The following is a 132457-nucleotide window of genomic DNA, read 5'->3' on the forward strand; positions in this document are numbered from 1 at the left end:
CGAGGAGGATCGAAAACTTATAAATCCAAGAGTATGGGCAGGAAAAGGCAATAGAGGAATCCTCGACATTCCTCCACTACAAGTCACTTTAAAGGATACTCAACAAATTGTTAGGCAGAAACAGTACCCGATTCCGATGGCTGGCCGAAAAGGTTTACAGCCCATAATTGACCAGTTGATTCAGGACGGCATACTCGAACCCTGTATGTCTCCCTTTAATACCCCGATTTTACCTGTTCAAAAACCAGACGGCACCTACCACCTAGTACAGGATTTGAGGGAGCTTAACAAACTCATTCTTGCCCATCACCCGGTTATACCTAACCCCTATACCATCATGAGCAAAATTGACCCCCATAATCAATGGTTTAGTGTCATTGATCTCAAGGATGCATTTTGGACTTGTCCATTAGCTACAGAGAGCAGAGACATGTTCGCCTTTGAATGGGAGAACCCCTTTACTGGCCGTAAAAACCAATACCGGTGGACTGTCCTTTCACAAGGCTTTACAGAATCGCCCAATTTATTCGGTCAGGCCCTAGAACAGATATTAGATGAAGCTCCTCGGAGAGAAAATTGCCAACTCATACAATACGTTGATGACTTGCTAATTACAGTGAGGACTTATGAATTAGCTAAAGATTTTACGGTAGCACTTTTAAATTTTTTAGAGAAGAAAGGTCTGAGAGTCAGCGAGTCCAAACTACAATTTGTGCAATCCGAAGTCAAATACTTAGGACATCTAGTGAGTCAAGGAACCAGGAAAATTAGCCCAGAGAGAATAACTGGTATTATGCAGATTCCCCCTCCCAAAAATGTCCAGGAACTCAGGAAATTCCTTGGGTTAGTGGGATTCTGTAGAATCTGGATGGAAAATTATTCTAACCTGGTCAAATTCCTTTATGATAAACTTCCAAGTATAGGAACCGAACCCCTTGACTGGACGGATGAAGAGATCAAAAATTTTAACTCTGTTAAACATTGCCTTACGCGTGCCCCAGTTTTAGCACTACCCGACCTAAACAAACCTTTTGACTTATACACTAATACCAAAGCTGGGGCAGCCACCGGAGTGCTCACCCAAAGCAGGGCAGGCTATTGACAACCAGTAGCTTTCCTGTCAAAGCTTTTAGACCCCGTTTGTCGCGGCTGGCCAGAGTGTATACAAGCCATCGCAGCCACTGCAATTTTGGTTGAAGAAGGGCAAAAGATTATTTTCGGTGCCCCTATGATAGTTCACACCCCTCATACAGTCCGCAATATTCTCTTACAGCGGGCTGGAAGGTGGCTCATGGATTCGAGAATTTTAAAATATGAAACGATCCTAATGGATAGCAATGATTTGACCTTACTTACAACCAAAATTCTCAACCCAGCAGCCTTCCTCATCTCTCCAACTACTGACCAATCCTCAAATTATTTAGAACATGTGTGCTCAGAGGTTATCAACTTACAAACCAAAATTAGGGAAGACCTAACCGATGTCCCTTTAACTGAAGGAGAAAGATTGTTTATTGACGGCTCTTCACGTTGTATTGCAGGAACCCGCTATAGTGGGTATAGTGTAGTGGACGGTCGCCTCCCTGGTCATTGGTCAGCACAATCCTGTGAGCTATATGCCCTCTGTAGAGCACTCCACGAACTAGAGAACAAGGTAGGAACTATTTACACTGACTCTAAATACGCTTTTGGTGTAGTCCATACCTTCGGTAAGATATGGAAAGAACGAGGGATGATAACTGGCAAAGGACAGAAGTTAGCCCATGAACAGTTAATTACCCAATTCCTAGAGGCTTTAACACTCCTGTCCAAAATTGCCATTGTACATGTGCGGGGACACCAGACTGGTAACAGTCCTGAAGCTAGAGGCAATAGGCAGGCTGATGCAGCTGCCAAACAGGCAGCACTCGCAGAAAAGATTCACATGCACCAGCTACTGCCCACACCGATAGAGATTAAAAAGACCCCCATCTTTTCACGGGAAGAGGAGGTCTCAATGAAAGATAAGGGATTTCGCCAGACTGCCGACGGGTTGTGGTGGACAGTAGACGGACGGCAAGTCCTTAACAAAGCCATAACTCGCCAAATCATAGATCAGTTACATCAACAAACACATTGGGGAACCCAGTCCCTTGTTGATACCTTTGGACGTTTCCTTCACTGCCCTGGCATATACAATATTACTAAACTTGCTACTAGATCTTGTCCCATTTGTCAAAGGGTTAATAAGAAATCGATGCGCCAAGTAATTCCTGGCGGTCGCGACATTGCCGTTCGCCCGTTCCAGCGCATACAAATAGGCTTCACTGAACTTCCTAAAATTGGTATTTACAAATTTCTCCTTGTCATGGTCAATCATTTTACACGATGGGTTGAAGCTTTTCCTACCCCGAATGATCGTGCCAGCACTGTTATCAGAATACTCATTGAATGTGTCATTCCACGATACGGTATGATGCAGACCATTGATTCAGATAGAGGTATGCATTTCACCTCTCAGATTCTCCAGGGTGTCTGCAAGAACCTAGGAATAGACTGGCAACTACATACCCCATGGCATCCCCAAAGTTCGGGTCGAGTCGAACATATGAATCAAACATTGAAACTCCAACTCACCCGACTTAATGAAGAGACTGGTCTTTCCTGGATTAAATCGTTACCATTAGCCCTGATTAGAATTCGGACAGCCCCTCGTAAAGATCTTGCAGTCTCACCGTACGAGATGATGTTTGGGCTCCCATTTATGGGGTTCCACACTGATTCTCCCATCCCCGAGGCTAATGACCAATACATTTCAAAATTTTTACGAGGGCTTTCTACTTCCATCCACGATTTGAAACAAAAGGGACTATTAGCCCATACACCACCCTTAGACTTTCCTATACATTCTATTAAACCTGGTGATTGGGTTTATGTAAAAGCATGGCAAGAGGATCAACTAAAACCTGCCTGGGATGGTCCCTTCTGTGTACTTTTAATTACAGACACCGCAGTAAGAACAAGAGAAAAAGGCTGGACCCACATTCAAAGAATCAAACCAGCTTCCGAACCACAACATCACGACACACAGACTTAACCCTCAACCTGGCGTGCAGTTCCTCATCCTTCAGACCTGAAACTTACACTGCGCCGTGACAAAGTGCCGTAATGTTACATTTATTGTTGTATTTTTTTAACTGTTTATACATTTATTGTTGTATTTTTAACTGTTTATTTTTTTAACTGTTTATTCATTTATTGGGGTATTGTTTGTTAACTGTTTATGTCACTTCATTACTCGCTATGTTTTAAGTTCTCCTGGAATAGGGGCAGCAGAGGTAACAATTGTGCTACTTTACAGTGTAGACAGGGCATAGATTTAAAGCATTTCAATACGGACCAGGGGGAACACAGTAGCAATAGTCAGTTAACAGCCTACATAGTGATTAATCAATGTACATTTCGCACACAGGGAGAGACTCACAGGCAAGCTGCAAAACACAATTAAATCACGAGAAACAATCCCCCCCCCCCAGCTTGGTCTCTTTTCATCACCCCGTGAAGGGGAGCACCAGTTACCAACAACGTGAGCTACTTGGCACCTCAATATCAGACTCCAGACAGCCTTCGGAGATCGGTGGCCCTAGGGTTCGGGGCTGAAGAGGACATCAGATACTAGCCACAATTCAACGGAACCACCTGACTCTCGCTACTCGTTCGCTGCTGAAGGCAGCGTTTCTCACAGACTTCGTCAGGACAAAGCTTACAACAGTCGGGCGGTTAAAGACATGCTTCAAGATTTCAATGAGAATCTGCCCATTCCCATGTTCAGACGTGGCAACCTTGGACTGATGTGGGATGGACTAGACTCTTTACTGAGAACTGGAGCCTGATACTCGCAACCCTAATAGCAGCTGGACTCGCTACTGTCGGACTCTGGCTTTACCTTACTCTTAATTTAGTCTATGTGTAGTCTGAGTCCAGCGTGTTCTTTGAATGAAGTGATAGGAGAAGGTATTCGGTTCAACAGTCAATTTATTACACAGCACAAGAATAAAACTTAACAGAGCTCTGGGTCAGTCATTAGTTCATAGGTCACCTGCACAGTGAGCTATTCCCCAAGACTGACCCCTATTGTCCAGTTGGCTCAGGTTATATAGATCAACCTTATCATACAAAACAAAAGTTGTCCTCCTTTGCTAGATCTTTTTGCATAAGGGTTATCACAAGTCATCTCCTGTTTTGCAGATATCTGGGTTGTAGCACTCCCATCTTAATCCTCCAAGCCAGACTATCCTGTTGATTGGATCAGAAATTAATTCATCCCCAGATATTTCTAATCACCATTCTGTCCCTGTCTGGCCAATTTCTGCTGTTCTCTTTAACACCTCCTCATGCCTTAATCTTCCTCCTAGACTGGTTTTCCATTCCCTTTGTTTCTTGCAGGCCATTCTTTGTTCTGGTCTGGCCTGTGTCTCCTGTGCTACTCACCACCTCCTTCAGTTTGAGCATTCCTCCTAAATCGTTTTATGCATTTCCTCTCCCTGTATTTGGGAGCAGACCATTTTGCTCAGCCAACTTTGCTCCATGCTGTGATTGCCACTTAATCACATTCCTCTTTTTCCCTGAACCATGTAGTAAATATAAACTTATTAATTAATCATTTCTTTCATAATGTTTTAACCCCTAGATTCCAACAGTCCCCCTTTTGGTCTCATGAAAATGAGACCAACCACCAGTTAACATGGGACCAAGACCTCAGGAGTTTTTGCAAGGACCGGCATCTCCGACCCCTTGTTAAACTTAACCTCACAAACTTGGCCATTATGAACACACTTCAGTCCAGTGGGCCTCCCAGGCTGACCACAAACCCTTTGTACAGTTGTTTCCTTCTCCAGATGCTTCAAGGGCTAGGAACAACATCACCCATAGTCCCCACATAGTATTCATCCCAGCTCCCTTCATTGTTTTGATGCCAATAAATGGATTATACCGTCAACCACTGATACACAGTCACTGTAGTCCAATAGTCTCTTTAAAAAGGGACATTAAGTGTTCTTAGTCCGTGGTTTCTTCACAGAGTCCCAGTCATCTCCGTTCGAATCTGTTCCAGTGTCCATGTCGGTGGGTCCGTTGCTGTTCAGACTCCAATGATACCACGTCTCGCTTTTTCCCTGTAGTCGAACCGCGTGGGACGTTCTCTCCACCGCTCTGTAGGGTCCTGTCCACCTGGGCTCCGACCACTTTCTTTTGATGACCTTTAGCAGAACCCACTCCGCGACTGAAGGTATCGGTGTTTCCTCTTTTCTGTTGGGACTTGTGACCTGTTGTGAAAAATCTGACACCAGAACCATTAGTTTATCATAATAAAGTTTGCATCTCATTGAACTTACCTCATTCTTCGTAGTCTGAATTCTGGCTCCCGGTCCTGGAAACTGGTGCCCTGTTTGTAGTTCATATGGAGTAAATCCTGTCACAGAACTTACCGAACTCCTTATTGACATTAACGCCAGGGGCAACGCATCCACCCAATTTAGTTTGGTCCGTGCCTGTACTTTCCCGACCTTACCTTTTATTGTTTGGTTCATCCTCTCCACTTTCCCTTGGGATTGCGGATGGTACACCGTTCCAAAGGCATGTTTCAATCCCAACATTGCTTCTACCTCCTGTAGATCATTATTCTTAAAATCACTTCCATTATCGGACCTAATTTTTCTAGGAAATCCGTGTCTCGGAATATACTGGTTGATCAGGAATTTACATACCGTCCTTGCATCTTCTCTTTTGGCAGGGATTGCCTCCGGCCACCCTGTGAACACATCTACTGCTACTAAGAGGTATCGATAGCCACTTACCCTCTCAATCATGTCCGTATAATCAAGTACGATTTCCTGCCCTGGTAACTTAGGTAGCGGGAACTGACCTTCATGTGGCTTTACAGTCACCTTTACATTGAAAGCTATACATACCTCACACTCTCTAATATGGTTCTCCACCATCGCCGGCAGGAAGGGGTGCCACCAATGTATCAAGTACCTTATCATCTGCTTCTTTTCACAATGTGTTAGCCCATGCGCCTCCTCGAGGAGGGGTTTCATGAGTCCAGATGGTAAGACTGGCCTCCCGTCTATCGATCTCCATAATTCTTTATCCTTGGTTGCCCCCCTTTCCTCCCATACCATCCTTTCCTGAGGTGATGCCTTTGCTTGTTCCTGTATTATTACTTCTACCTCACACAGAGTCAATAAGTCATGTGCCGTTCTGTCTGCCTGTGTCATAATAAACTGAGGGCCGTATCCTGCTGCCCTTTTAGCGCCCATGTCTGCTTCCTGGTTTCCCCAAGCCACCATCGTATCTGTTCTATCATGTCCTTTACATTTAAGAACTGCTAATGCCCTTGGTTTCAGGAGGGCCTCAGCCAGTTTCCTAACGTCCTTCTCGTGTTTAATTGGGGTCATTGCTGCTGTTAAAAACCCACTTCTAATCCATTGACTAAGTTCAACCTGTATTGTCCCTACCACATATGCCGAGTCTGTATATATATTGACCTCCTTCCCTTCTGCCCATTCTAATGCTGCTATCATTCCCTGCAGTTCTGCGAGTTGTGCTGACTCCTTTCCTCTCACTGTCCCTGTAATGATTTCTTCAAATCCTCCTGTAGTTTTTCGTACCACCGCATAGGCAGCTTTCAATCCATCTGTGGGGTGTCTGTAACAACACCCATCTGTAAACAAGGTTTCATCTGGTTCTCTTAAGGGTGTAGCCTGTAAGTCAGATCTTATTTTAATATCCTTCACTACCCTCTTCTCACAACAGTGTGGTTCTCCCTCTCCCATTTTGTCTGCCATGTTAATGCCTTCATGGGTAAATGTAACATTTGGAGCATTCAGGATCTTTTCTAGTCTCGTCTGCCTTAGTGAAGTCATTGTAAATGCTGTCGAGCTCACAAATGCTACAATGCTATGTGTTGTTAATACCGTCAGGCCATGTCCCATTACTATGTGTGCCACCTTTTGTAAAATCTTTGCTACTCCTGCTGCATGTCTCGTACATGGTGGGTGTCTGTCTTCCGTCGGGTCTAGTGTGATACTCACATACATGAGCACACATCTTCCACCCCCTTTTTTCTGAAAAAGAACACCATCAATTGTGTGTGCTTTTTCAGAAACATCCAAAAAGAAAGGTAGTTTATAATTTGGAATCGCCAAATCTATAGCTGTTGTAAGAGCTTGCTTCAATAGAATAAAACTCATCTCAGCCTGTGCAGTCCAATCAAGTGTAGCTCCCAGATTCCTCATCCCCTGCTCATTCACCAAAGTTCGCAGTGGATGTGTCAACTCACCATACGATGGGATAAACTGCCTACTATAACCTGACAAACCCAAAAACGAAAGCATCTCTTTTACTGTCTTTGGTTTTGTATGATGTAGTATCGCTGTTCGATGCACAGGGGAAATCCCTGTGCCTTTCGCTGAGACCATTCTCCCTAAAAAGGTGACCACCTGTCTGCAGCATTGCAGCTTTGAGCGAGAGACTTTAAAGCCTGCCTTGAACAGCTGCACTAGCAGGAGACAGGTGGCCTCCAAACAGGAAGTATGATCAGGTGCTGCTAATAGGATGTCATCTACATACTGGATCAGAACTACCCCACCTGGCAGTGCTAGCCCCCCCAGCTGTTCTTTCAACACCTGATTGAAAATCCCTGGAGATAAGATAAAGCCCTGCGGAAGCCTAGTATACCGCAACTTTCTACCTCTATACGTGAACGAAAACACATCTCTTAATGGTTCTGCCAGCGGCAAGCAAAAGAAAGCATTCGCTAAATCTATGCAAGAGAACCACTTGTGGTTAGGGGTTAAAGCAGTCATGGCAGTATATGGGTTTGGTACTGGAACTGTGGGTGTTCTCACAATACCATTGATGCGCTTTAAGTCATGGACCATCCGATATTTGCCCGTGTCTTGTTTAGGAACAGGTAAGATGGGTGTATTCCAACTAGAACACGAATGTTCCAACACCCCTGAATACATAAGGCCATCAATGGTATCTGCCAAACCTTCCTCAGCTTCAGGTTTGTAGGGATACTGCATCTGCCAAATAGGGGTGTAATCTGACAGTTCGAAGGTTATGGGATCAACCTGCTGACAAAAACCCACATCTGCTGATCCCACTGACCACAGGTTCTCAGGGAGAGAATCTAGCATAGGGGCCGAGTTGGGGTGATCCATCTTCTCTCTACCATGAAAGCATTCAATCTGTCTATGCTCAAGGAAGACTTGATCATATGTCGGAGACAAAATTTTGTATGCCTGACCAGATGAGGAGAACTGCACTGCCGGTATTTGGGTGTCAGACCAGTCACTTAGGGACATCAAGTTCCGACACATCGGTCCCAAATCTTTTGCCTGAAGAGTAGTGCCAATTGCAAGGGTGAGATGAGGAATGGCCTCACCTGCCATCTCATACCATTCCAGCTGTTCAGATATCAGTGCCACCGTAGCGGCCACTCCCTCCTTTCCTACCACTATGTAATCCGAATTAATTTCCCATAGCATGCCCTCTACCTCTTCATAAAAGGCATGCTGATACATTTCATCCCCATCCCTATCGTAAAAGAGGGTCATATGGGGAGGGTCCGAGGGAGGGGTATATGGTGTAACGTCTGGATCCACGGCTTCCATTGATTATAAAGTTTTAGCAGCCCTCCCTTTTGTGGGTCCTCTGGTTGCAACAGCCCCCAGTAAATGTCAGCCCATTGTCCCTCAGACGCGGATCCTCCAGCTGCCGCCAACAACATCTGAGAACTGGAATGCAGTGTAGTTAATGAACAGTTCATAGAATATCCATTTGGAAAGGTGACCTCTATTCCGCTGGGTCCACAAAGGATCGATGCTCCGCAATTGACCAACAGGTCTCTGCCCAAGAGATTGGTAGGGCACCTGGCTGACAAAATGTATTGATGTGTAAAAGTCTGTCCCGCCACAGAAGTGACTAGTGGTGTAGAAAACGGCAGATTTTCTGGTGTACCCGAGAACCCTATCAGCTGGACGCTAGAGGATGATGTTTTATCTTGAAATTCAGTGCCAGTGAGTGTTGAAAATCTGGCTCCCGTATCCACTAAAAAGGATACTTCCATGTCCATAACTTTAATCTGCAGGAAAGGGTCTGCCAACCTAGCCTGCTCGTGGGTGCTCGGGCTCCGTCACTGTGGGCAATATTGCTCCTCCTCTGTCAGCAAAGGGAATTGTCTCTTTGGAGCTAAAGCCGCATGGGGTGCCTGATGTACCGGGGGTGGCACTGACGATCTCTGGGGCTGGACCCAATGCTCATTTTGTGGTGGTCCATATCCCCTTCCCCCAGTGTCCCGAGGATCCCAAGCCAGGGGGCAGTCTCTCTTCCAGTGTCCTGGCTGACTGCATACAAAACATACGGCTGGTTGCATTCGTGGAGCACCCCGACCTCTCCCTCTTACTCGGAATCCCCCCATTGGACCTCCCATTCTGGCCACATAGGTGGGACCCGGTGCCCAATATGGGGCCGGGTGCCAACTCATATTATTCCCTTGTGGTGGCTGCGTTGGCTGCTGAATCATCTGGTTCGCACCCTTTGAGGAAATCTTTTTTGCCTCGTTTGCCTTTTTCCTAGCCTCTTCCAATTGAAGCTTAAGGAGTTGCACTTGTGCAGACTCCATAATATGTTTGTCCTCCTTTTGCTTAGCCCTGTAACGCTTCATGTGATGGGTCAAATGTTTTTCCCATTGCTCATTCGAGCAGCCAGGAATATCAGGGTTATTCTCTAACGCTTCCCAAACTACAGCTGGCAGTCCACTTGTTACTGCAGCCCTAAAGAGTGCAGTCTGCAAGGGATCTGTGGCTGGGTGTACTCCTGCTTTATCCGTCCAACTCTCCTTACACTGACTCAAAAAGGTCAAGATCTCCTCATCCTCTGACTCCTTTTGTCTATTGTGAGGAGTGGGGGTGGTGTGATCCTCTGACATTCCTACCAACAAGGCATTCTCAAGTGTCTGTTCTTGCTCTCTCTCATTTGTTTTTTCCAGTCGCATACTAGTTTCCCTTACTTTACATACATTCTGTATTTCCTTTGTTAACTCCTTCATTTCCTCCACCCTTTCCTGCATAACTCTCTTAAGTCTCTCCTTCGCCTCCTGGAGTTCGTGACCTGCTAATTCAGTGACATTCACTATTCCCTCATTTATCTGCATCGCTGGCATTTGGGGAATAGGATAAGGTGGTGGCAATGTCTCCGGTAACTCTGGATATAACGGGGCTGACGGCTTCACCTCCCCCGTATTCTCCTTAGTGTTATGGGATCCCTTTTTAATATCCTGTTGAAGGTTCGCTTCCACAGCCATGCAAGCCAATGTCATAATGTGTAAATCTGCCCTTCTCTGTTCCTTCACTTCTCTCTGTTGTTTAAACCTTCTTCTATTCCATATAGATCCTTGTCCTTTTGCCTCATGTTCCTGTACCTCCTTGGCTGCTTCCCTCTCTGCTTCTCCTAAGTACAGTACCAGCCGGATTTTTTCAACCCCTCGTGGTACCTTCCCCTGACTCTGCAGCTCTCTCCATATCTGTTCGTACCGTGCCATAGCCTGTACCTCCTCTCCCTTCGGTAATCCTCCCAGTAATTGATTCCTTGTTTTTTCCCACTGTTGGTTTACAGATGGGGGAACCCCTCTGTCTCCCCCGAGCTCTTGCCCTACATCCCTATTTACTCCTTCCATCTTCGTTCTGATCTTTAACCCTTTAGACTTCGTGATTCACTGGGTCTCTCCCCTGGTAGGATTTTGACACCCTGCAATCTACTTCGTCCCTTCCCACGTTATTATGAACACCAGCAGCACATTACACACGATCCTTAAACAAATACTTATTATAAACTATTATGATACACTAGACGATTCCTAAACAGATACTTATCCACTATAGAAACAAATAACTATAAAACAATGCACCTCATACAGATACTGATTATACACTACTATGGTACACGATCCTTAATCAAATACTTATTACACACTACAGAAACAAATAACTATCACAATGCACCTTATACAGATACTTATACACTACTATGGCACACGATCCTTAATCAAATACTTATTACACACTATAGAAGCAAATAACCATCACCATACACCTTATTCGAATTGGCCAAGTGTCTAAACCTATCTCTCGAGATCGCTACGAGGGGACTCCAACCCCGTTCTACTAGGAGGACTCCAACCCCCTTTTTACTACAGGGGACTCCAACCCCGTTCTACTCGGAGGACTCCAACCCCCTTCTACTACAGGGGACTCCAACCCTGTTCTACTAGGAGGACTCCAACCCCCTTCTACTACAGGGGACTCCAACCCCGTTCTACTAGGGGGACTCCAACCCCCTTTTGTTTTATTCTTTGGCTTTAACGAGGGCTTTTGCAGAGTAGTGACAACACACAATTTATCTTTGCCAATAGCAGAACTTCGTTAAAACAGGCGTCTGCTTACCTCCCTTTGTAGGATGGTCACTTGTTGTTATCACCACACCACAATCGACCGGTGTTTCGTATCTTTTTCTTCCGTCACTTCTCCATCTTCATCACGTCGGGGTCACCAAATTGTCGGACTCTGGCTTTACCTTACTCTTAATTTAGTCTATGTGTAGTCTGAGTCCAGCGTGTTAGGAATTAAAGTACCTTTAAAGAAATTGCTCGAGACAAAAATTGAGAACAAAGAACATTTATTACTACAACAATGCAAAGTTGGGTGCTTCCCCTTACCCTGGGAATACACACACACACTGGGGCTCACCCAACTTTTATACAGTTGATTTCAGTGTAGGAATACCCTCCCCCTTACATTCTTCTGCCTCCTGCTGGAGAGGTTTGGCATTAGGCAATCCTGCCTGCCTACGTGCAATTTCAGTATACTTGGAGAACCAGGGGGGGGTATCCTGTCGGTGTCCCTTCATGTCATTGTCCTTATTCACACCTTCCTGATTCTCGGGGCTACAGTCTCTTGATATGCAGAGTTGACTCATTCTATCTAGGGTTGGCTAATTTCATATGTATAAATCTGTGTATGGTTAGCTAATTAGAAATGTATGACTTGGTACTTCTGTCCAGGGCTAGGAGACCCTTATCTGATACAGACTACCTCAACTTCCTACATTCTATTGTACCTTACCATTCCTTATCTTAGTCCTATGGTCTTGTCACAAAGACTAGAAGATTCTTATGTTAATCGTGCTGACTCTGCTTTCCTGCATCCTAAGCCCCAAGCTTATCCTGTTTGAACTGGTTACAGCCATTTTACTGATGAACTTTAGTTTCTTCCATGTTCATAATTTTAGATCAATTTTCCCATCTCTCACAATCCTCACTTTTCTTTTAGATCAGTAATACTGATCTTTCACCATGATCAGTGTTACTGATCTTTGGTTACTAGTGTCAGTGTGACTGATTCCCCCCCCCCCCCCCCTTCCTCACTTTTATTTTAGATCAGTAATACTGATCTTTCAATTGTAAGGTGTAGTTTTACCCAGCTGGTCAATAACCGAATTGTAACACCTGTGTAAAGTCTTTAGGTAGGGGAGCACCATGAAGGTCAGAGTAGCGAGTCCAGCTGCTTATTAGGGTTGTGAGTATCAGGCTCCAGTTCTCAGTAAAGAGTCTAGTCCATCCCACATCAGTCCGAAGTTGCCACGTCTGAACATGGGCATGGGCAGATTCACGTTGAAACATTGAAGCAGTGTCTTTTAACCACCCGACTTTTGTAAGCATTGTCCTGACGAAGTCTGTGAGAGACGCTGCCTTCAGCAGCGAACAAGTAGCAGTCTCTGAGAAACGCTGCCTTCAGCAGCGAACGAGTAGTCAGGCGGTTCCGTTGAATTGTGGCTAGTATCTGATGTCCTCTTCAGCCCCGAACCCTAGGGCCACCGATCTCCGAAGGCTGTTTGGAGCCTGATATTAAAGTGTCAAGCAGCTCACGTTGTTGGAAACTGGTGCTCCCCTTCACGGGGTGATGAAAAGAGACCAAGCTGGGGGGGGATTGTTTCTTGTGATTTAACTGTGTGTTGCAGCTTGTCTGCTAACATTAGCATATGTATCATTGAACTTGTGAGTTGCAGCCTGTCTGTGTACATTAGCATATGTATTAACTCTCTCTCTCTCTGTTACATGTACAATCCTGACTACCATTCTGTCTGTCTTTGTCCCACCATGTCCTTTGTGCTATCGCTTCAAAACTCCTGTCTTTAATACCTGTGTAGGCTAAGATACAAATTAGATGTACTCCACTAAAGCTGTTTAATTCCCCTGGTCCGTATTGGGATCCCTTATATCCCATTATGACTATACATTAAATCTATGCCCTGTCTACATTCTAAAGGAGCTGAATTGTAACCTCTGCTGCCCCTATTCCAGGGGGGCTTAAAACATTAACGAACAACATTCCAAAGAAATTAGTAAACAACAATGAACAATACATGTAAAGCTCATTAAAAACAGCATTAAAATACAATAAGAACTGAATAAAGCACAATAAATGTAAAGCTCATTGAAAACTGCAATAAAATACAATAAGAACTGAATAAAACACAATAAATGTAAAGCTCATTGAAAACTGCAATAAAATACAATAAGAACTGAATAAAACACAATAAATGTAAAGCTCATTGAAAACTGCAATAAAATACAATAAGAACTGAATAAAACCACAATAAATGTCAAGCTCATTGAAAACTGCAATAAAATACAACAATAACTGAATAATCAAAAGACAAGTAAAATACAACAATAACTGAATAAACCATTAAAGAAACGAAAAAAAATGTTAAATTACGGCACTTTGTAACAATCTGACTTTCCTTTGTGTTAGTGTAAAAATTGTAAAATGAAACACAAACCATATTTGCATGGGTTTTGAATATGTTAGACCTTATTAAAATGCAGTTGGAGCTGCTTGTCTGTATGGGGCACAACCCTCCAATTTGTTAGAGTGAGTACATAACAGACATTGCAGCACAAGAGCCCCTGCAAGAGAACTTGAAACATATTCAACCTTTAGTTCTGCCTTAAGTAAAATGCCTTGTGCCACAGCTCACAGGAGCTGGCCTTATTTAAAACAGTCTGTAAAACAGGCACCAAAAAAAAGTTAAAAGATGTTCTTATGAAGATTGCACACACAATAATTTAAGTACAGGCTAGTTTCTATAATATTCCACTTAAAAGTTCTGCTGCATGAATCCTGGAGCTTGTGGAGTCATTATTGAATCAAGAAATATTGGTGCCATGCCAATCTCATTCTAACATGCCAATTTCTCCAGTCCTTAAGTCAAGATGTACTGAATAGCATCTGGTACAAGATCTGTGAGTTCTTAATGATATTATTATTCTTATGCACCCAATTGTTCTGAACTATGCCACCAATTTAAATCATATTCCACCTATTGCAGTACTCACACAGCACCATAGACCAGTTCGCAGGTTTATTTCTCCATTAAGCTGAATCCAGTTGCGCAGGGTTTACCTCCGTGATTATTTACAATGTAACTTCCGCACTACCGGATTTAAATATAAACCTGATGAATGGGGGAAAGTTATCATGAATTAAATAACAGCGGCAATACAGAGAAATTGTGCTGAGGCATTAATTTCACTCCAGAGGAAAATGCACCAGAGAAATGAATGATTAAACTTATAGGAATCCCCATAGGAATCCCCAGAGGTATCTTTATTCTCCAGAGGTGGGTGATCTTTAAACTCACGGACCTTGACTGCTGAATGTGTAGAAGAAATGTATTAAATGTGTTGATAGGGCTCCATACCTCTAACTGCAAGACAAGAGCCTGAAGCCTCAATTTCAAGTGCCACAGTGCACTTAAAGGGACATGCACACTCCCCCTTCAACTGGCTGATCCAGCCACTTTACACATCAGATCCTTTCTTTATCTCACATACACTTAAAGTTAAGATGTATAGAACTCACCCTATTTGCGCAAACATTTCTCCCTGCAAATGTTATAACATCACTCAACTCTCAGGTACTCCCTGTGCAAAATCACATTTAAATACAATTTATTTCATAAATTGGAATTAACTGGTAGTTAAATTCGCTAATTCTACAGTATTGAAAAACGATCATTTATGACATTTAATTTTTAGCATGAATTTTAATCAATATTGGTCAGTGACTGAAGTGGGAAGTTGTGATTTATGAAATTATCTCTGGTCTCTACTCTCCCACTCCCTGCACTTCTCCCAACATTCAGGAGCTGGCACACAGTCCCTGCCTTTTTTTTTCCATGTTACTCATCTACTATTCCTTTAACTGCTTGCATCAAAATGTTAGCCTTTGCTTTCTGCTTATCCTCAGATGTCTGGACAAATGCTTTTTGTGTGATCTGTAGAAGCTGGGTTATTCCCTGCTCATGCCAATTTTCTGTCTTTTGTAATTTTCTCTTAATGTCTGGGGCTGAGTTGGTAACAAAACCTGTTAGTACCAATTGTTCCCCTGCTGGGGATTCTATGTCGAGACCCCCATATTGTATATATATATGGTCCCAAAAATTGGTCTAACTGTTCAGCACATCCCTGGGGATCTTCTATCAGGGAGGTCAGTTCTTTCTTAAAGTTACACACTTCAGTACTGGTCAGGGGCACATTTACGAAACCGAGACCCTCTCTCATGGGAACTTCCCGCAGTGGTCTCATCCAATTGGTTTCTGGCTTATTAGGTCTGGGTTCCTGCTCCCTGGGAAATGAATCAAAGGGTTCTGCCCTTTCTTCCTGAAGAGTCTCACGCTGTTCTGAATTAAAGTTACCTCTCTCTCCTGCCAACAGAGGTGGTAATCGAGTGCTTTGTGAGCAAGTTATCATACCACTCCTGCTCTCTTCTCTCTTCTCTAGTGGTGGGGGAGGTGGGGAAGGTGCAGAAGGGTAGGTCATAGGAGGGGAAGGAAAGATAGGAGCTGGCATAGGAGGAACATAGGGTGGAGGGAGGGAATGTAACACATCCCAACCCTGTGATTCAGGGACAAGAGGTTCCTCCTCTCTCTTATCCCTGGATTCTTTCTCATTCAAAACCAGCTGTTCAATGGATCCCTTGAGCCAGCAGGCTGCATATTCCCTGCTCTCAACATTGTCTTTCTGGTTTTGATAGAGCCATAAGTTCAAAGCTTCACACATCCATTCATCCTCGGATCCGAATTTTGGCCAGTACACGGAGCTCCCTTTAACCGGGTATCTCACCCATTCATTACAATACCTGACCGTCGTCAGTTTGTCTTTACCGCGGGTCTTTCCTGTGCCCCACTCAGATAACATCATCCCAAGCGGGCTGTACGTAGCTATCTGGTGGTCACGTCCTGTGTCAGGACTCTCATCTCTACTGCCCGCTATTCCCATACTTAGGAACAAGTAAAATACTCTTACCGAGTTCTGGCAGTACTGCTCTAGCGCGCGTCCTTCCGCCGTTTGTTCTCAATGCCTCTTCTCAGATATCACTCGCTTCTTCCACTGACCAGCCACCCGTCGCCCGTGAGTCCAGCTGAATCAGCCGGGGTGCACCTACTCTCGTCGTCGGGGTACTCTGTCAGTGGAGGGAGTGTGATCCCGGACGAGCCCCCATTTGTTAGGAATTAAAGTACCTTTAAAGAAATTGCTCGAGACAAAAATTGAGAACAAAGAACATTTATTACTACAACAATGCAAAGTTGGGTGCTTCCCCTTACCCTGGGAATACACACACACACTGGGGCTCACCCAACTTTTATACAGTTGATTTCAGTGTAGGAATACCCTCCCCCTTACATTCTTCTGCCTCCTGCTGGAGAGGTTTGGCATTAGGCAATCCTGCCTGCCTACGTGCAATTTCAGTATACTTGGAGAACCAGGGGGGGGTATCCTGTCGGTGTCCCTTCATGTCATTGTCCTTATTCACACCTTCCTGATTCTCGGGGCTACAGTCTCTTGATATGCAGAGTTGACTCATTCTATCTAGGGTTGGCTAATTTCATATGTATAAATCTGTGTATGGTTAGCTAATTAGAAATGTATGACTTGGTACTTCTGTCCAGGGCTAGGAGACCCTTATCTGATACAGACTACCTCAACTTCCTACATTCTATTGTACCTTACCATTCCTTATCTTAGTCCTATGGTCTTGTCACAAAGACTAGAAGATTCTTATGTTAATCGTGCTGACTCTGCTTTCCTGCATCCTAAGCCCCAAGCTTATCCTGTTTGAACTGGTTACAGCCATTTTACTGATGAACTTTAGTTTCTTCCATGTTCATAATTTTAGATCAATTTTCCCATCTCTCACAAGCGTATTCTTTGAATGAAGTGATAGGAGAAGGTATTCGGTTCAACAGTCAATTTATTACACAGCACAAGAATAAAACTTAACAGAGCTCTGGGTCAGTCATTAGTTCATAGGTCACCTGCACAGTGAGCTATTCCCCAAGACTGACCCCTATTGTCCAGTTGGCTCAGGTTATATAGATCAACCTTATCATACAAAACAAAAGTTGTCCTCCTTTGCTAGATCTTTTTGCATAAGGGTTATCACAAGTCATCTCCTGTTTTGCAGATATCTGGGTTGTAGCACTCCCATCTTAATCCTCCAAGCCAGACTATCCTGTTGATTGGATCAGAAATTAATTCATCCCCAGATATTTCTAATCACCATTCTGTCCCTGTCTGGCCAATTTCTGCTGTTCTCTTTAACACCTCCTCATGCCTTAATCTTCCTCCTAGACTGGTTTTCCATTCCCTTTGTTTCTTGCAGGCCATTCTTTGTTCTGGTCTGGCCTGTGTCTCCTGTGCTACTCACCACCTCCTTCAGTTTGAGCATTCCTCCTAAATCGTTTTATGCATTTCCTCTCCCTGTATTTGGGAACAGACCATTTTGCTCAGCCAACTTTGCTCCATGCTGTGATTGCCACTTAATCACATTCCTCTTTTTCCCTGAACCATGTAGTAAATATAAACTTATTAATTAACCATTTCTTTCATAACGTTTTAACCCCTAGATTCCAACACTACTCTGACCTTCATGGTGCTCCCCTACCTAAAGACTTTACGCAGATATTACAATTTGGTTATTGACCAGCTGGGTAAAACAACACCTTACACTTTACAGCATCAGTATACTGATCTAAAAGAAAAGTGAGGATGGGGGGGGGGGGGGGGGATCATTCTCACTGACACCAGTAACCAAAGATCAGTAACACTGATCATGGTGAAAGATCAGTATTACTGATCTAAAAGAAAAGTGAGGATTGTGAGAGATGGGAAAAATTGATCTAAAATTATGAACATGGAAGAAACTAAAATTCATACATCAGTCAATGGCTGTAACCAGTACAAACAGGATGAGCTTGGGGATTAGGATGCAGGAAAGCAGAGTCAGCACGATTAACATAAGAATCTTCTTTGTGACAAGAGCCACCATAAGACTAAGATAAGGGGAATGGTAAGGTACAATAGAATGTAGGAAGTTGAGGTAGTCTGGATCAGATAAGGGTCTCCTAGCCCTAGATAGAAGTACCAAGTCCTACATATCTAATTAGCTAACCTTACACAGATTTATACATATTTAATTAGCCAACCCTAGATAGGATGAGTCAACTCTGCATACCAAGAGATTGTAGCCCTGAGAATCAGGAAGGTGTGAATAAGGACAATAACATGAAGGGACACCGACAGGATACCCCCCCCCCCCCCCCCCCCCCCCGTCCTTCAAGTGTACTGAAACTGCACGTAGGCAGGAAGGATTGCCTATGCCAAACCCATCCAGGGGGCAGAAGAATGTAAGGGGGAGGGTATTCTGATACTGAAATTGACTGTATAAAAGTTGGGTGAGCCCCAGTGTATGTGTGTATTCCCAAGGTAAGGGGAAGCACCCAACTTTGCATTGTTGTTGTAATAAATGTTCTTTGTTCTCAATTTTTGTCTCGAGCTATTTCTTTAAAGGTAAATTCTGTTTCTAATATCAGTGTTACTGATCTTTGGTTACTGGTCTCAGTGTGACTGATCCCCCCCCCCCCACCCCGCCCATCCTCACTTTTCTTTTAGATCAGTATTACTGATGCTGTAAAGTGTAAGGTGTTGTTTTTCCCAGCTGGTCAATAACCGAATTGTAATCTCTGTGTCATTGGAGAGTTAAGGCTTTGGGGTGCAGTGTTCTGAAGTCTTTAGGTAGGGGAGCACCATAAAGGTCAGAGTAGCAAGTCCAGCTGCTATTAGGGTTGTGAGTATCAGGCTCCAGTTCTCAGTAAAGAGTCTAGTCCATCCCACATCAGTCCGAGGTTGCCAAGTCTGAACATGGGCATGGGCAGATTCTCGTTGAAGTCTTGAAGCAGTGTCTTTAACCGCCTGACTGTTGTAAGCATTGTCCTGAAGAAGTCTGTGAGAAACGCTGCCTTCAGCAGCGAACGAGTAGCGAGAGTCAGGCGATTCCGTTGAATTGTGGCTAGTATCTGACATTCCTCTTCAGTCCCGAACCCTAGGGCCACCGATCTCCGAAGGCTGTCTGGAGTCTGATATTGAAATGCCAAGCAGCTTTAGAGTACTGTAGCAGCTCACGTTGTTTGTAACTGCTGCTCCCCTTCACGGGGTGGTGTTTGTGATGAAAAGAGACCAAGCTGGGGGGGATTGTTTCTTATCGTTTAACCTGTGTGTTGCAGCTTGTCTGCTAACATTAGCATGAGTATCATTGAACTTGTGAGTGCAAGCCTGTCTATGTACATTAGCATATGTATTAACTCTCTCTCTCTCTGTGACATGTACAATCCTGACTACCATTCTGTTTGTCTTTGTCCCACCATGTCCTTTGTGCTATCGCTTTAAAACTCCTGTCTTTAATACCTGTGTAGGCTAAGATACAAATTAGATGTACTCCACTAAAGCTGTTCAGTTCCCCTGGTGCGTATTGGAATCCCTTGTTAACCCATATCCCACTATGACTATACATTATATCTATGTCCTGTCTACATTCTAAAGGAAAATAATTGTCACCTCTGCTGCCCCTATCCCAGGAGGACTTAATACATTGTGAGTAATTAAGTGATGTCCCAGAAATGGAGAAGCAACACTAAAACAATACAATAAAGAATAAAAACAACATTACGGCACTTTTTCACGGCGTAGTGTAAGTTTCAGGTCAGAAGGATGAGGCACTGCACACCAGGGGGAGGGTTGAGTTTGACTGCCGTGATCCTGTGGTTCGGTAGCTGGTTTAATTCGTTGGATGTGGGTCCAGCCTTTTTCTCTCGTTCGCACGGCAGTTTCTGAAATCAAAAGTACACAGTAGGGACCACCCCAGACAGGTTTCTGTTGGTGATGTTGGCATGCTTTTACATATAACCAATCACCAGATTTAATAAAATGAATAACAATCTGATTTTTCTTTGTGTTAGTGTAAAAATTGTAAAATGAAACACAAACCATATTTCCATTGGTTTTGAATATATTAGACCTTATTAAAACGCAGTTGAAGCTGCTTGTCTGTATGGGGCAACCAACCTGCAATTTGTTAGAGTGAGTACATAACAAACATTGCAGCACAAGAGCTCCTGCGAGAGAACTTGAAACATATTCAACCTTTAGTTCTGCCTTAAGTACACAATTAGCCATAATGATTCGGCGAGTGATATTAACTGTATTCTAAATGAATTTATTTTAAAATAGCCGAGTGGGAATAAGACATGTCTTTGTCACTGCCGACGGCAATGAATTTGACGATTATTTAACATTGCTATTGTAATTGTAAACATTAAATACCTTGTGCCACAGCTCACAGGAGCTGGCCTTATTTAAAACAGTCTGTAAAACAGGCACCAAAAAAATTTAAAAGATGTTCTTATGAAGATTGCACACACAATCATTTAAGTACAGGCTAGTTTCTATTATATTCCACTTAAAGTTCAGCTGCATGAATCCTGGAGCTTGTGGAGTCATTACTGAATCAAGAAATATTGGTGCCATGCCAATCTCATTCTAACATGCCAATTTCTCCAGTCCTTAAGTCAAGATGTACTGAATAGCATCTGGTACAAGATCTGTGAGTTTTTAATGATATTATTATTCTTATGCACCCAATTGTTCTGAACTATGCCACCAATTTAAATCATATTCCACCTATTGCAGTACTCACACACCACCATACACCAGTTCGCAGGTTTATTTCTCCATTAAGCTAAATCCCGTCGTGCAGGATTTACCTCCATGATTATTTACAATGTAACTTCCACACTACCAGATTTAAATATAAACCTGATGAATGGGGAAAGTTATCATGAATTAAATAACAGCGGCAATACAGAGAAATTGTGCTGAGGCATTAATTTTACTCCGGAGGAAAATGCACCAGAGAAATGAATGATTAAACTTATGGGAATCCCCAGAGGTATCTTTATTCTCCAGAGGTGGGTGATCTTTAAACTCACGGACCTTGACTGCTGAATGAGTAGAAGAAATGTACTAAATCTATTGAGAGGGCTCCATACCTCTAACTGCAAGAGAGGAGCCTGGAGCCTCAGTTTCAAGTGAACAGCATACAATTCATTAGAGCCACAGTGCACTTAAAGGGACATACACACTCCCCCTTCAACTGGCTGATCCAGCCACTTTACACATCAGATCCTTTCTTTATCTCACATACACTTAAAGTTAAGATGTATAGAACTCACCCTATTTGCGCAAACATTTCTCCCTGCAAATGTTATAACATCACTCAACTCTCACGTACTCCCTGTGCAAAATCACATTTGAATACAATTTATTTCATAAATTGGAATTAACTGGTAGTTAAATTTGCTCATTCTACAGTATTGATAAACGATCATTTATGACATTTAAATTTTAGCATGAATTTTAATCAATATTGGTCAGTGACTGAAGTGGGAAATCGTGATTTATGAAATTATCTCTGGTCTCTACTCTCCCACTCCCGGCACTTCTCCCAACGTCCAGGAGCTGGCACACAGTCCCTGCCTTTTTCATGTTACTCATCTACTATTCCTTTAACTGCTTGCATTAAAATTTTCGCCTTTCCTTTCTGCTTATCCTCAGACCTCTGAACAAATGCTTTTTGTGCAATCTGTAGAAGCTGGGTAATTCCTTGCTCATGCCAATTTTCCGTCTTTTGTAATTTTCTTCTAATGTCTGGGGCTGAGTTGGTAACAAAACCTGTTAGTACCAATTGTTCCCCTGCTGGGGATTCAATGTCGAGACCCCCATATTGTATATATATTTGGTCCCAAAAATTGGTCTAACTGTTCGGCACATCCCTGGGGATCTTCTATCAGGGAGGTCAGTTCTTTCTTAAAGTTACACACTTCAGTACTGGTCAGGGGCACATTTACGAAACCGAGACCCTCTCTCATGGGAACTTCCCGCAGTGGTCTCATCCAATTGGTTTCTGGCTTATTAGGTCTGGGTTCCTGCTCCCTGGGAAATGAATCAAAGGGTTCTGCCCTTTCTTCCTGAAGAGTCTCACGCTGTTCTGAATTAAAGTTACCTCTCTCTCCTGCCAACAGAGGTGGTAATCGAGTGCTTTGTGAGCAAGTTATCATACTACTCCTGCTCTCTTCTCTCTTCTCTAGTGGTGGGGGAGGTGGGGAAGGTGCAGAAGGGTAGGTCATAGGAGGGGAAGGAAAGATAGGAGCTGGCATAGGAGGAACATAGGGTGGAGGGAGGGAATGTAACACATCCCAACCCTGTGATTCAGGGACAAGAGGTGCCTCCTCTCTCTTATCCCTGGATTCTTTCTCATTCAAAACCAGCTGTTCAATGGATCCCTTGAGCCAGCAGGCTGCATATTCCCTGCTCTCAACATTGTCTTTCTGGTTTTGATAGAGCCATAAGTTCAAAGCTTCACACATCCATTCATCCTCGGATCCGAATTTTGGCCAGTACACGGAGCTCCCTTTAACCGGGTATCTCACCCATTCATTACAACAATACCTGACCGTCGTCAGTTTGTCTTTACCGCGGGTCTTTCCTGTGCCCCACTCAGATAACATCATCCCAAGCGGGCTGTACGTAGCTATCTGGTGGTCACGTCCTGTGTCAGGACTCTCATCTCTACTGCCCGCTATTCCCATACTTAGGAACAAGTAAAATACTCTTACCGAGTTCTGGCAGTACTGCTCTAGCGCGCGTCCTTCCGCCGTTTGTTCTCAATGCCTCTTCTCAGATATCACTCGCTTCTTCCACTGACCAGCCACCCGTCGCCCGTGAGTCCAGCTGAATCAGCCGGGGTGCACCTACTCTCGTCGTCGGGGTACTCTGTCAGTGGAGGGAGTGTGATCCCGGACGAGCCCCCATTTGTTAGGAATTAAAGTACCTTTAAAGAAATTGCTCGAGACAAAAATTGAGAACAAAGAACATTTATTACTACAACAATGCAAAGTTGGGTGCTTCCCCTTACCCTGGGAATACACACACACACTGGGGCTCACCCAACTTTTATACAGTTTATCTCAGTATAGGAATAACCCCCCCCCCCTTACATTCTTCTGCCTCCTGCTGGAGAGGTTTGGCATTAGGCAATCCTGCCTACGTGCAATTTCAGTATACTTGGAGGACCAGGAGGTATCCTGTCGGTGTCCCTTCATGTTATTGTCCTTATTCACACCTTCCTGATTCTTGGGGCTACAGTCTCTTGGTATGCAGAGTTGGCTCATCCTGTCTAGGGTTGGCTAATTTAATATGTATAAATCTGTGTAAGGTTAGCTAATTAGATATGTAGGACTTGGTTCTTCTGTCCAGGGCTAGGAGACCCTTATCTGATCCAGGCTACCTCAACTTCCTACATTCTATTGTACCTTACCACTCCTTATCTTAGTCTTATGGTGGCTCTTTTCACAAAGACTAGAAGATTCTTATGTTAATCGTGCTGACTCTGCTTTCCTGCATCCTAATTCCCAAGCTCATCCTGCTTGTACTGGTTACAGCCATTAACTGATGTGTGAATTTTAGTTTCCTTCATGTTCATAATTTTAGATCAGTTTTCCCATCTCTCACAACTTCATGACCATTGTCAACCAATACCACAGAATCATTGGATGTTCCTTTAGCAGGGAGATGAGGAGAAATTCCTTTGCCAAAGGGTGGTGATAAAGACCTTCAGGTTTGTATGTAAAGTACCTTGTTATTAAAAAAATCATCAAACTGCAACATTAACTGTGCCCCTTTCCTCTCCACTGATGCTTTGTGCTCAATAGTGCATTTGCAACTTGCTTGTTTGTTCCAGGGTTTCAGTAACTGCTGCCCTTTATACTGTATATCACAGTTCTAGACGCTTTTTTCAAATTCTGACCATACTCAGCTCCTTCCCTTGATGCCCCCTCCAGAGAATAAACTTGCGAACCCACAAGCCCAAACTCTGAAGGCTCAATTAGCTTAAAACTTGCCCGCAAGGTCCTGCCCGTATCCCCCTTCTGGCTCCATGGGATTGGCAGGGAGGAGGTGGAGCCAGCCTCCCAGGTTCTGTCCCTGCAGGCACAATGGGTCGCCCCCTGCAGTAGGTAGGCAGGAGCGCAGACAGGCGCAGGCAGTCGCACACAGCCCGGTCAGTGGTTGTATGACCATGAAACGACATCAGCTGACAGCCCTATTCCATTCTCTCGTGCTCTCCATCAGCACTTCTGCTTTGTTGTAACTTTGCATCTCACATTTTTAACATGCCAATTCTGGTGAGAGAGCATTGCCTGATATTTTACCTTAGTTTTTCTCTCACCCCAGATGCTTTCTGACCTATTGAGTATTTCCCTGATTGGGTGGGTAGAACATTACAGCAAAAGCATTACCTCATAATCCTCTATTTTTCTTTCATCCATGTGCCTATCTAAGAGTTTCTTAATCCTTTAGACTCTGGCCACTTTTCACCTTTCATAATCTGTACTCTGGACTGGGTCCACAGGTACAGGCCCCAGTATGAACCAGCTGGGGGTTCACTAGGTTGATCCCAGAGGTGAGGGGGTTGATCTACGAGGAGAGACTAAAGCCACTTTCAGGTGGCCACATACCTGACTGTAAAGCCACCTATTGTACTCCAATGCGGCTGTCGGGTGGTCACCTGAAAGTGGAGAACCCAGCCTGGAGATTTACCTACCTAACCCTTCTCCTGTAGGTATAATATCCTGCTCCGAGAATCCCCCATTGCACCTGAAAGCAGCAGTGGGACTGCAGCCACAGCCTACTCGGACGCGGCTATCCATCAGCTGGCACGTTCAGGTGACAGAAAGGCATCCTCTCCGTGACCACCTGAATGAGGTAGCTGTTATACTGGTGGATAATATGCGTCCATGCAGCTGAAAGCGGCTTAAATCGCCTGGGATTATACTCACTTGAATTCAGAAGAATGAGAGGAGATCTTGTATAAAATTATGAAAGGGATTGATAAGATAGAGGCTGGAAAATTGCTTCCACTGGTAGGTGAGGTCAGAACTAGGGGACACAGCCTCAAGATTTAAGACAGAGATGAGGAAAAACTTTTTTTCCCAAACAGTATTGAACCTGTGGAATTCTCTGCCACAATTACAACAAAGTTACATCAAAGTGACCCGTGACCCGTTGAGGCGACTTCATTGAACATATTTAACATATTGAACATATTTAAGGTTCAGTTAGATAGATTCTAACATAAAAAAAAGGAATTAAGGGATATATGAAAAAGTCAGGTGGGCAGAGCCATGATCTCATCGAATGGCGGAGCAGGGTCAATGGGCCGAATGGCCGACTCCCGCTCCTATTTCTTACAGGTTGAGTTGGTGGTGAAGAAGGAAATGAGATGCTGGCATTAATTTCAAGAGGTCAAGGACAGTGGTTCTCAACCCTTCCCCCCCCCCCACCCCGTAGGTGGTCTGCGGTTGGTAAGGGATTACATAACGTGGTCTGTGAGTTGGGGGGAAGAAGGTCGAGAACCATTGGTCTGGAATATAAAGGCAAGGAGTGAACGCTGTGACTTTGAAGGCTTTGCTTGGACCACACTTGGAGTGTTGTTAGCAGTTTTGGGCCCCAAATCTAAGGAAGTGAGTGTTAGTGTTGGAGAGGGTCCAGAGGAGGCTTATGAGAATGACCCTTGGTAGGTGAGGGGAAACGTATGGAGGAGTGTTTCATGGTTGGACTTGCTGGAGTTCGGAAGAATGAGGGGGGAAATCTCATTGAACCCTATTGAATATTAAAGGGCTGGACGGAGTGGGCGTGAAGAAGGATGACAGGATATCACTTCAGAACAGAGATGAAAAGAAATGGCTTGTGCCCCAGGGTGGTGAATCTGTGGAATTTGTGGATACAGTCGACTATGGGAGTGAATTAATGGGAATGTTTAAAGGGAAGTAGTGAGGTTCTTGATTAGTAAGGGTGTTAAATGATATTGGGAGAAGGCGGGGTTGAGTGGGAAAATATATCAGCCATGATTCGAATGGCAGAGCAGATGCGATGGGCTGAAGAGCCTCATTCTGCTCCTATCTCTTGTGGTTTTACGGCCTTTTAAAACTTCATTTGCATTGGCAAGTTTGTACTTTAGACGCCTAACTCCACGGAATGAGGTGGAGAATTTAATTTGGCATATTTCTGGCAGTAAAAATATACCAATCCAAAATCTTAACTTTATCCACGCTGTGAATGCAGAATTCTTAAGCAATGTCTACAGAGCTGTTTAACTTCCCAAATCTTCTTTTGTTCTGATTTTATCACTGGCTTAATCACAAATTAGAGAAGTTTTTCTTGCATTATTAGTCCTGACTTTATTCTTGGTCATAAGAAAGAGGAAATTATAAAATAATCATAATTTTGTAATTGAAGATCAACAAAACTTTAATCAAGCAATGAGATGTTAGAGGAACTCTGTTGGACAGGCAACATCCACGGGGAGAAAGGGTCAGCCAACATTTTGGTCGCGGCCCTTTATCTCGCCTCATTAAGCACTAGAAATGTGCTCAGATCATTTCTACCCATGGATGCTACCTGACCTATTGAGTTTCACCAGCAATTCATTATTTGCTGAAGATTCCAGACCCCAACAGTCTTTGTGTTTCATCAAGACTTGATCTTGCTTCCCCTCGCTCCCCATGGACTGTTTCAACATGGTGAGATAGCAAGTGACTTCACTACCAGGAATCTGGTGTCCAGCAATCTGGGTTCGATCTCCAGAGGGCCTGTGTCATGACAGGCACCGGTCTTCACTCCATCGAGGACAAGAGGTGGTGTCTTAAGAAAGCAACCTGTATCCTCAAGGACCTCCTCCCCCCACAATTGAAGCACCTGATTAATATCTGGAGTAAAATAATTGATAAAATCGGTGCAAGAAGACTTACATCACCCAAAATGCTTTTGATTCAAAATTCTCTTAAATCCTTTTTCAAAAAACAATCAATTTTTAGCTACTTGGCTTTGTGAGGGGAAGCTAGAGGGTGCCGAGGATCCTGGTCATGTCGTGGGTCCAGATCTGGAGGTTGGGCTGGACTCTGTGTACCTGAGGGAGCTGCGGCAGCACTAGAGGCGAACCCACGGACATGCTTTGGCTTCTGCTTCTCCAACTTCAGGCAATTTCTGCTGGTGGCAAATCTGTTTGCCTTACAGGAGACAAAAGACAAATTTTGTGCAATATTGCACTGTCTTTATCACATGACAATAAAGAAATCTTCAACCTTTTTTCAGCAGGGATAACAGAAATACAAGCCAAACCTTGAAAGAAAGTTACTCAGTTATTTAATCAAAACTTGTAATTTGATGAATTGTCACCATTCCCTAATTCTTCCTAGGCTAAGTAGCTTGGACACCAGTGGAACAAACGTGCGCAATATTATGAAGGTAAAAAAGCAGATTTTAGAATATAATAAAAATGTGTTTAAAATGGTAACTGGAAGAGAAAACTGGGTGGGCTGCATTTTTAGGCTGCATTCTCTGTTATCAGCTTGAGAGCTGATAAGAAGCTCCTTATTTGGAAGACTGGTATGAAACTAATTGACAGTTTCTGAGAGAATTTTAAGGAGTATGTACTTGTATGGAGCAGTCTATTTGAATGTTTCAGAAATCTAGAGATTCTAAACTTTAAATTAAGTGAATTTTGTAGTGACCCGTGACTGTGCTTCTTGCTGTAATGGAATTCCCAAACTTTGCAAAGTGATTAAAAGTTTTTTTTTGGAGCTGTATTTGTGGTTGCTCTTTTTAAGTTCTTGGGGGTTACTATCTTGGAGGATCTTTCCTGAACCCAACACAGTAATGGCATTGTGAAGAAAGCTTGTCACCGCCTCTACTTCCTCAGGAGTTTGCGAAGGTTTGGTACGGCACCCGGAAACCCTGGTAGATTTCTACAGGTGTGTGGTGGTAACTGTGCTGACCGGCTGGATCACGGTCTGGGGACACTAAATGGGGACCTGAGTGTAAAGCCATGTATATGGTAGTGGACACAGCCCAGGGACATCACGGGCAAAACCATCGAGAACATTTATGCCATTGGAGAGCCAGCAGCAACTATCGAGGGCCCACACCACCCACCACACAGTCTGTTCTCACTGCTACCATTAGGAAAGAAGTCCAGGTGCCACAAAACGCGCACCATCAGGTTCAGGAACAGCTGCTCCCCTTCCACCATCAGACTCCTCAACGACAAACTCAATCAAGCACATAGATGGATTTTTAAAAAAATTCTCTTTCTACGGCACCAATCAGTTTGTTTACATTTTGTTATCGGTTTACATTTATTTATTTGTTTACATGTGTACATTGTATACAGTTTTTCCTTTTGCACTACCAATAAGTAGAAATCCTGCCTCGCCTCGGGGTTGTATGTGGTGTCATGTACGTATTCCGGCAATAAACCTGAAATCTGAAGAGATTGTGAGCAGTTTTCCTTTTGTAAAGAATTCATTGTAAATAAAGGCTATGCTTGGCCTTCTAAAATTTGAAACAAAGATTGATAGATTTCTGGGTGACAAGAGAATCAAAATATATGATGATAAATGCAAGTAGGGTGTGGTTGACTCATGTAGAGTATGAACAAAAAAGACTGCAGATTCCGGGGTCGACTGCAATATACAAAGGTGCTAGAGAAACTCAGCAGGCTATCCGAAGGAAGTAAAGAGCGACCAACGTTTTGAGCCTGGGCCCCTTGTCAGGAATATGGATTTCCCTGTGCTGAGTTTCTCTAGCATGTTACCTGGACAGGACATCCCTGCTCTCGTATACTACTCCTCCGGAAATGAGCGCCAGTGTTGAGCTCCCCTTCTTCACCGCTGACCCAATCTGGAGGCCAATCCTGCGCGACGACACCCAAGTCCCTTTGCGGCTCTGAAGTCTGAATTTTCTCCCCATCTAAATAATCACCTGCCCGCCTCTTTCCTCTACAAACTGCATGGCCGCATACTTTCCAGTGTTTCACCTGCCACCTCTTTACCCGTTCTCCTGATCTATCCAAGTCTCTCTGCGGCCTTTCGGTTCCCTCAGCACCACCCACTCGCACAACCACCTGCCGATTTAGCCACAAAGCCATCTACTCCACGATCCATGTCATTTTTATACAGCGGAAAAAAAGAAACGGCCCCAACCCCGACCCCTGCGGCAACCAGTACCCAACCAGAATAGGATCACGCGTGAAGTGGTGGGGGGAGAATTCAAAGTAATTACCTGGAAATTGCCAGCAATGCTTTATGTAAACGATTATACTTCACACCCAGAACCAAGATGACGAGCACACCAGCCAGAGTTAAAATTGCAATTAGAGAGATGAGTATGACTCTTCCTTTGGGACCCCAATCTTAATTAGCGCCTGTTGAGAAATAAAAGTAATTATCTTTCTTTTCCCGTTCCTTTCCGTTTTTGATGGGAGCTCTAGCCGAGTTCCTACGCTGACTGTTCCAACAAGCCGGGCCAGTAAACGCAAAGTTACGTTGCATCTAGTTCAGCCACTAGTTTAGCTGGATGGGAACACATGGCAGAGTCAAAATGATAACAACAGGAGGGAAAGAAAGCTCCAAGAGTAACATGAAATTACTTTTCTGGGGGTAGGACAATCTTTAGTAAAGTCTGCGATAGGCAGGGGTGCCGTGTGGCTGAAGTTCACCGGAGCGCCGCTCTGGCACCTCCTTTTTTTAAATTTTTAAAAAATTTTTCACACTATGAACCATACTGACCAAAATACATACAGACATTTTTCTCTTGAATATATACAGTGTCATTTTCTCCCCTTTTTTCCCCCTCTCTTCCCTTCCTTCCTCACCCCCCCCCTCATTTATTCAAAGTTCAATCTATATGATACATTAAACCCGTTAAACAATGTCGTCATTTAATAAAAATAAACAAGAAATTTGTGTCTTTTACTTTTACATACTGGGTCAGTTCATTTCGTTGTCCTCTCCTGTCATTTTAGGTGGTGGAGGTCCGTGGTAGGATTTCTCTATCGTGTTTCGTATATGGTTCCCATATCTGTTCAAATATTGTGATGTTACTTCTTAAATTATATGTTATTTTTTCCAATGGAATACATTTATTTATTTCTATGTACCATTGTTGTATTCGCAAGTTGTCTTCTAATTTCCAGGTTGACATAATACATTTTTTTGCTACAGCTAGGGCTATCATAATAAATCTTTTTTGTGCTCCATCCAAATCGAATCCAAATTCTTTATTTCTTATATTACTTAGAAGGAAGATCTCTGGATTTTTTGGTATGTTGCTTTTTGTGATTTTATTTAATATCTGGTTCAGATCTTCACAAAATTTTTTCACTTTCTCACATGCCCAAATTGCATGTACTGTTGTTCCCGTTTCCTTCTTACAGCAAAAACACCTGTCTGATACTGTTGGGTCCCATTTATTTAACTTTTGGGGCGTGGTGTATAGCCTGTGTAACCAATTATATTGTATCATGCGTAACCTCATGTTTATTGTATTTCTCATAGTTCCGGAGCATAGCTTTTCCCATGTTTCATTCTTTATGTTTAGATCTTGTTCCCATTTTTGTTTAGGTTTACAGTTTGTTTCTTCATTCTCCTTTTCTTGCAGTTTGATGTACATGTTTGTTATAAATTTTTTAATTATCATTGTGTCTGTAATCACATATTCAAAATTGCTTCCTTCTGGTAACCTCAGACTGTTTCCCAATTTGTCCTTCAAGTAGGTTTTCAGTTGGTGGTATGCAAACATTGTATCCTGAGTTATATTATATTTGTCTTTCATTTGTTCAAAAGATAATAATTTATTTCCTGAAAAACAATTTTCTATTCTTTTGATCCCTTTTCTCTCCCATTCTCTGAAGGAAAGGTTACCTATTGTGAAAGGGATTAGTTGATTTTGTGTCAATATTAATTTTGGTAGTTGATAATTTATTTTATTTCTTTCTATGTGAATCTTCTTCCAAATGTTGAACAGATGATGCAATACTGGCGAATTCCTTTGTTGCCCCAATTTTTCATCCCACTTATATAGTATATGTTCAGGTATCTTCTCCCCTATTTTATCTAGTTCTAATCTGGTCCAATCTGGTTTTTCCCTTGTTTGATAAAAATCTGATAGGTATCTTAATTGTGCTGCTCTATAATAATTCTTAAAGTTTGGTAGTTGTAAGCCTCCTTCTTTGTACCATTCTGCCTCAGTTTCCTCCCTTTCCATAAGAATTTCCTTATTATTTTCTTTAGTTCCTTGAAGAATTTCTCTGTTAGGTGAATTGGTAATGATTGAAATAGGTATTGTATCCTTGGGAAGATGTTCATTTTAATACAGTCTATCCTTCCTATCAGTGTTAGTGGTAAGTCTTTCCAGTGCTCTAAGTCGTCTTGTAATTTTTTCATTAATGGCTGATAATTTAGTTTATATAGATGGCCAAGGTTATTATTTAGTTGTATACCTAGGTATCGAATTGCTTGTGTTTGCAATCTAAATGGTGATTCTTTCTTAAACTTTGTGAAATCCGCATTATTCATTGGCATTGCTTCACTTTTATTTGCGTTGATTTTGTACCCCGATACTTCTCCATATTCCTTCAATTTCTTATGTAATCCTTTTATTGATATTTCTGGTTCTGTTAAGTATACTGTGATGTTATCTGCAAATAGATTGATTTTATATTCCTTCTCTTTTATTTTTATCCCTCTTATTTTATTTTCTGTTCTTATCAGTTCTGCTAGTAGTTCTATAGCTAACGCGAACAGTGATGAGATAGTGGTCATCCCTGCCTTGTTGATCTGCCTAATTTAAATTGGTTTGATATATATCCATTTACTGTCACCTTCGCCAATGGTCCCTTATATAATGCTTTAATCCAATTAATATATTTCTCTGGTAGGTTGAATTTTTGTAGTACTTTGAAAAAATAATTCCATTCTACTCTGTCAAAGACTTTCTCTGCGTCTAAAACAATCACCACTTTTGGAGTTTTGTTTCCTTGTACTGCGTGGATTAAGTTAATGAATTTACAGATATTGTGCATTGTACGTTTTTTTAAATAAATCCAGTTTGATCTTAGTTTTACTATTTTTGGTCCACAGTCGGCCAATCTGTTTGCTAATAGTTTAGCTGTTATCTTATAATCTGTGTTAAGTAGAGATATTGGTCTATACGATGCTGGTGTTAGTGGATCTTTCCCCGTCTTTCGTATTACTATAATTATTGCTGTTTTGCATGAATCTGGTATGTTTTGTGTTTTTTCAATCTGGTTCATTACTTCCAGGAGAGGAGGAATTAATAAGTCTTTAAATGTTTTATTTTGGCAGTTTCCGCAAAGCAGGACGTCAAGCGCTGAAGAGCTGGCTCTGAATGGGCAACTAAAGCGGCATCGTCTGCAAAGAGTAGTTCACGGACAAGTTTCTCTTGTGTCTTGATGTGAGTGTGCAGGCGCCTCAGATTGAAGAGACTGCCATCCGTGCGGTACCGGATGTAAACAGCGTCTTCATTGTTGGGGTCTTTCATGGCTTGGTTCAGCATCATGCTGAAGAAGATTGAAAAGAGGGTTGGTGCGAGAACACAGCCTTGCTTCACGCCATTGTTAATGGAGAAGGGTTCAGAGAGCTCATTGCTGTATCTGACCCGACCTTGTTGGTTTTCGTGCAGTTGGATAATCATGTTGAGGAACTTTGGGGGACATCCGATGCGCTCTAGTATTTGCCAAAGCCCTTTCCTGCTCACGGTGTCGAAGGCTTTGGTGAGGTCAACAAAGGTGATGTAGAGTCCTTTGTTTTGTTCTCTGCACTTTTCTTGGAGCTGTCTGAGGGCAAAGACCATGTCAGTAGTTCCTCTGTTTGCGCGAAAGCCGCACTGTGATTCTGGGAGAATATTCTCGGCGACACTAGGTATTATTCTATTTAGTAGAATCCTAGCGAAGATTTTGCCTGCAATCTGCCAAAATGTTTGGCCTGGAAGTCAGCCTGAAGAAAACTGAGGTCCTCCATCAGCCAGCTCCCCACCATGTCTACCAGCCCCCCCACATCTCCATCGGGCACACAAAACTCAAAACGGTCAACCAGTTTACCTATCTCGGCTGCACCATTTCATCAGATGCAAGGATCGACAATGAGATAGACAACAGACTCGCCAAGGCAAATAGCGCCTTTGGAAGACTACACAAAAGAGTCTGGAAAAACAACCAACTGAAAAACCTCACGAAGATAAGCGTATTCAGAGCCGTTGTCATACCCACACTCCTGTTCGGCTCCGAATCATGGGTCCTCTACCGGCATCACCTACGGCTCCTAGAACGCTTCCACCAGCGTTGTCTCCGCTCCATCCTCAACATTCATTGGAGCGCTTTCATCCCTAACGTCGAAGTACTCGAGATGGCAGAGGTCGACAGCATCGAGTCCACGCTGCTGAAGATCCAGCTGCGCTGGGTGGGTCATGTCTCCAGAATGGAGGACCATCGCCTTCCCAAGATCGTGTTATATGGCGAGCTCTCCACTGGCCACTGTGACAGAGGTGCACCAAAGAAGAGGTACAAGGACTGCCTAAAGAAATCTCTTGGTGCCTGCCACATTGACCACCGGCAGTGGGCTGATATCACCTCAAACCGTGCATCTTGGCGCCTCACAGTTTGGCGGGCAGCAACCTCCTTTGAAGAAGACCGCAGAGCCCACCTCACTGACAAAAGGCAAAGGAGGAAAAACCCAACACCCAACCCCAACCAACCAATTATCCCCTGCAGCCGCTGCAACCGTGTCTGCCTGTCCCGCATCGGACTTGTCAGCCACAAACGAGCCTGCAGCTGACGTGGACTTTTACCCCCTCCATAAATCTTCGTCCGCGAAGCCAAGCCAAAGAAGAAATGTTTTATAGAATTCTATTGGGAGTCCATCCTCTCCCAGTGTTTTATTGTTCGGTAGTTTTTTTAAAATATCGCTAGTATTTCTTCTATTTCAAATGGTTTTATTAATTTCTTTTGCTCCTCTGTTTGCAATTTTGGTAGTTCAATTTTAGTTAGAAATTCATCTATTTTGTCTTCTTTCCCTTTGTTTTCAGTTTGATATAGTTGCTCGTAGAATTCCCTGAAATTTTTGTTGATCTCCATTGGGTTATATGTAATTTGTTTGTCCTTTTTCCTTGATGCCAATACCTTTCTTTTAGTTTGTTCTGTGTTAAGCTGCCACGCTAGTATTTTGTGCATTTTTTTCCTTGCTCATAATACTTCTGTTTTGTCTTCATTATGTTCTTCTCCACCTTATATGTTTGTAGTGTTTCATTTTTTTGTCTGTCATTTCTCTTCTTTTAGTTGTATCCTCCTTTATTGCTAATTCTTTTTCTGTATTTGTTATTTCCCTTTCCAACTGTTCTATTTCCCGATTGTAGTCCTCCTTCATCTTAGTTACATAACTTATTATCGCCCTCCGATGAATGCTTTCATTGCGTCCCATAGTATAAACTTATCTTTCATTGATTCCGTATTTATTTCAAAGTACATTTTAATTTGTCGCTCAATGAATTCTCTAAAATCCTGTCTTTTAAGTAGCTTGGAGTTTAATCTCCATCTATATATTCTCGGTGGGATGTCCTCCAGCTCTAATGCCAATAACAGGGGTGAGTGATCCGATAACAATCTAGCTTTATATTCCATTTTCTTAACTCTTCCTTGAATGTGGGCTGATAACAGGAATAGGTCTATCCTTGAGTATGTTTTATGTCTACCCGAATAATATGAATATTCCTTTTCCTTTGGGTGTTGTTTCCTCCATATATCCAAAAGTTGCATTTCCTGCATCGATTTAATTATAAATTTGGTTGCTTTGTTCTTTCTGTTAGTCTTTTTTCCAGTTTTATCCATGTTTGAGTCCAAATTAAGGTTAAAATCCCCTCCTATTAGTCTATTCCCCTGCGTATCTACAATCTTCAAAAATATATCTTGCATAACTTTTTGATCTTCTTCATTAGGTGAGTATACATTGAGTAAATTCCAAAATTCTGAATATATCTGACATTTTATCATTACATATCTCCCTGCTGGATCTATTATTTCCTCTTCTATTTTGATTGCTACTTTATTGATTAATATAGCTACTCCTCGGGCTTTTGAAATATATGATGCTGCTGTTACATGTCCTATCCAATCTCTCTTTAATTTCTTGTGTTCCACTTCAGTTAGACGTGTTTCTTGCATGAATGCTATATCAATTTTTTCTTTCTTCAGTAAATTTAACAGCTTCTTCCTTTTGATTTGGTTATGTATTCCATTAATATTTAAAGTCATATAGTTCGCTTTCTTTTTTTGAACATTATAAGATAACATTTCTAAAACATAAAATATTTCCACTATTCCCATATCTAAAATTCCTTTAACCCCAATAGTCCCTCCCCTCTCTGAGTTGCCCTTTGTCCCTTGTCGGGCAACCACATCTCCCTTCTCCATTTGGATTGCGAACCTGCTCGCAAGCGTCAACTGATTTCGCAGTGACTGTTATTCTCTCCCTCCCAGCCCCCCCAGAAAAGATTTTAATCTTCACATATAACAAAGCTCACTCTCTTAATTCCCTCCTTACTTCCTTTCTTCCCTTTCTTTCCCTTCTTAGTTCTTACTTATACTTTATTCTTCTTCTTTATATATAGTTTGTTGTCATTTTTGTTCTTATTACATCTCTTCATCTCTCTGTCTGTTTTGTAGTTGTTCTGCAAATTTTCGTGCTTTTTCCGGATCCGAGAATAGTTTGCTTTGCTGCCCCGGGATAACTATTTTAAGCACCGCTGGATATTTTAACATAAATTTATAACCTTTTTTCCATAGGGTCGATTTTGCTGCGTTAAACTCCTTCCTCTTCTTCAGGAGTTCAAAACTTATGTCTGGGTAGAAAAATTTGTTTTGACCTTTGTATTTCAGTGGTTTTTTTGTCTTCTCTTATTTTTTTCATTGCCTTCTCCAATATTTTTTTGTTGTATGTCTTAGGAATTTTACTAGAATGGATCTTGGTTTTTGTTGTGGTTGTGGTTTAGGGGCTAATGTTCTGTGTGCCCTTTCTATTTCCATTTCTTCCTGTAATTCTGCCCTTCTTAGGACCCTGGGGATCCATTCTTTTATAAATTCTTTCATATTTTTGCCTTCTTCATCTTCCTTAAGGCCCACTATCTTTATATTGTTTCTTCTATTATAATTTTCCATTATATCTATCTTCTGAGCTAACAGCTCCTGTGTTTCTTTAACTTTTTTATCAGATTCTTCTAATTTCTTTTTTAAGTCATCTACCTCCATTTCTATGGCTGTTTCTCGTTCTTCCACCTTGTCTACTCTTTTTCCTATTTCTGTCATGATCATCTCTAATCTATTCACTTTTTCTTCTGTACTGTTTATTCTTCTTTTTATTTCACTGAATTCTTGTGACTGCCATTCTTTTACTGTTTCCATATATTCTTGAAAATTTTTTTTATCCATGTACTTGCCCTTCCCTTCATCTTCCATTTCTCTATGTTCTCCCTCCTCTTCTTCTGAGTCCACTCCAGGATCTGTGTCCTTTACCTCTGTCTTTTCTGGTTTTCTTGTTGGGTTGTTTGTTTTATTTTGTTGGGTATTTTTGTTCTTCTTATTTTTATTAAAAGTGTCTTGGTGTTGGTCTTCTTCCTCTGGGTTGGTCATCTGTTGTTTCTCTGATTTCCTTTTTTTATTCTCTTCCTTCTTGTTTCCGTTATTTTCTATGTTTTCCTGTTGAGAGTCTTGCTGTCGGGTTATTCTTGTCTGTTTAAGCTGTGGAGATCTACTCCTCAGCTGGTCCCCCCTCCCGTCGGTGTTGTTTTTGTCATGCGCGGTTGCGCACTTTTGTTTGGCTCCGTGAGTCATCTTTGTAGTCCTGCGTTCGGGGTTTCCACTGACTTCAGGGAGCGGGCTTCTCTCTCCGCAGTGGGCCTCCTCGTACAGGTAAGGCCTTCACCTTTCTCTTCCGACGTCTTTCCTTCTTCTTTTCTTCCCGTTGTTTTTGGTTTTTCTTTCTTTGCTGCCATTTTCTCCCCACTTTTATTTTTAATTTGTTATGGTTTCTGTGTTTGTGGCTTTGCTTTTTCTTTACTTTTTTTTAACTTTTCTGGAGAGGGCTGGTATTTTCTTACCGGTCACTACTCCATCACGTGACTTCCTCTTCTTGACGCTGTTTTTGGTGAGCTCCAGTTCCTAAAATATTAGCCCTGAACCCCTGTTGATTAGATGCTGATATAGACACACACACACACACACACACCCCTATCTCTCTCTCCCCCACCCCCTCTCTTCCTCGCCCCTTTTCTCTATTTTCTCCCCCTCATTATCTCACCCCCCCTCTCTCTACATCCCCTTTTTAAACTCACTTTTTATCTCTCTCTCTCAGGAAATCAAGATTCGTCAAGCAAGTAAATAAGAAACACAATGCTGGAGAAACTCAACAGGTCAACCCATGTACAGCAAAGATAACCAACGTTTCAGGCTTGATCCCTTCGTCAGATGTAGAATGTAGAATGTTTGACCCTGTTCATGTTTCTTTTTCAATCACGGTGTCTGCAGACTTTGGTGTTTCAAACAAATAAATTAGTTGCCCCCTTCCTGACAATCATTAAAATGTATTGCGGCTGCTACAAATGTGAGCTAAAAGCTTAAATCAGCAAAACTTTAATCAAGCAATGAGATGTTCGAGGAACTCTGTTGGACAGGCAACATCCATGGAGAGAAAGGGTCAGCCAATGTTTTGGTCGCGACCCTTTATCTCGCCTCATTAAGCACCAGAAATGTGATCCAATAATTTTCACCTGACCTATTGAGTTTCTCCAGCAATTCATTATTTGCTGGAGATTCCAGGCCCTACAGCCTTTGTGTTTCATCCTGACTTGATCTTGCTTCCCCTCGCTCCCCATGGACTGTTTCAACATGGTGATCTCTGCTACCAGAAATCTGGGCTTGACCTCCAGAGGGTTGTTAACTTGGCCTGCGACATCACGGACCGGTCTTCACTCCATCGAGGACATCTCCATGAAGCGGTGCCTTAAGAAAGCGGCCTCTATCCTCAAGGACTCCCCACCACTACCCAGGCCATGACCTCTTCACACAACTACCATTGGGGAGGTGGTACAGGAGCCTGAAGACGAGTACCCAGCGGCACAAGGACAGCTTCTTTCCTTCCGCCATCAGATTCCTGAATGGACAATGAATAACAAATAATGCCTCTTTTGACTTTTTCTTGCACTTTTTAAATTTATTTTGTAAGGTGGTTGAAATAAATGTCCACACTGTAATGTTGCTTCAAAACCACAATTTGTTTGACACACTCATGACAATAAATTCCAAATCCCATCCTGACCTCAGGTGCCCACCAGTGGTGTCACTGGGGGTTGCTGTCACACAGTGTGGTAACAGATGATGTCCATCCCTCCCCCCCCACCCCCCCCCCCCCCCGCACTGCACTCCATGGACTTCCTCCAGAGCCAGACCATATACAGGTGTCAGGCAACCTGCGGGCCAGGTGATGAGTCAGTGGTGGAAGGGCGGGTCGCACAGATTCAGCCCTGCATGGATTAGGGGGAGGGGGAGGTGGCAGCAGCGCTGGATGATGGGGGTGGGGGGTTGCTGCTTCTGTACAGGGGGAGGGGTGGGTTTGGCAGCGGTGCGTGGCAGGGGAAAAATTTGGATAGACTAGGCATGAGTAGACTCTTTCCCCTGAGGACAGGGGAGGTTGGAACAAGAGGGCATGTTAAGGGTAAGGGGGGCAAAACTTTATGAGAAATGTTAGAGTGGTGGCAGAAAGGAATGATCTTCCGGAGGAGATAGTTGCGGCAGGGTCCTTTCTGTCATTTAAGAGAAGGTTGGATGTGTACATGGATATGAGGGGGTTGGAGGGTTATGGGCGGAGAGTGGGAGGGGGGAAACAAGTTGAGTTGTTCAAGTGAACTGGTGCGGACTCGAAGGGCTGATATGGCCTGTTTCTGCAATGTAAACTGTTATATAGTTATATGGTGTCAGCTGGTGCAGTTCGCACCCCCTAGTGACGCCAGTGGTGCTGACTGTATGGGGATGTCACACTCTTTCATGACCATTTTGGCTCTTGGGTTCAGAGTTGCAAGAGAAGGATGTGATATTATAAGATTTTTTTTTTGTACATTTATTGCCTGGTATTTACCCACCTTCATCTCCAACGTAAACAGAAACAGATTAGGCCGAATTTGAATTTGGGTTTCAGGTCGAAAACCCTTCCTCAGAGCCAGGTTGGAGTGAGAGAAAGAGGGAGGATGGGAGAGGCAATAGCTTCATCTCGAAGGGTGATCGCATGGTTGCCGTGGGGGAAAATTGTGAACGGAACCATCTGCTGGACGGAGGAACCAAAAACAAAGTGAAGCTCCAAAGTCTGCAGGCGCCGCGATTGTGTTAAAAGCACATCAGAATGCTGGAGGTCCTCAGCCAGTTGTTCAGCATCCACAGGAGACCAAGATATTCTGCCGGCATCAGCAATATACCTTTGTCTCTTATGGACGCTGAACGACTGGCTGAGACCCTCCTGCCTTCTGGTGTGTTTTTATTTTAAATCAAACATGAAGGACCGTGTGAAAGGCATGAAGTGCAGGAAATGCCAAGCACTGGGGAATGAAAAATAGAGTCAATATAACCTTCCGCAGGACTGGCCAGTCGGCCACAAATGTGCATGGGTTTTAGACTGTAGGTGAGTGACGGCACTATCAAGGAATTTTGCTGCTACATGGGCAGTTTTAAAAAAGGAACATGCAGGAATTTGGAGTCCATTCCTGCATCACGATTTACCCTGCAGGACCCCTACAACCTTTTTGGAGAAAGCCTGCAGGGCGAATCGTACTGGAAAATCTCGTCAACGGTCGTCCACTTGACTGCACGTCCAACCCCTAGGACTGTCGCACCCAGGGATTTGCAGTCTAAAAAGGCGCCCAGTGCGAACAACCACGTAATCATGCTCTTTTACCCCCCGCAATTTTCCCAACATTCCAGTCAGCAAGTTACCGAATTGTTAAAGTTATTTTGAGTCCTGAAGACTGCCTGGTCCCAGACAAAGATGAGGTGCTCTTCCTCAAGTTTATTTCAGCCTTGATTACTGTTTCTATTAGAATTTTTTAGGATGCCCTCTTTTTTCCTTTTAATTTTCTTTTGTAACACTACAGCACAGAAACAGGGCCTTCGATGAACCATCTGCGGTCTGTTCTGCCTGATCCCACTGACCTGCACCTGGACCATATCCCTCCCATCTATGCAGCTGTTCAAATGTTTTTAAATGTCAAAATTGAGCTCGCATTCACCACTCTCTCCAAACTCCCACCTCTCTCTGCATGTTGATGTTCCCCTCATGTTCCCTTTAAACTTTTCCCCTTTCACCTTTAACCAACATCCTTGAGCTTTTATCTCACCTGCCCTCAGGGTAAATGCAAGCAGACTTTTTCCACAATCTATACCCAGTATAGCTTTGTGTATCTCTATCAAATCTCCCCGCGTTCCTCCATACTCCAGGGAATAAAGTCCTAACCTTTCCAACCTCTTCTCAGTTATTCAAGTCCTGGCAGTTGATTTATTTTGACAGACAGCTTGGTAACAGGCCATTTCAGCCCACGGACCCGCGGCCCCTAATTTACACCCAATTAACCTACAACCCCAGAACAAGGGGACAAAACTGGAGTCCCCGTGGAAAACCCACGCAGGCATGGGGAGAACTTACAGACAGCACGGATTCGAACCCCCGGTCCCAATCGCTGGAGCTGTAATGGCGTTGCACTAAACACTACGCCACCCCTGCTACCTTGTAAATATCCTCTGCCCTTTTTCAATCTTATTGATATCCCACCTGTAGTTGGGTGACTAAAAACTGCACACAATACTCCATATTTGTCCTCACCAATGTTTTGTACAGTTTAACCATAATGTTCCAACTCCTGTACTCAATGCTTTGATTTATGAAGGCCAATGTGCCAAAAGTTCTCTTTATGACCCTGTGCACCTGTGACGCCCCTTTCGGGGAATTATGTCACCATATTCTCAAATCGCTTTGTTCTACTGCATTCTTCAGTGCCCCACCATTCACTGTGTGCGTCTTCCCTTGGTTTGTCCTTGCAAAATGCAACACCTCACACTTGTCTGCATTAAATTCCATTTGCCATTTTGTAGCCCATTTTTTCCAGGTGGTCCAGATCCCTCTGCAAGCTTTGAAAGCCTTCTCACTGTCCACAACACCTATAAGTCTTGTGTCACCTGCAAACTTGCAGATCCAATTCATCACATTATCGTCCAAATCACTGATATAGACCTCAAACAACAATGGTCCCAGCACCAATCCCTAAGTCCCACTGCTAGTCACAGGCCTCCAGTCTGAGAAGCAATCATCCACCACTACTCTCTGGCTTGTTCCAGCCAATGTCTAATCCAATTCACTACCTCAGCTTGAACACCGAGCGACTGAATTTTGATGACTAAGCTCACATGCGGGGCCTCGTCAAAGGTCTATGTTGACAACATCCACAGCCTTTCCTTATGACCTTTCCTGGTAACTTCCTTGAAAATAACTGTATTAGTTAAACATGACCGACTATGTTCAAAGTCATGTTGACTATCACACTCATCAATCCCTGTCTCTCCAAATACTTAAATCTTACCTACTACTGATATCAAGCTGACCAGCTGATAATTTTCCAGTTTTTTGTGCATCTTTCTTGACAGGAGTCTGCAGAACCATGTGTTGAATGTGTTAGTTCCTGCCTTTTGCGAACACACCTCCCCCCCCCAACTCTTTTGTTCGGACGCCTGCTGACATTTTTCTTGTTGAAGCGCTGAAGCCCGAAATGTCGGTGATGTACTTTTATCATTGCTCTATAAAGGGCATTGCCTGACCTGCTTTCTTACTTCAACCACAGTGTCTACAGGGTTTTGGGTTTTACTGTTGAATGTGTTCATGGAGTCAATGCTGTTGATCTCTGGTAAATAATCAGTAGCCAGAATGCACTCGTGTGCATGAATACACAGACGCATATGTACACACACACGCACACACATGCACACACACATACACACACACATGCACACACACGCACGCACACACGCATACACACACGCACACAACGTGCATACACACATACACACGCACGCACACGCACACACACACGCATGCACACACACGCACACACACACACATGTGCGCGCGTACACACACACGCACGCACACACACACGCACACACACACACACACACACACACACACACACACACACACTGTTTGGAGCACTAAGGTAGCAGTGAGCAAGCACAAAATAAAAGACTGTCCAACAGGCTTTATTCCAGTAAAAGTCTGAACGGCAGTTCATGCCCTTGGCGGTTCCCCGTGTGGCTGGCTCCGGAGGTCTGGCTCAGGTTATATTCGGGTCGGCTGATTGACAGCCGGCCACGTGGAGTCAGCCCTTTAGGTGATCTTCCTGCAGGTAGGGATCGACCCCCCCCCCCCCCTGCAGTCGGGTAGTGGTCATATCACCACCCATAGACACACAGTTAGACATACGCTCATACATGAACAATCACACATACACACACAGACTTAGACACACACAGTTAAACACATACACACCCACAGGCACTTGTACACTCACACATGAACAAGCACACATACACAAATACAACACACACAAACACATGCACACTTAGGCATGCAGTTAGACACACACATGTACATTAACGAACACACACACACACACACACACACACACACACACACACACACTCACACAGAGTTAGACACACATATATTCACACACGAACACACGCACAATTACACACACCGAGAGAAAGGGAAAGAAAGAACGAGAGAGGTGCAGAGAGGAGAATAATCAGAATCAGAGGAGCAGTAGAGAGCTATTTGGCTTCTCCGGTTCATTCAGTCATTGTTAGATTATCGATATTTCAGGCCCATTCAGACAAACGCAGCTATTCTCCCTTCGTTGGTGAGTAACATGGATTCACTACCAAATTCAGGGTTGCTCTCTGCACCAGTGCACACTCTGTCCTCACCAACTGCTAAGTGAGACAACACATTTAAGTACAAGCCCTGCTTTCTTTTCACCTCAAGAAACAAATTTTCTTTCAAATATTTTATTTATTCAACATATATAATGTCAAAAAAATTAAGAATGTTATCACATAATTACATAATATAATATTAACAAATATATGCTGAAACTCTGTTTATAGAAACTAAAATGCTAAAATCGTAAAACTAAAAATCTACAAACTACAAAATAAACTCTTAATAACCCACCCTCCTCCCAAGCTAAACTGATGCCAAAACTAAAATATATTTCATTGTAAAACAGTTACATCATCGTCAGATCGCCTTAGTTGACACTCAAAGATATCATAAAGTTATATTTTTAGGGAAAATGTCACTGATCAATAATGTGAGAGATGGGAAAATTGACCTAAAATTATGAACATGGAAGAAACTAAAGTTCATCAGTAAAATGGCTGAAACCAGTTCAAACAGGATAAGTTTGGGGCTTAGGATGCAGGAAAGCAGAGTCAGCACGATTAACATAAGAATCTTCTATCCTTTGTGACAAGACCATAGGACTAAGATAAGGAATGGTAAGGTACAATAGAATGTAGGAAGTTGAGGTAGTCTGGATCAGATAAGGGTCTCCTAGCCCTGGACAGAAGTACCAAGTCATACATTTCTAATTAGCTAACCATACACAGATTTATACATATGAAATTAGCCAACCCTAGATAGAATGAGTCAACTCTGCATATCAAGAGACTGTAGCCCAGAGAATCAGGAAGGTGTGAATAAGGACAATGACATGATGGGACACCCACAGGATACCCCCTGGTCCTCCAAGTGTACTGAAACTGCACGTAGGCAGGAAGAATTACCTATGCCAAACCCATCCAGGGGGCAGAAGAATGTAAGGGGGAGGGCATTCTGATACTGAAATCAACTGTATAAAAGTTGGGTGAGCCCCAGTGTCTGTGTGTATTCCCAGGGTAAGGGGAAGCACCCAACTTTGCATTGTTGTAGTAATAAATGTTCTTTGTTCTCAATTTTTGTCTCGAGCAATTTCTTTAAAGGTACTTTAATTCCTAACAAATGGGGGTTCGTCCGGGATCACACTCCCTCCACTGACAGAGTACCCCGACGACGAGAGTAGGTGCACCCCGGCTGATTCAGCTGGACTCACGGGCGACGGGTGGCTGGTCAGTGGAAGAAGCGAGTGATATCCGAGAAGAGGCATTGAGAACAAACGGCGGAAGGACGCGCGCTAGAGCAGTACTGCCAGAACTCGGTAAGAGTATTTTACTTGTTCCTAAGTATGGGAATAGCGGGCAGTAGAGATGAGAGTCCTGACACAGGACGTGACCACCAGATAGCTACGTACAGCCCGCTTGGGATGATGTTATCTGAGTGGGGCACAGGAAAGACCCGCGGTAAAGACAGACTAGCGGGCAGTAGAGATGAGAGTCCTGACACAGGACGTGACCACCAGATAGCTACGTACAGCCCGCTTGGGATGATGTTATCTGAGTGGGGCACAGGAAAGACCCGCGGTAAAGACAAACTGACGACGGTCAGGTATTGTTGTAATGAATGGGTGGGATACCCGGTTAAAGGGAGCTCCGTGTACTGGCCAAAATTCGGATCCGAGGATGAATGGATGTGTGAAGTTTGAACTTATGGCTCTATCAAAACCAGCCAGACAATGTTGAGAGCAGGGAATATGCAGCCTGCTGGCTCAAGGGATCCATTGAACAGCTGGTTTTGAATGAGAAAGAATTCAGGAATAAGAGAGAGGAGGAACCTCTTGTCCCTGAACCACAGGGTTGGGATGTGTTACATTCCCTCCCTCCACCTTATGTTCCTCCTATGCCGGCTCCTATCTTTCCTTCCCCTCCTATTGCCTACCCTTCTGCACCTTCCCCACCTCCCCCACCACTAGAGAAGAGAGAAGAGAGCAGGAGTGGTATGATAACTTGCTCACAAAGCACTCGATTACCACCTCTGTTGGCAGGAGAGAGAGGTAACTTTAATTCAGAACAGCGTGAGACTCTTCAGGAAGAAAGGGCAGAACCCTTTGATTCATTTCCCAGGGAGCAGGAACCCAGACCTAATAAGCCAGAAACCAATTGGATGAGACCACTGCGGGAAGTTCCCATGAGAGAGGGTCTCGGTTTCGTAAATGTGCCCCTGACCAGTACTGAAGTGTGTAACTTTAAGAAAGAACTGACCTCCCTGATAGAAGATCCCCAGGGATGTGCCGAACAGTTAGACCAATTTTTGGGACCAAATATATATACAATATGGGGGTCTCGACATAGAATCCCCAGCAGGGGAACAATTGGTACTAACAGGTTTTGTTACCAACTCAGCCCCAGACATTAAGAGAAAATTACAAAAGACAGAAAATTGGCATGAGCAGGGAATAACCCAGCTTCTACAGATCACACAAAAAGCATTTGTCCAGACATCTGAGGATAAGCAGAAAGCAAAGGCTAACATTTTGATGCAAGCAGTTAAAGTAATAGTAGATGAGTAACATGGAAAAGGCAGGGACTGTGTGCCAGCTCCTGAATGTTGGGAGAAGTGCAGGGAGTGGGAGAGTAGAGACCAGAGATAATTTCATAAATCACGACTTCCCACTTCAGTCACTGACCAATATTGATTAAAATTCATGCTAAAAATTAAATGTCATAAATGATCGTTTTTCAATACTGTAGAATTAGCGAATTTAACTACCAATTAATTCCAATTTATGAAATAAATTGTATTTAAATGTGATTTTGCACAGGGAGTACCTGAGAGTTGAGTGATGTTATAACATTTGCAGGGAGAAATGTTTGCGCAAATAGGGTGAGTTCTATACATCTTAACTTTAAGTGTATGTGAGATAAAGAAAGGATCTGATGTGTAAAGTGGCTGGATCAGCCAGTTGAAGGGGGAGTGTGCATGTCCCTTTAAGTGCACTGTGGCACTTGAAATTGAGGCTTCAGGCTCTTGTCTTGCAGTTAGAGGTATGGAGCCCTATCAACACATTTAATACATTTCTTCTACACATTCAGCAGTCAAGGTCCGTGAGTTTAAAGATCACCCACCTCTGGAGAATAAAGATACCTCTGGGGATTCCTATGGGGATTCCTATAAGTTTAATCATTCATTTCTCTGGTGCATTTTCCTCCGGAGTGAAATTAATGCCTCAGCACAATTTCTCTGTATTGCCGCTGTTATTTAATTCATGATAACTTTCCCCCATTCATCAGGTTTATATTTAAATCCGGTAGTGCGGAAGTTACATTGTAAATAATCACGGAGGTAAATCCTGCGCAACTGGATTCAGCTTAATGGAGAAATAAACCTGCGAACTGGTCTATGGTGCTGTGTGAGTACTGCAATAGGTGGAATATGATTTAAATTGGTGGCATAGTTCAGAACAATTGGGTGCATAAGAATAATAATATCATTAAGAACTCACAGATCTTGTACCAGATGCTATTCAGTACATCTTGACTTAAGGACTGGAGAAATTGGCATGTTAGAATGAGATTGGCATGGTACCAATATTTCTTGATTCAATAATGACTCCACAAGCTCCAGGATTCATGCAGCAGAACTTTTAAGTGGAATATAATAGAAACTAGCCTGTACTTAAATTATTGTGTGTGCAATCTTCATAAGAACATCTTTTAACTTTTTTTGGTGCCTGTTTTACAGACTGTTTTAAATAAGGCCAGCTCCTGTGAGCTGTGGCACAAGGCATTTTACTTAAGGCAGAACTAAAGGTTGAATATGTTTCAAGTTCTCTTGCAGGGGCTCTTGTGCTGCAATGTCTGTTATGTACTCACTCTAACAAATTGGAGGGTTGTGCCCCATACAGACAAGCAGCTCCAACTGCATTTTAATAAGGTCTAACATATTCAAAACCCATGCAAATATGGTTTGTGTTTCATTTTACAATTTTTACACTAACACAAAGGAAAGTCAGATTGTTATTCATTTTATTAAAATCTAGTGATTGGTTATATGTAAAAGCATGGCAAGAGGATCAACTAAAACCTGCCTGGGATGGTCCCTTCTGTGTACTTTTAATTACAGACACCGCAGTAAGAACAAGAGAGAAAGGCTGGACCCACATTCAAAGAATTAATGACAAAGTGCCATAATGTTACAATTTTATTCGTTTTTTTAATGGTTTATTCAGTTTTGTGTATTTTATTGCTGTTTTCAATGAGCTTTACATTTATCGTGGTTTATTCAGTTTTGTGTATTTTATTGCTGTTTTCAATGAGCTTTACATTTATCGTGGTTTATTCAGTTTTGTGTATTTTATTGCTGTTTTCAATGAGCTTTACATTTATCGTGGTTTATTCAGTTTTGTGTATTTTATTGCTGTTTTCAATGAGCTTTACATTTATCGTGGTTTATTCAGTTTTGTGTATTTTATTGCTGTTTTCAATGAGCTTTACATTTATTGTGGTTTTATTCAGTTCTTCTTGCATTTTATTGCAGTTTTCAATGAGCTTTACATTTATTGTGGTTTTATTCAGTTCTTCTTGCATTTTATTGCAGTTTTCAATGAGCTTTACATTTTTTGTGTTTTATTAAGTTCTTATTGTATTTTAATGAGCTTACATGTATTCTTCATTGTTGTTTACTAATTTCTTTGGAATATTGTTCGTTAATGTTTTAAGCCCCCCTGGAATAGGGGCAGCAGAGGTTACAATTCAGCTCCTTTAGAATGTAGACAGGGCATAGATTTAATGTATAGTCATAATGGGATATAAGGGATCCCAATACGGACCAGGGGAATTAAACAGCTTTAGTGGAGTACTCTCGATGTTTTAAGTACTTCTGGAGAAGGGGTAGCAGAGGTTACAGATTGTACTGTTTTACAGGCTAGAGAGGGCATAGAGGCAAGGTATTTAGAATACGGATCAGGGAAACACAGTGGGGATAGGCAGTCACACAGTGAGGCACCTGTGTACACAGACTAACCGCAAAACAAACAATGTACATTTCACACAAAGGGGGAAACTAACAAGCTAACCGCAAAACAAACAGACACTTCACACAACCACGAGACACATAATCCCCCACCTGGCTCTCTCTCTCTGATCATCCCTGAAGGGGAACACCTGTTTTCAGGGAGCTGCTGCTCATCTGGTGCTTATATAACGTGGAAAGGAGCGAAGTAGAGTGCAGGGTGTCAAAATCCTCACAAAGGACATTGGATTGTACATGTAGCAGAGAGAGAGAGAGTTGACACATATGCTAATGTACACAGACAGGCTGCAACTCACAAGTTCAATGAATGTTAGCAGACAAGCTGCAACACACAGTTAAATCACAAGAAACAATCCCCCCCCAGCTTGGTCTCTTTTCATCACCCCATGAAAGGGAGCACCAGTTTCCAACAACGTGAGCTGCTTGACACTTTAATATCAGGCTCCAAACAGCCTTCGGAGATCGGTGGCCCTAGGGTTCGGGGCTGAAGGGGACATCAGATATTAGCCACAATCAAACGGAACCGCCTGACTACTGCTACTCGTTCGCTGCTGAAGGCAGCGCTTCTCATAGACTGCGACTCGTTCGCTGCTGAAGGCAGCGCTTCTCATAGACTGCGACTCGTTCGCTGCTGAAGGCAGCGCTTCTCATAGACTGCGACTCGTTCGCTGCTGAACGCAGCGCCTCTCACAGACTTCGTCGGGACAACACTTACAAAGGTCGTGTGCTTCAAAGACACTGCTTCCATATTTCAACGTATGGGATGGACTAGACTCTTTACTGAGAACTGGAGCCTGATACTCCAAACCCTAATAAGCAGCTGGACTCACTCCCCTGACCTTCATGGTGCTCCCCTACCTAAAGACTTTACACAGACATTACAATTCGGTTATTGACCAGCTGGGTAAAACTACACCTTACACTTGAAAGATCAGTGTTACTGATCTAAAAGAAAAGTGAGGAAAAGGGGGGGGGGGGGGGATCAGTCACACTGACACTAGTAACCAAAGATCAGTAACACTGATCATGGTGAAAGATCAGTATTACTGATCTAAAAGAAAAGTGAGGATTGTGAGAGATGGGAAAATTGACCTAAAATTATGAACATGGAAGAAACTAAAGTTCATCAGTAAAATGGCTGAAACCAGTTCAAACAGGATAAGTTTGGGGCTTAGGATGCAGGAAAGCAGAGTCAGCACGATTAACATAAGAATCTTCTATCCTTTGTGACAAGACCATAGGACTAAGATAAGGAATGGTAAGGTACAATAGAATGTAGGAAGTTGAGGTAGTCTGGATCAGATAAGGGTCTCCTAGCCCTGGACAGAAGTACCAAGTCATACATTTCTAATTAGCTAACCATACACAGATTTATACATATGAAATTAGCCAACCCTAGATAGAATGAGTCAACTCTGCATATCAAGAGACTGTAGCCCAGAGAATCAGGAAGGTGTGAATAAGGACAATGACATGATGGGACACCCACAGGATACCCCCTGGTCCTCCAAGTGTACTGAAACTGCACGTAGGCAGGAAGAATTACCTATGCCAAACCCATCCAGGGGGCAGAAGAATGTAAGGGGGAGGGCATTCTGATACTGAAATCAACTGTATAAAAGTTGGGTGAGCCCCAGTGTCTGTGTGTATTCCCAGGGTAAGGGGAAGCACCCAACTTTGCATTGTTGTAGTAATAAATGTTCTTTGTTCTCAATTTTTGTCTCGAGCAATTTCTTTAAAGGTACTTTAATTCCTAACAATAAAGAAATGAATAAATTCATAATTTTAATATCATTTTTTTGCAAATTTGCTAAAATAAAGAATATTTATCTCTTAAATTATATGCAATTTTCTTCTCTAAAATGCATATATTTTAATGCTAGGAGCATTGTAAGGAAGGTGGATGAGCTGAAGGTATGGATTGACACTTGGAAGTATGACGTGGTACTGATTAGTGAAACATGGTTACAGGAGGGATGTGACTGGCAGCTAAATATTCCTGGATTTAGTTGCTCTAGGTGTGATAGAACCGGGGGGGGGGGGTGGGGGGGGTGGTGAGAGGGGGTGGGGTTGCACTACTTGTTGGAGAAAATATTACAGCGGTGCTTAGATGCGATATATTAGAAGGCTCTTCCAGGGAGGCTATTTGGGTGGAATTGAGGAATGGGAAAGGGGAAGTTACAATTATAGGGGTGTATTATAGACCACCGAATGGGGAACGCGAATTAGAGGAACAAATTAGTAGGGAGATAGCAGATATTTGTAATAAGCACAGGATAGTGATTGTGGGGGATTTTAATCTTCTGAATATTGATCGGGAAACCCATTCCGTGAAAGGGCTGGATGGGTTAAAGAAATTAGAAAAGCGAAAAGAAGGTTTGAGGTGGCTAAAGCAAGCAGGGTGAAAATAAATCCAAAGGGTTTCTCCAAATATGTAAATAGCAAAAGGAAAGTGAGAGACAAAATTGGTCCAATAGAGAATCAGAAAGGACAAATGTGTGTGGAGCCAAAAGAGATGGGGGTGGTCTTGAACAATTTCTTTTCCTCAGTATTTATTGAGGAGAAGGATATTGAATTGTGCAGGGTAAAGGAAGCAAAGTGGGTATTTATGGAGACTATAATGTTTAAGAAAGAGGTAGTACTGGAGCTTTTGAAACATATAAAGGTGGATAAATCTCCAGGTCCTGACAGGATTTTCCCCAGGACCTTGAGAGAAGTTAGTGAGGAAATAGTGGAGGCTTTGGCAGTGATTTTTCAAATGTCATTAGAGATGGAGGATTGGCACGTGGCGCATGTGGTTCCTTTGTTTAAAAAGTGTTCGAGAAGCAAGCCTAGCAATTATCGGCCTGTAAGTTTGACACCTGTGGTAGGTAACTTGATGGAAAGCGTTCTTAGAGATAGTATATATATATATATATATATATATATATATATATGGAGGGACAGGGTCTGATCAGGGACACTCAACACAGATTTATGTGTGGAAGGTTGTGTTTGACCAATCTTGTTGAATTTTTTGAAGAGGTGACTAGGAATGTTGATGAGGGTAGAGCAGTGGATGTTGTCTATATGGACTTCGATAAGGTTCTGCATGGGAGGTTAGTTAGGAAGGCTAAGTCCCTGGGTATTAATTTGGAGATTGTCAAATGGATTCAACAGTGGCTGGAAGGAAGGTGCCAGAGAGTAGAAGTAGATAATTGTTTGTCAGGATGGAGGCTGGTGACAAGCGGTGTATCTCAGGGTTCAGTTATTGGGACTGTTGCTGTTTATCACATATATATTAATGATCCGGAGGATGGGGCGGTAAATTGGATTAGTAAATATGCAGATGATACTAAAATAGGGGGAATTGTGGATGATGAAGAGGGTTTTTAAAGAATGCAGAGGGATTTAAACTGCTTAGAGGAGTGGGCAGAAAGATAGCTGATAAAGTTTAATGCTGATAAATGTGAAGAGCCTCATTTTGGAAAGAATAATCAAAGCAAGACATATATGGTAAATGGGAGGGCATTGAAGAACGCAGTGGAGCAGAAAGATCTAGGAATAACGGTGCATTGTTCCCTGAAGGTAGGAGCACATGTGGATAGGGTGGTGAAGAAGGCCTTTAGTATGCTGGCCTATATAAATCAGTACATAGAATATAGGAGTTGGGGAGTAATGATGAAACTGTACAAAGCATGGGTGAGGCCAAATTTAGTGTACTGTGTGCAGTTCTGGTCACCGATTTATAGGAAGGATATTAACAAGATGGAGAGAGTGCAGAGATTTACAAAAATGTTGCCTGGGTTTCAGCATCTGAAATACAAGGAGAGATTGAGCAAATTAGGTCTTTATTCCTTGGAACGTAAAAGGCTGAGAAGGGATTTGATAGAGGTGTTTAAGATAATGAGAGGGATAGATAGAGTTGATGTGGAAAGGCTTTTCCCATTGAGAGTAGGAGAGATGGATACAGAAGTCATGGGTTGAGAGTTGACGGCAAAGGTTTAGGAGTTACATGAGGGGGAACTTCTTTACTCAGAGAGTGGTTACTGTGTGGAATGGGCTTCCAGGAAAGGTGGTGGAGGCAGGGTCAATTTTGAGTTGGATAAGTACTTGGATGGGAGGGGGTTGGAGGAATATGGGCAGAGTGCTGGTAAGTGGGATTAGAGGAGGCTACTTGGGTCAGTGCAGACTAGATGGGCTAAATTGGCTTCTTTCCTTGCTGTAATTGTTATATGGCTATATATGGTTAATGGAATACAACTTTGAATTTCAGCATACCATCTATCTAATGTTAATTAAACATCGGATTTCCATGCTACAGCGACACATTTCCTTGCTATTACTAAGGCCAACTTAACAAACTTTAATTGGGAATCTGACAGCAATAATTTAGGAGTAACACTTTCAAAATTTCCAAACAAAAGCAATGAAGGATTTAAAGGAAAATTCACTCCAGTTATCTGTTGTAGAAATTTACTGATAGAAACCCAAAAAGGGTTGACTTTTGAGCAGGACCACAAGTTCCACTTGTCTGTTCCACATCTAAAGCATTGATCTGATAAATCTGATCTCCATTTATTCAATTTCTGAGAAGTAAACATACAGTTGATGTAAAAAATTATAATGAAGTCATCTGAATCATACATTAAGAGTATGTCATAAACCCTTTACATAATTTTTTCCAAACTTGTTGATCTATTATCGTGCTCAAATCCTGGTTCCATCTTTCCTTTGATTTGAACAAACCTTCTCCTATTTTATTTAGTTCAATATCCAGCCACAATGGTTTAATTTTACCAAACATAAAGACTAAAAATCTTAATTGTGGTGCCATTATATCTGTCCATTAGTAATCACTTTAGCTTTGGGACTGCTATATAAGGCCTTAATCCAATTTATAAAATTAATACCAAAAACAAATTTACTTAAGCACCTTAAATAAAAAAAATCCCACTCTAACCTATAATAGTTTTTAAAATTGGGAAGTTGTAATCCTCCCTGTTCATATTTCCATGTTAATTTTTCTAATGACTTTCTTACCATCTTCCCATTCCAAAGAAATTTCCTAACATGCTTATTTAAATCTTAAAAGTTTTTTTTGAGGTATAGATATAGGTAAAGTTTGAAATAAATATTGAAGTCGTGGAAAAATATTCATTTTAATATAATTAACTCTCCCAATTTACGTAATCGGTGGACTAACCCATTTCTTTAAATCTTCCTCTACCTTTTTAAGTAATGGAATATATTTTAATTTATATAGGTTTTTCAAATTCGTATCAATATATATATACCTAAATATTTAATCTTATCTGTCCATTTAAAATGAACCTCTTGTCTACATTGTGAATAATCTCTTTTTACGAGTTCCATTACTTCTCTTTTAGCCCAATTTATCTTGTATCCCAAAATTTTTACCATCATCTAACAAATGTCTATAAAGTCTTGGTAATTATATTTGTGGTTGAGTTAGAAAAATGAATACATCATCAGCAAATAAACTAATTTTATGTTGTACCTGATTTAACACAAATCCCTTCAATTGTTGATCATCTTTAACCTTTTGTGCAAGTGGTTCTATAGCTAAAGCAAACAAAACTGGTGATAAAGGACACCCCTTCCTACTAGATCTATTTAATATAAAAGATTGAGATATCTGTCCATTAGTAATCACTTTAGCTTTAGGACTTCTATATAAGGCCTTAATCCAATTTATAAAATTAATACCAAAAACAATTTACTTAGCAGCTTAAATTTAAAAAAATCCCACTCTAACTTATCAAAAGCTTTTTCAGCATCTAAAGCAGGGGTCTCAAGCCAACTGCAGCCCTCGGGACAATAGTTTGTGGCCCCGCCTTAATATGAAAGTTTAATGTTAGTGCGGCCTGCGAGTTTGATATGATTGGCACTTTTCAGTGTTGTGTGCAGAGCTGAACGAACCTACCAATCACGGTGGGGTATATTGCTCTCGGGGGCGGGACATCGGCTGGGCTTATTGCGAATATAAGCATATTTGTGTGCATTTTCTATTTGTCATTATATGCACGCGACACATGCGCAATTTCCGCGGCTGCTTCCGCTTCACGCGCTTCGGCATCCAGTCTGATCCCGGAAGTTGTTGCTCAGCGGGACAGAAAAAGAAGCGGAAAAAGACGCATCGGCTAAACACTGAAACTTCAACGCAACAGTGACATCAAGTGGAATTATATATATTATACAGCCCCAAACATGTCTTTTTCAAAGCCTGCAGTGAAGAGAAAGGTTGGTGATGAGCACAGACAATTTCAGGAAAAGTGGGAAGTGCAATATTCCTTTGTTGAGCACAGGGGTATTCCGACGTGTCTTATTTGCACAGAGAAAGTTGCAGTGCACAAAGAATACAATTTGAAACGTCATTACACAGCTAGACATGCTGAGGAGTATGCAAAATACCAAGGAGATGAGAGAGCCAACCGGGTTGCTAATCTTAAAACATGTCGAGTGAGGCAACAAGATTTCTTTAAGAAAGCAACCAAAGAGAATGATGCAGCAGTCGAAGCTAGCTACGTGGTTAGTGAGATGATTGTTAAAGCAGGAAAGCCATTCACAGAAGGTGAATTTGTCAAAAAGTGCATATTACAGGCTGCAAGTATTGTCTGTCCAGAAAAGAAAGGTCAGTTTAGCAACATCAGCCTTTCTGCCAACACCGTGGCAGAGCGCATTTCTGACCTGTCAAGTGACGTTTATGATCAACTGTGTGTGAAAGCAAAATGTTTCAGTGTGTACTCAGTCGCTCTTGATGAGACCACAGACATCACCGACACTGCCCAGCTCGCAATCTATGTTCGTGGTGTTGATGACAATTTTGAAGTCACAGAGGAGTTGCTCACAGTAATTCCAATGCATGGCCAGACCACCGCTCTGGAGATATTTTACCAGCTGTGTGATGCCATTGAGAATGCCGGTTTGCCGTGGAAGAGGTTTGTTGGAATAACAACCGATGGAGTGCCATCAATGACAGGGATGAAAAATGGACTGGTGGCACTTGTTAAAAAAAAAACTGGAAGAGGAGAGTGTGGAGGAGGCCATTGCTCTGCACTGCATTATCCATCAGCAGGCTCTTTGCAGCAAATGCCTGAAGTTTGACGATGTGATGTCTGTCGTTGTGAAATGCATCAACCAAATCAGATCCAGGAGCTTAAAGCACAGAAGTTTCCGTGCTTCTTTAGAGGAAATGGAGTCAGATTATGGGGATGTGCTCTACTTCACCGAGGTACGTTGGCTCAGCAGGGGAAACATATTGAAGAGGTTTTTTTGAGTTGAGAGCGGAAGTGAAAGCCTTCATGGAGAAAGATGGGGTTGCTGTTCCCGTGCTAAGTGATCCCAAATGGCTCATGGACTTAGCTTTTCTTGTTGATATTACACATGAGCTTAATGTACTGAACAAGAAGTTACAAGGCCAGGGGCAACTATGACAACATGAGAGCATTCTCTGTGAAACTTATGTTACGGAAAGCCCAGCTTTCTCAAACAAACCTTTGCCATTTCCCAGCATGCAAGGCACTCATGGATTCAGGCACACCATTCAGTGGTGAGAAGAATGTGGATGTCATTTTGAAGCTACAGGAGGAATTTGATCACAGATTTGCAGACTTCAAGATGCACAGAGCCACATTTCAAATTTTTGCGGACCCCTTCTCCTTTGATGTGCAAGATGCACCTTCTGTGCTTCAAATGGAGCTCATTGACCTGCAGTGCAACTCTGAACTCAAAACCAAGTTCAGGGAGGTGAGTGGAAAAGCAGACAAGCTTGGGCAATTTTTGAGAGAATTTCCCCCAGCTTCCCTGAGCTTTCCTGAATGTTCAAGCGGACCATGTGTCTTTTTGGGAGTACATACTTGTGCGAAAAGCTCTTCTCTACCTTGAACTTCAATAAGTCCAAGTACAGGTCCAGACTTACTGACGAGCATCTTCAAGCCCTACTGAGGGTCTCAACTGCCTCCTCCCTTAAGCCAAATGTGGCTCGACTATGCGAGAGGAAGCGCTGCCAGATCTCTAGCAGTAAGAAATAGGCAGAAGAAGACATGTTCATAACAGTTTATGTTCAATGTTCCATTCATGTTCAGAAAGTTAAAGGTTAAAGAACTGTTAATACAGACATTTGAATCTGAATAATAATAATTACATTTCTCCAGTCAGCAACTATATGTGGTTTCTTCAGTCTTCTATATCTGCTGTATTATTATTATTTTCATTTTATTTATTTATTACTGATTGATTTTATTTTTTTTTCTTATGAATTGTTAATTAATTTATTTTTTCATCTTATTTTGTGTTAAAAAATAAAAATAAAGACATTTGATAACATTGGAATATTTTTGTAAGAGCTTTTCTTGTGGAAAACCTGATGTGGCCCAGCCTCACCCAGACTCTACCTCCAGCGGCCCCCGGGTAAATTGAGTTTGAGACCCCTGATCTAAAGGGTTGACTTTTGAGCAGGACCACATAGAATGAAGAAAAGTTCCACTTGTCTGTTCCACATCTAAAGCATTAATCCGATAAATCTGATCTCCATTTACTCAATTTCTAAGAAGTAACATACAGTTGATGTAAAAAATTATAATTATAAGACTTAAATCTTTTTTTCTGAGCTAAATAAATTATACTTAATAACCTTGCTACATTCTGCGAAGTTTGTCTATCTTTAACAAAACCCATCAGGTCCATATTTATTATATCAGGAAGGTATTCATTCATCCTATTCCCCAATACTTTTGCTACAATTTTATAATCTACATTCAACAAGGATATAGGTCTATAAGAATCAGGCTTTAATGGGTCTCTATCTTTTTTGGAATAACTGTAATTATCACCATAGAAAAAGTTTCTGGGGAGGAGTCACGTGATGGAGTAGTGGCCGGACGGTGAACTCCAGCCCTCTCCAGAAAAGTCGGGAAAAACAAGAGAAAATACAAAGGCACAGAAATAAAAGTTACAGAAAAGTGAGTATAAAGGTGGAAAGAAGATGGAGACAAAAGGAGAAAAATCAAAATCAACGGAAAGAAGAGAGGAAGAGAAGACAAAGGAGGAAAAAGGTGAAGGCCTTACCTGTCCGAAGAGGCCCGCTGTGGAGAGAAGACCCCACTACCTCAGGTCGGTAGAAAGAGAACTACAACAATGGCTCACAGAGCCGAGTAAAAGTGCGCAACCGCGCATGCGCGAGGAGTCGCGCATGCGCGATGCGCATGAAAAAAAACACACCGACGGGAGGGGGGACCAGCTGGGGAGTCGATCTCCACAGCCGGCAACGACAGCTGCAGAACACCTGCAGCAAGAAGAGACCACAGAAGACAATGGAAACAAGAAAGAAGAGGAGGAAAGGGCAGCAAAGAAACAACAGATGGCCAACCTAGAGGAAGAAGAAGAGGAAGAGTACAGTGAAATAGAAGAAGAAAAGAAAGGCAAGGTAAAGGATATACTTGCTCTTATTAAGGGATACATGGAGTCATTTAAAGAATGGCAAACACAGGAATTCAATGATTTAAGAAGAAGAATAAACCACACAGAAAAGAAAATAAATAAAATGGATATGACCTTAACAGAAATGGGGAAAAAAATGGACAAGATGGAAGTACGGGCAGTAGCAGCAGAAATGGAGGTAGAAGACTTAAAAAAGAAATTGGAGAAATCTAATAAAAAAACTAAAGAGACACAAGAATTACTAGCCCAAAAAATAGATATAATGGAAAATTATAACAGAAGAAATAACATAAAGATAGTGGGCCTTAAGGAAGATGTAGAAGGCAAGAATATGAGGGAGTTTATAAAAGAATGGATCCCTAAGGCCCTAGGATGTCCAGAACTACAGCAAGAAATGGAAATAGAAAGGGCACATAGAGCATTGGCCCCTAAACCACAACCACAACAAAAACCAAGATCTATTGTAGTAAAATTCCTAAGATATACTACAAGAGAAAAGGTACTGGAGAAGACAATGGAAAAAGTAAGAGAGGGCAACAAACCACTGGAGTATAAAGGGCAAAAAATCTTCATTTATCCAGATATAAGCTTTGAACTCCTAAAGAAGAGAAAAGAGTTCAATGCAGCAAAAGCGATTTTATGGAAGAAAGGATATAAATTTACACTGAAGCATCCTGCGGTATTGAAAATATTTATTCCAGGACAACAAAACAGACTATTCTCGGATCCAGAAGAAGCACGAAAATTTGCAGAACAATTACAAAAATAGACTGAGGGATGAAGACGGGTAATGAGAGCAAAAATTATCACGATTGATATGTATGTGGGTAAAGACAAAAATAGACTGAGGGATGAAGACGGGTAAGGAGGGTAAAAATGACCACGATTGATATGTATGCGGGTAAAGAGGTATAAGAGTGAATAGAGACAATGGGCATATGTGAAAGTATCTGTAATTAGAGGAAAACATAGAGAGTATAGACAAGAATTAATAAGGGAAGGTAATGGAATAGAGAGAATAAGGAGGGAATTAAAAGAGTGACCTTTGTGACATATAAAAAGCGAAATCTTTTCTGGGGGGGGCTGGGTGGGGGAAAAGAGCGGTCACTGCAAAATCAGTTGACGCTTGCGAGTGGATTCGCAAATCCAAATGGAGAGGGGAGATGTGGTTGTCCGACAAGGGATAAAGGGCAACTCAGGAGGGGAAGGGGAGATTGGGGATAAAGAAGATAGAAATAGGAGAATAAGGAAAATGTTGGATGTTGTAGGAATGTTGTCTGGTAAAGAGTTGAAAATAAGAAAACAGAAATGGAAAAGGAGGAAAGGTAATGATGGAAAAACGGAAAGAGAAGATAAACAAAATATAAAATGGCTACGCTGAACTATATGACTCTAAATATTAATGGAATACATAACCAAATTAAAAGGAAGAAACTACTAAATTTACTGAAAAAGGAAAAAATAGATATAGCATTTGTCCAAGAAACACACTTAACTGAATTGGAGCACAAGAAATTAAAGAGAGATTGGGTAGGACATGTAACAGCAGCATCGTATAATTCAAAAGCAAGAGGAGTGGCTATATTAATTAGCAAAAATGTGCCATTTAAAATAGAAGAGGAAATAATAGATCCAGCAGGGAGATATGTTATGATAAAATGTCAGATATATTCAGAGCTTTGGAATCTACTTAATATATATTCACCTAACGAAGAAGATCAAAAGTTTATGCAAGATATCTTTTTGAAGGTAGCTAATACGCAAGGGAACATACTAATAGGAGGGGATTTCAATCTGAATTTGGATCCAAATATGGATAAAACGGGGAAAAAAATTAACAGGAAGAACAAAGTAACCAAATTTATAATTAAATCAATGCAAGAAATGAAACTTGTGGACATATGTAGGAAACAAAACCCAAAAGAAAAGGAATACTCATACTACTCGACTAGACATAAAACATACTCAAGGATAGACCTATTCCTGTTATCAGCCCACATTCAAGGGAGAGTTAGGAAAACGGAATATAAAGCTAGACTATTATCGGACCACGCACCCCTGTTATTGGCAATAGAGCTAGAAGACATCCCTCCAAGAATGTATAGATGGAGATTAAACCCCATGCTACTTAAAAGACAGGATTTTAGAGAATTTATTGAAAAACAATTAAAAATGTACTTTGAAGTAAATACGGAATCAGTGGAAGATAAGTTTATACTATGGGACGCAATGAAAGCATTCATTAGAGGGCAAATAATAAGTTATGCAACCAAGATGAAGAAGGACTATAATCAGGAAACAGAGCAGTTGGAAAGGGAAATAATAAACATAGAAAAAAAATTAGCAATAAAGGAAGATACAACCAAAAGAAGAGAATTGGCGGATAAAAAAATAAAATATGAAACATTACAAACATATAAGGTGGAGAAGAATATAATGAAGACAAAACAGAAATATTATGAACTAGGGGAAAAAACACACAAAATCCTAGCATGGCAGCTTAAGACAGAGCAAACTAAGAAAATGGTATTGGCAACAAGGAAAAAAGACAAACAAATTACATATAATCCAAAAGAAATTAAGGAAAACTTCAGAGAATTCTATGAACAATTATACCGAACCGAAAACGAAGGGAAAGAAGGGAAAATAGATGAATTTTTGACTAAAATTGAACTACCAAAACTACAAATAGAGGAACAAAATAAATTAACAGAACCATTTGGAACAGTAGAAATACAAGAGATAATAAAAAATTTACCAAATAATAAGACACCAGGAGAGGATGGACTCCCAATAGAATTCTACAAAACATTTAAAGACCTAATAATACCGCCCCTCCTGGATGTAATCAACCAGATTGATGAGACACAAAACTTACCAGATTCATGTAAAACAGCAATAATTACAGTGATGCTAAAACAAGGGAAAGATCCACTCTCACCAGCGTCATATAGACCAATATCTCTGCTAAACACAGATTATAAGATAATAGCTAAACTATTAGCGAACAGATTAGCAGAACAGGTACCGAAAATGGTAAATTTAGACCAAACTGGATTTATCAAAAAAAGACGCACAACAGACAATATTTGTAAATTTATTAACTTAATTCATGCAGTAGAAGGAAATAAAGCACCGGCAGTAGCAGTTGCTTTAGACGCAGAGAAGGCCTTCGACAGAGTAGAATGGAATTACTTGTTCAAAGTATTGCAAAAATTCAGTTTACCGGAGAAGTATATTAATTGGATTAAAGCATTATATAAGGGACCGTTAGCGAAAGTGACAGTAAATGGACATGTATCAAAGCAATTTAACTTAAGCAGGTCAACGCGGCAGGGATGCCCACTATCACCATTATTGTTTGCGCTAGCTATAGAACCACTAGCAGAATCGATAAGAAGAGATAATAATATAAAAGGAATAAAAATAAAAGACAGGGAATATAAAATCAGTCTGTTTGCGGATGATGTGATAGTGTACTTAACAGAACCAGAACTATCAATAAAAGAACTATATAAGAAATTGAAGGAATATGGAGAAGTGTCGGGATACAAGATAAACGTAAATAAAAGTGAAGCAATGCCTATGAATAATGCGGATTTCTCAAAATTTAAGGAGGAATCCCCATTCAGATGGCAAACGCAGGCAATAAGATACCTAGGTGTGCAAATAAACAAAAATCTAGGCCAATTATATAAACTCAATTACAATCCACTAATGAAAAAATTACAGGACGATTTAGAGCATTGGAAAGAGCTACCACTAACACTGATAGGAAGGATAAACTGTATTAAAATGAACATTTTTCCAAGGATACTATACTTATTTCAGGCATTGCCAATACAACTGACAGAAAAATTCTTCAAAGAGTTAAAGAAAATAATAAGGAGATTTTTATGGAGAGGGGGGAAACCGAGGATAGCACTAGACAAATTAACAGAATGGTATTAACAAGGAGGCTTACAATTGCCAAACTTCAAAAATTATTATAGAGCCGCACAATTAAGGTACCTATCAGATTTTTATCAAACAAGGGAAAAACCAGACTGGACGAGACTAGAATTAGATAAAATAGGGGAAAAGATACCTGAACACATATTATATAAATGGGACGAAAAATTGGTACAACATAGAACTTCTCCAGTATTACACCATCTCCTCAATATATGGAAGAAGATTCATGTAGAAAGAAATAAAATAAATTACCAAATACCAAAACTAATATTGACGCAAAATAAGCTACTCCCTTTTACAATAGACAACCTTGCCTTTAGAAAATGGGAAAAAAAAGGGATTAAAAGAATAGAAAATTGTTTTTCAGGAAGTAGATTCTTATCCTTTGAACAAATGAGAGATAAGTACAATATAACTGGAGATACAGCGCTGGCATATTACCAACTGAGATCCTACTTGAAAGATAAATTAGGAAGCAACTTGAGTTTACCAGAGGGAAGTAACCTTGAATATGTGATTACAGATACAATGTTAATCAAAAGATTTATAAAAAATATGTATATTAAACTGCAAGAAAAGGAAAATGAGGAAACAAATGGTAAAACTAAACAAAAATGGGAACAAGATTTAAATATAAAGATAAAAAAGGAAACATGGGAGAAGTTATGCTCTGGAACGATGAGAAATACAATAAATACGAGGCTGCGTATGATACAATATAATTGGTTACACAGACTATACATTACACCGCAAAAGTTAAATAAATGGGACCCAACGGTATCTGATAGATGTTTTCGATGTAAAAAAGAAAGGGGAACAACAATTCATGCAATCTGGACATGTGAGAGAGTAGAAAAATTTTGGGATGATCTCAATCAGATATTAAATAAAATAACAGAAAACAATATACCAAAGAATCCAGAGATCTTTCTCCTAAGTAACATAAAAAATAAAGAATTTGGAATTGACTTGGAGGATGCACAAAAAAGATTTGTTAAGATAGCCCTAGCCGTAGCAAAAAAATGTATTATGTCAACCTGGAAATTGGAAGATAATTTGAAAATACAACAATGGTATATAGAAATGAATAAATGTATTCCATTAGAAAAAATAACATATAGTTTAAGAAATAATATTGAAATATTCGAACAAGTATGGGAGCCTTACATTAAATACAATAGCGAAAACCTACCGGGAACAAACATTACCTAAGTTGATGGAAGGAGAAGAAAAGAAAAGAATGGACTCAGTAGAATTTCTGGTGTATTTTTGTTGAATGACAACATTGTCTAACTGAATTAATGCAACCTAGATTGTATACCTAAAATGGATGAGAGGGGGGGGGGATGGAGGGGTGGCTTGGGAGGAGGGAGGGGGGAGGGAGAAAAAGTCACTGTAAATGTGTGGAAAAGAAAAAGTGTATATCATGGCTATTGTGATTTATGGTGTGAAAAATAAAAAATTAAAAAAAAAAAAAAAAAGTTTCTGGAAAACAATGTTGTTTAGAAGCCTGTTCTATTACTTTCATAAATAATGGAATCAATAAATCTTTAAACTCTTTATAAAATTCGATTGGAAACCTGTCTTCACACAGAGATTTATTTTTATTTAAACTAGTGAGCGCATCATAAATCTCCTGCTCAGTAAAAGGAGTCTCTAATTGATCTAAACTTCCTTGAGTCAAAGATGGTGATGTTAAAATGTGACAAATAATTATCTAGAGGCTCTTCATCTTGTAATGAATCAGATGTATATAAATTTCTCATAAAATTCCTTAAATACCTCATTAATTCTTTGTGGCTTATATGTCATTTCATCATTACCTTGTTGCATTGCATTAATTGTTTTAGAAGATTGTTCCGCTTTTCATTGCCAAGCCAAAACTTGATGTGATCTTTCCCCTAACTTATAGTATTTCTGCTTAGATCGTAATACCATGTTCTCTGTTCTATATGGTAACATTATATTACATTGTAATTTTTTATTTACTAAAATTCTATATTTATCATCCAGAGATGATTTTTGAATTTCTTTTTCCAATAAAGTTATCTCCTTTTCCAATATGTCTATATCTTCATATATTCTTTTTTAAGCTTTGAAGAATAACATAATTTGACTTCAAAAATAGGCTTTCAATGTATCCCAAATAACAAACATATTATCTACTGAATTTAAATTAGTTTCAGTAGCAAATAGTTTTAATATTTTTTTATTATTATGCAGTCGGTAGGAGAGAAGCATGGAAAAAACCAAAATGTGACTTCTCCACAGGAAAGGAGGCCCATAAACTTTGCTCAGTCCTGCTGAGGAGAGGTGGGGGGGTGGCAGCTGGAGCCAAACGAAGGTCAATTATTTAACTGTTTGTGGTTCAAACTTTCTGGAACAGCACGTCCAAACCTTTTCATACATTCGTTTCCTAAAATATCGAAGATCCAAGCAAACTTTGCCAATCAGTAAACACCATTGCCCAGATTTCACTTTGCTGACCTTCAGAGATTACGATTTTAAAGGCCACACATTCACCACTGCGTACGTGACCTCCTCTTCCTTCCTTATTCTCTGCCCCTGAGAGGTCGCGGGCTTGCCCTTTGAGTAATGAGGTGACCTGTTGCTTGTCAATTTCCTGATCTTCAGGTTGGCGTAGGTTATATTTTCTGATCTGTCCTCTTCCTTAAATAAAACAGATCACTTGTTACAAGATTTAAAACTGGCAGATAATAGCGCCACTGCCGAGAAACAGAAATTCTGCCTGGCCACAGGTAAAAGAATCTTAGGGTTGTATGTGATGTCATGCATGCACTCTGACAATGAACTATTGTATTCAGCTCCATGCTCTGAAGCCTCTGAGAGAGATGGGGCCAGAACCATGTGACTTAAGATGGACTGGGTCAGTTTTCACGTTGGAACTCGCGCAGGCTGCGGGCTGCTGGTGACTGCGGTCGAGGGATTCACCCCAGGCGGAGGACGGCTCAAGACTGGCTGAAGGGGTACCAGGGATCAGAAATGGGAAGCGAGAGGGGGCCGAGGGCGCTGAAGGCTCCCTGGTCGTGTCGTGGGTCCAGATCTGGAGCTTGGACAGATATTTCTGCTTATTCCATAAAAATACCAACATATAATTGCAGGGTTGGCAAGGCGATTAGTATAATGCTGTAACAGCACCGGCAACCGGGACTGGGGTTGGAATCCCACGCTGTCTGTAGGGAGTTTGTACGTTTTCCCCGTGTCTGCGTGGGTTTCCATGGGGGCTCCGGTTTCCTCTCATCCTACAAAATGCACCGGGTCAATCGGACAATGCAGCCTCATGGGCTGTTATGCCTAAATTTACATTTAAATAGCATCAGAGAAAACTGGTTGAAAAAAATAATAATTTTAATAGCTACATACCTTATTTACAGCTTGAGTTCGCAATTCCTTATCTACAAAACATTTTAAATAAACAATTTAATTCAAATCCTGAAACAAACCGACTTCCAAAATCATGGGACTGTCCGGCATGAGAACAAAACACTTGCTTTTCCCAGGCATTCTGCTGTTTCCTTAATTTTTGACTATTTTATTTACATTTTTTTTAAAAGCAAAAAAAAGAGAATATTTCAAATTCAGAAAAGAGTTAGTGATCTGTGATATATGATGACTAAATTCCCTCATCCATCCACCCCAAAACCCCCCCCCAACCTTCCCAAGGAAGGAAGAGAGATGAAACCCCGAGGTAAAAAAAGAAAGTAGGAAGAAAAGAGAAAAAACAGAAAGAAGAAAGAAAGAAACTGTCAGGCTTCAAATTTCCATGACTTATCCTAGAGCTCAAGGGGTCGTTGATACGGGTCTCGAGGACAGGGACCCACATTATTGAAATACGGCTGGCATATTTTAAAAAGTTGCCGTACTTATTTCTTAGGTTATCGGGAATCTTCTCAAGGGGAAGACCACGATGCATTTCTGCATTCCACAGAGCTATAACTGGATGGGAGTCAGACTTCCGGGTAACCGCTGTATATTTCCTGGCCACTGCCAATGAGATCTTGACAAATTCTGTCTGATATTTGGACCACTCATTTTAGGTCTTACACTCACAATATTCCCCAGTAAGGGGGCGACCAGGCTGAATGTAAAGAGGTTCCTATTTCCTCGCCGCATCTAAAACATTGACCCAAAATATCTGATTTTAATTGATTTAATTTTTGTGGCATGAGATATAACTAGTGCAAAAGATTATATTGCACCAGTGTATATCTTACATTGATTGTGTTTGCCACACTGTCCTGACAAACTGGACCAGTTTTGATCACCAATTCTTATATTTAAGTCAGATTCCCATCTCTGTCTATGTACCAGGGGTTCATGTTTGAAGTAAGAGATACATTGCTGAAGTACATTTCTTTGTGCTCCCTTTTCGAATCAGAGTCTCCACGTCACTGACCTTTGGTAGAATCATTGATGGGTCCAATTTGTCCTTTAAATAAGCTCTTAACTGAAAAAAGGCAAAGATTGTGATATCTAAAACACCATACTTATTTTTTAATTGATCAAATGACATGGGTTACCCCTGCTCATAACAGTCCTCGATATTACCTGATCCCTTTCCAGGACCAGGTATCCAAAATCTTATTATTCATTTATAAAGGTATGAACCTGTTCTGAGTCAGGGGTGTTTGTGGAGATAACTCCCCCTCCCCTTAGTCCTAATCTGATAATTTTGTACCAAATATTAATTATCTGTTTTAACAAGGGGGCTTCTTTCTCACCAGATATTAAGTTCGGGTCCCATTTATATATAAAATCCTCTGCTATCCTCTCTTCCACTTTAAGCAGTTCTATTTTCATCTGTGAAGACTCATCTCCTCTCTTGAATAGGGAGCTGATAAATTTAATCTGTTTAGCCCAATAATAGTTTTTGAAATTTGGGAGTTGTAAACCTCCCAGATCATATTTCCACGTTAAGCTTTCTATGGAGACTCAAATTATATCACCCTTCCAAAGAAATTTTCTGACACGTTTATTTAAATCTTGAAAAAAAACCTCTGAGGCAATGGTATGGGTCGTGTCTGAAAGAGATGATGTTCTCTTGGAAATATGTTCATTTTTACACAATTGACTCTACCAACTAATGTTATTGGTAGAGCCACCCACTTATTCAAATCCTCTTCAACCTTTTTAAGGGAAGATAATTAAATTAAATTAAATTCCCTAAATTATTATCTATTCTAATCCCTAAATATTTTATCCCATTTAGCAGCCACTGAAATTGAGTATTCCTTTGACATTGGACCCATAAGTGGCATAATTTAACTTTTATCTCAATTTATTTTATAACCCAAGACAGTCCCATAATCTTTCAGTTTTGAGTACAATTTTTGTAATGAAGTTACTGATTTTGCCAAATATATCAGTACATCATCTGCAAATAAATTAATCTTATATTCCTCCTGGTTAACCCTGAATTCCTTAAAGTCTGGATCTCACTGAATTGCTTCCGCTAACAGTTCTATAGTGAAAATAAAGAGAGCTGGAGATAATGGACATCCTTGTCTTCTAGATCTGGTCAATGGGAATGCTGCATAAATTTGTCCATTAGTCACAACCTTGGCTTTAGGTTCATAGTATAATGCCCTAATCCAATTTATAAAATTTTGCCCTAATCCAAATCTTTCCAGCACTTTAAAAAAAAAATCCCATTCCAATCTATCAAATGCTTTTTCTGCATCCAGGGCTACAGCTACACTCAGATCACCTCTCACTTGAGCCAGATGGATTATGCTAATCAGCCTGCTGTTACCTTGATGAAGAGCTCAAGTCTGAAACATTGGTTATGTATTTTTACCTTTGCTAAATAAAGGACCCTGTTTGACCTGCTGAGTTTCTCCAGCATTGTCTTTTTACTTCAACCATGTTGTCTGCAGACTATTGTGTTTTACTTCCCTATTTCCCAAAAATTATACCATATGCACTGTCCTTGTTTAAATGCATCCATTGCATCAAAACATCATAAAATTTAACTAATAAAATATTAAAATTGCCTCCCAAATATGATAATTGAAAATTCTGTTTTAATTGCAGCAGCGATCATCAAGGATACACACCACCCAGCACACGCTCTGTTCTCACTGCTGCCATCAAGAAAGAGGTGTTGGTGCCACAAGAGTCACACCATCAAGTTCAGGAACAGCTTCTACTCCTCCACCATCAGACCCCTCAACAACAAACTCAATCAAAGACTCTTTTAGGACTATTACTTGTGCACGTTGGTGGATTTTTAAATTCTCTCAGTATGGCACAGTCAGTTTGTTTACATTTCCTTATCTGTTTACATTTATTTACCTGCTTACATGTTTTTCTTTTTGCATTATCAATAAGTGGGAATTCTGCCTCACCAGCAGGAAAAAGAATCTCAGGGTTATATGTGATGTCATGTACATACACTGACAACAAATCTGAAGAGTCTGTGGACAGTTTTCCTTTTGTAAGTAATTTATTGTGAATAAAGACTATTATGGTTTTTAGAGTGCAGACACAATCAAGGAAATTTGCCGTTACATGGGCAGTCTCAAAAGGAAAGTGCAGGAATTTTTAGTCAATTCCTGCACCTCGTCTTATCCTTGCAGGGCCCCTACTACTTTTCGGGGGAAGTCTAAATTGTATCGCAAAAAAAATCACCCCATGAATTCAACGTCCAGCTGATGACTCCACATAAAAGCATCAGGACTGATGTGCATGGGAACTTAAGGCGTGCAGAATAAATGACTGCAAAGTGAGTAATCGTGCTAATTTATGTTAAATTCTTCACAGATTTTTCCAACATTGGTGAATTAAAAAAAAAACACATGTTGGGGGTCTTTTAAAATTTGAAACAAAGAATGATAGATTTATGATGATAAATTGACTCTATGGTAGAATGAGGTAGATTATGATGAAGAGAAGGTCTTTAACAAGAAAATCTGCAGACGCTGGAGTCGACTGCAATACCCAAATGTGCTGGAGAAAGGGAGTAGGCCATCCAAAGGAATTAATGTTAGCATTGCATTGGCCTTCTTCACCACCGACTCAACCTGGTGGTCAACCTTTAGTGGTTTCCTACACGAGGACTCCCAACTCCCTTTGCAATGCCCAAGTCTGAATTATATCCCCATCTAAATAATAGTCTGCCCATCTATTAGTCTTCTACCAAAGTGCATGACCGTACAACATACTTTACAACATTCCACCTCTTTGCCCATTCTCCTAATCAATCCAAATCTCTCTGGGGCCTTGCGGTTCCCTCAGCCCAATCGCCTGCTTTGGTGTCATCTGCAAATTTAGCCACAAAGCCATCAACACGGTAATCCAAATTATTTGTGTACAAAGGGAAAAAAGAAGTGGCTCCCACACACTGGTAACCAGTAGCCAATCAGAATAGATTCAAGTGCGAGGAGAGGTGGGGTGAATTCAATGTAATTACCTGGAGATCGCCGGCGATGCTTTATGTAAAGGATCATAACCAACATCAGAACAATGAGGCCAACAACCAGGGGTAAAATTACAAGCAGATAGGTGACGCTTTTTTGGGACCCTGAGGCTGTTGAGAAATAGAAGTAGATAACTTTCTTTCCCCTGTTACAGAATAAATTAATAAAACTGTGATAAAAATATATCTTAAAAGGGTAAAATTATGAGGTTCAGTTGTTAGGTCACTTTGCACAAACAAACATCTCATTCGCTATGCAAGAGATATCCAAGGGTAGACTTTGTATCTGCAATTGGCTTTGCAGAGACAATGGAAAGCGCTTGCGATAGTTTCACGAGTAGGCATTAATGGGCCAGCATGTTTGAACAGTGTCCACGCTCAAGAACTGAGAACTCTTGTTTTCAAACTGGTGCCAGAGTTTTAAATGTCTGGTTGGAGTTTGCTGTTTGGAAAGGGGGAAAACAGAGAGAAAACATGCATTGTTTGTCAGAGTATTCTGCAGCAGCTTGCAAGTTGGCAGACCTGCTGCAAGCCCTCATTTCAAGGTAGGCTTTGAGTTCGGAGTTCAGCCTATTTTAATCTCTTCAGTCAATTGCAGAGGTAGTGGCTGGTTATTGTGTTTCTCCTGGAATGGGGTGTATTGGGAAGGGCCATGACAGCACTGGCCCCTACTTAGAAGGACACACCAGCTGCCAACCGAGGTTTGGTTCCACCCCACCCATTAGTACATACTTTGCTATAAGTGGCCTGGACTGCACTCTCCAGTCTGCCTGTACTTGGCCTTGGGCCATTGGCTGCTGTAACTGGATTAATCCTCCTGGCTCGGAGTTATTCATGCCCTGTAAATGATCTGGGCTGGAACCCCCAGCACGATAAAGGTGCCATGCTTCACTCAGAAATGTGGGAGGGTGCTGGAGAAACTGTTGGTAAGATGTGCCCTGTTAAAAGGGTTGGGAGCATTTAATTCATGCCCCTTGTAGCATAGAGCCATGCCTGCACTGAGTCAAGGGGTGGTGGGGCATCGGAGTGATTTTTCCTTGATCATTGTATGTACCAGTTCATTGTATGTTTGTATCTATGTTCGTGTGTGCGTGTGTGTGTGTGTGTGTGTGTGTGTGTGTGTGTGTGTGTGTGTGTGTGTGCATGTGTGTGTGTGTGCGCGCGCTGCATCAGTTACCATTTGGTGCCCTTGTCTTCTATAAATAAATTAGATTCCCCATCAAAACTGTGTTCAGAGTCCTTGCCTTTGAGACCCACCCAACCTGTTTCCTCACTTGCCACATTGGGGAAAAAAGAGGAACTCCTTGCAGTAACCTGGAAGTCGAAGTTATCGTTAGAAAAACCCAGGTTTCCTTCATCATCAAGACACAGAAGTTGTGTGTCCAACGAACGACAAATATCACTCTGAAACCAGCAAAGATCTTCCTGAGCAGTGAACACTCACATTAAAGCATCAGAGCCTGGTCCAATTCTATGCATAGTGGGGAAGATTACCAGTGAAAAGTGAATGGTTGGACCGTGAAAAAGAACTTTCTTGAACACGTAAACATTACATACATATGCACTTAGAATTAGAAGGGGGTTAAGTTAATTATTATCTATGAAGAAAATAAAGCCAGTTCTGTTTAAGGAGCCATTGTCTTGGTGGATTTCTGTGCTTTGGCATCCTTTGGACTTGTAACACCCCGTTTCTTTCTGTCTTGATCCTAGCCTGTTTTTGATGGGAGCGTTTCACTGAGAAACCGTAGCTGAGTTCCAACGCTGATTGTTCCGACAAGTCGGGCCAGTAAACGCGAAGCCACATTCCATCCAGTTTGGCTACTAGTTTAGCTGGATGGGAACACATGGCGGAATCAAAAGGTTAACCAGGGTGGGGGTGGTGGAGGTCCTCAAGAATAACATGAAATTACTTTTCATTTCTGTGAGCATTTTTCCAGGGTTGGGGAGTCTGCTGTAGGATATTGGATTTTAATGATCCTTATTGACCATTATCTCTTTCGCCCTCTGACTCTCTCCTCTTCTTCATCTCCTTTCTCTTTTCTCCTCCTCATTCTCTCACCCCCCTCTCTCTATATCCCCTTTTTAAACTCGCTTTTTATCTCTCTCTCTCTTTCTCCCTCCCTCCCTCCCTCTCTCTCTATCAGGAAATCAAGATTCATCCAGCAAATAAATTAGAAACACAATGCTGGAGAAACTCAACAGGTCAACCCATGTACAGCAAAGATAACCAACGTTTCAGGCTTGATCCTTTCGTCAGATGTAGAATGGAGAATGTTTGACCCTGTTCACGTCCTCCTGCATTGTGTTTCTTTTTCAATCACGGTGTCTGCAGACTTCGGTGTCTCAAACAAATAAATTAGTTGCCCCCTTCTTGATGTTCATTAAATCTAGAAATGTGAGCTAAAAGCTTAAAACAGCGGACAGAGGGAGACAAAACTTGTTTCAGAAAGGCCGTGGTATTGGGACGTTATCGTCTGATCTGGTGAGGAACGTTTACAAGTGTCTTGTTGGCACCAAAACATTTTTTTCTATTGAGTCATGTTGGACAAGCTCCGGGTGTTGGTCTTGTGCTCGAGTAAGTTGGGGGCCCAATGCATATGCAGGGCTGGTACTGGCTGAGTTTCGCCCCAGCCCCTTCTTACCTTGATCCGTGTCATGTCCCGTGTGGCCGATTTCACCAGTTTCCCAAGGACAGGTTGGGTTTTTTTAAAAATAAATACCACTGGAGAATTCGGGACCGTGGCGATGACCAGTTCGCCCGTCGACAGTTTGTGGACATGCACATTTCTTCTAATATAATAATGAGATTCAGAATTTCTTTGCCTAAATTTATTTTTGTGGGCATTATGAAATTAAAGGTGGGATAATCAAGTTCAAGTTTATATGACTGTATAAATACATCCCCAGGAAACAAGGGTTCTTTGGACCACGGTGTACAAAAATATACTCACAGTACACAGCACACTATCGTGTGTGTGTGTGTGTGTGTGTGTGTGTGTGTGTGTGTGTGTGAGAGAGAGAGAGAGAATGTGTGTGTGTCTGTATAGATTGATATGTATGCATTTGTATATATGTGAATGTGTATATATCTATATATACATATCCACACACGCACACAATACACAGCACACAATAATCTAAAGAAAGATATACATACATACATACATACATACATACAGTATGTGTGTGTGTGTGTGTGTGTGTGTGTGTGTGTGTGTGTGTGTATATATATATATAAATAAATATACACACACACACACACACACACACACACACACACACACATACACACACACACACACACAGTATATGTACGAAAAATGTATAAGTATGGGGTCCAACCCCACAAGACACGAGGTTCCAATAGTTCCGTGGTTAGAGCAATGGTCTTTTAATCAGGGGTCGTGAGTGGTGACTGCCTGACAAAGTTAAAGAATTTCACTTATGTCACATTCTATGGAACCTTTACTGTTGTTACCTTTACACAAGAGCCACATTTTGCCTGCCATTAATCATGAGCTGATCCAAGAACCTGTTAATCTCTGCCTTAAATGTACCCAATGGCTTGGCCATCTCAATGGCCTCTGGCAGAAAGAAAAAAAAATCCTTCTGTCTGAACAAATTCCTCCTCGTCTTTTTTTGTTCTAAGCCGATGCCCTTCAAGCCTGAAGTTGTGCCCACTTGTCCTGGTCTCTCCCACCAGGGGAAACAACCTTTCTGCATCTACTCTGTCTGCACCTTTCAACATTCAAAATGCTTCAGTTCCAACAAGTATAGGCCACGATCTGTCAAACGCTCCACATATAACCCTTTCATTCCCAGAATTATCTTCATATACATAAAGATTTGGCTTTAAATATAGATATTTTCAGGTGATTTGCAGGGTGACAAATGATCTCTCAGCCTGCAGGAAGAAGTTATTTCCCAGCCTGGAAATTCTGATTTTGATTCTTATGGACCTTGTAATAATATAAACTTACGTATGACTGTAAGTTCTGTTCCATTTCCTTGAAACGTGCTGGCCTGAAAAATATTCATTTGGCAGTAATACCATCCCGAATCGTTCATTTTGAGGTCAGTGATATAGAGGACCACCATTTGAACGGACTGTGAAGAAAAGGTACGAACGCGACCTCCATACCAGGTGGACGTGTTGGAAATGTCGTGGATTTTCACGTCCTTGTACCAACTGATGAATCCAACAACAATTTCATTCCAAGAACAGTTCAGGTGTGCAGAGCCACCTTCAGTGACGGTGATCCGCTGCGGCGACTGGTTAATTGTTAAGTTGGCTCCGGCATAAACTGTACCTAGATATAATGTCATTAGGTTGATGTTTTTTCTCTCTCTCCCCCTCCCCTCCCACCCTCTTCCCTCTCCCTCCCTCTGAGTGCATGTGTTTGTGTGTATGCCTGTGTGTGTGTATCTGCATGAATGTGTATCTGTGCATGTGTGTATGTGAGAGTGTGAGCGTGTATGTGTCTGTGTGTGAATGTGTGTGTGCATGCGTATGTCTGTGTGGGTGCGTGTGGGTGTGTGTTTATGTATCTGTGTAGAGGTGTGTGTGAATGTGTCTGTGAGTGTGTGCGTGCGCATGTGTGTGAACGTGTGTATGCATGTATGTGCAGGTGTGTGTGTATGTGTGTATGTGTCTGTGTGTGAATGTGTGTGTGCATGCGTATGTCTGTGTGGGTGCGTGTGGGTGTGTGTTTATGTATCTGTGTAGAGGCGTGTGTGAATGTGTCTGTGAGTGTGTGCGTGCGCATGTGTGTGAACGTGTGTATGCATGTATGTGCAGGTGTGTGTGTGTGTGTGTGTGTGTGTGTGTGTGTGTGTGTGTGTGTGTGTGTGAGCACGTGTGCCCTTGTTCCAGGGCAGTGAAATCCATTAATGTCCTTCACTTACCACAGATCAGCAAAGTCCAAATGAATGCCCCCCACATCATGGTTCGACCGATGTCTGGACAAACTCAAACAACTAAATAAAACGAGCCCCACTGGAATTTTAGAAAACAAAATGTAATTTCAATCTTCGGGACTGAACATCAGTTTCAGCAGTTTTGGTCCCCTCCGCCACTTCTCTTGCATCAGCTCAGCTGCTTCTGCTATGGCTTGTATTTATCGAGATCCGCAATACCGGTACAAAATGGTTGGACAAAACCTGGACTCTTTTCTCTGGAGGTTCAGAGGGTGAGGGGTGACCTGATAGAAGCACATAACATTGGAAGAGCTGGGGTCTGTTTTCCCCAGGGGTGAAAATGCCCATTACTCCAGGGCATTGGATCAGAAGAGGGGGTCAAGTTTAAGGGAGTTGGGCAATTCAGAGAGTGGTTTGTGGTAGAGTCCAGGGCAGGTGCAGACTAGGGAATGGGCAGGGAACAGAGAGGAAGTGAAAGCAGACAGTGCTGGGTAAACTCAGCAGGTGAAAGAGTGTCCATTATTTCACAGGAATTCATTGTCTGTGTGTAGATTAGCCAGCCAATCCCTCCTCTTGGCTCTGGTCCTGTCGGTCCTGATATAACCCTTGTTTTCCCACCTTACCTCGGAATTACCCGGACCTCTGTAAATACTGGCCATTGGTTGTAAGCTAATAAAAGCGTGCTTGTGCCCCTCACATGTCTCTGAGTACCATCGATCACGATACAATTTTATTAGCTTACTTTGAAGACAGGATGGAAGCTCTCCTGAAGCCTGGAGTGCTCCAGGTTGACCATCTGTCCCCATAGGCCCTTGGAAGAATTCGCCTATTGGTTGGAGTGCTTTCAGTCCTACATCGTGGCCACCCACAAAGTCTTCCACTCCGAAGCCGTCTGGAGATTGGCCCTCCTCTCAAGTCAGCCCCAAGGAATATGCAGTCATCAGGGGTTGCGCGGCATACGAGATGGCCATCGAGGGTCCATGAGGCCCCAGAACGATGTGCTGGTGAGACACCAACTCTCACAATGTCGGAAACAACCGGGTGAAATGCTGGATGACTACATCCTGGAACTATGGACACTGACCAGGAAGTGTCATTCTGAAGCGGTCTCAGTTTTGGTGTGGGAAGAAGAGCAAGTCTGGCACACGGTTGTGGCTGGGGTGGGTTTGAGGTACATGAGGCAGCGACTCCTGGAACTAGAGAAATCCCTCAAGCAGGCCCACCTGGGAGTGGAACACCTCACCAACAATCTTTGTGACTAGTACAGAACCATACACATGGGGTAATCCAGTGGTTTCCAAATTGTCCCCCTAGACTCACGTTCCACCTTAAATAATCCCTGTAGGAGGTGCTCAGTGATCAATCAGGGATTGCTTAAGGTGAGTGGAAAGAAAAAAGTTTGCAAATCACTTCAGGAACTGGGCAAGCTTAGTATAAGCGTGCACCACATCAGTATTCAACAAGGAGAAGGGCGTGGAGGACAATCAGATCAGAGAGGAATATTCCAATACCGTGGGTCCCCTCGCGGACTCTGCTCACGGTTCATGGGCCTGCCTTTCCCTGTGGGTGGTCCAGTTTCAGTGGGCTTCTTCCGCAATGCCCACTACATTAGAAAATCCCCTTAAATGTGCCGTGACCCTCAGCGAGGGTCTAGATCAGTCCTGCGGTTTGTAGCAGATGGTTGACAGAACGGTCGATGCTCTCGGGCCAAAGCCTTTCACTTTACATTTCTGGCAAGGCCTTCTGGAGATGTGTATCACCACCATGCCAACATCTGAGCTGATCCCGTTAACTGAGAAATCTGCCTGTTCGGGTCTGCCCTTAACTATTGAGAATGAGAAGCGGGGAGATGATGTTCCTTTTCAGTCAATGAAACAGCAATGTAATCAATTTAAATTAATTTATCTTTTTTTAAAAAACAGCACGCCCAATTAACCTACAACCTCCTAATACATTTTTGGAGCCTCCCCATCCCCCCTCCCCCAACCCCAGGGAAAACCCACACAGATACGGAGAGAACGTACCAACTCCTTGCAGTCAGCACGGGATTCTAAACCCCAGTCCTGGTGCAGCCCTCACTCATAAACCAACCTTTACTGGCCCAGCTGCAACCAAAAAACCACGTTAAAATAATTCCCTAGCTTTTGTCAGCAGACTGTGGTTTCTTTCTCCCCAGATTAAGATTTCTTCAGTTATTTTTAATTCCTTGTCAACAAATCAAGTCTGATTAAGGGGAACTAAAATTGTGTTAAAGGAAGGAGGGGGAAATAAATTACTCACAAATTTGCTGTTTTGTGGGAAGTCTATCTGCGTCAGAAGCCTGGTTAGCGTTAAGATTTTGGAGTCAAGTATTATTACTGCTGTTTTCAAATTCCTGAGATAGATCTCAACCGACTCAGTTTTCTATCTCCTTCTGAGGAGTTGGAGGGGTGTCAAAAGTACAAACTCTCCGACAAGAAGTTGGGGCCAGTGGCAGACTGTGTCTCACTTGCCATTTTCACTGCAGGACACTTCGGCCTCAACACCCATGTCCAGGGCAGTGGTTCTCAAACCTGTTTCCTTCCACTCACATACCCTAGGCCATCAGTGCTCTGCGATTAGTGAGGGACGTGGGTGGGAAAGGGAAGGTTGAGAATCACAGCTCCCACCTCCCACCTTAAGCAAGGATAAAAGTTTGAAATCCACTGCTTTAATCATTCCTAATGGACTCGTTATGTGCCCAGGTGTAATGGAGGATTAAAACCATGTACCCAGATGCTTTTTGCTTATGTGGAACTGACGACACTGGGTCCACACGCAGGTCACCTTACTTTCAGAACTAGCAGATGTAATTAAACTCAGCCATGGGGACTTATCTGAAGATACACTTTGAAATGGAATTCCACTGTGAGGCCCAGGGAAAGCAGTTGTCAAATGCAACACTCTGAAATTGACGAATTGGTCACAACCTGTCTTGCTCGAGAAGTTTTAATAAGTCTTTGTATCTACGAGATAAACCAGGAAGTTATAACATCCTGGTTCCAGAATAATTAATCTTCTAAATTGTAGAATGTAATGTTCAGTTTTGATTTTGACTGACAAATATTAGAAGGAGTAGGCGCATGATTAATTGTTTTTGGGGTATATAAGCCTGTGGTCCTGCTGCTGAAGTTTAGACTCTCCGAGGGGTGGGAACACCCCTTGTCAAGAAGGAAGAACAGCCAGAGTCCGAGCAACGTCCCGGTCGGGGGAGGTGGAGAAGCTGCTACCAGCGCCCTGACAACCTACTACAAGTGTGCAGTCGTTGCCTCGCTTCGGCAGTTGGGACCAGTCCAAGCGTTGATAAGTATAGTTGGGAAGGGCTTGCATATTGTAGTGTGAAATCAGCTTTTGAATTAGTAATAAACATTTGTATAAACTGAACTGCTCTCGGTGTGTGTGTCTATTTTCTTTCGGTAGCTCAAACACTGTGACCAATCTAAATGAACAAAATGAGAGGTATAAGTTTACCCAAGACACCAGGTTCAGAACTCCAAAGGAAATGGGCCAATGACATTTTTTCTCAAGCAAAATATTTCAGTAACTATTGGGTCTAGAGCAGCAATTCCCAACCTTCCCTTCCCAATCACATCCCACCTTAAGCAATCCCTCACACAGTTGGCATAGGGATTGCGTAAAGTGGGATGTGAATGGAAAGAGAAAGGTTGAGAACCATTGGTCTAGAAGTTTCCAGAGATGAGGGCTGACCATGGCCCCAGGAGGTGCACTAAATTTAACTCAAGAAAAAAAAAGCCCCAAATACAAAACACCTCGTCTTTAGTCTTTTCTCGTTGGCCCATGGGGCCGCCAAATGAGAATTGGGAGCGGCCAGGGCGGGGGAAGGTGCAAGCAAGTGGATGGGGAGTTGCCGTGGGATGGAACTCGAAGCCCGGCAAGCTGCTTGAGTGAATCCTTTAGGAGCAATTCTTGAGATCCCATCCAGGTCGCTCACTGCCTCAAAGTCCGTTCGAAGGAAGTCCGCTCTCCCCTAAACCTGTTGGCCGCTCAGTATCCTCAAGTTGCGGTTCTTCTAGTCAAAGTTCTCACTTGGTTCAGAACTGCTGAGCTTTCACACTGGATGGAAAGGTTCCCTGCAGGCCAAAGCACTAAACAAAGAACAGTGCAGACCATTCAGCCCAATACACTAACCACTGCCCCTAGAATTCCTCTACTGCATCGTCCATTTTTCTCAGTTCCATGCACCTATCTACAAGTCTCCTATTGTCCCTACCTCTACTGTTGCCGGCAGCGCATTCCATGCACCCACTGCTCTCCGTGTGAAGAATTTCCCTCTTACATTCCCCCCCCCACCGCCGTAGTTACTCCCTTAAAACCTCGCATTAGACATTTTAGCCTCTGGCCGTTCACATGATCAAAGACTCTCATATACTTATACACCTCGCTTCAAGGAAAAAAGTTCAAGTTCACTTGACCTATCCTGGTAAACCACGCTCTCCAATCCAGACAGCATCCTTGTCCATCTTCTCTGCAGCATCCACATCCTTCTGGAACTGAACACAATATTCTAACTGGGGTCTAACTACGGTCTTACGTAGCTGCAACCTTACCTTACTTTATGGCTCTTGAACTTGATCCCCCGGTGAAAGAACGTCAAAGCACTACTCTTTCTTAACGACACTCCGAACTTATGCAGCAGCTCTGAGAGTCCTGTGCTCACAGGCCCCCAGATCTTTCAGAAGCCGCTTAAAAATTGAATCAAGCTGTAATTTGACTTGATCACACTCCTCAGTTCCACATCCTATACTGACCAAAGGTTGGAGAGTGGGGTATTGCTTAATTCTGGCTTTCGATTTTCCTTTTTAACCAACTCAGCAGTGAGTTACACCAGCGACAGGAAATGTTCGGAGACGCAGAAGGAGGAACCCATCCGTGGTCCATGCAGCAAAGTCCATGAGTGGGGAAAAAAGAAGAAAGGTAGAGACAGAAAGAGGAAGGGGGGGGGTGAGAGGAAGTGTATGAGAGAGGGGGGGGGGAGGTTGGGAGGGAGAGGGTGTGTGTGTGTGTGTGTGAGAGGAGAATGTGTGTGTGACAAAGAGAGAAAGAAGAGAAGGTGTATGTGCCTGTGAGAGAGAGGGAGAGGAGAATGTGGGTGTTTGTGTGAGAGAGAGGAGTGTGTGTGTGTGTGTGTGAGAGAGAGAGAGACAGAGAGAGGGAGAGAGATAGAGAGAGGTGTGTGTGTGTGAGAGAGAGAGAGACAGAGAGAGATAGAGAGGTGTGTGTGTGTGTGTGTGTGTGTGTGTGTGTGTGTCTGTAAGAAAGAGAGGGAGAGGAGAATATGGGTGTGTGTGTGTGAGAGACAGAGAGAGGTGTGTGTGTGAGTGTGTGTGTGCCTGTGTGAGAGAGAGGAGAATGTGGGTGTGAGAGAGAAAGAAGAGAAGGTGTGTGTGTATGAGAGAAAGTGAGAGAGAGAGAGAAAGAGAAAGAGAGAGAGATAAAGGGTCATACCAAATATTCATTTTTTAGACATTTACAGATAAATTTCTTAAATACCATATTACTGGACTTTCCATTTGTATGTCCACCAGATCTAGTGGATAACATTTTTCAATTGAAACTTTTACAGAAAGGAATAAGTGGAATTATATATTATAGATTATTAAAATTACATCCAATACTTCTTCATAAGATTAAAAAGGCTTGGGAATTGGAACTTGTAAAACCCATATTGGAGAATCTATGGGACAAGATTTTTAAATTGGTGAATACATCTTCAATATGTGCCCGACATTCATTAATCCAATTCAAAGTGGTGCATCGTGTTCACATGTCCAAAGGTAAGCTAGCTTGTATCTTTTTGAATATTAACCCTACATTGACACACATCTTTTGGTCTTGTCCATCCTCAGAAATCTATTGGAAAGAAATTTTTAATATCTTTTCAACTGTATTCCAAGTGGAGCTATGACCCATTCCAATAACTGCTTTTTTTTTGGGGGGGGGGGGTTTCTGTACCTGTTAAACGGGTTGTGGCCTTTGCTACATTGTTGTCTAGAAGAGCCATCTTATTCAAATGGAAAGACTCTAGACCAGTAGTTCTCAACATTTTTCTTTCCACTCACATCCCACTTTAAGTAATACCTATGCCATCGTTGCTCTGTGATTGGGTGGAAAGAAAAAGTTTGACAACCACTGTTGACTCGTTATGTGCAGGGTTTCAGAACTTTAAAGGAAATGGGTCAATTACCATTTTTCTCAAGCAAAATATTTCAGTAGCAATTGGGTCTAGAGCATTGGTTCCCAAACTTTTCTTCCCATTCATGGAATGAATCAAAAGCTACAAAATATATGTAACACTCAGGTTCATTTTCAGTTTTTCCCCAAATAGAGTAGGTTAGGTGGGATATGTATTTATTTGTTTGTGTGTGTGTCTGTTTATTTATTTGTGATTTCACCCAGTTCAGTGGAGGGGGGACTGAGTTTATACTGTTTGAAGTTTTATCTTGACATTATACAAATCAACAAAAAAATTCAAAAGGTAAGAGAGAGAAAACAGTGTAAAACAGTGTGTGTGAGAGAGGAGTGTGTGTGTGTAAGAGACGAGAATGTGCATGTGTGAGAGAAAGAATGTGTGTGTGCGTGTGAGAGAGGGAGAGAGAGAGGGTGTGCAAATGTTCTGTTTGAAATACAAAAGCTTCTCAGTGGGAATATCAGTCAAATGACCAGCATTTCTTAAACTCAACTGGCAGCCCAGAAGACAGCAATTATGTGCTTTCATACGTTGAATCCATTATTATTCCAATTTCATCTATTTCACTTCATAGTTATCAAACGGCGCAGAAACTGGCCCCTCGTCGCAACGTTACCTCAACCGAAATGCTACCTGCCTGCAAATGGCCCAGATCGTTTAAACCAGGGGTCCCCAAAGTGGTCAATATTGATCCCTGGGAGTCGATGGGACTATCCAAGGGGTCGATTAAACTTTTGCGGTGGAAAGCAGGGGCGGATCAATCAATGGAAAATAGTGCGTATGGTAGGGGCGGCCAACCTCTCGCGAGATCGGGCTTGGTGGCTTCTACCTTTGAAATGGAGGGCGAATGGTAGGACGGACTGAGGGGGGGGGGAAGAAAGATGAATGTCTGCTTTGTACCTTTGGTGGCACCTCCCCCCCACCTCCAGCCCCCCTATCAGGATTCCATGCCTGGGGTTCGATGAGGAATCAAGCTTGGTTGGTTTAAGAAGTTTGGGGGCCCTACTCTACACTCATCCCAGTCATGTATCATGTGTGTTATATATAGTCAGGATAATGTGAACTATTTTGTAATCGCTTAAGAATACACCCTTCTCACTGTAGTAATAAGTAGTGCCCCACTCTGGCGTATGTATATGTACATGAGGTGTGAACAGTTTCCTGAGATGGCAGACGACATCAGTAAATAAAGTCGCTTCTGTTATTTGAATTTTGCATCTTCAAGTTATTTAAGAAGCCTCCCAAGTAACTCTAGAGACAACAGTGTGCAAGCAGCAGAGTTTAATTTTGGCATCATGTTCGGTGCAGGCTTTGTGGGCTAAGGTGTCAGTTCCTGTCAGGCACTGTTCAATCTTCGAAGTATGCTCACTTTCAACAGTACCTTTGTGTGTTTTATTTCCACTGTCTGCTGTGGTTACCCGCGTTCCTTGCGATCTTAATGTCATCCACGATGGTAGGCAGGGATCCTTTTATTTCAGGTATAAATATATTTCTGTGAGTTGAAGGTCAAGTCACATCAAACAGGGTCAGATTCCTTTCTCTGTTGATTTCGTTATGTGCACTGCCTTTAATATATGGTAGATATAATCTATTTACAGGATAAAGAAAAAAGAACCATTGCAGGGTTGGTTCCCCATTTTTTTTTGTTATTACTGTGGCGCTTCTAGACACTTGGATGTGGAACGAGCTTCCTGGCAAAGTGCTAGATGTGGGCTCATTTTAATGTTTAAGGGAAAGTTGGATAGGTATATGGACAAGACAGGTATGGAAAGTGGTTGCGGGTCATTGGGACTAGGTAGGAGAATGTGTTCAGCATGAACTAGAGGGGCTAAACTGGTCTGTTTATGCGCTGCAATTGTTATATGAATGGAATTGGCAGAGGCTAGGACAACAGCAAGAAAGAAAAATCACCTAAATCTACCACCTACCACACTCCACTCTTTAGTAGAGAGCACCAGGTTCCTTGCAGTTCACCTAATTAATGAGCATTGTGAACACAGCATCACAGCATCCCCTCACTGGTCAGGAAGGCGCAACGGCGGCTGCACCACCTGAGAAGACTGAAGCAGACGAGGCTACCGGCCGCCATCCGGTCAATCTTCTGCAGGAGCACGGTCGAGAGTGTCCTGGCTGGCTGCACCACAGTGCGGGTATGGGTTGCTGCAGAGAAATGGGTCGGAGGTCGATCCACGGGGCCATAAAGAGGTTTGGGAACAGCTGCTACCCCTCCACCATCAGACCCCTCAACATCAAACCCAATCAGGGACTTGTGCAAAGGCAATTGGCGTAGTGGTTAGAGCAACACCTTTACAGCACCAGCGATTGGGACCGGGGTTTGAATCCAGCACTGTTCATTCTTCCTGCGTCAGCGTGGGTTTTCTCCAGGGGCTCCCTTCAAAACGTACCGTGGGGATAGGTTAATGGGGTGTAAATTGGACATCACGGACTGAAATGGCCTGTTACCACGCTGTATGTCTAAATAAATAAAAAGCAAGATAATGCCCTTCCTCGGATATAAAAAAACCTGCAGCCTTTCAAATTTTATTCACCTACACTGGGTCCATGGGTAAACCACAGTATGAACTAGTTGGTGGTTGGGTATAAAACCAGTCCCGGAAATCTAGGACACGGAGTATATGTGCTAGACCGTGAAAACTAGGAAATGCAGTCCAAAGGGTTAATATCTAATGTGACCTTGGCCTACATTTCCACCATGCCTTCATCCTCAACTTTTCAGTTTTCAAGCACACCTGTGGTTTAAAAATCTCATCCCCTCTGATATCTGCACAGGAACCAGGCTTTAATTTATTTTAACGTTTCAATTAAGTCTCTTGGCAGTCACTTGGTTTCGATAAAAACAAGCCCAGCCCTTCTACGTGGTAGCTCTGGGAAAATCCTAGCAAATCTGTTGTACCCTCTTCAGATTCACGCAGATAAACCTTCACCAGGACATTCTTTTCAAGCCAATTTTATCGACATCCCATTGCGCAAGTATGACCTGACGAAACAGCGTTCTCTAGTCCTTGTTGCAAGAGACAAACACACGTACAGACAAACAATTCAAATGCAGGACAAGTATTTCTAAATAAATATGGTTTCTTAAATACGAGAGTCTCTGACGGTTAGTGTGAGCAGTTCCTTTGGGTGTTCAGCGATCTCACTTCACCCAATTCTCCATTTGGACACTTCCCAGCTGGACCGCATTAATATCGACTTCTTTGGTTTCTGGCTATCCCACTCCCCTTTCCTCACCCCCTTCCTTCTCCATTCACAGAGCCATCCTCCCCTCCTCTGGCCGTGCCTTCCCTTCCTTAGTGCCTCCCGTATGCGGGACTGCGCTCCTCCCCCTGTCCCTGGCCTACATTAAAAAAAAAACGGCATTTATATTTTGTGAATTTTATTGCTCAAGTTTTGCTTACAAAAAGGTGGGAAACAAGACCAAAAATAGAGCTAAGCACCACGTGATTGGCTCGTCCTCGCTGCCACCCCACCCCCTCCCATTGAGATGATACACTGGAAAGTCAGGGGTGTTTCACAAGAATATCAACGTGTAGAGACGGGTTTTAGACAGAGAGAGAGAGAGAGAGAGAGAGAGAGAGAGAGAGAGAGAGAGAGAGAGAGAGAGAGAGAACTGGGCAATTCAGCCTTTTAATGCGCAAGTCTCAGCTTTTCTGAGAGTCCCTGGTTATTTCCAGTTCTGGACAAGTTGGTAGCAACATAGTGTGTATTTTGGCCTGAGGCCACTTGGAAGTGAAAGACGGGGGGGGGGGGGGTGGGGGTGGTGTGTGGGTTAGTGGAGGACCAAACCATTCCTGTTTCAACCATTCCAGTGCATCCAAAAATCATTCCGAGCCAGTTCTATTCAATTGGATTTAAGGCAGAGGGGCTTCCTGTATGGGTTATGGTCCTTAGTATTTCTTATTGATCAGAATACAGCAGAAGCTCAGTGATGCTCCAAGTTTCACCAGCTCTGTGCAGGAGGCAGGTATCAACGTGTAGTCCGGTAGCTTCTGAAACACCTAAGGAGCAACAACAGACGATGAACTAAGCACGACTGTAAACCATTTGGAACTGCAGAATTCCAGAAGGCAAACCTCTTCCCACAACCCTCCCCCCCCCCCACCTCTACTGTTTCAAGCCCAAAGGACCCCAAAACCCAGCAGCAATAGACATTCACCAAGATAAGTGGTTTTTAAAACCAAAGTTGTTTTTCAACTTTAAACATGAAAACAGAATCAAACTTTAACTTATCTCTATACTTAACTAACCCAAATTAACCACCTACTAATTCTAAGCGCATGTGTATGCAAGAAGTCAAAACCAGATCCCCGGTGTTGTCCAAAGATTAAGTCACAAAAAAATGGCACAGTGGCACCAACGATTGGGACTGGACCGTGCTGTCTATAAGGAGTTTGTATTGTTACAAGCCCAGAGGACCCCAAAACCCAGCAGCAATAGATATTCACCAAAACAAATGGTAACTTAAACAAAAGCTGCTTTTAATGATCTTTAAAGATGAAAACAGGATCACATTTTAACTTATCACTATTAATGAACCTAACTCGACTCCCTTCTAATTCTAAGTGCATGTGTGTGAGAGTTCAGAAAAATTCATAGATTCACAGTCCAATCTCACTTCTCATTCCTCCAAGTTCACTGGTGGCAGGCAATTTTTCTACTGTGCACAGAATTTAACATGTATAAAGTTCACCAGGCTTTGGTGCTTGAAAGGTAAATGGTTCTTGTCGGTTTTCAGAGCAAGATTTGTTGTACCTGGACACAAACTGATCCATTTTAATCAGCCACGGCAGTGTCTTGCTGAAGAAACTTGCCCCGTCAGGGTTTTCCGGATGATAACCTCTTTCTTTCAGGTCACCACAGAGTTCCTTCTTGTTTCTGTTATTCCAAGTGAAACATTAGGCAGCCAGTCCTCTCCTCTTGCATGAGCCACAAGGGCTTAGACCAGGCTGAACTAAGCACTCACGTTTGAGAGCTGCGACCATCAAGCGATTGCAATCGACGCTCCCGCTAACGTTTTGTAGTCAGTGTGCGCAAAAGCCTTATGTTGTACAACATTTGTATTTCCTGTGACAAACGTGTGTGTGCACTGAATGCTTGTACAAATGTAAACTTGAAATTTTGTCAAGATCATTTTAGGCCCAGCCTATCACTCATTGCTAATAAAACTGTATTTGCACATTTTACTATAAATAGTTAACAGAAACAGGGATTAATTTCAATAAGTATAATTATTAATGATGACCTGATTCTAGGTCACTCCCCTTTTGTGCTCATTTGCACTTCCTTTGTGTGCTGGGTACAAAACATGTGCGCGTGCACAGCTTAGCGGGAACAGCTGCTGCAAGACGCGGCCACTAAAACGACCATCGTGAGAACCAGCTTGCACTTCTTCTGTCACAGCTGACATATTTCCACATTACACGTCAAAGCGGCACACGAACCGTGGTTCGGCCATCCCTGTCCTCGGGTGTTCGGACGCCACTGCATTTTCCTTCTACACCCCGTGCTGCAGGTTTCAGGGCCTAAATTCCTTCTGAAAGAACTCCAGTCAGCAAGAACGAGTACCGTGCCAGTGGTCATAAATGTCTCCTTCCTCCAGATGTCGAAGTGGGGGAGATATGATATTGGTTTAAAAACTCGTCTGCAAGCTCTTGTCAAAAGTCTGGTTACACCACTCCAGGTATTTAATTCCAGAAGTGAGCACAGCTCAAAATATTTCTCATTTCCTTTCTCATGTTTATTGCCAATTTTCTAAACTGGATCCCTGGTGGTTAACTCTCGGCAGCCCAAGAAAGTTTCTTTAAAAATCCCTCAGGTCCTTCCTTAACCACAGTTCCCTTCTAACTTTTACTTTCCCCCCCAAATTGAAAAGAGGGGAATGGGGCAGACCCTGGCCGTCGATGGAACAACCTCCAAACAGCACTTCAGAGAAAAAAAGCAATTTCTGCACATCTCAAACAAACTTTTTTAAAAAAAAATCTCATACCCTGAGAATTGAAAAATTGGTTAATAAATCTTCCACACTTTTTAAAGACGAACCATTCACTGGAGTTCAACAAGTCTGCAGACACTGGGATTGAATGCAATTCAGGTGTTCCCCGCTTTACGAATCCTCGAATTATGAAAATTCGCTTTTTACCTAGAAAGCGGTGTTTGCTTTTACCAAAGGATTTTGTGCTTTTATGAAAAGAGTCTTTATGCCATTTCAGCTTGCGAAAGGTTTCCTAGGAACACTCTAGTTTCGTAAAGTAGGGTAAACCTCTAAGCATGCGCTGCAGAAACTCAGCAGGAAATGCATAGGATAATCAACATGTCAGGATTCAGCCCTGCATCGAGGTAAGGCAGCTTGGGCCCGAAGCATTGGTCATCTTTTAATTTTCACGGATGCTGCCTGACCTGCTGAGTTGCTCCAGCATCCTTCTGGCACAGGTTATGGCCCAGTGCCCGTGACAACACGTCTCCAGTTCAGGGACCGGGGGTTCCTGAATGTTTCGGGGAGGAGTCTGACAGTTTTCCACAGAGCAGACTCCAGGCAGTCCTTCCGAGGGAAGCAATACTTCACCTCTGAGTCTGCAGGGGTCATCTATTGTAACTGGCACTCCCTCGGAGAGGCTGGGCGCAGACTGGGAGATCACTGCACTGAGCACTTCGGCTCCGTCCACCGCAGTAGCAGGGTCCGCCACAGTAGCGGAGCCACCCATTTCAATTCCCCGCCCCATTCCATTGCTGACATGTCTGTCCATGGTCTCACGCATGGCCAGACTGAGACTGCCCGCAAATTAAAGTAAAACACGGAAATTGGAAGACACGGTGATTGAATTAAAAGAAAAGAAAACACACACACACACAACGCTGGAGAAACTCAGAAGGTCAAAGAATGTCCTTTATGTAGCAAAGGTAAAAATGTATCACCGATGTTTTCGGGCTTGAGCCCTTCGCCAAGGTATGGAAAAATGTCAGCGGGCGTTCGAACAAAAGGGCGGTGTGGTCACAAAGGCAGGAGGTGCTAGGTGGAGAAGGGAGGGAGGGAGACAGCAGCGCTTAAGGGGAGGAGAGAGACAAGAGAACTGGAAAGGAGAAGGGAAAGGGAGGGGTGGAGGGAAAAGAGGAGAGCAGGTTAGCAGAAACCAGGAAAAGTCGATTATTAAGGCCATCTGGTTGGAGAGGGCCCAGCCAGGAACCAGAAGGCAGGTTCTAATAAAGGCCCCCTGTTTTTGCTACACTTTCTTGTAAAAGTATAAAGTGTATTTTCGATCTACACAACTTGCAGACAAATTAGTGCAGAATTAATAGCTGGTGGGCAAGCATTGCAAAAGGGGAGAAGAGAACCAGTTCCAGGAAACTGACAGGGGAGGGCGCACCTGCTCAATGTTAAGGGAATGAATATGCCTTTATCAGCTAAGTGTGCAGCCTGGACAGGCCCTTTAGCCCATATCGGTGCCAACACGCAGTGCACCACCTTGTCACTCTTTTTGGTGAGCTCTGGTACCAACCATGATGTCCATGTAAACTGCACGTCTGCCTGCATCAAAGTCTATTGTTCTCTGATTGGACAACCCAACAAAACAACGTTCTCTAGTCCTCTGTGCAAAACACGCAGACACACAACCAGACGTACAATATACATGCAGGACAAGCATTCCCCTATACAAGTAAATAAACATCCATACCTTGGAGGGTCAGTGTGAGCAGTTCCTTTAGGCGTTCAGCCCATGGGGAGAAGCTGTTCCTCGGCCTGGTGGCACTGGCCCTGATACTCCTGCATCTCTTCCCCCCCCAACCCACCCCCAACAGGAGCAGATGAAAGTTGCTGTGTGCGGGTGGTGGGGGTCCTCCGTGATTTCGCACACTTTCTTCAGACAATGATCCCGGGAGATTGCATCGATGGTAGGGGTTGGGGGGAAAAGGGAGACACAAGGGACATCCTCTCTGCCGCTCTTGTGGATTGACCTCTGATCGATTTCCCTGCAGCAACCATACCCACGCAGTGAAGCAGCCGGATAAGACGGTCTCGATAGAGCTCCTGTAGAAGGTTGACACGATGGTGGCCGGTAGCCTTACCCACTTCAGTCACATGGCCAGCCTCAATGGCATACAGTTGGCAGATGGTTAAGGAGTGGACATCCACAGGCGAACCTGTGAGCACCACTTCCCAGGGAGCACGGGCTACTTAGTCACCACTGCACTCTCCAACCTTAGAGGGGTGGTCTTGCAAGCATGTACTCTAACAATAAATTTGAACTAGCCTTGCAAATCTCCTCAACATTATACCATTCACCCAAACCCATGCCCACTTTAATTTGAGATATCCATCCTGAAAAAAACCTCTTAACTTCCAACAGTGCGGAGAAAACCCAAGTCTGTAGTTGATCCCCTGTTCCAGACAATACTACATGCCTTCACATCTTCCTGTAATATGTCATCCATAACTGCACACAATACTCCAGAAGTCATCTATCCAGATGTTTATAAAGCTACAACTTGCTGACTTTTATAGCAAGCCTGACTGGTAAAGGCATGTACACCATACTGGAAATGGAAATGCCAGTGTACAGGTCAGGAATAGGCCAACTTGACTTGCAAATTCAACTGCAACATCAAGGGCATCAGTCTCCCCTCAAGAAACCAGCCTGTACCAGCAAGGATCCCCACTACTCAGGTCATCCCCTTTTCTCACTGCTACCCTCAGGAGGCCAGAAGATGCATCCCCAAAGATACAAGAACAGCCTCTTCCCCTTCGGCACCAGATTTCGGTACCGCGGACAGCATTCTGGCTGGTTGCATCACTGCCTGGAGTGGAGCCGCCAACTCTCAGGGCAAGATTAAACTCCAGAGGGTTGTTAACTCGGCCTGCGATGTCACAGGCACCAGACTCCACACCTCGGAGGTCATTGACATAAGGCGGTGTCTTAAAAAAGCGGCCTCTATCCTCAAAGACCCCCCACCACCTAGGCCAGGCCTTCTTCATTCTGCTACCATCGGGGGAAAAGTCCAGGACCCTGAAGAGGAGCACCCAGCGGCACAAGGACAGCTTCTTCCCCTCCGCACTTTATCTCTTTATTTCATTACTTATTTTTTTTAATCTTGTATTTACAAAATTTTAATTTAATTTTTGCACCTTGTTCTGCATCACACTGCTGCCATGAAACCACAAATTACATGACACACACTCATAGCAATAAACCCAATTCTAATTCCTCAACTACCCTGCTTCCAGGGACCTACGGATTAGCCAAGGCATGGGCCTCGAGCTGCTTCCAAGGACATGGCAGTCATGCCCCTTGTTCCCCTCTTCCAATCACACCCAAGGTCTGCTCATCTCCTCCCATCTAGTAGTAGAGCGCCAGTGAGCCAGGTTCATTCCTGATCTCTTGTGCCATCTGCAAGGAGGTTGCACGCTCTCCAATGACCATGTGGGTTCTACCATCCCAAGACTGAAGCAGGCAAAGCTACCGGCCATCATCGTGTCAACCTTCTACGGGAGCTCTATTGAGATTGACCTGGCTGGCTGCATCACAGTGCGGGTACGGTTGCTGCAAAGAAATGGATAGGAGGTCAATCCACAGGACCACAAGAGTGGCAGAGAGGATCACTGGGGTCTCCCCTACACCCCCCTCCAACCCCCCGGCCCACATCAACGTGATTTACTGGGATCGCTGCTTAAAGAGGGCGTTAAAAATCATGAGGACCCCCTTCTACCCTGCACCCAGCATCCTTCAGCTGCTCCCATCGGGGAAGAGATACAGGAGGATCAGAGCCTGCCCCACCAAGCTGACAAACAGCTTCTTCCCACGGGCAGCGAGAATGCTGAATGACCAAAGGAACGGAACTGCTCACATTGACCCTCCGAGACTCTCACATTCTTGAGTCAATATTTATTTATTTCTGTATATGAATACTTGTCCTGCATATGTATTGTCTGTCTGAACGCGTGTTTATGTCTGGTTGTGCATCTGCGTATTTTGCACCGAGGACTAGAGAACGCTCTTTCGTCGCTTTGTACTTGTGCAATCGGAGGACAGTAAACTTGACAAATGCAGGTCAGCAAGATTTATTGAAATTTCCCCTCATTTGTAGGCGAGAGGCAGATTAATTAGTGTTAGTGAGGAAGGAACTTGCATGAACTTTAACGGCTGAATGGTGTTTCAAGGAAAAATTGAAACATCATTTTGCCTGTTCAGGTGAACCCCCCCACCCCCCCCCCACCAACCAGTCAACGAGAGAGGAATGCTGCATATTCTACACAGGGCGAGGACTCCGCTCCCATCTAAAATATCAATGTCAACTGAACGACTTTGGAGAGTCAACCCAATCTTTACATTCACCTCATGACCAGACCCGGAATAGTTTTTTTTTGGAATATGTTCCACAGTAGTTATGCACCAGTCAGAAAATGCCAGAGGGGATTTTTATTTTTGGCATGGATCACGGGTGGAGAAGGTCTCGTGTGGATTAATCCCTCTAGAAATAAAATTGTTTTAAATCGATTTCATTGACCTGCATTTCTAGTTTATGTGGAAGCTATTCTGCTGTTTCCAGGGAAAAGAATCTTTTGTAACGCCCACAAACCCACCACATCTATTTTCTCAAGCCATTGATGGCCACTCAGCCCATCTTTCCATTCTGCAACTTATTTCACTGTAATGCCTGGGCCCAAATTCTCCTACACACCGGGGCTCAATAAACGTGCCCACTGGCACATCTTTGGGATGTGAGAGGGCACTGGGACACCCACATGGTGAAGGAAACTGCCCCCCCTCATAGTTCTCCAGTGACATCACTAGGGTTGGTGTCACCCAGTGGGGTAACTCGTGGAGTCACCCCTCACCCCCAACCATGGACCTCCTCCCGTACCAGACCATACAGAATACTTCATAATGTTTTTTGTATTAATGTTACTCGTAACAATCAAAATTACACCTTTAAATTACAATATCATATGCACGGCAGCAACAAAAAAAACAGCGCTTACTTGTGCGGACAAAACCACGGGATTCGAAGTGTCGCTGTCGTTGGACCATAACAGTTCTGACTGGAAGGTTAGAAGGTTCAAAAAGTAAATTAGCATCGAGTTTTAGTCTTGTAAGCTGGGCTGACGAAAAATGTTTTGTTGTTGTAACTAACTACAGAGATATTTTATAAAAAATAAATTTCTGCTGGAACACTGCACAAAATTTTTTAAGATGGTCATTTTGGTCTCACCTGGTGCAGTTCGCACCCGCCCCCCGCCCAGTCACACCAGTGCAGTTCTCCACACGGAAGACTCCATGAAGTCAACACCAGAGGATGGGATCAAAACTAGATTTTCTTCTCATTCCTCAGTGGTTTGTAACCTTTTCCTTTCCACTCACACACCATTTTATTTAATCCCCATGTCATCAGCGCTCTGTGATTAGTAAGAGATTGCTTAAGGTGGTCGGTGAGTGGGAAGGGATGGTTGAGAATCACTGCTCTAGACCCAGTCGTTACTGAAATATTTGGCTTGAGAAAAATAGCCATTGGCCCATTTCCTTTGGAGTTCTGAACCCGTGCACATAACGAGTCCATGAGGGATGATTAAAACAATGGATTTCAAACTTTTTCTTCCCACCCACATCCCATCTTAAGCAATCCCTTACTAATCACAGAACACCAATGGTGTAGGAATTACTTAAAGTGGGAGGTGAGTGGAAAGAAAAAGTTTGAGAACCACTACTCTACCTCCATAGTTTTGCCTCAAATATTGAGTGCCTACTAAGATCAACAGATCATCCAACTCCCAATTGGCCACTTTATGCCCTGCCTGTGCCCTCCCATCTCTGGGCACCAACTCAAGGAAGCTGCCTCATCTCCACCATTAATCTGGTTTCTCAAAAGGTCACGTTTCACTTCACTGGAGTCTAGCATATAGACCTTCTACTAAATTCCCTGAAGGTTTCAATTCAACTTTAATTTAGAGATACACCCCCTTCTAGCCCACAAGCCAGCACCATTCATGTGACCAATGAACCTACCAGCCCTGCAAGTGTTTGGAATGTGGGAGGAAACCAGAGAAAATCAACGCGGACCTGGGGAGAACGTGCAGACAGAGCCAGACTAGAAGCCAGGTAATAGCTGACCACTACCCTCGAGATTACTTCCCTCTCAATGCAACCCACGCATGATATGTGCAGTTTTGGTCACCTATCTACAGGACAGACATCAATGCATTTGAAAAGAATGCAGAACATTTACTTGGATATAGCCAGGACTCAAAGAACTGAGTTACGGGAAAAGGGGAAGACTTTATTCCCAGGAGCGTAGAGGAAGGAGGAGGGAATTAATGGAAGTATAGAAAATGATGAGGGGGGGGTCATGATAGAATAAATGCAAGCAGGCTTTTTCTACTGAGGTTAGGTGCGATACAAGCCAGAGAACACGGGGGAAAAGCGAAAGAGAAGATTGGTGGGGGGGGAGGAAATGTCTTCACACAGAGGGTGGTGGGAGCGTGGAGCAAGCTGGCAGCTGAAGTGGTGAAAGCCACTTCAGCTTGCAGCTCAGTTTTAACATCTAAGAAATATTTGGACAGGTACACGGATGAAAGGGAATGGAATCAGAAAAATCTGTAGACCCTGCGGCCAAAATAAAAACACAAAATGCAGCCAAGGTTTAAAAAAATACATCACTGACGTTTCGGCCTTAAGCCCTTCATCAAGGTATGGAAGAATGTCGGTAGAGTTGGGGTGGGGGGAGTAGGAGATGTGGTGGCAAAGGCAGGAGGTGATAGGTGAAGAAGGGAGGGAGAGGACAGTAGCGAGCAGGGATGGCTGGATGAGTGGAGGGGTGGGGGAAGAACTGGAAAAACTGAAAAGGCCAGCTGGTTTAGCAGAAAGCAGAGAAGTCATCTGGCTGGAGAGTGGCCAGACAGAAAATAAGGGGCTCTTCCTCCAAACCGCGGGTGGGATAGGACACACAGACAGAGCATGGGAGTGTGGCTAACAATCAAAATGGTTTAGCTACTGGGAGGTCTCTGTTTCCGTAGCAGACGGAAAGCAAAGCAATCTACAGAATGGAATGGCTGCAGGTTGGGAGTTCAGCATGGACGAGAAGGGCTGAAGGGACCATTTTCTGTGCTGTAATGTTCTATATTTAAAGCGAATGAGGTACTGCAGACCCATTGTGAGGAAAGTTTAGTGTCCTTTCTGCTGATCACAACGCATTTTGTCATCTGTATAGTTAGAGATAAAACATATGCTAGTCACACATTGCTGCCTAGCTTATACATCTGTTGAGAATTAGTCCAAGGGCAGACACTTTGCTGATCCAAACAAAATCTGGGTCACAGCTGGGAGTCCACATCAGCTGAAAACTGCTCCTCCCCACCTCTTCAGGCAAGTCAACACTTTGCTTTTATCCCCCTTTAGAAATAAACCAGGTGAATGAAGCATGCAGACTTGTGGGTCAGGGGGAGAGAAGGTCTCCTTTCAAATCAAGGCCCCACCTTCCTACATTCTGGTAAACCTGTGTCATGACTGAAGTCAATGCTTCACCGTGAAGAGGGTTGGAGGTTGGAGAGGGAGGGGGGAGAGGAGAAATGGTTTCACAAACTTGGGCAAAGTTCAGTCGCCAAAGGGTCTCTCTCTCCTGGCAGCAGGTGGGGAGGGTTTTGCCTATGAACATCGACGGGGACTGCTGACATCAGAGAGCAGCAACTGCAGCCGTCAAGAATCCCCACCACATACTCTGCTCTCGCTGCTGCCATCAGGAAAGAGGTGTCGGTGCCATAGGACTTGCACCAGCAGGTTCAGGAACAGCTCCTATCCCTCTGCCCTCGGGCTCCTCAACGGCAAACTTTATCAGGGGCTCATATTTTGCACTTTTTACCCCCCCCTCTCTGCAACACACCGTTTGTACATGTGCATGGTTTGTTTTTGCACGACCAATAAGTGATGATTCTACCACGACTGCAGGAAAGGGAATCTCAGGGTTGTATGGGATGTCATGTATGTACTCTGACAATAAATTTGAAATCCATAAGAGTCAAATTTTTTGGACCAATTTTTAGGGTAAAATTTAGGGGGCAGGTTAACGTACACAACTTTTGACTGCGCCAAGTGCCTAGAGTCAGGAACTCGGATGGGTGGGTGGCAGGGTCCAAAAATAAGGACTTTTACATGGTATTGGCTATTACACGTGTATTTATGGTAGTCCCTAGAGTTTGTGAATGGCTCCATTTACAGCCCAGGTTCCTGGCCTCTATATGTGACCCAGAAGATGGATGGTGGGGGGGGGGGGGTGGGGGGGTGTGATACCCTCCACAGGATGGGTAGTTTGAGGCAGGGTTCCTGCTAGTGTTTGCTCCCAGGTTCCTCTGTCCAAACTCAAAAAAGGTTTGATGCCAATGAACTGCTCCCAGGCAGAGATGCAGCGTGGGTTACCTGCTCCGCTTCATCCTTCTGTTTTGAACATACCCTGGTCAGCAATTCCTCAGAGAATTCAAACAAGCATTTGCTTCAGAGATCCAGATTGTATTGGATCTCCCAAAACTACCTTGCATTGGCCCATCACCACGGTTCTCCGCAACACTGCACCCAGAGCACTTCTTGCTGCATTTCAGTGCAGTTGATGATGTGCCTGGATAGCACGCAAGAGTTTTTGCACTGCACCTCTGTGCACGCGACAATAAGAACTCAACGCCAGAGACAAGCACAGCCTTGCACTTACTGTGGAGCTTTCTGGAAATTCCTCGGCTGACCGATGCACCAATGTGTCGATCTTGTTCCCAACACGGACGTAGATGCAGTTGGCTGCAGCGTCATCTGGCACGCTCAGCTTCTCGTAGTGAAAGTCCGTCAGCTGCTCCATCACCTGCCAAAGAGAAGAGGTCAGATCCCTCTCCCAAGGGTTGGCGCAGCAGTGTTCCAGGGTTTAACAACTCCCCACCCCCCCTGCATCTTCTGGCCAGAAACAAGGACATACCCCCAATCTCCCGTTACATTCAAGATATTCACTGTTGGTCTCTACCACCAAGATTTCCCCCCCCACAAGTGAAGCATTTTGGTAGGTTAAACTGGAAGACAGAATACATGGATTAAACTTGAAGGCAGGGGAGTCAGACTGAATGGGAGAATAGATCAGCTCATGATGGACTGGCAGAGCAGACTTGATGGATGTTACAGAATTATGCTATTATTAATCTTTAAGTTATGAAATATTATATTTTAGTAAAGACTTTGTAGGTTTGAAAACAGGGAAACACACAAAGACACTGACACACTGAGAGACCATTTTGAAGAGATCTAGCTGTAAACAGCCATAAAAAAATAGAGTGATTGTCCATTGAAATACTGAAGACAATGGATGTTTGTTAAGCGGCACCTGGATAAACAGAAGAAGTCATTTGCTTCGTAAGTGGTTTTTGAAGAAATTAAACTTAAGAGCCAGTGGAGATCAAAGCAAATCATGTGATTAAGACAAACGGAAGCATCTTTATCTTCATGAAGCAGAATCAGCTGAAGTCAGAGATACAGTAATCTTCCGTGAGAAAGGAAGGAACACAAAATCAAGTGGCTTTGGAAGAAAATGGCCACTTTGACTGTGTGTCAGGAGAGGACATTTCTGCTGCGTCCATCTTAAATGGTCGCATTTGATTAAAAAACACAATCATTCTTGCATATGGAACATAACCATTTTTTTTTTTAAATGGTCATTTTGTCAGAAACCCTCACCTGGGATTCATCATGGGAATCACAAGTTACCCCACGCAAGAGAGGGGAATTGTGGGAAAAATTCATTCGTATGAAGAAACATTTCACCGACAGCAATTCTACAAGAACGTGAGTTTTGAGAAGTCTGATGACTTGGTGCCTCGCCTACTCCATAATTACTCTTTGAACAACAGTTTAAGGATTCTGAGTTTCAACACAAAAGATTTATAAGACTGAACTTTGAAATTGACTTTTCAGAATTGTGCCTGAACTGTAATGGTTTGGGATCTCCACACACAAACATATACATTTGCACATAGTGGGGTTAAGTTTAGAGTTAAGTAAGAAATTTTATATCATTAATACTTATAAGTTTTTATTGCTGCTGCTCTAGGTTGTATCAATGGGTTGAATGACCTACTTGTGCTTCTCTATCACTCTGGTCTGAAAAGGCTACAGAGGGTTGTAAATTCACCAGCGCCATCACGGGCATTAGCCTTCACTCCAACGAGGACATCTTTAGGAGGTGGTATTCTCAAGAAAGAAGCTACTATCAAGGACCCACCCACCACCCAGGCCAAGCCCTCTTCACAGGAGCCTGAAGACCAGGATAATACAATAAGCCTGATTTGGATTCTATATCTTATGGTCTTCATGGCAGAATTCTTAGGCGGAAGGACCTTGAAATTGAAATCCATAGCTTTCTGCACAGTCTGACCAGGTAATTAAGGTTTATGGGATGCTGGCCTTCATTTACAGAGGGATTGAATTCAAGGGTCACGAGGTAATGTTGCAGCTCTACAAAATTCAGGTTAGACCACACTTTGTGTTCAGTTCCAGTACCCTCATTACAGGAAGGATATGGAAGCTTTGGAGAGGGTGCAGAGATTCACCAGAAGGTGGCCCGGATTGGAGAACTTAGGAGGCAAAGTTAACAGAGCTCAGACTTTTCTCTTTGGAGTAAAAAAAAGGACGTAAAGTGACATTAGCCACTTTCAGACAGAATAGCTGGGAGAATGCGGCTCCAGAGCCCGCCATGGGTGTGTACAAAGCGATGTTCAGGTGGCAGCGCTGAAGGTGCCGTTCTGGCAACCTGAAAGGTCCACAGCAGGGAGAGGCACCGCGGAGCAAATGCTGGCTCCTGTCAACTGCAGCCATAGTCCTGCCCACTTTCAGGTGCCTCAGGGGGAGTGCTCGGAAGCGGAGAATACACCTACCCAAGGAGGGTCAGATAAAGCACTTCTCGGGTCAGGGTTCTCCATTTTCAAATGGACTACAAGATTAAGTGAGACGTAGATAGGGTGGACAACCAGCATCTTTTCCCCTGGGGTGAGAGGGGCAAACACCAGAGGCCACCTGTGCAAGGTGAGGGGAGGAAAGGAAAGTTCAGGGGAGACGTCAGGGGTAAAGTTTTTTTTAAAAAATCCCACACAGAGAGTAGTGGGTGCCTGGAATTCATTGCTAGGGCTGGTACAGCAGGGATATTTAAAAGACTTAGTCAGGCGCATGGATACAAAATAAAAGAGGGTTATGGATGTGAGGTAGAGAAGGCTTAGTTTGTTGTTTGCTATTGGTTGACACCACATCGTGGGCTAAAGGACCAATATTGAGCTTCCATGTTCTATATATTCCTTCAGAAAAGAAAATGGGAATGAACCATCTTGAACTGCTGTAATCCCACTGGTGAAGATACAACCAGAGAACTGTTGGGAGAGAACTCCAGGAATTAGCCCTCGCAATGACAGAACTGCACAATATGGAGAATGTGCAGATAGCATTCCTGTGCCTGGGGTCGCGACACTGACCGATAGAAGTCTCCAGCACAGAATCCTTTCACCCACTGACCCATACCCCTCAAGACAACCCCCAATTTGATTCTTCTCGCCTTCTGGTCAATTTTCTCCAACCACCACCTCCCCCATTCCTAGGGTAATGCATTTTCTACACTGAACATTTGCCATCTTTTGAAGGGAGGGTTGGGGGGTGGGGGGGAAGGGTGGTTGAAGGTGTGCCAAAGCTAGATGTTCACCCAATGATGGCCCCCTCCCCAGCGTGGAGAAACGTTCTCACACACAAGCAGTCGGCAATTCCCAAATGGAAACGAAGGAAGTAGATAAACTCGGGCCATCATAAGCAAAGAGAGCTGATCCAAGGCAAGGAGAATGAGGGGAGAGCCAGTGCAAAGGAACAAGGGGAATAAATGTGTCAGTCCGGGGCCTTGGAGGGGACCGTCAGGGAATCAACTCACCTTAATTGCCTTTCGAGCAACATCACTGCTCCCAACAACAATAGTGCTGGGGCCTCCCATACTGCAGAAGCTCTTCAAGTGGTGAGGCTCAGGGATTTTCACAGCGGAGACACTGAAGTCCTGGAGATAGCAACAGATACGATCAGTGTGGTTAGGTGGGCCAGTTTCAGAAACTCGAGGCTCCGTGGGTGAAATAATCACGTGTGGAAAATCTTTCCCAGGTCGAAAAACTAGCCAACCCGGCCCTTCCCACTTATCTCAGTCATCCCCACCCATCACCCAATGAACCCTTGCTTCTGCTGGCTTTACTTCTTCCTGAAGCAAACGCTCTTCCTCAAGCATTTTCCTCTGAGGAGGCCGCCAGACTGAATTGCTTCCGTGGTTAGTTTGTGCCACTTGGATTTCAGCACCCCCGCAGTCCCTCGCGTCCCCACCCCACTGTATCGGAGGCTTCCCAAACCAGCTCCAGGTTATATTCCTGTGGGAGGTCGGCGTTCCCCGCGAAAGCGGCGTTTATTGCCTGCTAAAAGATGGGGTCATGAGCCACGTTAAACGGAAGCAATCTTCCTGGTGAGGGCACCCCCGACTTGTGAAGTGAGGGAGGGACGTGGACAATAGGTAGAGACAGCAGGGAATCGATGAGGTGTTTGAGGAATATAAAGAGAGCAAAAAAAATTAGAAAGGCTAAAAGGAGATATGAGGCTGCTTTGGCAGGCAAGGCGAAATAAATCCAAAGGGTTTCTACAGGTACATTATAAATAAAATAGCGAGGGATAAAATTGAGCCCCTTGAGGATCAGAGCGGTTGTGAGAAGTCAGAAGAGATGGGGGAAATTTGTTAACGATTTTTTTTCTTCAGTATTCTCTAAGGAAAGGAATATTGAGTCAGGTGAAGTAAGGAAATCTGGTAGTGAGGTCATTTAAAATATACAGATTAATGAGGAGATAGTACTGGCTATTTTAAAGAGAATAAAGCTGTATAAATTTCCAGGTCCTGACAAGATATTCCCTTTGACCTTGAGGGAGGCTAGTGTGGAGATAGTGGGGGCTCTGACAGGAATATTTAAAATGTCATTAGCCACAGGGAGGCGCCGGAAGATTGGAAAAAGGCTCTAAAAGTAAATTGGGTAATTACAGGCCAGTGAGTCGGACGTCAGTGGTGGGTAAATTAATGGAGAGTGTTCTTAGAGATGGAATATACAATTATTTAGATAGACAGGGACTGATTAGGAGTAGTTAACATGGTTTTGTGCATGGTAGATCATGTTAAACAAATCTTATAGAATTTTTCGAGGAGGTTACTAAGAAAGTTGTCTATATAGACTTTAGTAAGCCCTTTGGCAAGGTTCTGCACAAGAGGTTGGTTACGAAGGTTCAATCATTAGGTGTTAATGTTGAAGTAGTGAAATGAATTCAACAATGGTTGGATGGGAGATGCTAGAGAATAGTGGTGGAAAATTGTTTGTTGAATTGGAGGCCAGTGACTAGTGAAGTGCCTCAGGGATCGGTACTGGGTCCATTGTGGTTTGTCATATATATTAATGATCTGGATGATAGGGTAGGAAATTGGATTAGTAAGTATGCAGATGATACGAAGATTGGTGGCATTGTAGACATTGAGGAAGGCTTTCAAAGCTTGCAGTGGGATATAGGCCAGTTAGAAGAGTGGGCAGAAAGGTGGCAGATGGAGTTTAATACTGAGAAGTGTTAGTTTTGGTAGGACTAATCAGCAAAGGTCATATATGTTCTTCTTTGGCTTGGCTTCGCGGACGAAGATTTATGGAGGGGGTAAATGTCCACGTCAGCTGCAGGCTCGTTTGTGGCTGACAAGTCCGATGCGGGACAGGCAGACACGGTTGCAGCGGTTGCAGGGGAAAATTGGTTGGTTGGGGTTGGGTGTTGGGTTTTTCCTCCTTTAAATGGTAGACAACTGAGGAGTGCAGTTGAACAAAGGGATTTGGGAATTCTGGTACATAATTCCCTGAAGGTGGAGTCACATGGTGAAAGCTTTTGGTATGTCGGCCTTCATAAATCAGGGTATTGAGTACAGGAGTTGGGATGTCATGTTGAACTTGCTTAGGGCATTGATAAGGCCAAATTTGGAATATTGTGCGCACTTTTGCTTCTGAAGCATATCAACAAAATAGAGAGAGTGCAGAGGAGATTCACAAGAATGTTGCCTGGGTTTCAGGGTTTGAGTTACAGGGAAAGGTTAAACAGGCTGGGACTTTATTCCCTGGAGCATAGAAGATTGAGGGGTGAATTGATCGAGATATTTAAAATTATGAGGGGGACAGATAGAATAAATGTGGACAGGCTTTTTCCATTGAGAGAGGGAGAAATTCAAACAAGAGAACATGGACTGAGATTGAAGGGGGAAAAGTATAGGGGAAACATGAGGGGGAATTTCTTCACTCAGGAAGTGGAATGACCTTCCAGGCAAAGTGAGAGATGCGGGCTCGACTTTAATATTTAAAGAAAAGTTGGATAGTGTACAGCTCGTTGAAAGAATCAAAGGCTTGTTGATCCAAACCAAGGCTTATATTAACTAGAAGACTGGAGCGTATCACATGTAGGTCGACCAGTCCAGAATGACCTGGTCTTGCTAGGAGCAACCCTTTAAGACCTGCCAGTAGGTGTGGCCACACTCTCAGCCAATCACAGTCATCCTACACTACCATCTGTACATATACACATTGGTGAGAGAATCTGTACGATCACATTCACCCCTTCCTTGAGAACCGACCCCGGGGTGGATGGAGGGCTGTAAAAAAAAAAAAAGGGCCCGGTCAGGGGGCCTGACTGTCCGACGTGACCACCGTGGTGCTGGGATTGGGGTTGCCGGAGTCATAATCGCCGGCAGGCTCGTCAGGTGCGGCCACTGCTTCGCTCAATTTCCCATCGGCGTTGTTGACAGTCTGGCCTGAGCTGAAGTGGTGCTGGTCCCTCTGTTCAAGCACATAACCTGGGGGAGAAGGATTTGGAGGATGTTGGGTTGGAGGCACTGCTGGGCCTGATCTGGCTTGGGCTAGGTCCCTTACCGAGACTGTGATCTCCCGCCCGTCCGGGTAATCAATGTAGGCATAATGCGGGTTTGCATGGAGCAGAGTCACTCGGTCAACCAAGGGGTCGTTCTTTGAGTACCGGACGTGGCGTCACAGGAGGACCAGCCCAGGAACCATGAGCCACACCAGTATGGTTGTTTCCGATTCGGATTTCTTCGGGAAAGAGAACATCCTTTCATGGGGGGTGGCATTGATCGCGGTGTATAGGAGGGAGCGGATGGAGTGTAGGGCGCTAGTGAGCACGTCCTGCCAGTGAGAGGTGGGGAGACCTTTGGACTGGAGGGCAAGCGTAACTGCTTTCCAGATGGTGGCATTCTCTCTTTCAACCTGCCCATTACCGCATGGGTCCTGCTCAAAGCAATACCACACTGCAGAAGGTACTGTCGCAGCTCCACGCTCATAAACGAGGACCCACTGCCACTGTTGATGTAACTGGAGTATCCGAAGATGGGGAAGATGCTATGCAGGGCCTCTATGACTGAGGAAGCGGCCATGTCCAAGCAGGGCACAGTGAACGGGAAGCGGGAGTACTCGACAATGACCGTAAGGATGTAGGTATTATAGTTGGTCGACGTTAGGGGCCCCTTGAAGTGCACGCTGAGACGCTCAAAGGGGCAGGTGGCTTTGATGACGTGAGTGTTCTCTGGATGAAGAAATGGGGCTTGCACTCAGCGCACACTGGGCAGGCTCGGGTCATGGAGTGAATCTCCTCGACCGTGTAGGGCAGGTTGCGAGATTTGACAAAGTTCGCGAACCTAGTGACCCCTGGATGACAGAGCTCCTCGTGGAGTCTCTGCAGCCTGTCCAGTTGTATGTTGGTGCAAGTCCCCCTGGAGAGTGCATCTGGTAGGTCGTTGAGTTTACCATGCACTTTAATTATCACAGTATATACAACTTCTGAGCAATGAATCTATTTAGAAAACATGGAGCAATTTCTGAACTATGCATTTGTCAGGAAAATATTTGCACTTTAGAAGGGTGGAGAGTTCAATTCTCTACCTGGTGATTTTGTCATTCTTGATCTTACCTCGCTGGGTATCGCTAAACATGGGTTTAAAGTGCCTGCCAGTGAGATAGTCTCTCCAACGACGTACTGCTTCGACTATTGCCTGGGCCTCCTTCTCGACGGAGGAGTGTCGGCTCTCAGGACCCTGGAGAGTTCTGGAGAAGAAGGCTACTGGTCGGCCGGCCTGGTTCAAAGTGGCTGCCAGTGCAAAGTTGGACACATCGCTCTTGACTTGGAACGGAATGGACTCGTCAATGGCGTGCAGCGTTGCAACAGTGATGTCCGATTTGATGCGGTCGAAGGCAGCTCTGGCTTCGGTTGACAGGGGGAAGGAGGTGGTCTTGATGAGTGGCCATGCCTTGTCGGCATAGTGTGGAACCCATTTGGGATAGTAGGAGAAAAAGCCCAGGGAGCGTCTGAGAGCCTTTTGAGTGTGGGGGGGAGGGGGGGGGGGGGGCGTCCATGAGGGGATGCATGCGATCAGGTGATCGCACTGTTCTCCACCACACAACCCAGAATTTTGAGCCAAGTGGTCCACAAGAAACACGTCGAAATTGTAGGTCAAGTGCAACCGAGTTGCAGTCTGAAAAAATTTCTCAAGGTTGACATCATGATCCTCTGTGTCATGGCCGCAGATGGTGATATTTTCCAGATACAGGAAAGTAGCAGTCAGCTCGTTCTGGTCCACCATCCGGTCCATTTCCCGCTGGAAGACTGCGACGCCATTTGTGACCCCAAAGGGTACCCTGAGGAATTGATACAGCCGCCCATTCGCTTCAAAGGCCAAGAAAGGTCGGTCTTCTCGGCGGATAGGGAGCTGATGATAGGCCGAATGCAAGTCAATGGTGGAGAACACGCGGTATTGGGCGATCTGATTTACCACATCCATGATCTGTGGAAGGGGGTATGCATCCAGAAGCGTGAAGCGATTGATTGTCTGGCTGTAGTCAATCACCATCCACGGCTTCTCCCTGTTTTTAAACCACCACCAACTGGGCCCTCCAGGGACTCGAGCTAGGTTTGATAATGCCCTCGTCCAGCAGTCTCCACACCTCGCTTGTGATAGATTTCCTGTGTTCAGAACTATATTGCCGGCTTTTGGTGGACATAGGCTTCCAGGCAGGGGTGAGGTTTGCAAAGAGCGCTGGCGAAGCAACTCGAAGGGTGGAGAGGCTACAGGTGAGTTTTCGAGGCACGGTGGTGGTTGGCTCGGGCTGCCGCTGGCAGGAGGCTTCTGGAGTGGAGTGGTTACAGTTAGAGAATGGAGCGTGAGGGAAACAGTTCGGAACTGGCACTGAAAGTCCAGTCCCAGCAGTACAGGGGCGCACAGTTGGGGAAGAACTAATAGTTTGAAGTCTATGAACGTGATGCCCTGGACTTTCAAGGTCACCACACAATACCCCTTTTCCCAAGTCGAGTGTAATCTAGGTGGGCCAGGTCTGGGCGGATAAAACTGTCAGTTGACCCTGAATCAAATAAGTAATTGGTACAGTGTCCATGCACTTTAATCAGTTCCATTGCTTTTGTGAGGGGAAGGGGCCAGTCCTGGTCTAGAGTTACTGATGCAGTGACTTGTAATGGGGACAGTGGAGTCCTACGTGATGACATCACACATGTGTGTGGTGATGTCCCGAAGCAGTCAGTGTCGAGGAGTTGGTGCTGCTGCCTGCAGCCTGCTGGAGGTGTCGGCCAGCCAACGGCAAGTGCTGGGGGACCCTGCTTTCTGTCAGTGGTGAGGAAGTCAGTCGGGCGGTCATCGGCACTCGTGGCGGTGGGTACCAGTCGGTAGTGTCGGCGGGTACCTGATCGGCTGCCTTGATGGTGACTGGTCACCGGATGGCAGCATCAATAGTGGCAACGGGTGTGGCGTGTCCTTGGTTGGCAGCGGGTCCATGGTCAGTGGCAGCGGGTCCATGGTCAGTGGCAGCGGGTCCATGGTCAGTGGCAGCGGGTCCATGGTCAGTGGCAGCGGGTCCATGGTCAGTGGCAGCGGGTCCATGGTCAGTGGCAGCGGGTCCATGGTCAGTGGCAGCGGGTCCATGGTCAGTGGCAGCGGGTCCATGGTCAGTGGCAGCGGGTCCATGGTCAGTGGCAGCGGGTCCATGGTCAGTGGCAGCGGGTCCATGGTCAGTGGCAGCGGGTCCATGGTCAGTGGCAGCGGGTCCATGGTCAGTGGCAGCGGGTCCATGGTCAGTGGCAGCGGGTCCATGGTCAGTGGCAGCGGGTCCATGGTCAGTGGCAGCGGGTCCATGGTCAGTGGCAGCGGGTCCATGGTCAGTGGCAGCGGGTCCATGGTCAGTGGCAGCGGGTCCATGGTCAGTGGCAGCGGGTCCATGGTCAGTGGCAGCGGGTCCATGGTCAGTGGCAGCGGGTCCATGGTCAGTGGCAGCGGGTCCATGGTCAGTGGCAGCGGGTCCATGGTCAGTGGCAGCGGGTCCATGGTCAGTGGCAGCGGGTCCATGGTCAGTGGCAGAGGGTCCATGGTCAGTGGCAGCGGGTCCATGGTCAGTGGCAGCGGGTCCATGGTCAGTGGCAGCGGGTCCATGGTCAGTGGCAGCGGGTCCATGGTCAGTGGCAGCGGGTCCATGGTCAGTGGCAGCGGGTCCATGGTCAGTGGCAGCGGGTCCATGGTCAGTGGCAGCGGGTCCATGGTCAGTGGCAGCGGGTCCATGGTCAGTGGCAGCGGGTCCATGGTCAGTGGCAGCGGGTCCATGGTCAGTGGCAGCGGGTCCATGGTCAGTGGCAGCGGGTCCATGGTCAGTGGCAGCGGGTCCATGGTCAGTGGCAGCGGGTCCATGGTCAGTGGCAGCGGGTCCATGGTCAGTGGCAGCGGGTCCATGGTCAGTGGCAGCGGGTCCATGGTCAGTGGCAGCGGGTCCATGGTCAGTGGCAGCGGGTCCATGGTCAGTGGCAGCGGGTCCATGGTCAGTGGCAGCGGGTCCATGGTCAGTGGCAGCGGGTCCATGGTCAGTGGCAGCGGGTCCATGGTCAGTGGCAGCGGGTCCATGGTCAGTGGCAGCGGGTCCATGGTCAGTGGCAGCGGGTCCATGGTCAGTGGCAGCGGGTCCATGGTCAGTGGCAGCGGGTCCATGGTCAGTGGCAGCGGGTCCATGGTCGGCAGCATCGGTAGCGGCGGCGGCGGGATCCGCGGTGGCGGCGGCGGCGGGATCCGCGGTGGCGGCGGGATCCGCGGTGGCGGCGGGATCCGCGGTGGCGGCGGCGGCGGGATCCGCGGTGGCGGCGGGATCCGCGGTGGCGGCGGGATCCGCGGTGGCGGCGGGATCCGCGGTGGTGGCGGGATCCGCGGTGGCGGCGGGATCCACGGTGGCGGCGGGATCCACGGTGGCGGCGGCTGCGGGATCCGCGGCGGCGGCGGGATCCGCGGCGGCGGCGGGACCTGGTCAGTCGTTGCTTCATGAGGGAGGGTGAAGCAGGCCAACATCATTGCGGCGAGGTGGGTTGTACCTTCCGCGCTCGGTGTCTGCCCCGTAACATCAGGTGCTGCCATGCGGTGGAGCTTTCACTCTCATTGGATGAGACCTCGGAGGAAGAAATGTTTGAATGGGAGGGTGGCAGTTGGGAGCGTGGTAGTTGGGCTTCACACGAGGCACTGTGTTTGACAGTGGCCATTTTGGAGCGACAGACTACAGCATAGTGGCCATTTTTAAGGCACTTCTGGCACCTGGCTTTTCTCGCTGGGCACTGGGACCTGCTGTGCTCGTCCCTCCCGCCGAATAACACTTTGGGGTGTCATCAGGCAGCGTAGCGGCAGCCGACAAGCTGTCGGTGTGCCGGGAGGTAGTAGGGTTGAAGGAGGGCATCCTACTCACATCAGAGCATGGGGTCCAGCCTGGAGAGTACACATCCATACTTAAGACAGCATCCTCCATTGTCTCTGCGATCCGGATCGCATCCTCTAGGTTTTCTCCCCCGTGCTCTAGCAGGCACTGTCTCTCCTCATTCGATCGGACCCCAGCCACGAAGGCATCCCGAATGAGATTATCTGTGGTCTCCGCAGCAGTTCTGTCTGTGCAGGCATAGTCCCTGCCCATTGCCCTTAGTGCTTGAATATAAGCTCTACAGGACTCACCGGTCTATTGCCTCCTTGTAGCAAGTTTGTACCGAGCATAGACCCTGTTCACTGGTCGCTTGTAGAGCCCTTTCAGCACCTTCATGGCTGCGGCGTAAGTGGTCACGTCCTGAATGCTCTGGTAGATTCTCGGGGACACCATAGTCATCAATATTAGTAGTTGACGGCTGTCCTTTATCACAGCAGGTTCAGAGAGCTGTAAGTATATTTCGAAGCATCTCACCCAGTGCTTAAAGTCATTCGTGACTGTAACTAACTGTGGGTCGATGTCAAGGCATTCCAGCCATAGCATACGGTCCAGCCCTTCAAAACTTTCTAGTTAATAAAATTGTAGAGCGTGTCGAAAGAATCGAAGGCTTGTTGATCCAAACTAAGGCTTTTATTAACTAGAAGACTGGAACGTATCACAAGTAGGTCGACCAGTCCAGAATGATCTGGTCTGGCTAGGAGCAACCCTTTAAGACCTGCCAGTAGGCGTGGCTATGCTCTCAGCCAATCACAATCATCCTACACAATATATACATATACACATTGTTGATAGAATCTGTACTATCACAGATAGGTATATGGACGAGAGAGGGATGGAGGGTTATGGGCTGGGTGCAGGTCAGTGGGACTAGGTGAGAGAAGGTGTTCGGCCTGGACTAGAAGGGCTGAATTAGCCTGTTTCTGTGCTGCCATTGTTATATGGTTATTATGGGCTTGGGAGTGACATAAGAAATAGGAACAGGAATCGGCCGTCCGGCCCGTCGAGCCTGCTACACCATTCAATGCGATCACCTGATGATAGTCTCACCTTTACCTGTCTTCCCCCCCCCCCCCCACCCCATATCCACCATGTAAAAATCTATCCAACCTTGTCTTAAATATATTGACTGAGGTCTCCTCCACTGCTTCAACAGGCAACAAATTCCATAGATTCATCACTCTCTGAGAAAAGCAGTTCCTCCTCATCTCAGTCCTAAATCTACTCCCCGGAATCTTGAGGCTACGTCCCCTAGTTCTGGTCTCCTCCACCAATTGAAACAAATAACCTACCTTAATCTTATCTAGGTCTTTCATAATTTTATGTTTCTATAAGATTCTTCTATATTGCAGCAAGTACAGTCGCAGACAAATCAATCTCCCCTCATGGGTTAACCCCTCCATTTCTGGAATCAACCTCCTCTGCACCTCTCCAAAGCCAGTCCATCCTTCCTCAAGTAAAGAGGCCAGAACTGCACGCAGTTCCCCAGATGTGGTGACCAAAAGGAAGTGACCAATATTCAAGGGGCATTTAATGCCACAGGAAACTTCACGCTTGTCTGGGTCAAATTCTCCCAGAGGATGTTTACACAAAAGAGTTCCATTGACACAAAGGACACATTGAGAGGCTTCGCTTCAGATTTTCCAAACCTATGGGGTGCGATTTTAAGGAAGTCTTTCAGTCAAATGGCAACCTTCTCTCCCAAACACCCCCCTCAACCTCATGGCCCATCCTCTCCTGACCCCAACGTTAGGCTGGCCATTTCCGCCTTCACGCCTCACCTTGAATGCATCGGCAACAAACTTAGCTCCTTCTTGATTGGTCCATTTGGAGATCCCGACAAAGAACTCGCGCCCTGAAACAGAAAGAGTTTGGAAGAGGTGGAGGAGGAGAGGGGGAAATAAAAAAGTTAACTTTGTCAGGCACTGAAAAATTACTGCAAGACCAAATCTTACAAAGTAGCAAAAAGGTGTCAGCTCCTCAAACCAGCCTCACCATTCAATGCCAGATGACCTTCCACACAACTCACTTGTGCTTCTTCCTCATAGACTAAATAAAACTACCTCCAGTGACCTAGACTTTAATAAACCTTCAGATTCACTTCTGTCGTAGTGGACAGAGCCAATTAAAAAAAAAATCACAGACACGACGGAGGAACTCACCCAGTCTCACAGCGTCAGGGCATACCTCGGGTATGGCAGGCATGGCATTTGGTCTGGGCGACACTTGAAGTGGTAGCCACCCCACCCCCATGTCTGCGCCACCACCAACCCTCCACAATGTCAAATACAATATGGCGGCCACCAAGCTAGCTCTTTGTCACTGTTAATTTTGACGCATTGGCCATCCTGGCCATAGCACCATTTTGCATGGTGTCCATCGGAGGTAAAGGGATACCATCGGCCTTTAGGGCCTTAGCCCTCCTTCAAGGCATCCCATCGATGGTGAGAGACCGGCCAAGCTCCTCCAGCATTTCTGTGTGTTTTTACTACAATTACACCGCCTGCAGACTTTCATATGTCTTTTTTTTTTTAAATGACCACCCATCAACCCTCCAACTGGGGTCATTCCAGATGCTCTTGCCAGTGGAAAATTTGTCATGTGGCTCAACAATCTTTTAAGATTCAATTACTCATTTTACCGAACACCAAATAACATGCATTCAATTTCTTCAGCCAAAACAAAAAAGGGACAACGGGAACAATTCTTTTCAACACTAAGGGAATATGGAAGGAACTGCCGGGGGAAAGTGGCAGAGAAGGATACAAAGCAAACAGCAGTTGGACATCAACATGATAAGAAAGCTCAGGTAGACAATGGGGTCGACGTGGACGTTGGGTTGAAGGACCCGTTTCCCTGCGACAAATCTACAAGCCTCTCATCCCAGAAATGAAATTTCAATCCCAAAAGCCAGAGTTACATTTTGAAGGCACTCAAATGTTTTTGGGAGATAAATTGGGAAAGGTTTGTTCGTGTAGGTCACATACAAACATTTTAAAACAGATCTTATTTAAAATACTGGAGCTCTGCCCCAGGCTAGAGATCTCGGGGCTAACAGACTTTGCAAGAGCTTTGGAGGATGCCCAAGAGACTTCACTAATGGATTGTTGTTTGCAAAAAGGAAACAGATGAAAGAGCTTGTCGGAGCTGCAGATTGTCTGGAGCGGTTCTCAGGAGGGTCATGTGGTTTGGCAAGGAGGGAGCGAGATCACTTCTACAGCCAGCAAAAGCAGCTGGGACTGGGACAGGTCAAGGCGGGAAGCCCCATTTGGAAGATGACCTGCTCAAAGCCCTTGCGGTTCATGCAAGGAGAAGAGGACTGGCTGCCTAATGTTTCACTTGGAATAACAGAAACAAGAAGGAACTCTGTGGTGACCTGAAAGAAAGAGGTCATCATCTGAAGAATCCTGAAGGGGCAAGTTTCTTCAGCAAGACACTGAAGAGGCTGATGGAAGTAAATGTACAACAAATCTCTCTCTGAAAACTGACAGGAACCTTCCGGAGTGGTAACCATTTACCTCTCAAGCACTACAGCCTGGTGAACTTTATACATGTTAAATTCTGTGCACAGTGTAAGAATTACCTGCAACCAGTGAACTTGCAGGAACGAGAAGTGAGATTGAACTGTAAACCAAAGAACTTTTCTGAACTTACACCCACATGCACTTAGAATTAAAAGGGGGTTAAGTCAGGTTAATTAAGTCAATCGTGATAAGTTAGTTTGATTCTATTTTCATGTTTAAAAGATAAATAAAAGCAACTTTGTTTAAGTAACCATTTGTCTTGCTGCTGGGTTTTGGGGTCCTCTGGACTCGTAACACCCCCCCCCCCTTCACTTCTTTCTCTGTCACCTTCCCCCTGCTCTCTCTCTCACCTCTTCCCTTATTACATCCAATTAACACCTTTATTTGGTCTGGTCTCCTCCCCCAGCCAGAACTCTCTCTATTCTGAGATATCCTCGGGTATTTTTTTTCGCTTATTCTACTGATTTTTGTGTTTCACCAAACCAAATCTGGAATGGTGTGTGCAACTAGGACATTTAAGAAGGCCTATGGGATGTTGGGGTTCATTAATAGGGGGATTGACTTCAGGAGTAGAGAGGGTCATGTTACAACTCCATGAAATCTCTGGTGAGACCACACTTGGAGCATTGTGTTCAGTTCTGGTCACCTTATTACAGGAAGGATGTGGAAGCTGAGGAGAGGACGCAGAGGAGGTTTTAAAGGACGTGGCCTGGATTGGGAAACAAATGTTATGAGGCAAGGTTAGCAGAATTGGGGCCTCGTGAAGAAGGAAGAGAGGAGACGATACAGGTCTACAAGATTATGAGAGGCATAGATAAGGTGGACGGCCAGCGCCCGTTTCCCAGGGCAAGTTCAGCAAACACCAGAGGACGTCTGTAAAAAGTGAAGGGACGTTTAGGGGAGGCATCGGGGTAAAGTTTTTTTTCTATATACACAGAGAGTTTTGGGTGCCTGGAATGCCTTGTCAGGGGGTGGTGATAGAGGCTGAAACATTGGGGGCATTTAAGAGACAGGCACATGGATGAAAGAAAAATAGAGGGTTACGGGTTAGGGAGGGTTTAGTCCTTTTTATAAAGGAGGGAATGTATGGGTCAACACAACATCAAGGGCTGAAGGGCCTGTAGTGATCGCCACACTACAAGAATGGTGGAAGCAAGAGAGGGCAGGAAGGAGACCGGAAGTGTTGTACCTGTGAAAAGGACATCACTGCCATCCAGGGTGGCTGCCTCATCGGTTACTTCCACCACACGCAGCTTCAACTCCTGCAGGATGGGCTTCACGGTTTCCACCTGCAATAGAGCCACCGGTCAGTACTCTGGCCTCTGCACTGCTCGTTGTCACACCCCTTCGATTGCAGAGGAACGGGAACATCTGCAGACTCCGGGGCTACAGCCACGAGAAGCGAAAGCCAATCTCCACTGGTGGGGCCCCCAAGCCCATCGTTAGTCATCGGCATAAGCAGGTAGATGTCTGAGCGAAATGTTGGGGGGGGGGGGGTAAGAAGTTCACAGGCAGGTCACAATAGACGTGAGGATACGAGAAAGGATGGGGAGAGTGCAGCTTTCTGATAGAAGGGAAGAGTCAAACAGCATAGAAAGAAGCCCTTCTCCGATCAAGCACTCATTCAGACTTATTGTCAGAGTACATTCATGACGTCACAAACAACCCTGAGATTCTTTTTCCTGCGGGCGAGGCAGAATTACCACTTGTTGGAAGTGCAAAAAAAACTACATAATGCACAGAAATAAAGAAACTAAGGCGAATGGTTGGCACCAGCAATTGGGACTGAGGGCTCGAATCCCATGCCGTTAAGGAGTTTGTACTTTCTCCCCATGTCTGCACGGGTTTTCCCCGGAGGGTCCTGTTTCCTCCCACTGTTAAAAGCGTACCAGGGGTGCAGATCAATTAGGTGTAAATTGGGCGGCATGGACTCGTGGGCAAAAATGGCCAGTTACCGTGCTGTATGTCTAATTTTTTTAAAAACTGTAAACAGATAAAGAAATGTAAACAAACTTACTGCACAATACAGAGAGAACAAAAAAAAAAATCATTGAAGTGTAAAATCAAGTCCTCAGATGGGTCCCTGATTGAGGAGTCTGATGGTGGAGGGGGAGCAGCTGTTCCTGAACCTGGTGGTGCGAGTCCTGTGGCACTGACACCTCTTCCCTGATGGCAGCAGCGAGAACAGTGCGCGTGCCGAGTGGTGTGGATCCTTGACAATCGCTGCTGCCCTCCAACTGCAGCGTCCCCCGCAGACATACTCGATGGAGGTCACACTCCTCCTTCACACTCCGACTCACTAAAGGACTCTTTCTTTGCACGTTTATTTTTTGTCCTCACCGCGGGTTTACATTTCTCTCTTTCGTGTACACATCTTTAGTTGTATTGGTTTCAGGCACCTGCTGGGTATCTTGGAACATATCCCCACGCCTCGCGGATAAGGTTACTGTATACAATAACATTGGTGATTCATCTTTGCCTCTTATGGACACTGGGTTTCTCCAGAACTTGTGCATTTACTACAATCATAGTGTCCGCAGACTTTGTTTCACTGACAGTAACGGATGACACTAAGGGCGTGGAACAAAAGGTTTAGTGGATTGTGGGGGCCATGCGAGCTCTTCGGTGGGAACTTGGTCGGAAGCCATCACATCTGGCAATCAAGGTCAAGACTGCCCGCACTGAGCACTTGCCTGGCAATTCTCCATTTCCCAACAATCACACAGGTCGCAACTGGCTCTGTGATTCACCTGGGTGACTCCACTGACAGGAAGAGCCCAACACATGGAGCTGCGGGGGGTGGGGAGGGGGAAAGGGGTCGCTCTTCCCCAAGGAGCCAACCCGAGCTCCACTCCAGGTCACAGGCCAGATCTGATGCTGGAGAATCGATATCAAGGCGTGTGCCAGTCAAGGGCGTGGGGCTTTGAGGTGCCACCGACTAATCATCATCGTACTGTTCTCGTGCCTCACCTACCCTAGGTTGAGGGGTGATGGGTACTGTTTGCATTTTTCTTCGACTATGTATCTAGCACGGTTTATAGTTATTACTTGTTTAGTTTGTGTTAGACATGATTGTTGGTGTATTCTGTGTGAGTAATGGCCTCTGGCAAATTTCCCTTGTGGGCTAAGATGGGCTGTTATTTCAAACACGCTGTGTCTAGATTCATTGCTTCTCGGATCTGTCAAACCGGTTCCTCACATAACAGACAGATCAGAGGTAATTCTGCCTCGCCCCACAGACTAAGGAATCTCAGGGTTGTATGTCATGTATTCACTCGGACGACAAATCTGAACCTTTGAACATTCTCCCCATATCAACTCGCCTCTGACGCTACCACTCCTCGGGGCAACTTGGCACAGCGAATCATCTCCCGACCCCTGCACTTTTGGGATAGAGGGAGGGAGCCTGGAGTTCATGGGATGGGGGTGGGGGAAGAGTGGGGAGGCATCAGAAGAGACACACTGGGAGAAAGTTCAAACTCCTCAGACTGCTCTGGAGGTCAGGATTGAACCTGGGTTACTGGTGCCACAAGGGTCTCCCAGTAGTCAACCATTCTTAGCGCGCCACACTGACTAGTCTCTCCTTGCATTGCCAAACAGAAGCTGCAGGCAAATTGGAGGAATAGCACCTTGTATTCTGTCTGCGTCCTCTCCAACCAGACGACAGCAACATTGACTTCTCCAATTTCTGTTCACCCGCTTCAGAGTTGCTCCCTTTCCCTCGTCTTCCTTCCCATCAGTTCCCCAACCCCTTCCCTTCCTTCTCCTTTCCCCAATCACTTCTCTTCTACCCTCTCATCTATAAACTCTTACCTGTTGGCCTGTTCTCTTCCCCCCCACCCCCCACCCCTTCCTCCTTACCTGTTGGCCTGTTCTCCCCCTCTCTTCCAACCTGTTGGTCTGTTCTCCCCCTTTCTCCCAACCTGTTGGTCTGTTCTCTTCCCCCCTTCCTCCTAATCTGTTGGCCTGTGCTCGTCCCCCTGCCCCTTCTTCCCTTCCCTACCCCGCCCCACCACCTCTTTAAAAACACACCAACGTAATCTCAGATTGTCCTGCAGCATCCGTAGAAGATAAAGGTCCATTGCCTTCTAGATGGGCTCAGGCCCAAAATATCTACATCTTCCACGGACGCTATGAGACAGGCTGAACTACTCCAGCATTTCAGTGTTGTTTTTACTGCAATCACACATCATGTTTCACCACTAGCCCCATTTTCACACTGAAAAGCTGCGTTATTGCCATATACACGACCCATCTGGCTTGTTCTCTGAAAAAAGCCGGCTCTGTGAGTCAAATACACTCCACCACTGAGACTACTGGGTGCATCAAAGCCGGGTAGGGGTAGAGCCCCCAATCCACCTTGCGATTCTTTCACAAGTCGGACCTGGCTTTTGAGTTCTGTACTTTTTTTTTTAAATTGAGGCACCTGTCTGTATTATATCTGACAAAGCGCCCAGGCCCAAAATAAAGGTGGTGTGTGACCTGCTGGGTTTCTCCAGCACTTTTGCGCCTTGCCTCAGCTCTAGTAACCCCACTTAATGGGGTCACCAATTCCTGAAGGGCAAAAAAAGGGTCAACTTCCCTTTCTGGGAAGCCACTGCAATTAGAGGAATTGATACTGATGCACATCATACGCAGCCAGCTGGGACCCAGGTCAAAGTTCAGGGGGTGGGGTGGGGTGGGGGGGAGAAACAACGGCTGGCAGAACACACCAAGATATTGAGAGCAGAGGTCCGGTGGGGGGGGGGGTTAATACTCCTCGTCTCAGCTCTCAAGTAAGCCAGGCCATCGGTTACCGGGGAAACCAGATAGGGCAGGAGCAAGCAAAAGTCTGGGAGAAACGGCAATTTTGCAGCATCTCGACCAGCTGGCCTTCAAGAAGCAGCCTCCCCTTACAGCAGCAAAAATATTTCCCCCGATTCTGTTGGAATGCAGATTTTGTACAGCTGGCAAGCAGCAGATTGTGCTGTTACTGTGACTGCAACGGTCTGTGGAACTGTTTCAGAAGCTTGTCCCACACACACACACACACACACACACACACACACACACACACACACACACACACACACACACACACACACACACACACACACACACACACACACACAAAGAACTAACATCTCCAGGAGGAGGAAATCTGCCCGCATGGATCCCCGTCAAGAGTTTGCTACCATAGGTCTGAGCTTTAAATTATTCACGTGCAACGTTTACCCTCGAACACTACAGCACAGAAAGAGGGAACGCTGCCGACTGGCACATTCCAGGCTACAAGCGTACATGCAGAGGGACGCACTGAGGCTTGGCGCAGCCAATGTTGTGGGGGGGGGGGGGGGGGGAGATGTTCCACAGGCAAGAGTCCTTCCATCACCAGGCATTCAAGGGGGCTGAGACACGGGGGGGGGGGGGGGAGATCCCTCAAATGAAGCAGGGGGTACTAACTACAAGGGGACACTGTGGTGCTAAATAGAGAACTAGGATTCCAATGCAAGTACACAAAGTTGCTGGAGAAACTCGGCAGGTCTCGCAGTGTCCATGTGTCCATAGGAGGCAGATATACACAAACCAATGAAGGCGTTTAGTGAGCAAGGTCATGCCTTTCAGTCAAGCAAGCGATTACCCTGGACGAACAAAGATTTTGCTTCCAAAACACTTTTAGGTGTCTTTTATAGATTTTTGGCCTGGTGATCATGAAAATCACCTCAAGATTTTCCCATCAGGTTCTGTTTTTTTTAATATATAAAGGTACAACCAATTTTTTTTGATTTCCTGTTGCATGGCAAGTGCCACATGTCATTGAAAATTCATTTTCTGCATTCGCACTTGAACATCTTCCCGGCCCATCTTGGCACTGTCAGTGACGAACATGCTGAAAGGTTTCAACCAGAACATTGCGACCGTGAAAAAGCGGATTCAGAGCAACTGGAATCCATCAACGCCGGCCGACTATTGCTGGACTCTGACACAAGAGGCATCAGATGCTGAGTACAAAAGAAAATCAGTGGCAAAACATCTTTTGGGTCAGTTGACCAAACGCAATGTGCCAGCATCGTAATGCAATTAAACAGGCTAAATTCAATAAAAGTTAATGCTTCTCCAACTCCAACATGATACAGTAAATCTAAAATTATCTGTGTTCAGCTTGAAGTTGTCGAACATCATCCCAATATTTTTCCAAGCAGAAAAACATTTGTTGTCCAGTGTTATCAGAATTGAGAGGGCGGGACAATGAGTGACGTTTAGAAGGATGAACAAAGACCTTGTGGTCGTGCACAGGCGCACGAAAGGCCTTGCTATCCCAGTTCCACAAAACACACCAATCCAGCGAAGCAGGCAAGTCTGCGGACTCCGCATTTGTAGCAGATGCAGTTTCACTTCCCACGGTTTCAATAACCCGTGGTCCCAAAAATATTAAATGGAAAATTCCAGAAGTAAACAATCCCCAAGTTTTAAACTGCGCGCAGTTCTGAGTAGCGGGATGAGATCTCGTGCCGTCCCAACCAGGAAATGAATCATCCCAGCGTATCCGTTACCTGCCTGTTGTTAGTAGCTGTCTGAGTAGCGGGATGAGATCTCGTGCCGTCCCACCCAGGAAAATAATCATCCCAGCGTATCCGTTACCTGCCTGTTGTTAGTAGCTGTCTCGGTTATCACATTGACTGCAGCAGTATCAGTGCTTGCGTTCAAGTCACTTTTTAAAAATATTGTTATAATTATTCTTATTTAAATAGTTATTGCTGTTAATCTCTTATTGTGCCCAATTTATAAATTAAACTTTATCACAGGTGTGTATGTATTGGAACAAACATTGTATATACAGGGTTTGCTACTATCTGTGGTTTCAGGCACCTGCTGGGGATCTTGGAACATATCCCCACGCCTCGCGGATAAGGTTACTGTATACAATAACGTTGGTGATTCATCTTTGCCTCTTATGGACGCTGGGTTTCTCCAGAACTTGTGCATTTACTACAATCTTAGTGTCTGCAGACTTGGTTTCACTGACAGTAACGGATGACACTAAGGGCGTGGAAAAAAAGGTTTTCCTCTGTAAATAACGCCGCTGTGTCTAGGTATGCCACTTTGGGACACTGAGGTACATAGTCGTATTCCTTGGAGAAGAATCCCTACAACTTAATGAGTAGGGGATTTTTTTTTACAAATTTGGCAACCCTGTTTACAAAATTCAGGCGTAAATCTTTCGAGATGTTCTTCCAACCCTTTAGATCAGCGTTGATCTTCTCCAAAGAAAGATAAATAGAATATGAATTTGTGGAGGGTGTGGAATCTGTTTTCTTTACTAAGTTAAGAGAAAGAACCTTGCACAATAAGTGCTCCATTGCCTCACTGGATCAAGACAACAGAGGCTCCACGATTCACGCCAACACGCCTGCTGCCAGCAGCCTCAAGGGGGTGTTGGGGGAAGCTAATGTTTACCAGCTGATCCACCAGAAACAGCTGACAAGCCAAAAGCAGGACTTCAAAACAACAACATTTGGGTCACAAAATTCATTGTTTTGCGGCAGAGCCACGGTGCCAACGTTTGTATGAGCCGCCTCACAAAGGTAGGGCACGGAAGGTCACAGTGAGGTAGGGTCTTGGGTCCGTTCGGGAACCCTGATGGCGGAGGGGAAGGAGGTGTCCTTGCGCCGCTGGGTGCTCATCTTCAGGCTCCCGTCTCTCCTTCCCCGATAGTAGCAGGAGTGGCCTGGGTGGTGGGGGTCTTTGAGGATAGAGGCTGCTTTCTTAAGACACCGAATAGAGTGAAGACAGGTGCCGGTGATGTTTCAGGCCAAGTTAAATGCTCTGGAGGTTCTTCAAAAACTTTTTCCTAGCAGACGTGAGGCCACAGCTTCCTGCATGATCCCTTGCTCCAAAGTAGTTCTTCTTGCTGATTCTCCCCTTGCATCAAAGCTCAGATTTATTGTCAGTGTACGTAGAGGACATCACATACAACCCAGAGGTTCTTTTTCTTGTAAATGAGGCAGAATCACCACTTATTGGTAGTGCAAAAGAAAAAAAAACCAAAAACCGTCCTCAACATACATGTGAACAAATAAATGTAAACAGACTGTGTAATATAAAGAGAAGAAATAAAGTGTATAAGTGAGATCCCTGAAATGAGTCATTGATTGAGTTTGTTGTCCGATGGTGTGGGGGGGGAAGGGGGGGCTGGGGGGAGGTGCGGCTGTTCCCGAACCTGGTGGCCTGAGTCCTGTGGCCCCCCTCGACCTCTTTCTTTCCTGACGGAGGCAGCGAGAACTGCTGGGGTGGTGCGGATCCTTGAAGAACGCTGCTGCTCCCCAACCGGCAGCGTTCCCCTGTGGATGCTCTCGATGGTGGGGAAGCCATTGCCTGTGACGTCCTGGGCTGTGCCCATGACCTTTTTGCAGGGCTTTATGCTCGATGGGGGGGGGTGTTCTGGCATGCCCACAACAGATCATTCCCAAGCCAAAAGCAGGAATTGCTGTTTGTGTCAATTAATTTACTCCCACAATACCACAGAAGTTTCGAGCAGTCACTTGATATATAGTACATATCTGGTGCATATTCATTAAATGGCATTTTATAGCCAAAGCTTTGTATTGCAGTGAGAGCCAATTAATGTCCAGCATACTCCCAGCCCAGTTATTTAATAAGAAAACAAGGAATCTTTGGTGGACAAACACTGTGCTTTTTTTTTACACCTAGTGCAATACAAATGGTTTGTTTAATCAGTCAAGGTAGGAAGAAACTGGACTCTTTCGCAGGAAAGGGGGGGGGGGAGGGGAATATAAGCTTTGAGCAGAGTCCTGGAGTTGGGGGGGGGGGGGAGGGGGAAGGTGGGGTATAGCCAAAGCAGAACGACCGGTTTAGAAGGCAAAGTGTCCAGGAACACCAAGCCCTGCCCAGAAGCAAAAGACTAGCCAAAAAAATCAAGGAGCATCAATCACTCCTCATTTGAATCGACCTCAGCGCTTCATACTCAAGTGCACAGACAGACAGTTGATTGGACTCCGGAGACCCGGAGCAGATGGAGCCCAGAGCAGATGGTGCTCACCTCAAGTGACAAGGCAATCAACACCGATATCTCACAGCTCTTGTAACTCAGGTTCAAGGCTATGTGCCATTTCCATGTTCTCCCTGGTTTGTCTAACCCAATGGTTCCCAACCTTTCACTTTCCACTCACATACCACTTTAAGTATTCCCTATTCCATAAGTATTCTGTGATTAATAAGGGATTGCTTAAGGTGGGATGTGGGTGGAAAGAAAAAGTTTGAAAACCACTGTTTTAATCATTCCAAATTGACTCATTATGTGCACAGGTTCAAAGCTCCAAAGGAAATGAGCCAATGACAACTTTTCTCAAGTAAAATATTTCAGTAATAATTGGGTCTAGAGCAGTGATTCTCAACCTTCCCTTCCTACTCACGTCCCACCTTAAGCAATCCCTTACTAATGACAGAACACTTATGGCATAGGAAATACATGCACTGATTACAAGGTGATCCCAGTGGCCGGGGGCAGAAGGGAAGGAGTTAATTAGTTTGCAGAGATATGAAATGGCTCAGAGAAGGCACAGAAGGATCCACACAGTTCACGCGACGCTATTTCAGTGCCAGCAACTCAGGTTTGAGTCCCACGCTGCCTGCAAGGAGGTTGCACGTTCTCCCTGTGTCTGCTTGGGCTTCTCCCCCCCCCCCAACATTCTCTGGTTCCCTCCCACCCTCCAAAACATACAGGGCTGTGGGCAGCATGGGTTTCAATGGCCAGAATCAGCTTCACCCGTGCTGTAAATAAAAAAAAATTTAAAGATGGGATTTATTTTGAGGGGGGAAGAATAGGGTAACAAGATCTCAGTACATTTGTTTTAAAAAAAGCCTTCAAGATGATCGAGATTGGTAAAAGTTCCAAATCCTGGAAAATAAACTTGTCAGCAGTAAGGCACAAAAGGGTCTGCAGACCCAGCGAATGAAGTAAAAACATTATTGCTGGAGAAACTCAGCAGGTCAAACATGTAGCAAAGATAAAGAACCAACGTTTCGGGCTTGAGGCTTTCATCAAGGTAAAAATTTTCATTCGTTTAAACATTCGCACACTTGCCTGCGTTTTGCTTTGACCTTGAAGAAGGGCACAGGTCCAAAACATCAGTAATAGATCTTTACCTCCAATGGACGCTGCAAGACCAGCCAAGTTCCTCTTACAATCGCAGCGTCTTCAGGCTTTGGCGTTTCACACGAAGCGTGATTTAAAGCTACCAGGCAACAAAAATTAAATTAAACCTCGTTTCTTCTCCACCAAATTATTCATTTTTATTTTGTGCAGCAGAAGGGATTGGTGAAGATTTGCTACAGTTCTCCATTTATGAATGAAGCTCGTTGCATTTCCCCGACCACTAGTAAACAGAGTTTCTCATTTCGAAACATCTGGTCAGAAGGAGCCGAGCAAGGGATTTGCATCCCCCCAAAATCCTCAGTTAATATTTTGACTTCAATTCAACTTCCCCGTCCAACTTTTAATTTTTTTGGCATTAATATTAAAGCCTCGAATTTACTCAATGGTCAAACATCCATCATTCCCCTGGGAGGGTGGGGGAAAGAAACAGGAATCTCAAGGCACAAGGCGTTTCCTCTGTGGGAGAATCTCCAAGTCTGAATCACTGATTATTTTCTAAAGAGACAAAATATTGAGATTCCCAAGAACACAAATGAGCAGAGCATAGATCAAATATTTTCAATGCAAAAAATAAAAACACAAGGATAAAATGTTTCTGTGAGCAAATAGGAGTGTTAGATGGAGCTTTCTGTAGCGCATTCTCAAATGGAGATCACGAGAATTAAAATACTGGATGGTTTAAAGCAAGATTTTTTTTTTCTTAAACACCCTGTGGTGGGGGAAAGAGAGAGAACAATACGGGCCCTTCAAACCATTTCTGTGTCAAATTAAACCAAATCTCTTCGGCCTGCACACCACTCCCCTACATATTTGCTCTGACGTTGGAAACCCCGGCAAATTTTTACAGAGGTGTGGTGGAAAGTGGACTGAATCACGCCAATACCACCCCCAACCCCAAGTGGAAAGCCCTGCAAAAGGTAGTGGACACAGCCCAGATCACAGGCAAAACCCTCTCCCCGCCACTGAGAATATCCATGGGGAGTGCTGCCGTCAGAGGGCAGCAGCGATCATCGAGGATCCACTCCACCCAGCTCACGCTCTGTTGTCGCTGCTGCCATCAGGAGTCACGATTCAGTTTATTGTAATAGTAATAAAACATTGTTGTATTACATGAAGTTCCTTTATGCCTGCTGCAAGGCAGATGGATTTACCGCTGGCAAGAATGGCCTAAGCACCTCTTACGGTCAGACTTACTGTCAAAGAGAGGGGGGTTAACAGAGAGTCGTCGTCACCGAGTGTCTGAAGATTCACCTCTAGCGCTTCCACAGCGCCCCCCCCCCCCACCAAAGAGTCCAGTCCAAACCATTGGTGACCCTCCCCGAGCTCCACATTATCAGGAACTCTTCGGCGCCCTCGGAAAGAGGTTATGGGTGCCGCAAGACTCGCACCACCAGGTTCAGGAACAGCCACTACCCCTCCACCCTCAGACTCCTCAACAGGAAACATTTAAAGTCACTTACATTTGCATTTTACTGATATTTTTCTCTATATTGCCGCTTGTTTGCATATAGACACATCCTTGAGTAGTAATTTTGCACTACCAACAAGTGGAAATTCTGCCTTGCCCGTAGGGAAATAAAGAATCTCAGGGCTGTATGTGATGTATTCGGACAATACATCTGAACTTGAATTTGTGCACTGCCCCAAAATCAAGCATCTTCCTCCAGTGCCTTACAATGGATTAATTTAAGCAACTGATTGATGGACCAGTTACCATTATAGATACACTTCTCTGAATCAACCACTATTGGCAAGAATCAAGTCAGCAAAGCATTATGTCAAGCACCTGGCCTTTCAGAAAGATCTGCTCACCAACAAGTTATTTAAAACAGAGATGCGGGAGGGGAAAAAAATTTCTTTCGCCAGAGGGTCATGAGTCTGTGGAACTTGTTGCCATGGGTAGCTGTGGAAGCGAGGTCATTAGGTGTATTTAAGGCAGAGATGGGCAGGTAGTTGATTAGTCAGGGCATCGAGGGTTACAGGGAGGAAGCCGGGGAGTGGGGCTGAGTGATGAGGATCAACTCGTGACTCGAAGGCAGAGCAGACTCTACTTCTGCTCCTGTCTCTGTGATCGTCGCAGGCAATAGGATTGCCCTCAGGCCCCCTCAGTTGCTGCACCCTTCAAATGCATTACTCTCCCGCACGTACATCTAGATGAGATATTCAGGCGCTGGAGTCTTTGCGGCTCTCTTGGGCCGAGATCGCAGCAAGAAAAGGGTATGCTGGCCTTCAGAACTGTTGAGAAGGTGGTTCGTGTCAAGACGTTTTCAAACCTTTCCCGTGGTCCCATAGATTCCTTGTGGAGTTCCAATATACCACTTACAAAATAGAAATGTAATGAAATAAAATCCCTGTTACCAGAATTTAAGCCACCGGCAACCTCAAACAACTGGCAAAATTACCGGAAATTTTAAAATCGGCGCACCTCACCACAAGTTCTCCGTTCGTGCACACGCAATCCCAAGCAACTAGAAAAACCGCTTCTCTGGCATCTACCAATTCCCGTAGGTGCTGGACACCAGGGGTTTTACTGTATCACATAAAATTGCCTTCAGACTGGCCCAAGGCAGCCAAAGATTTGCCATTAGCCCCTTCAATCAAGAGAAAGAAGCAGAAGAGAGAGACAGCCCCCCCTCCCTCTCCCCCCACCACAGAGTCCGTGGATTCACCGCGCATTCTTCATGCCTCTGTCTTCCTCCTGGCAGCCCAAAGACCTTCAGGTTAATTGGACTCTAAGTCCTCCCTGTTGTGCGAGTGAGTCGGAGAACCGGCAGGGGTTTGATGCAAACATGGGGCAACTGCAAATGGGTGGGCCAATGAGGAGTACAATCCAAGAGTTGCCAATAACTCCTCACACGCTAACCCCTTCACTCCTGGTATCATTCCAGTAAATCTTCACTGAATCTTTTCCGACTCCAGAATGTCTTTTCTTGAATCAGGTGCCCAGATCTCACCAGTGTTTTATAGAATCTCCACATCACATCCCTGAGTCAATGAAAAGAATGAATTTGCAAACGGCTCAGGGATTTAGTACGAATCGCCCAGGGATTTAGTACGAATCGCCCAGGGATTTAGTACGAATCGCCCAGGGATTTAGTACGAATCGCCCAGGGATTTAGTACGAATCGCCCAGGGATTTAGTACGAATCGCCCAGGGATTTAGTACGAATCGCCCAGGGATTTAGTACGAATCGCCCAGGGATTTAGTACGAATCGCCCAGGGATTTAGTACGAATCGCCCAGGGATTTAGTACGAATCGCCCAGGGATTTAGTACGAATCGCCCAGGGATTTAGTACGAATCGCCCAGGGATTTAGTACGAATCGCCCAGGGATTTAGTACGAATCGCCCAGGGATTTAGTACGAATCGCCCAGGGATTTAGTACGAATCGCCCAGGGATTTAGTACGAATCGCCCAGGGATTTAGTACGAATCGCCCAGGGATTTAGTACGAATCGCCCAGGGATTTAGTACGAATCGCCCAGGGATTTAGTACGAATCGCCCAGGGATTTAGTACGAATCGCCCAGGGATTTAGTACGAATCGCCCAGGGATTTAGTACGAATCGCCCAGGGATTTAGTACGAATCGCCCAGGGATTTAGTACGAATCGCCCAGGGATTTAGTACGAATCGCCCAGGGATTTAGTACGAATCGCCCAGGGATTTAGTATGAATCGCCCAGGGATTTAGTACGAATTGGGACTGAGAGGCCTATTTCACCAAGCAGCCCAGAGGTCAAATAATTTCTTTTGCTTGCACATCATGCATCTCAAAATTCTGAGGTTTGCTTTCACATTTGAGGCACCTACCACTCAATCTCTCCCTCCAATTTTAAACACATTCCCTCTTGTCCATAGATTTATAGTAAACACGCCGAAATGGTGGGGGAACTCAGCCGGTCTTTACAGCACCTACAGGAGACAAAGATTTATTGCTGACATTTCGGACCTGAGCCCTTCTCCGTGGGGTGGGGGGGGACCAGAAAAGGTAGAAGCGGGATATATCAGAAGGTCTCAGAATTCAAACAAGAGGGGAGGAATCCAGACCCACAAAAGGGTGTTCATTGGATGTGATAAAGGAACTAGGTGACAAGGAATGGAGGGGCCACGGGGTTAGAGAAGTCAATATCCGGTTGGAGGGGGCCCAGACAAGTGTTGTTCCTTCAATTTGCGGGTGATCTCAGTCTGGCAGTGCAGAAGACCTGTCAGCGAGGAAATGGGACAGAGAATTGAAAGGGGCAGCAGCTGAGAGATCCACGCTCTAGCGGCAGACAGAGCCGAGGTGCTCAACGAAACAAACTCCCAGTCTGTGCCAAGTCTCTCTGATGAAGGGGAGACCTTTTCTGATTTTTCCCTTGAATAAGGGCTCAGGCCCGAAACGTCGGCGATAAATTTTTGGCTCCTACAGATGGCAAAAAGGCCGGCCAAGTTCCTCCAGTATTTTTTTTTAAAACTACAATCGCATCGTCAGCAGCCCATTGTGTTTTAGATTCAGGGTCAGACCAAACAACAAGTTAATTATCCACAACAGCCAAAAATCTGACAAGCACTTCATTAAATTAACAAGGTTGATCTTACTGGTGCAATTTTATTAATAACAAAATGCTGTAAAATAGTTAAACAGAAAAGTCTGCACTTGTCAAGATTGTGGTGCAGAACAGACAAAGTGCTGGAGAAATTCACATCTTGCAACATCAAAAACCAACCTGGGTATTAGTCAATTAGGTCTAACTGGGGAGGCACAGGCTCATGGGCCAAAATGGCCTCTTATTGTGCTGTATACAACCATAACAGCCCAGAAACAGGCCACCTCAGCACTTCTAGTCTGAGTCTAACCTTTTTGCCTAGTCCTATTGACCAGCTCTTAGCACTCCAGACCCCTCCCATCCAGGTACCTGTCCAAATTCTTCTTAAATGTTAAAATCGAGTCCACATTCACCACTTCAGCTCGTTCCACACTCCCACCGCCCTCTATGTGAAGAAGTTCCCTCTCAACCTCTCCCCTTTCACCCTCAACCGTCCTCTGGTTTGTATCTCAACAACCCGCAGCGGAAAATGCCTACCTACATTTACTCTGTCTAACCCCCCCCCCCCTCGATAATTTTAAATACCTCAATCAAATCTCCCCTCATTCATCTATGCTCCGGGGAATTTAGTCCTAACCTATTTGACCTTTCTCTGCAACTCAATTCCTGAAGTCCAGGCAACATCCGAGTAAATCTCTGCACTTTCCATCTTATTGATATCTTTCCTGTAGTTCGGTGACCAGAAATGCACACAATCCTCCAAATTTGGCCTCCTGTACCACTTTACCACAACTTCCCAACTCCTGTACACAGTACTTTGATTTATGAAGGGCAATAGTCCAAAAGTTCTAAATTTAAAAATTTTTTTTAAAGTTTATATCTGTAGGATGCAAAGGGATATAACCAATGTTTCAAGCCGGTTATTCCCCTTGGTTTCCTGTACCCATTGTGTGACCTGCTGAGTTCCACCAGCATCTCTGTGGAGAAGAAGGAAGGGCAGGTTATTACTGGCGATGGTCAACCAACACAGTTCAGAAAGACAGTCAACAGAGGAAACCAGCTTCCGATCACTGAACATGCATCAAAACGTGGGAAGTGTGGACTATAGAATCAAGTTGCACAGCACAAGATGGAAGAGATCAAATAAAGCAAAAAATTAAATTGCTGAATTTACAGATGGGCGAGTGCCAGCAGCCTGGGTTCGAATCCGGCAACATCTGCAAGGAGTTTGTTTTTTTTAAAATTTAGACATGCGGCATGGTAACAGGCCATTTCGGACCACGTGTCCATGCCGCCCAATTTACACCCCATTGACCTACACCCCTGGCACATTTCAAACAGTGGGAGGGAACCGAAGCCCGCCCTGGGGGGAAATCCACGCAGACGCAGGGAGGACATACCAACTCCTTACAGACAGTGCGGGATTCGAACCCCGGACCTGATGGCTGGCGCTGTACAGGCATGGCCCTAACTGCTACGCCGACCGTGACGCAAGGTGGTTGCATGCTCTCCCCGCATCGTCGTGGCTCCCCCCCCGACCCCCCTCCCCCAGAGGGCTCCAGTTTCCTCCCACCCTTCAAAATGTACCGGGGTTGTAAGTAAATTGGGCGTCATGGGCCTATAACTGTGCTGTATGCCTAAATTTAAAATAGTGACTTAGAATAAGGACGTTGATTAGTTCACAGAGGCAAATTTGGAAAGAATTAGATTTGATGGGCTGACACAACAGAGTATTAATAGATTGAAGTTACCAGAAGCATCAAACACTGTTGATCAAAACCTACTAATAATAGAACCATTATTACATTAATATTAATAGTAACCTGCTCGATATAAGTAAAGCACAAAAGTCTGTAGACGCTGTAGTTGAAGCACAAAATGCTGGAGAAGCTCTGCAGGTCAAACAGAATCCATCACGTAGCAAAGGTATATGACCGACGTTTCAGGCTTGAGCCCTTCGCAAGGGTATGAGAAAATGCCGACAGAGGTCCAAACAGAAGGGGGGTGGCGGCAAAGGCGGGAGATGACAGGTGGAGAAAGGAGGGAGGGGACAGCAGCGATCTGGGGGGGTGGGGGGGGGGGCAGGAGCGATGGCTGGGTGGGTGGAAAGACAGGAAAGGGGGAGGGGAAAGAAAAGGCGAGCAGTTGTTTGCCTCTACATAGGCCTCCTGCATATAGGGCACTGTGTGTGCTTGAGTGTCTACATCAGTGGTTCTCAACCTTTTTCTTTCCACTCACACACCACTTTAAGTAATCCCTATGCCATCAGTGCTCTGTGATTAGTAAGCGATTGCTTTAGGAGGGATCTGGGTGGGAAAAAAATGTTTGAAAACCACTGTTTAATTGTCACTAATTGACTGATTATGTGCACCGTTTCACAACTCCAAATAGTCCAATGACAATTTTTCTCAAGCAAAAGATTTTATTAACAATTGGGTCCAGAGCAGTGATTCTCAACCTTCCCACTCACATCCCACCTTGAGCAATCCCTTACTAATTGCAGAGCACTGACGGCATCGGGATTACTGAAATGAGGGGAAAGATAAAGGTTGAGAACCACTGATGTCGAGCTTTTATTAAAGTATGGGCTTGTGGTGAAGCCTTTGAAGTGGGAAGCCATAGCCCGTTGGAATCAGCATTGCTGCAAGTCGAGCCATTTCTTCAGGTTTTGTGACTCAGTGAGCCTTAGATCCTCAAAGAATCTTCGAGGATTCTTACCATCCAGCCCACTGAACCTTCAGGGGAGGAGTTCAGGAGCATAAAAACCTGGACGGCCAGGCTATGAAACCGATTCTTCCCACAGAAGGTGAAACTGTTGATCAATCCAAAACCACTTTCAGGTGCATTCTCCGCCAAGAATGCGCATTCCACAGTAGTGGATGAAGAGCTTTGCAATTGTCGTTCAGGTGGCAGCCCTGAAAGTACTGCGCTGTCCACCTGAAAAGGGATAGCTGCAGGGGAGGCACCTCAGAGTGCACCCCGGCTCCTGTCCGCTGTAGCTGTACTCCCGCCCAGTGAAGTGGCGTCGTTTGAGGCGCGACGGAGAAGCAGAAGAAACGCGGGATTATGGCTGACCCTGAGTGGGCAAGAGGAATACTGATGATAGTTTCAGTCTTTCTCGGCGTGCAGCACGAGATACCCTGCCTGCGCACTAGGTTTCCAAATTCACGGCAAGCGTTTCGGGCTGACAATGTCACTACGGCTTTCAGGCAGCTGCATTCAGGTGCCTGGGGGACTTCAGTGCGATGATCCCTCCCAGAGGAGGAAGATTAGAAAGTGCGCTTCAGAGGCGCCTCCTGCTCTTTCGGGTGGGTACCCCGAGATCCGCATAAGGGTAGAATAGACGGCTTTACATCGGGGTATTCTGGCCACCTGAAAGAGCCTCTAGAAACCCACAAATTATTTTTATGTACAATTATTTTGTATTGCTGCGCATACACGTAAGACATACTGAGTGCCTGCACTATGTGTGCACTGCGGTCTGGAGATAGCTGTTTCATTGGGTTTTATATGCATATCGACAATGAGATAACAATATTTTAAACTGCAAATGGTCAGGCACCGGTTGCCTAATGTTTCACTTGGAATAAGTAAAACAAGAAGGAACTCTCTGGTGACCAGAAAGAACCCTGAGAGGGCAAGTTTCTTCGGCAAGACACTTACATGGCAGCTGGAAGTAAAAGTACAATAAATCTCTCTCTGAAAACTGACAAGAACCTTCCTGAGCGGTAACCATTCACCTTTAAAGCACCAAAGCCTGGTGAAATTCACAAATGTTAAATTCTGTGCACAATACAAGAATTACCTGAACTTGGAGGAGTGAGAAGTGAGATTGGACTGTGAATCAAAGAACTTTTCTGAACTCTCACACACACACACACACACACACACACACACACACACACACACACACACACACACACACCGTGTGCTTAAAATTAGAAGGGGTTTAAGTTAATAATAACAAGTTAAAGTTTGATCCTGTTTTAATGTTTAAAGATGATTAAAAGCAATTTTTGTTTAAGTAACTATTTGTCTTGGTGAGTTTCTATTGCTGCTGTGTTTTGGGGTCCTCTGGGCCCCTAACAGTGGTTATTCACAACTGGGGTCATACAACACCCCCCCCCCCGTGGGCCAATTAACATTTAAAAGGGGGGGGGAAAACACTACAGACTGATATCGGGGGGAAAAAAAAATTTAATGTTGGTTGGAGAGAAATCGAGAAGAAACCAACTAACCTTGACTGCTTCGCAGGGAAGGGGGCCCACGATCTTTGAGCAGAGTCCTAAGGGAGCCATAGACACAGACAAAGGTGAGAATGGCTGCTGTGAAGAGGGTGCAGATGAGATTCACAAGGATGGGGACAGGAATGGAGAGCACACCCCATGAGAGCAGGCGGAGTGAATGTGGTCTTTTCTCCTTGGGGGCCATAGAGGATGAGGGGGTGACCCGATACAAGATGATGAGGCGTCGATGCTTTCCTCCCGACCCCCCCCCCCCCACCGGCTAAAACAAGGGGACGTAATTTTAAGGTGTTTGGGTGTAAGTACGGGGTGGGGGGGAAGGGGCGCAGGTTTTTCCACACGGAGAGTGGTGGGTGCATGGAATGCACTGCTGGCAACGTTAGTAGAGATGGGTGAAATAGGAACTTTTAAGAGACAATTAGAGAACAAGGAACCGAGAGGAGGGGATGTGTTAGAGTAGGTGACTGGCACAACACTGTAGGCTGAAGGCCTGTGCTGTAGATTTCTGTCTTACATCTTCTTTAAACAACCTCCTTTACTTTAAACACATCTCTGCCAACATGTGCTGAATGAAGCAACAATGATGGGTTGCACTACAGAGAAGAGGTGGAAAATCTCACGATACAGTATGAGAGTAACAACCCGAGGCTCGTCGTGGACAAGACGAAGGAGAGGATCGTGGGCTTCAGGAAGACCAGAAATGACCACCCTCCAGGAACGACCACCCTCACTTGTCAGGAAGGCCCAACAGCGACAGCCACTTCCTGGGCCAAGGCCACCATCATGTCTACCTTCTATAGGAGCCTCTATCGAGAGCATCCTGGCAGACTCTGAAAACTGACAAGAACCTTCCTGAGCGGTAACCATTCACCTTTAAAGCACCAAAACCTGGTGAAATTTACAAATGTTAAATTCTGTGTACAGTATAAGAATTGCCTGCAACCAGTGAACTCGGAGAAGTGAGATTGGACTGTGAACCAAAGAACCTTTCTGAACTTACACACACATTACATACGCATGCACTTAGAATTAGGAGGTTAAGTTAGGTTAAGTTAAACTGTGATTCTATTTCATGTTTAAAGATTATTAAAAACAGCTTTTGTTCAAGTAATAATTTGTCTTGGTGCATATCTATTGCTGCTAGGTTTTGGGGTCCTCTGGGCTCGTAACAATACCAAGTAGCAGGGCAGGCATATAGGGCAGAGTGGTCTCCTCCGATTTTTGACATGGTCGGGTCAATCTCTCTGCAGCAATGGAATTGGTATCCCAGCATCAGTTGGGTAGAAGAGACCTGCAGACATTACTGAGGAATGCCTGTGCGGATGTGTGCACAACAGGAATGAAGAAACCTGGAAGGGCTCAGGCCCAAAGCATCAGTTATACATTCTTTAACCTCCGATAGTGCTTAAAGAAATCTCATGGTGCCTGCCACATTGACCACCGCCAGTGGGCTGATATCGCCTCAATCCGTACATCTTGGCGCCTCACAGTTCGGAGAGCAGCAACCTCCTTTGAAGAAGACCGCAGAGCCCACCTCACTGTCAAAAGACAAAGGAGGAAAAACCCAACACCCAACCCCAACCAACCAATTTTCCCTTGCAACCGCTGCAACAGTGTCTGCCTGTCCCGCATCGGACTTGTCAGCCACAAACGAGCCTGCAGCTGACGTGGACATTACCCCTCCATAAATCTTCGTCTGCGAAGCCAAGCCAAAGAAGAAAGAACCTCCGATGGATGCTGCGAGATCTGCTGCGTACAATGCAGTGACAAAACGCAGACTACGTCGGTAGACCTGACTTTGCTTAGAAGGCCTCTGCAAGCACAAAAGCCTTAAAAATCAACGCAGATTGCGGAGAGGATACAGCAGACAACCACAACAAATGGCAAAGAACTCTTCATTAACACCAAGGGCAAGGTGAGAGAGTGATCACAAGTCAGCTTGAGGAGCAGAGAGCTAAGCAAAGACCACGGCGGACAACAATTTAATGATGCCCTATATTGTCAAAAAAAAGGAGGAAAAACCCAACACCCAACCCCCAACCAACCAATTTTCCCCTGCAACCGCTGCAATCGTGTCTGCCTGTCCCGCATCGGACTTGTCAGTCACAACGAGCCTGCAGCTGACGTGGACTTTTTACCCCCTCCATAAATATTCGTCCGCGAAGCCAAGCCAAAGATATTGTCAGCAACCGCAGGAGAACCTGCCATCCCAGGATCGGCCTCCATAGCCGCAGATGGCTCTTCTAAATAGACCAGTGACTACCGGACGCCTAATAGCCGTGGTTGATCACAACCGACGGAGGCCAGGAAGCCTAACAAGTGAGGCAGCACAGTTGGTGCAAATGCCTTTTCAGCGCCAGCAATTGGGTCCAGGGTTCAAAATCCCGGGCTGTAAGGAGTTTGTATGTTCGCTCCGTGTCTGCGTGGGTTTCCCGGGGGCTCTGGTTTCCTTCCACCAGGGTGTAGGGTCAATGAGTGTAATTGGGCAACATGGGCTCGTTGGCTGAAGCGACCTGTTACCGTGCTGGATGTCTAAACTAAACAAATTCCATTTGAACTTTGCCTCTGCTTTACTGAAGCCAGGGCCTTGGAAAGGGGCAGTAGACCCAATCCTCACTCCTCTGGCCAAGAAGTGCGAGGCATTAAGCAGCTGCAACATTGAGGTCACGCCGGGCAGAAAGAATCATCAGCCAAACACCCCCGTTCTGAAGCTTCTTGGGGCTGCTTCAACTCCGAGCGCAAATGCTTGCCTCTGTAGGAGAGCCAACTTCCCCCGCTCAATGCAGAACAAGCATCAAGGGTGGAGTGAGGCAAAGACTCGGGTCACGACAGGGTGCACGTGGACGCACGGTGCAACGAGGCAAGGACAAGAAAGTTAAAATTCACACTCGTTTCCTGGCAGCCAGCATCAAGAAAACACAACGCTTGCTGTCACTTCTCATTGGTGGACCACAACCACAACCACATTGGGTTCATTGAAGCCTCCTGGCCAGTTTCTGGCCAGTTTCCGTGCAGTGCAGTGGAGCGTTTCACCCCACCTTCCAACCAAAGCTGCACTAGATCAGGGCCAGCAGGGGAAAGGGGGTCACGGCCTTGAATGCAAGCAGCCGATTTTCTGACTCTCAATGTCAGGAAATGGCTACATTTCTGTGCATGAAGCGCGCGCATATCCACCCACACACAAACAAACAGATGCAGGCGGCCCACCCACAGCGGCCCACCCCAGGGGGGGAGAGGGCGACCGAGGGGAGGGCGACCGAGGGGGAGGGCGACCGAGGGGCAGGGCGACCGAGGGGGAGGGCGACCGAGGGGGAGGGCGACCGAGGGGGGAGGGCGACCGAGGGGGAGGGCGACCGAGGGGGAGGGCGACCGAGGGGGAGGGCGACCGAGGGGGAGGGCGACCGAGGGGGAGGGCGACCGAGGGGGAGGGCGACCGAGGGGGAGGGCGACTGAGGGGGAGGGCGACCGAGGGGGAGGGCGACCGAGGGGGAGGCGACCGAGGGGGAGGGGGAGGGCGACCGAGGGGGAGGGCGACCGAGGGGTGAGGGCGACCGAGGGGGAGGCGACCGAGGGGAGGTGGGCGACCGAGGGGGAGGGCGACCGAGGGGGGAGGGCGACCGAGGGGGAGGGCGACCGAGGGGGAGGGCGACCGAGGGGGAGGGCGACCGAGGGGGAGGGCGACCGAGGGGGAGGGCGACCGAGGGGGAGGCGACCGAGGGGGAGGGCGACCGAGGGGGAGGGCGACCGAGGGGGAGGGCGACCGAGGGGGAGGGCGACCGAGGGGGA

The 132457-nt window shown here is 44.5% G+C and overlaps 2 protein-coding genes and 1 long non-coding RNA gene across 3 annotated transcripts; 1 reads left to right on the forward strand and 2 right to left on the reverse strand.

Annotated features, from left to right (window-relative positions):
* Positions 1-64024: 64024 nt before the first annotated feature.
* LOC138752532 (uncharacterized) lies at positions 64025-78971 on the reverse strand. Its single transcript, XM_069915336.1, has 6 exons — positions 78742-78971; positions 74144-74234; positions 73219-73548; positions 69233-69349; positions 65185-65216; positions 64025-64470 (listed from the first exon to the last, which is right to left on the reverse strand). Exons 2-6 carry the CDS (start codon positions 74181-74183, stop codon positions 64297-64299), a joined length of 693 nt encoding a protein of 230 aa, XP_069771437.1. The 5' UTR covers positions 74184-74234; positions 78742-78971; the 3' UTR covers positions 64025-64296.
* Positions 78972-79009: 38 nt separating this feature from the next.
* On the forward strand, positions 79010-81591 carry LOC138752533 (uncharacterized). The gene is made up of 2 exons (XR_011350724.1): positions 79010-79108; positions 80956-81591. It is a non-coding gene; the product is annotated as an uncharacterized lncRNA (long non-coding RNA).
* Positions 81592-83950: 2359 nt separating this feature from the next.
* LOC138752995 (N(G),N(G)-dimethylarginine dimethylaminohydrolase 1-like) lies at positions 83951-120959 on the reverse strand. The gene is made up of 8 exons (XM_069915591.1): positions 120938-120959; positions 119892-119995; positions 110935-111034; positions 108003-108076; positions 98316-98435; positions 95085-95228; positions 91375-91434; positions 83951-84400 (listed from the first exon to the last, which is right to left on the reverse strand). Exons 1-8 carry the CDS (start codon positions 120957-120959, stop codon positions 84290-84292), a joined length of 735 nt encoding a protein of 244 aa, XP_069771692.1. The 3' UTR covers positions 83951-84289.
* Positions 120960-132457: the final 11498 nt, after the last annotated feature.

Source organism: Narcine bancroftii, chromosome 2, assembly GCF_036971445.1.
Source record: "Narcine bancroftii isolate sNarBan1 chromosome 2, sNarBan1.hap1, whole genome shotgun sequence".
Lineage (NCBI taxonomy): Eukaryota > Metazoa > Chordata > Chondrichthyes > Torpediniformes > Narcinidae > Narcine > Narcine bancroftii.

What these genes read in the sequence shown, in the direction of transcription:
- LOC138752532 (XM_069915336.1), bottom strand. Translation starts at nt 74,183, where the DNA reads ATGATGTGGGGGGCATTCATTTGGACTTTGCTGATCTGTG. An exon ending in AACAGAACTTACAGTCATAC is followed by an intron (nt 69,350 to 73,218) that starts GTAAGTTTATAT and finishes ATTTCTCAACAG; the next exon opens with CCTCAGGGTCCCAAAAAAGC. An exon ending in GCATCGCCGGCGATCTCCAG is followed by an intron (nt 65,217 to 69,232) that starts GTAATTACATTG and finishes AATGTTTTGTAG; the next exon opens with ATAAGGAATTGCGAACTCAA.
- LOC138752995 (XM_069915591.1), bottom strand. Translation starts at nt 120,959, where the DNA reads ATGGCAGCAGCGACAACAGAGC. An exon ending in TCTTGCAGCGTCCATTGGAG is followed by an intron (nt 111,035 to 119,891) that starts GTAAAGATCTAT and finishes GCTCTATTGCAG; the next exon opens with GTGGAAACCGTGAAGCCCAT. An exon ending in CAGTGATGTCCTTTTCACAG is followed by an intron (nt 108,077 to 110,934) that starts GTACAACACTTC and finishes TTTCTGTTTCAG; the next exon opens with GGCGCGAGTTCTTTGTCGGG.